The sequence below is a fragment of the Saimiri boliviensis genome, chromosome 11 (genome assembly GCF_048565385.1).
Source record: "Saimiri boliviensis isolate mSaiBol1 chromosome 11, mSaiBol1.pri, whole genome shotgun sequence".
In the NCBI taxonomy this organism is placed as follows: domain Eukaryota; kingdom Metazoa; phylum Chordata; class Mammalia; order Primates; family Cebidae; genus Saimiri; species Saimiri boliviensis.
Window position 1 is genome coordinate 103,077,887 of NC_133459.1, and position 122,963 is coordinate 103,200,849.

A 122,963-nucleotide genomic window follows, 5' to 3' on the forward strand; every position below is an offset into this window, starting at 1 on the left:
GAGAGTGCTGAATTTTATTAAACTATATAATGTGTGTCATTTGACCTATTTATATAATGAATTATAGTAACAGATTTTCTCATGCTAAACATTCCTGAAATAAGGCTAACTTATTATAAACTATTTTATACAGAACAATAAAGAGAACAATATAACCAAAAGCCATACCTACCACTGGGTTTGTCATATTTAACATTTTACATATTTGATTCAGATTTTTAAAAACAAAATATTACAGGCAGCAAACACTTTCAGCGTATGATTCTCTAAACCCGTTTCCTCCCTTCCTGCCAAAAGTAATTACTATTCTGAACTTACCATTCTCATGTAGATTTTTATATTTGCAAACATTTTACTATATATATACTCTTAAGATATAGGATATCGTTTTTTAGTGGTGACATCCTGCATATTTTTTAATGACTATTTTCTAATCCTTAAATTTGGAGATTTATTTACATCAGTGCATATAGCTCTAGTTCAATCATTTAAACCACTGTATAGTTCCATTTAATAAATATAACTCAATTTACTTAGGAATTCTGATGGTGGTTATTTAGGTTAAAATTTCTTTTGCTGCTAATATATCATTAATATAATAATATAATATAATGTAATATAATACTGCCATGGATATTCTTGTGTACATCTCTTTGTGTATTACTTATGGTGGAATTGTTTGGTTATAGGGTTTACAGACATTTAACTTTAACTGGATATTTTAAATTGCTCTCCAAAGTAGTTGTACTAATTTAGAGTCCTATCAGAAATGTATTTCCATTCCAACACTTGATACTGTAGTATTCTAATATTTTAATATTTTCTAAACCTATGAGTCAGAAATATTCTCATTATTTTTAATTTAACTAAATATAATTAATTATATTCCTTATAACTAGTAAAATGAATTATCTTTTCTTATATTTGCCAGCCATTTAGATATTCCTTTTCTGTGAATTACTTGTTCATACCTTTTGTCAGTTTTTCAGCAGGATTGGTTGTCTCTTCGTTAATGGCTTGTAGGTGTTCTTTCTAAACTTTGGATATTAATCCTATATTAGTATTATGCAATATGAATATCTTTTCCCAGCTTGTTGCTTATTTAAAAAAATAAGTTGTTTAGTTATTATTATAAAATATTTATTATTATAAAAACAACTTATTTAGGTTTTTTTTTGTTGTTGTGCAGACATTTTAAATTTTATTGTAGTTATATTTGTCTTTTTTTCTTTTATGGTTGTGCTTTTGACATCTTGAGAAATTCTTCCTTACCTTTGGGCATAAAGATATTAATTAATATCTTATTTAAATTTTTTGATATTTCATATTTAGTTCTTTAATTCACTTGTAATTGATGTTTGTGTATGGTGTGAAATAAGGATTTAATTTCATTTAATTTCTATTTTTTCAGTTGTCCTATCACCATTTATTTATTAGTCCCATTGTTTTCCTACAGATTTGAAATGCTTACCTCTAGTCAAATATTAAATTTCCATCTGTGTGGGTGTGTTTCTGGTTCCTTTTTCTGTTATATTGGTTGTTATCTTCTGTGTATCAATACCACATGCCTTAATTACTATCCCTGTGTAACACATCTTGATATCTGGACTTAAACATTCATCTCCAATAGTGTTGATGCTGTTTTTGACCCCTTGCTCTTCTATATGAATTTTAGAATCAGATTGTTTAGTTATATATGTGCACACACACACACACACACACACACACACACACACACATCCTTCTTTGAATTTTGATTGTAATTTATTGAATTTGTAGCTTAATTTTGGGGATAATTGACATATTTATGTTGTTTTATCCTCTATTTCTTGAACATTTTATGTGTCTTCATTTTTTAGATTTTTTTTTTTTCTAACAGAAAAGTGCAACAATAACATGGTTGAAAAATATCCATTGGATCTGGCATTTGGGAGATTTCTGGGAATTTCAGTAAAAGGAGTTTGAGTAGGGTGGTAAAGGGTTAAGTCAGGTTGCATAGGGCTATTGAGTGAGTGAGGGTGAAGACGTGGGGACTGTGAATGTGGTTTAAGAGAAATTTATATGAGAAGGAGAGGGAAGCAAGTCTTTTAAAATTATATTTTTATTATCTTTTGAGGATAGGAGAGATCTGAGAAGTAGCCACCAGAGAAAGAGATGTTGGATCTGTTGTAGAGACAGGAGATGACTGATTGGAAGAAAAGGGTTCCAACAGCTCAGGACAGAGAGTCCTCGAACAGGACTCAACATTTCATCCTTTGAGTGTAGAGCACAAGAGGTGAGGATGAAAAGTGGATTTATTTATTTACTAAGAAGTATTTATTGAGTGTCTGCAATATGCCTGCCATTCATCTACGTGCTAAGAATACATTAGTGAAGGATAGGCCAAAATCCTTGCTGTCATAGAGTTCACCATAAACAAGAGGAGAAAAACAATAAACTAGATAAAAATTAAGCTATGTTAGATGAAAAGTGCTAAGGGGAAATAAGGGGAAATAAAGCAGAGGAGGGAGACTCGTGTGTGTGTGTGTGTGTGTGTGTGTGTGCGTGTGTGTGTTGGTGTGTGTGTTGGGGAAATGAAATTTAACTATGGTGAGTGAGGAAGTCTTGAAAGTGACATTTGAGTAGCAATATGAAGGAAGTAAGTGAGGGAGCTATGATGATCTTTCGGGGAAGAGCTTTCCACGCAAAGGAAATAGCAAGAGCAAAGGGTGAAGTAGGCAGTGTCTCTGACAGGGTTAGGGCATCCAGAGGAGGCCAGTGTGTGCAGAATAGAGTGGATGAGGGAGAGTGTGGTAGGAGGTGAAATACAGAGGTAATAGGAGGCTAGATCACATAAGGCTTGCAGGAAATTCTAAGAACTTTGGCTTTTACTCAGTTAAGTCATTGGGTGGTTTTAAACGGAGGTGTGACATGATCTAACTTAAGTTTTAACCATCTAATTCTGGCTGGATTGATAATAGTTTGTAGGGACAAGGGTGAAGACAGAGAGACCGATTAAGACAGTTCTGCATTCATAACAGACAAAATTTCAGGATGGCTTGCACCAGGATGGAGGAGGGTAAGAAGTGATTGGATGCTGGATAGATTTTGAAATACTGACAAGATATACTTCTGGATAATGTGTGGGGTGTTAAAGAAAGTGAGTAGTTAAGGATACTGTCAAAGTTTTTGGTCTGAGCATCTAGGAGGCTGTAGCTGCCATGTATTGAAATCAGTAAGACTGAGAGGAGCAGGCTTAATGTGGAGTAGATCCCAGAGTCCAGTTTTGTTCTCAAGTTTCAGATGCTAATCAGACATCCAAGTAGAGATGTCAATTAAGTAACTCAGAATGAGTCTGGATTTCATATTTGGGAGTTACAGGCTTACAAATGATGTTTGAAGCCATGAGAATGGCCGAGATGACCAGGGAGGGAGTATAGCACAGTGGGTTCTGGTATTCTCTAATGTTATATGTGGCAGGGGAAATGAGGGGAAACCTGGAAAGGAGAATGAGAAGAACCAGAGAGAAAGGAGGAAAACCAGGAGAATACTTTGTTCTGGAAGCCAAAGAAAGAACACATTTCAGAGAGGAGACAGTTCTGTCTGTCAAATACTGATAGACTAAGATAATGACAGAGAATGGATCACTGGATTTAGCACCATGGAGGCCACTGGTGGAGACAGCCTGAGAGTGGGTTCAGAGAGAATGACAAGGAGAAGTTGGACACACAAGGGAGACAAGTCTTTAGGCAGTGTTGCTACAAAGGCAAAGAGAGATAAAGGTGATAGTGGGGAAAGTGGGGTCAACAAGTTTTTTTGTTTTTATTTTTTTAAAGATGAGACTGCTTGCACACTCATATATCAAAGAGAGATAGGGGGTGACATGGCCTGAAAGTGAGTGTCAGGAATTCACTTGATGGCTTGAAGGAGATGCTTGAAGTTTAGCAATAGTTGCTGAAGAAGATGAGAAAGGGAGTTGACTGAGACAAGAACTTCAAATTTTGGAAGCAAAATTAGCAAAGGAATGCATCTCACTATCTTTCTTTAAATTCTTTTTTCTGTTTGCACGAATAAACTTTTTTTTTTCACTCAAATTTCAGCAATAATCTTCCATACTTATCTTTCTTGCCCAAGAACTGAAAGGAAAAAATCTAAAATGATTAGTAGAAATGTAAGAATTAACAGACCCTTTTTAACTTGTTTTAAATATTTTTAAGGTTTAAAAAGTGTTTAAAGTTTGTAATACCTACTAGGAAAACATCATCTACATGAATACTCTAATGGCAAACCACTGCAAAATGCTTTAGTTGCCTTTGGGGTAGAGACGTAGGGATTATCTTCAAAGCACCACAGCTGTCTTGATAAGGTCAGAGGTACACTGGCTTGCATTATTGCAACATCCATTAGGTGATCTAGGTTGGTTTTCCGTTAGCAAGGGCTTTATTTATCAAAAGGGTATTATGCTTGACCTCCCAATTTGGCTGATAATTTACTGATGAGATTTACAACTTTTGAGTTGCTCTGGCATTCTGACATATTTGCTGGGTTATGGGCCACATCCTGGACGGCCACCATAACTTCTGAACCCTGCATGGCTGTGAGAACCTCTGGATCACTAAGAATTTTGAGTTCAGGCATTCCTGCCATTCCAGTCATGTCCCCTCCCATTCCAGACATTTCTCTGAGAAAATTACCAGGCATTCTCCCAGGAGAGCCACTTGGAAAAGAGCCACAATGAGTTCCAGATCATCTTCTGGCTTCTTTCTCCCTCTGGGTATTCTCATGCTCTTCTGGAGAGCCTCCTCAACCTTTTCTATTCTTTCTTTGCTCTCTTGCTTTTCATGCTTTTGTTCATACTTTCTCCAATGTTCTATAATTTTCTTGGCCCTAGGTTTGAACGTTCAGCGTTGTGTTAGCATCTTCATCATAATCCAATTTCCAGGCAAGGGTGAGAGCATGGGTTGCTTTTTCCCAAAGACCCAGAGTCTGTGTGTGTTTTCTCACCACTTGTAAGGCTGAGCTGAATCAGGATTTATCTCAAGAGCTCTGTCATAGTCTTGAATGGCAGCACTGGGCTTCTGCAATTTGATGAAGACACTGGCTCTCTTGGCACACAGAATGGCCAGGTGAGGATTCAGCTTGCTGGCATTTGTGAATAAGCCAATGGCTTTTTGCAGTTCATTGTCATTTACGGTTTCAGTGGCAACCACTTTTTTACCATTTGCTGATCTGTCATCTCCTCTGTTTTCTCTGCATTTTCATCTCCTGTTTCTTGAGGGGCATCAGTGTTTTGCTCAATCATACTTTCATTATCAATTTCTAGATCAGTTTCCTCATACGATGGTTCATCTGTCTTTATGTTTTCTTCTGCTTTCTTGCTATCAGTTTTTCCTTCCTTGATAGTTGCTTCTGCTTTAGCTTTCCGAATATCAGGTGGTACTTTACCCCCCATCCTCTCCACCCATTCCTTCAGGAAGTGCATTTCCTTAGTGTGCAGAACACTGGGATCCTGCTTACACATTTTCATGAAGGCCCTAGGCTTGCTCACTTGGCTGGGACCCATGGTCAAGCGGTGGTGGGCAAAGTTAGAGGGGCTGTGGCCCAATTCCAGGCACAGGAGCTGGCTCAGTATGACCATGCAGAAGGGCATTCTTCAAATTCTTAATTGCATTCAGGGATTTGAGAAATTCTTCAGTGAAAATTCTGAAAATTCTTTTTTTCCCTTTATCTACATTTTTTATTTTTCTTTAAGCTCTGGGATACATGCGCAGAACACGCAGGTTTGTTACATAGGCATACATGTGCCATGGTGGTTTGCTGCACCTATCAACCCGTCATCTAGGTTTTAAGCCCTGTAGGCATTAGGCATTTGTCTTAATACTTTCCCTCCCCTTGCCCTGCATCCCCAGAAAGACTCGGTGTGTGATGTTCCCCTCCCTGTGTCCATGTGTTCTCATTGTTCAACTCCCGCCTATCAGTGAGAACATGCGGTGTTTGGTTTTCTGTTCCTGTGTTAGCTTGCTGAGAATGATGGTTTCCAGCTTCATCCATGTTCCTGCAAAGAACGTGAACTCATTCTTTTTTTATGGCTGCATAGTAGAGAATTCCTAAAATTCTTAAAATTGACTTGAACCAGGGACAGTGGCACTTGCCTGTAGTCCCAGCTACTCAGAAGGTTGAGGCAGAAGGATAGCTTGAACTTGGAAGTTCAAGACTAGCCTGGACAGCATAGTAAGACCCTGTCTCAAAAGAAGTTGGCTTTAAAACTATTGTTTCATATTCATGGGAATTATATTTCCCAAGATCCTGGTGTGATCTTGGCTCACTGCAACCTCCCAGGTTCAAGTAATTCTTCTGCCTTAGCCTCCTGAGTATCTGGGGTTATAGGCATGTGACACCATGACTGGATAATTTTTTTTTTTTTTTTTGTATTTTTAGTAGAGACAGGGTTTCACCATGTCTTGCTGGTCTTGAACTCCTGACCTCAAGTGATCCACCTGCCTCAGCCTCCCAAAATGCTGAGATTACAGGCATGAGCCACTTAACATTTAAGATCATGAACTCTAGAATAATAATTCTGGGAGTGTGCTTCCTAGTGCCCCTACTTAGTAGCACTGTGACCTTGGAAACATTTAACCTTTCTAAGCCTCATGTTTTTCAACCAGAGAGGTGATATTACCTGCTCCATAGGGCTAATGAGAGGATTCATGAGACAATCGTACTAAAATACTAAATACAGTGCCTTATGAATAGGAAATCATTAATGAATGCTGGTAGGTGGTCAGGAACAAGGACCCTGGAGCTAGCCTGCTTGAGTTCAGATCCTAGTTCCACCCTTACATGCTGTGACCTCTGTTTACCTCAGTTTCCTAGTGTTTGTAAAATGAGTACCTACAGACAGTACCTGCATCTTAGGCTGTTTTAAGGATTAAGCTAGTTAATATATGTAAAGCACTTAACGACAGCAACTGACACATGTTAAACACCAAATGCATTAGCTGTTATTGGTGGGAAATAAAGGACCTGGAACTGAAACTTGTATTTCTATCATTTCTTTATGAAATCTATGTTTTTTTCTTTCATTTTTCTTTAGCATTGGGACTTTCTTTTAATAGTCTATGTGTTTAAGAAAAAGTTGCAATAAATACCAACCTGCTGCCATCCCGTTTTCCATAACTTCCCAAATCCCAAGATACCCAAATCAAATGTATAAAAGTTAAGCCTAACCAAAATGTTTTCATCAGTACATGACTGTATTTCTGAAGATGTTTCAAAAGAACAGTTTTATTTAAATTTTTTCAGAGCACTTCCTTTGCAAAAGCATTTAAATCACTTTTGAGGTTTATTAAAATTGTCAAGCAGGTTTAATTCTGGCCTACTTAAATAACGGAATAATAGGAATAAATTTTTTCTATATCTTTTACAGTTCCCTAGTTTGCCTTATTTTGTTCATCTGTTTTTGTGCTGATAGCCAAATAGATTCCCAAGTTTCACATGAGCCTGTGGCAGAAACACATGTGAATTTGAGGAGTGTCCGGGAAGCTGATGAACACATCTGTGTATTGACCTTTTACTTTGTAAACAAGCGGAAAGGATTTCTTTCTTTTGGCCAGAGTACATCTTTATGTTTTCAAGATTTTAGTTCACTGCACATTGTGTATTTCTTTTTAGTAAGCATTTCTTTATTGAAAAAGTAATATAGATTCATGTGGAAAACTTAGAAAATAGGCAAAGAGAAAGGAATAAAAGTTGTCTATTGATGAACCACCCAGAGATAATCACTATCATAAATATTTTAGTATAGAAATTTGGGCCTTTATAGATCCACACACATACTTGTACACCCAAACTACCCCACACAATTATCACATATCCTTTTTAAGCCAAAATGAGATTATACTATACTTAATGGTTTTTTTTTTACTTCATGTATCTTTTCATATCATTAAATATTCATTTACAAAATTATTTTAATATATGCATATTATTCTATTGTATGAATTTCTATGATTTAATGAACCAGGTCCCTTTAAAAAGTCTTTCTCCTTTCCTTTCCTTTTTTATTAATAGCTGTATAAATAAACTACAATAAACATCCTTATAACCAAGTCTGGTGTACATCCATTATTATTTATTTACAATTAACACTTAGAAATGGAATTATTGAGTCACGGGGCATGCAGATATTTAAGGGTTTTGATATATATTACCAACTTGTTCTTCAGTGCCTTACATTGATTTTTTAAAGATTAATAATCACTAATAAGCAGCAAATTATCAAAAGAAACTGGTAGTAGAAAATACTGTCTGACCATGTGGCACAGAAATATTTATATGCTAGATCCAGCAACCCCACTTCTGGGTATACATTCGAAGGAACTGAAATTAGTATGTTGAAGAGAATTCTGTACTCTCATTGTCTTTGCAGCATTATTTACAGTAGCCAAGTTATTGAAACAACCTAAGTGTCTGTAAACAGATGAATGGATAAAGAAAATGTGGCATATCCAATGGAAATTATTCAGCCTTTTTTTTTTTTTTAAAAAGAAATCCTGTCATTTGTGATATCATGGATGAACCTGGAGGACTTTTTTTTTTTTTAAAGTGAAATGAGCCAGACATAGAAAGACAAATACCGCATCATCTCACATATATGTGGGATATAAAAATGGTGAACTCATAGTGGGTGGAGGGACGGAGACAGGGGGAACTGTTGGTCATAGGATACAAAGTTTCAATTAGATGGGATGGATATGTCCAGATCTGTTGGTAACTATAGATAATAATAATGTATTATACTTGAAAATTGCTAAGAGAATGGATCATAAATGTTTTCTGACAACAACAACAACAAAAAATGTGAGTTGATTTGGTTGTGAGTGAATTGGCTTGGTTTAACAATTTCACAATATATATACATATCAGAACATTATATAGTATACAGTATATACAATTTTTGTCAACTCTATTTTAACATATATAAATAATGAAAATTAAAAATAAATTTTAACTAAAAAAATTATTTATACCCTGACCAGAAATGGGGTCCTGAATTCACATTATGATAATAGCTGTGATAGTAGTAGGTGACATTTATTTGAGCACTTTCCCAGTGCACCAGGAACTTTTCTAAGCCTTTACACTTAATCTTCAAGATATTCCTGTGAGGAAGGTGCCATTATTACATCATTACCATTATTAGTACCCTTGCCATTACTATTACTGCTATTACTCTCATTTTATACCTGGGGAAACTGAAGCACAAACAGATGCTAAAAGTTACTCAGCTAGTAAGTGGTAGAGCTAGGAGGCATTCTGGCTCCAACAGCCACTGTCAGTCACTAAACTCTACTGCCTCTCAGCCTTTATGTGGTACGCTTTCTCGTTTTTATGTTTTATAAAATGGTAGATAAATGTATATATAGTATAACTTTTTCTGAATGTCGTCTCCAAAACTTTGTTTCAATATATGACATCACTAAACAGGTTACAAGACCTGGCCCTTTAGATTTGCCCTGAGGCAGTCTTATATGAAAGATAAGTAAAATGCAGCCAGGCATTTTTATGGGCTCATGTCCATAATCCCAGCACTTTGGAAGATTGAAGCAGGAGGGTGGCTTGAGCCCAGAAATTCAAGAACAGCCTGGGCAACATCGTGAGACCCTGTCTCTACAGAAAATTAAAAACTTAGCGGGGCATGGTGACATGCATCTGTATTCCCAGCTTCTCAGGGAGGCTAAGGTGGGAGAATTGCTTGAGCTTGGGAGATTGAAGCTGCAATGAGCCATGATCGCACCCCTGCACTCCAGCCTGGGTGATGGAGCAAGACTATCTCAAAAATAAAAGAAAAGAAAATAAAAATGGTATTCGTATCACTTTTTTTCAAGGTGTGGCTTTGCAGAACTAAGTTCATAAAATTTAGTCACATTATTGGATAGTCATATCTTATTAAAAATAGTATTAGTGCCATTTTACACCAGTAAGTTAACATTCCCCATTATATCACTGAGCCTTACGTAGCAGGCATTTTTATAAGTATTGAAAGAAAGCAAGTATTTGGAGAAAAGATCTGCTGTAGTTTTGCTAAAGATGATACATATACAGAGATCCCCAAATTAAATATTTGGGGAAGCATATCCTGTATCGACTGCACAGCTAATAAAAAAATTATGTTCAGTTTGGGGTGTATGCCTTTGAGGGTTATCAAATGGAGGTCCAAGGAGGATATTGGGATTCTTAAGAATCTTGAATTATGCTAATAACAGGAGACTGGGTTTAGTCTCGAGAGAAGATAATGATCTTCAAATACTAAAAAATTGATTTGTACATATGTACATTTTATGTTCCTAATTTTATTTGATTCTTACAAAACCCCTTTAACAGAAGTAGGAAACCATTGTCATCTCTTTTGGGTTTAGGACGAATGTCAGGTGCTATTATAAGGTATTATTTAAAAGTAACAAGTGGCTTAACCAAGATAGAAGTTGATTTCTCTCTCACATGAAGTCCAAGCTAATGTGGTAGCTGTGCTCTGTCTGGTTGTCAGGGGCCTGGACTCTTTCTGTCTTGTTGCTTTCAGGGTATTGTTCTCATCCACAGGGACTGACTTGGCTCACCCTGAATCTAAATTCCAGCCATTGGGAAGGTGGAAAGGAAAAGGGGAGGTCCCTTCTGCTCAGAGTCCATTGACCAGAACGTCTGCACCATGCCACATCCAGCCCCAAGGTTGAGAAATGTAGTCTTTGCTGAGTACCTGTATGCATAGCTAAACACTCAATTAGAATAAAGGGAGGAGAGGACAGGTATCGGGATAATTAGCCTCTGTCATACCTCTCTTTTAGACATGACAGAGTTGATCCTTAGAAAATAATTTGTTCAAAGTGACATGTCAACTAGTGAAAGATATTTGAAAAACTGTCCCATAAAGAGGGAATAGATTTAGGCAGCTGAGGACAGAATCGGGATCACTGGGGAGATGTTAAAGAAGGCATGTTTTTGATCACTATAATATTAGAACAAATAAGTTCTAACATTTAAGGGAGTGCAATAGTAAGTAGGCTACCTCAGTACTACTCACAGTTGAATGACCTTATCCATTTGTCAGGAATGCTATTAGGAGGATGGGTCATCTAGATGATGATGCTGTTTATTCTTCTTAGAGACAGTCTTACTCTGTTGCCCAGGCTAGACAGGCTTAAGCACAGTGACACAATCATCGCTCACGGCAGCCTTGAATTCCTGGGCTGAAGCAATCCTTCCTCCTCAGCCTCCCAAGTAGCTGGGGCTACAGGTGTAAGCCACAGGAACGTGCTAAGTTTTCTATTTTTGTGGAGATGTGGTCTTACTGTGTTGCCCAGGCTGGTCTCAAATTCCTGGCCTCAAGCAATCCTCCTGCCTCAGCTGCCTAAAGTGCTGGGATTACAGGTGGGAGCCACTGTACCCAGCCTCACCTAGATGATTCTTAAGGCCCTTTCTAACTCCAAATTCTGTGATTAAGCTTTCAATTTCGTCTTTTAATACTACTCTTTCTTAACCTTTCATTATAGCTGGGACTGGACAGCTTATATCAGCCAGATGTGTATGCATTTGTATCTCCTTGATATCCTCTCCGTCACCCTTCTTTTAGTTAATCCAAATTTCAGCCATTCTTTGAGATCTTAATCTGATATCTTCTCAGTTTTATACCCAAACATGTCCAACCTACAATCCACCCACTGCTTCTAACATTACTATACACACTGTGTCCTTAGTTAACGTTGGTTATTTGTTGAATGAATGAAAACTTTTCTCACCATCCCACTGTGGTTTCACTTCTCATTCAATTCTTACAGTTCTTTTTGCTACCAGTCGTTTCACACCAAATTTACTCTTTTAATTACCTTCATGAAAAATTACTATGCAGTGTACAATTTGCAATAATAAAAATAAATTCAAAAAATACTGCATATTTTATATAGCTGATACACTTTTCTCTACAGTTAGTTGTATTTTCTAGTTATGTTTCTCTCACAGAATATTTGTTATAAAAGGAATCTACACATCCTGTTTGTGCTCTCTCTGTCATCAGGAGGACTGAGGAGTGACCACAGAACTCAGAACTAAATTCCCTTTGAAACAGTTTCTGGAAAACTCCATAAGTGTTTTGTAGTCTCATAGTTTCTTTTGCCAGCTTCCTTTTCCCTCCCTGCATGGCAGGCTCAAGGTTCCGCACTCTACCACCCTCCCTCAGACTTCTCTGCTAAGGCTGAGCCCCCAGGGCCATGGGGAAGGAACCCTTCTAGACCTCACCCCCCCCTTCAAGCTCTATCAGTTTTTCCTTTATATGTATTGAGGCCCAAAGCTCATATGCTCATGGTGTGTTGAACCTTTTATCATTGTGAAGTGACCAAGCGACCAAACTAGCCTTCCATCCTTGGAATAAATCCCCCTTGGTGCCTGTAAACCCTACACTTTGGGAAGTCCAGCGTGGGCAGATATTTGAACTCAGGAGTTCAAGACCAGTCTGGGCAACATGGTGAAACCCTGTCTCCACAAAAATAATACAAAAAAATTTAGCCCAACATGGTGGTGCATACCTGTGGTCCAAGCCACTGGGGAGGCTGACAAGAGAGAGGATTGCCTGAGCTCAGGAGGCAGAGGTTGTAGTGAGCCAAGGCCATGCCACGGCACTCCAGGCTGGGCGAGAGTGAGACTCCACCTCCAAAAAACATTTTTTAAAAAAGTCAAATACAAAGAAAAAGTATTTAAACATTCAACGGAATATATTTTGCCTTACTTGGATTTTCAGGTTCCATTGGAATGAGGTGGAAGCTGAATTGTTATTTCCGGTTATCAGAGAAAAAGAAGGATGAAAAAAACCTTTCAAACTACATTTTCAACCTTCCAAAATGAACGCAAACAATTCTCAATCATAAAAATATGGCACTTAGTTACCAGAAAATTGCTGTCATTACTAAATTATGTAAATACTTCTCATTTCAAAATAGTTGTGTTAAATTCAAACTGCCTTAAAAACCACATACCTCAGCATTTTGAAATTATTAAAAAGACTATATTAAAACTGTCTCTAGGTTTTCAGAATTTATTTAAATTATATCCTAAAGACTGATAAATTTAAAATTCAAAAAACACATTTTGTACATCCAAGAATCAATAATCATGGAACTTGAATTGATATTCTACACTTATTTTTTGTATGTAAAGCCCCCACCTCCCTCCTTTCCCCCTCCCTCCCTTCTTTCCTTCCTTCCTTTCTTCTCAGATTAAAGTCATTAGGCAGGTTTGTATGAGGAAAACTGCCCAACCAGAGTCAGAACTCAGGAAGGAAGGTGGAAGAGAAGAGCAATAGCCTTGTGAGGCTGAGAGATTGATTATACACATGGAGATTGAGCAAATAAATATGTTGATGATAATGATAGCTAAGTCAGAGAAGTGGGTTGAAATATGAAGTTAAGCTAGAATGAACCCTATAGTGTTGGATTATAATTAGTATTACTGGTGTGATTTCATGGTGTTAACTATTTTTAGATACAGAAATATAAAGGGATTTGTGTATGTGTGTGTGTAATGTGTGTGTATGTATGTACACACTTACATACATGTATTTTTTACCTCTGTCCACTGATAGGGCCTAGTAGCAATGAGCACATCCAGGACTCAGATCTTTCTTTCTAAATATCATTCTCTGAAAGAAACGAGGGCATCTTGGAGAAATAACTGATTGCAGGGTAGAGACAACAAAGGTTCAAAAGAAGCAAAATACATCTTGTTTCACGAGATATTAAGTTCTCAAAGAATGTAGACGTGCAAAAGGACACAGAATCAGCTTGAGGTGTTCTCCCTGGGCAAACCTAAGACAATTTGGGTATCAAAATAAATAGTGTTAGCAGATTATATCACATTATATAAAATAGGAATCCACCAATCCACATGGATGTCATACAAACGGGATAAGAGAAATTCCTTCTCTAAAGTTGAATGCCCACTAATAAATGTTGGTGGGATGATGGAATTAGGATATCACCATCTGGTGATCATCATGGTAAAAGAAATTCAGGCAAGAAATATCAGTGCTAACACTCAGTGGGTAAGATTCGAATAAGAAATGTGATAATTACCTTGTTTCAAACTGTGTCTCAATGAAATATTATACATTACAAATGGAACAAAGAATTTATAGTGAAGAAGCTCAGCAAATAATAGCTTACCCTAATGTTCAAAATTAATGTCACCAGTAACAAGAAATAGGGGTCATATGGTGCAGCAAAGAGAGAACATCACTTCTGTGACAGTCCCCCAAAAATGCATAACCTGAATCTTATCACAAGGAAACATCAGACAAACCAAAATTTGAATATTCTGCAGAATAACCAGCCTGTAACCTTCAAATATGCAAAGTCCACAAAGATTAGGGAATGACTATATTTTTTGAATTGAAGGAAACTAAAGAAATCTGACAAGTAAGTGTAATATGTGATCCCAAAGGATGTTGTTGGAGTATTTGGCGAAACTTGGATGGAATGTCTGGGTGAACATAGATAGACATTCTTTAAAGTGTGCTTCCAACTTTTTTGTAAGTTAATCGTTTTTAATGTACAAAGCTCTAACGCCCTTTAAAAAGCCCTCCGTAACTTCCTCAGATTGTACCGCTCCTCAGGTATTTCTGTGTTATATGTTCCCTTGCAAACTGTCCCTGTGTGATCAAAACAAAACCAGTCTTATAATACTGTATCAGATCAGCAGTACTGTATAGTAAAAGTGGTCAAGTGATGCTAGACAGATGGAATATGCATCGTTGTTGCCTAGTCTGATGGCTAACAGTGAAGTTACACCAGATAATTTACCTCCCTGCAACCTCTCTACTTGTGACACTGTCTCCGATGCTGCCAGCATCATGGGGGAGGGGTTAGAAAGCTGTCATGAAGAGGGCTGCAAAGATGAGTGGAAGCAATGACGATTCCATACTCACAAAGGTCGCTAAGGAAAAAGGAAATAGCATACTAGGTGCATAGTGTGTGATCCATCCTTAAGCCAAGAGAATCACAGGGTAAGATTATGCTAGCATTGGTTGCCAAAATTCCCTGTATAATACCTGCCTTCTGCTTATTTTGGGACCAAATTTATAAAAGAAAGGGTGAATTAAAAATAAACCAAGTTTTTCCCTAATACTCACATGTCTTCCTGTTTGTGTAGGAGACATTTCAAATTAGCACTGACAGGCAAGATGCAATGTACGTAATGAGCACTGAGTATAATTGATGTTGTTTCTTATCGACTTTTAGAATACATTTTTACTGAAAATGTTCATAAAGACTCCAAACTTTCCCAGCTTTCAGTATAAGTTATCATGTGCCATGAGAAAAATTTGTTCTGTTTGTTAGGTGATAGATACATGGAGATAATACCTCATTCATATGAAGATGGTAATCTCAACTCCGCACAGAGGCTGTGCACTGAAACTATGATTTTTGGTCCTTACTTGGAGACATAAAGTAAAATGTTCATATTGCAGTGATGAGTAAATTAGTGGTTATAAATCAGTGTGGGAAAATGTAAACTGAAGCTTTATCTTAAAACGCAAAAGAAAATATAAATTCCCCTTTATGTAATATGGAAGGTATTACTTCCATACGTTAGGTGTTAATGTAATGACTATTTCTCACTTTATCTTGTATTCAAAACTGAGCAAGTGAGCTCCAAGCAGAGGCAAAAAGCCTAATCTATTAATTTTCCTGTTTTTCTTCTTGATTCTTTATATGCTGTAAAAACAGTACTATTGAGAGGATAATACAGATCCCATTAAAGGCTAAAGGATGCTCAGGCTTTTCTGTGGAGCAGCCACACATACAGGGCACTTCCATGTTGATAACCTCAAGTCATGGTAGACCAATGGTCCTTCTCATCTTTAGCCACTTATTAGAATAACTTGGGAGGGTTTTAAAATCACAGACACCCAAACCACACCCCAGGCCATGTAAGTGAGAATCTCAATGTGTGAGTTCAAGGCATTCATCTTAATTGAAATCTCACCAGGTGTTTATTACATGGCAGCAGGACTTAGAGATACTGAATGCACCAACCCAATTTCTCATCATTTTCTTTCCTTTCCCCATTTATCACATTAGTGGCTTTGTTCCCAGTGGTTCTATGGATTTTAGTCTTCTCTCTGATAATTTCAGTGAAATTCCTCTCTTGTCAACTGAGCTGGGCCAAAGGAAAGATTGCCCTGTAGATACACTTTTGTCTGTCACCTTGTGTATGCATAAATCTGGTGGAGTCACGATCCTCAAATTTAATTTATAAAATGCTCTCATAAACGCTGGCCTCAAGATTCACCTGAGTTGCATTTTAGACTTAACTGGACTTGTAGAAGTGGAAATGAGAATAAACAGGAGAGAGATTAGAATGATGTACCTCACGATGCATACGGTTTTGAAGTCCTGCTCTCTGCATGTACATTTGGAGTGTTGTTCCTTTAGAATGTCATAAATGTCCTCCAGTTAATGTTAACTCAAACGAGTCCATGAGGTGAGAACGCTAAGTCCCTGTCAACTCCATCTACATTGGACGAGTCTGCATATCTGGGGCTAAAGACAAACCTGACTCCAGGCCAGTAGGGAACTCCCATCTGTGACCCAGGTTCTGATTTAGTATTCTAAGTGGGGCTCTTTTGCTCAGTTTTAACACTTCTCATTTAAAGGAACAAGCGAAGATTAAGTTAACTTAGTTGCGATGCTTAAACGCCAACTCAAGAGGAAAACCTATGTGTAAATGATGTACTAAAGCAATGCTCCCTGCAGAAAGAGGCAATGGAGTTGGGGATGCTGGGAGGAAAGGTAAATTTCCCAAGAAAGTGTGAAATTCTGGGTAAAGAACCCTGTGTTCAGCAGCTTAAACTATGCGCTTAGATGAGGACAAGGAGCCCCAGCTTTCCTGTGGCCATGAGAGCGACTCTCAAGATGGCAGAAGAAGAAATAGAGCAGAGTTCAGAGAGCAAAGAGGAGATGGGGACAGAAAGGGCCTTGCAAGGTAGGAGTCCATGGGACACAGAGATAAGACCAGATAGAAGTTACAGCAGCTGCTGGAGAGAACAAATGGAAGAGAAGAAGCATTGGGAGAAACAGCTGTCACCATAGACAGAAATAAGAAGTGAGTGCAGCTAAGAGTCATAGATGTGATTACCTCTGCACCCTAAGCGTGAAGGTCAGGGAATCCACTAACTGTACAATGAAAGTTTTCCTTGAATAATCTTTGGTTTCAGGACACTTGAGGCATGAATGTGGCCAATGACTTGATGCTCTTCTGTGTTGTCTGCTGAGCCTTCAATTGAATCACCTTCCAGCTGCGGAGGGTTCTTCATCCCCACAGAGGGCTCTAAAACCAGCTCTGAAAATAAAATGATGGCCAATGGCATCCACTGGCATCCATGATCTCACTGTGACTTTCTCTTTCACCCAAAGGATGGCAAATCAGGAATGTGGCCTTGGACAAGAAGGTCCAAAGTGTGAGGGGAAGCCAATAGAGCGACTTTAATATTTTCTTTTTTGTTGATCTTTCTTACATTACTCAGTAAGGACAAGTTTGCCAGGAGGCAAAGGCACTCTGGATTCACAAAAATATTCAAGAAACACAAATAGCTTCCAGGTAGATAAGGCAAAAGCAAGGAAACCCCCCTGTATGTAGTCTGTGCTTTGGGGAGGGAAGAGATTAAAAAAATGAAAGTTAAATCACAGCTGAATTCAAACAGGAGATGGGGATGAAAGGGCCTGGCAGGGTGGCAGCCCATGGGACACAGAGGTGAGACCAGGCAGAGGTTACAGCAGCTGATGAGAAAAGAACCAGGGAAGACTAAACCTGGAGAATTTACAAAAGTTGCATCATTATATGATCTATTGATATATATACACCCTATGTAGCAACACACCAAATATACATAATATATATCGCAAATAACAACAATGCCTATATTTGTACATATTAATCTAGTAAAAAATTATACAGAGATTTGGGTGATATTGAATGTAACATTATAATCACTATTTTGGGTACACTGAAATTGGAAAAAACATTAGAAAATGAGAAGAATGAGAAAGAAAAGGTGTGGGAGAAACAAATGATCTTTAGACAGCAGTAGAAATCACCAGGTGAAGGAAAATATGAATGAGTCAAAAGTATTCACTCTGTCCTCTTACCTGGAGCTTGGTTCAGGCTCTGGACTCCAGGGAACATGAGTAAGAGAGAGTGTGTCTGAGCCACTGGGGTGAAGGTCTTGGCTGGGGTGTGAGAATCCATAGAGAAGCAAAGGAGATTCCAGTGGGAAGAAATCAGTTTAAATAAGTTATCACGGCATGTGTCAGGGACTGTGCATCCCCCAACAACTACTGAGCACCTTCCATGTGTCCTCTCCAGGGACCCAGATAGTGCTCATTACCTCATGTGACCCTCCCTCCTCCTGAAAACAAGGGTTCCCTCATTCCTCAGCTGAGGGCATTGCTTGACAGATGAGCACCAGGTAGCCCCAGGCGCTCCAAGAGGAGATATTGAGTGGAACAGAGAGTGAGAATGAACACGACCCAGGGTTTTAAGGAAATCTGAGCCGAAGTGGATCCCTGCGAGATGGAAACTGAGGACATGGCTGTGGACATGAGTGGGAGATGATGAACTAAATGGATTTCATAAAAGAGACTGATGCGAACATTTTCCTTGTGGAAGTTGCCCTTTTATTTCAAAAAGAGCAGAAAAAAGCAGCAGCAGCAGCTGGACATCTCAGGAGACTGGCTGTGGGTCCAGGATTTACACTGTTACTGAATGTACCTTATAGTTTGTTATTGAAAGTGCCCGGTAGGGGACAATTGGCTTCATGAGGGATGGGAAAGGAGAGGAAGAAAACTGGCAGAAGAGCCTTTGTGAGAAAGGAAAGGAAGCGGGGTCTCTAGAAAGCAGAGATCTTCACAATTGCTCTACCTCAGAGGAAACACCACTGTGAAGTCACTTTCTAAGTGTAAATTGTCAGAAAAATAAAAGGATTAGATAACACCTATTCATAGGTCTATTGGGCAATTCTTATTGAATCAGGCCCTTTGAAAACTATAATAATTAATATTCTCAACAATGATGACAGGTAGATATTACTTTTCAGGTATCTCTGATGAGGGAACAGATTTAAATATCAAAAAGACAAAAACCTTGGCCAAAGTGAAAAAGCAGAAAGTGGCAAACCCAGGAGCTCAGAGAAAATTACATCCTAAACCCCAGACTCTTGCTCACCTCATCGGGCTGGAGAATCGTGGATTTCAACTTGACCCTGAGGGAGCATGGAGAGGCCCCATTCTCTCCTTCACCCATAGCACTGCTACCACCAACAGCTGGATTATAAAGCTTCCAATTCCCCTTTCCTTCCTTACCTTGGAAGGCCCACTGGTTCTCAGAGTCAGCCTTGGCCTTGAAGCTGCAGGTGGTGGAGGAATGGCTCCTCCTGACTAAGCCATTCCCACAGTTGAACCCTTGATCCAGCTGTAATCGCAGACAGTAGGGCACTAGGGTTCTTGCTGCAGCTGTGCCTGTGAAGCCTGCATCTCTGACAGGTGGTGGCTCAAGTCTCCACTCCAATTCCTTTGGGCACAGGCCGCCTGTGTGGAAGCTAAAAGGAGAAGAGGCTTCAGTAGAAATAATCTCAGTTTTCCCTTTGTTAAGCACACCCAGAACGGGTACCCATCCCTGATGTCCCTGCCTCTCAGTAAAGCCACCCAGTGACCTGGGCCACACAGACAGACATCATGTCAATGCAGGTGGTGTCACTATTCCTGTCTGTGCCTGGGGACGCTGACAGGGCAGCTGCTCAGACTGGGGTGTCCCTGAAGTGAAAAACCCCTTCTCAGCCTACAGGACTTTGGATTGTCTAACAAGGTCATGGTGATCATTCTGTTATTATTCGTCACTTTCTTGTGGTCCAGAGGGAAAGTTCTAGACAGCTCTCAGAGCATAGGAGAGGAGGAGCTGTTCTCCACACACAGGGGCATAAGAGCAGGGCAAGAGTTTGAGCTGCGAGGCTTTGAGAAAGAACCAGGAAAAGGGGGGCTGGGATTATACAGACAAAATACAAAGAGTGACAAACTTCAGGGTTCTGGGATGTTTTGAATTTCCCATTGCCTATAATGGTTTAACCCCCTCTCCACATCCTCATTCTCTACAAGCTTTCTCTAAGTTTTCTTAAAAATGCCTCCACGTGTTAGTTCTCTTTCATCTTTCTGAGAGCACACTGTATCAGACTCTCATCACTGATGCCTGGCTTCAAACACCCTCCCTCTCTGCTTTCTCTGATTGTGCCATCTCCACTCTAGCAATTGTTTTAGCAGTTTTATCGCCCCAAAGTCCAGTTCTTACCATGTTTATACTCTGCATCTGAATACTTTCTCTCCACCTTCTACTACGTGACTGTCCCACTCACCCTGCCTCTGTGCTCCTTGTAACTTCTGCCCCATGATTCTATGCAGCATCACCTCCCACCAAGCGCTCATACGGATTCTCCCCTGGAGCCATGCTGGCCTCTCCATGGCCCTGCCCTGCCTCAGGTACCATCCAGCTTCTTGGTCTTTGTCCAGGAGTCCTTCTCTCGGCCTGGTGTGGCCTCCCTAATTGCTCAGGGCACACTTCACTAATCATTAACCATAAGCCACTTACGGCACTCTAATATTTTAAGATAGTTCATATTGGGCAAAAGAGAAAAACATCCTGAAATGACAAATCTGGCTGATGAAGACTGGGGAAACACAACTCTCCCTATCTGATTCTCTGCACTTGCTATTTAAAGTCAAGCTATGGGAATGTTTTTAATTATCACTTAATTTATGTCACTTTATCCCTCTTTTCTAAACTGCTGATTCTTATTAAACTTATACTTTGTTCTTTGCAATTGCAGGAGTGAAGGGACAACAGTTTTTCAGACTTATGAAGTACTGTAGTATTGTTCTTTGGGCAGGTAGGAGAAAGCCATCGATGAGAGCAAGTGATAATTTAGGTTGTATTTTCCCTGATTCTACCGAGTCTCTCTGTAGGGATAGGATGGGTGGGTCAGATCGCCTTTGCCACAGCTGCTGGGGTCAGGGCTATGCACTGTGCACACTATTCATACATTATTGTCAGACCCCTGGACACACTATTCACACATTATTGTCATGAAGCCACACACAGAATGCTTCCTTGTGTAATTCAAAGGGTGCATTCATTCATCTCAGCCCATCTGCGTGGATGAATGTGGCTGCTCCTGGCCCACATTCCTGGTGTCTTGGTAGGGCTGACCCATATCACAGGCATCTGACTTCTGAGGCACATGTCTGTGCATTCCCCTTCCTTCTCATGGGAGCCCGTCCTGGCTTGGGTGTTCCTGAGACGGAGCTCCACAGCTTTACAGGGGCTCAAGATTTCCAAAATGAGAGTCGAAACTCTGAAGACAGTGGCTGGCTAGGGACTAGCCAGGGGACCTTTCATCCCCTGAGTGCTTTTCCAGGGAGAGCCTGTGGGAGCTGTAGGTCCCCCTGGAGGGACTGGAGGAACTACCGATTCTGCTCACAGACAAAGAACACAGACGTCATCCTTCTTGAGAAATCTGTGACAGTGGCTACCAGAGTTCTTTATATCAGAACAGCAACTTCTCTGTTTCAACTTAAAATTATTCCAAAATAACTTCAACAATAAAAAAAGAGTGAGTGCCCATCTTGGTTCAGTCCCTGACAGGTCCTTCCACAGAGAAATGACAGTGACTGGGCCATGGAGTCAGGCAGACATGGGACTTATGTTCCAACCAGGACTAGTCAGGGCATCCTGGGCAAGTGAAGGAAACTTTCCAAGCCTCAGCGTCTTCAGCTCTCACCGGGGCCACTGCCCACTTGAGAGTGTCCTTTGAGCACTGAATGGGTTATAGCAGGACAGAGCTTCTTTGGCAAGAAGGAGGGCAGACAGCAGATGCAAGATCAATGTGTATTTTATTTCTGATTAATGAATTGCTGTGATTCTAGAAAAGAATTTCCTTCTTTGAAACTCATGAAGAAATGGAAAATGGGAAAGGCAATGGTCTAAACAGAAACTACACTTACTGAACAAAATAAGCTAAAGGCCAACATTTTTGTAGCTAGTTTTTCTTTTTTCTCTCTTTCTTTCTTTTTTTTTTTTTTGAGACAGGGTCTTGCTTTGTTGCTCAGGCTGGAGTGCAGTGGTGAAATCACAGCCCACTGCAGCCTCAACTTCCCAGGCTCAGGTGATTCTTCCACCTCAGCCTCCCACGTAGCTGGGACTACAGGTGTGTGTCATCATGCCCTGCTAATTTTTTGTAGAGACAGGGTTTTACCATGTTGCTCACTCTGGTGTCAAGCTCCTGAGCTCAAGCAATCCAACTGCCTCTCAAAGTGCTGGAATTATAGGCATGAGCCACCGTACCTGGCATTGTGGCTAATTAATTACCACATAATCAGATATACTGGGGGACATGACAGAGTTACCTCATCTTACTAGAAAATAAGTTGATTGATTAAACTCCCAACAATACACATGAAACTCCTAAAACAGAAGTTAAAAAAATAAAGCAAGAAGAAGTGAAAATTGGAATTTTTCTCTACGCATCCTGTGAAGCTGCTATCACAAGGGGCACTTGCTCAGAGAACGGATTTTCTGGACATCATGGGAACAGAAATCACTCTGTTTTGCTCGTCAGTTAGGCCAGCACTTATCAGAGACACTAGTTGTCAATGGTTTTCGTGAGAATATAGCAATGAGACTAACCTGTGATTGAAACTACCAACGCACACATGGAAAAAAAACCACTGGAACTTTGCAGAGGATGCAAGCCTGGCCATATGTAAAGGAAGGGATGCTGGACTGCATCAGCGGAGGGAAGACATCTCAGAGGAAGTAGATCTGCAGTCCCCAACCTTTTTGGCATCAGGGTCCAGTTTCATGGAAGACAATTTTTCAGGGACAAGGGTTGGGGGTAGCCAAGTACAGTCCCCTCAGAGAGATACAATCATCCTTCCCTGTCTTGAGCAGAAGACATAGCAGCAGGTGCTCAGTGAACTGGGCAGACCATGAGCTGGGCAGGAAAGAGATGGAGTGATCCCTGTGAGAAACTGCCAGGACACAGTGCATTCAGCACTTTTGCTTACATCTTGTTGAAATTACCATCAATGGCCAAGTGAATATAGGCTCTGAAGACTTCACTGAGAGAATTCCTATATCCTTAACATCTCTAGTTCTCAACATTATGAGCATGACATGCATTATTATTATTATTATTATTTTTAGCCAAGATTGTGCCTCTGCACTCCAATCTGGTTGATAGAACCAGGCCTTGTCTAAGAAAAAAAAAAAAAGGTAGATTATATTTTTTTACTTTCCTGCTATCAAATAGTTGCGAATATGGTAACGCCAAAGAGGCAGACATCAAATGTGTGCCTTAGCTTCACTTTAAGCAGAAAGGACAGAAAAGGGGGCTGCAGAAAATGTACATAACTGACCAGTTCAATAGAGTCAACTGAATACAGATTAGTACAACTGAACAGAATTAATAAGGAACAAATACAAATATAGGTGCACAATGAAAAGAGTCAACATTATGAATATGGCTATTTCATGGCTGGCTGAACAGATGGAACAGGTATATTCAGCACACTCTGATTTTTGCTGCATCTGAGTCCCCAGGTATCAGCACTGAATTAATTAACTGTCCATGATTCCTCAGAGTTACCTGGGGCATGGTGGGTCTTGGTCTTCTACTTCCTCTTGATCCTTTTTAATATCTGTAAATAAATTCAGACAGGCACAGACACATTAAGCAGGTTCCCCTACACACATAAACAATCCACTGTGCAATCCTAACCTAGGAACATCAGTTTTCTCGGTGGGAGAACAGGACACCGTGAGAGAAAGATTACAGGAGGCCTGAGGTCCTATCATCATAGAGATGCCTTGGTTTTCTTCCCTGAGCCTAAGAATAAAATCTCCCTCTTCTGGTAGATTATTATCCCAACATCATCTGTCCTGATTTTGTGCAAAGTTATGCAAAATTTTCACACCAATTCAAAGCAATTACCCCAACTTCTTTCTAGAAGACAATTGCAATATTCAGCCTTCTGTCATCAACTACCAACATTGTTCATGGTTGCAAGGATTTTAGACAATGAAAGAGAGAATCTATAGACCCTTGAATCAAAATGAATCTATGGTGCTACAAAGAGCCATTGGCTGTTTGTGGCATCTTGGAGTGACAAGGCCCAGTCTTGTTTCTGAAAACATAAGGAAAGCTAAGGGACCGCTCAGCTAAAAAGGCCAATATCTATGACACAGAATGAGGCTAGATTAATTGAAACCTGGGTAATATCTTTAACAGAAAGGTAGACAAAAATGCTACTGGCCTTGGGCAGACATAGAAATTCGAGGGACACGGTTGGGGAAAGAAACTTGTAAGGAACACCATAGCTGCTGTCAAGACAAATGTTATTCAGATTAAGAGGTCTGACAGACACCTGTTGGGAATGCAGTGCATAGGTTGGTGTGATTTTGTCTGTGTCGTGACAGTGGGCCCAAGGTGACACAGGTATGGTCTGAGATGAGGAAGAGAGCAAAGCTCACCGACCCACCCCATGTCTGTGCTTCCAACGTGATTTTCAATTCCGATGCAAATCGTCCTGTGTCTGTGAGTCATGCCCACACCAATGACATGTTTCAGTCCAGCCAGGGGTACGAGGGACAAGGCTTATGGAGTCTACCTGGGACACCAACAGGAGTTCTATTGTGTTCACAATGGAGTATTCACTGTCTACAAGAGCCAAGCTGAATTGCTTTCCTTCAAGAGAGTACAAAGAGCTCCAATAAGGTGGTAGGAGTGAGTCAGGTCAGGAAGGATGCAAGGAGTTAGGCAACATCCATCCAGTGACTCCTGGGGGACTTCATGCTTGTCTACCCTCAGTGGTCCCCTGCTGAGTCTCTTGGGTAGGAATAACTAAAGATTGATCCAAGGAGTTTCAGAGCCCTATCTGGATTTCATGTGAGGCATGAGGGAGTGATCGCAGAAACAAATGGGTCAAGCCATTAAAGAGTTAAATATTCTCTCTTGGTGGGTCACAGTGTGGTTGCCATGGGGTAGGTTATTTCTGATGTGGGTGAGAGACAGAAAGAGAGTCATGAGAGAGAAAAGCCTTGGGTCTTCAGTGAAGTGGCCAGATTACGATTTGCTGAGGAAGGAGGCTGAGTGTCTTTGTATGGTACAGTCATGACTTACTGAACATTATTTCCCATAACAGTGGCTTCATTCATTTCTTTTAAATTGCATTAAATTTTATATGAAGTAGCCAAATAAACATAGCTTTTGTGGCATTATAATATTCCCAAAATCTCATGTCATCAAGTCTTCTTTCCCTCAATATTGTGCATGTATAATAATATTTTTTTCTACCTAATTTCCTTGCTTTGAAATGCTCAGTATTGTGCTAATGCAAAGCCAGCAGAAAGCAGATATGCATCTTAAGCTGGTGGAAACCATAAAAAGAAGATAGCTGCTTTAAGGAAACTTCTGTGACTGACTAGTTGTTCACAACATCACCTGGTTTTATGTACTGAACTTGAGAAGGTAATAAGAAATGGCAAACAATACAAGTATCACAATGAAAATGTAAAATATGGTTAAAAAGGATCATTTCTGATTGGCCGAAAGGATGAATTAGGTATATTCAGGAATTTATGATTTTCTGTGGATATGAGTTCTACAGATATCACCCCTGAATTGATAGCCCCTGATTTTTCTCAGTTACCTGGGAACAATTGTTTCTTGTCCTTTCGCCTCAAGATCATTTTGCTTTTCTTCAGATAAAGAAACCAGTCACATGAACTTGATCCCATTCATACATGCACAACCATGTGTCCAAACCTACATAGGGACCTAAATATACTCGGTGTGATAACAGGTTACTGTGAGAGAAACTTTCCAGGAGGCCTCAGGGTGAGCCTTGTGAGAAGTCACTAGGTTTCCTTTCCTGAGCCTTGGAGCAAATCTCCCTGATATGCCAGGTCATCATCACAGTCCCCTCTGTCCTGAGTCTCAGCAAACTGTTAATGATATCCCTTTTAATAACAGATCCTGGGAATCTACTTAAATGCCTCCTAGCAGGTTACTGCACTACTCAGCATGCTTCCTTCTGATAAGCTGTTGTAGGTGTTTTTGTAGAATTTACATTGCTCTGTATCACTAGTTACTCAGGGTAACCAGCACAGTGCTTTACTCAATTTATTCAAATTGGAAATCCAAGTTATCTTGATAAGCAGAGATTTTGCAGTTTAGAGAATTGAATAGAGTAAGCAGAGGAATGAAGCAGAACGTTATTTTATTTTGTTTCTAAGAGTACAGAAATCATAATCACCAATCTCTTGGGAATCCCAAAACAGAATTTTAGTTCCAGATCCCCCAACATCCTCACTACGTGCATAGAAGTTGCTTTACTCCTTTCTACCTTAGTTATTTGATCTATTATTAGAGGATAAAACAAAAAAAATTCTAAAATCCTAGTAATATGGCTGATATATAATTTTATTTTTAATGTGAGTGAGACTCTTGAAGTCTGGAAAGCATTCAAACACCACATGGTCTGACTCATAAGTGGGTGTTGAACAATGAGAACACATGGGCAAAGGGAGAAGAATATCACACATTGGGGCGTGTTGGGAGGTGGGGGCTAGGGGAGCTAGGGGAGGGATAGCAGGGGGTGGGAGGATAGGGGAGGAATGGCATTAGGAGAAATACCTAATGTAGATGACCGGTTGATGGATGCAGCAAACCACCATGGCATGTGTGTACCTATGTTGGAAGAAGGTCTTGGTGTGTGTGTGATGGAGTATATGTTGTTTGCTGAGAGGCGACAGCAAGGAACACTGAGCCATTCCCAGGAAAAAAACTGCTAGAATAAGTAACCAATACATACTAGTCATGCACTAGTTAAACCGGTTTCCAACACACAAGATATTCGACCTTGTCCCCATTGCTGATTCGAAAAAGAGTGCTTTCTAGATTATTCCTATTTAAGTAGTGAGCAGGCACTAACTGCCTGTTTAGTCTATCTTTATTCTATGAAGAAACGCTGAGCCATAAAAATAATCACTTGTTCACAAAGAATAAATACGTGGGTCAGAGTTTGCTCTGGGCTGTCAGCTGGGAAATGCTGTCGGACCCCTGATGGTCCACTTTGATCCCACTTTTGCACTCTATCTTTGTTTCTGTTTCTTAATTTTCACCTGGGTTGGGGTCTCTACGACCCAGCTGGTCTCAGCATACCTATGTAACAAACCTGGACGTTCTGCACATGTACCCCAGAACTTAAGGTATGATAATAATAAAAAAGAACAACAACAACAACAAAGACAGATTATCATTGCTCACTATAGCAAGGACAAATTTAGAAGACTTATTAAACTTACCTCGGTGGGGAGGGGTCAAGATGGCTGACTAGATACAGCTCTGGTCTGTGGCTGCCAGCAAGAAGAATGAGGAAGGTGGGTGATGTCTGCATTTCCAGCTGAGGTACCCAATTCATCTCACTGGGACTGACTAGATGGTTGGCATGACCCACAGAGAGCAAGAAGAAGCAGGGTATTGCTTCACCCAGGAGCTGCAGAGGCCAGGGGACTTCCCTGCCCAGCCAAGGGAAGTGGGAAGGGACAGTGCTACCCACCAAGGATACTAAGCTTTTCCCACGGATTTTTACAATCCTCAGATCAGGAGATCCCCTCGTGAGCCTACACCAGCAGGGTCCTAGGTCTCAAACATAAATTGGGCAGACCAACGGCAGCCGCACCTGTCTGCAGCTGTTTGAGCAGGCGCTGAGCTGCAGTTTTTACTTATTCCAGCAGCACCTGGAACTCCAGGAAGGCCGGAAAACGTCCACTCCTGTGGAAAGGGAACTGTAGCCAGGGAGCCAAGCAGTCTCACTCAGAAGGTCCCACTCCCACGGAGCCCTGAAAGCTAAGACCTCCTGGCTTGAAATCCCCGCTGCCAGCACAGCAGTCTGGAGTCTGTCTGAGACAACTGAGTTCCCAGGGGGAGGGGTGACCGCCATTAGTGAGGCTTTAGTTGGAAGTTTTCCCTTGACAGTCTAAGGAGACTAGGAAGTTTGGACTGGGTGGAATTCCGCACAGCGCAGCAAAGTGGCTGTTGCAGATGATAGCGAGACTGCTTCTTCAGTGGTACCCAAAGCCACCCCTCCTCACTGGGCGGGGCATCCTTGCAGGAATTCCAGGGGCTCCAATCAGGGCCTTACAGACAGAACTCTCATCTCCCTAAGACAGGGCACCTGAGGGGAGAGACGGCCATGGTCTCAGGTTCAGCTAACTTAATCTTTCTTGCTTGTGGGCTCTGAAGAGACCAGCTCATCCCAATGAGGGCTATCAGGGCTTTCCCCCAAGTACAGAGCACCAGCTCTACTAAGGGACAGTCAGACTGCCTGCCTAAGTAGGTTCCAGATCCCGAGATTCCTGACTGGGTGAGACCTCCCATCATGGGTCTCATGCAGGAGAGTTCTGGCTGACATCAGGTGGGTGCCACTCTGGGAAGAATCTTCTGGAGAACGGAGCAGGTAGCAATCTTTGCTGTTCTGTAGCCTCCACTGTTGATACCCGGGTGAACAGGGTCTGGAGTCGATCCCCAGCAAACCGCAGCAGACCTGCAGAAGAGAGGCCTTACTGTTAGAAGAAAAACAACAAACAGAAAGCAACAACATCAACAAAAAAGACTCCACAAAAACCCCATCCAGAGGTCAACAGCCTCAGAGATCACAGGTAGACAAAACCGTGAGGATGAGGAAAAACCAATGCAAAAACACTGAAAATTTCTAAAGCTAGAAGGCCTCCTCTCTTCCAAATGATCATAGCACTTCTCCAGTAAGGGCAGAGAATAGGGCTGAAGCTGAGATCGGTGAACTGACAGGCAGGTTTCTGAAAGTGGGTAATAATGAATTTCACTGAGCTAAAGGATTATGTTCTAACCCAATGCAAGAAGCTAAGAACCATTAACGAAAGATTACGGGAAGTATTAACTAGAATAACCAGTTTAGAAAGGAACATTAATGACCTGATGAAGCTGAGAAACACGGCACGGGGGCTTCATGATACAAACACAAGTATCAGTAGCCAAAGCAACCAAGTGGAAGAGAGGATATCCAACCCTGAAGACTGTCTTGCTGAAATAAGGCAGGCAGACAAAACTAGAGAAAAAAAAGAATGAAAAAGAGTAAACAAAATCTATGAGAACCATGGGACTATGAAAGAAGACTGAACCTATGACTGATTAGAGTACCTGAAAGAGCTGGGGAGAATAGAACCAAGTTGGAAATCACACTTCAGGATATCAACCAGGAGAACTTCCCCAACCTGGCAAGACAGGCCAGTATTCAAACTCAGGAAATCCACAGAGCCCCAATGATATTCCACGAAAAAATCTACCCCAAGGCACATAATCATCAGTTTCTCCAAGGTCGAAATGAAGGAAAAAAATGTTAAGGTCAGCCAGAGAGAAAGGCCAGGTCACCTGTAAAAGGAAGCCCGTCAGATTAACAAGCAGATCTCTCAACAGAAACCCTATAAGCCAGATGAAATTGGGGGGCCAATATTAAACATTCTTAAATAAAAGAAATGCCAACCCAGAATTTCATATCTAGCCAAACTAAGCTTCATAAGCAAAGGAGAAATAAAATCTTTTTCAAGCAAGAAAACGCTGAGGGATTTCATCACCACTAGGCCTGCCTTGCAAGAGCTCATGAAGGAAGCGCTGAACATGGATAGGAAAATCTATTACCAGCTACTACAAAAACACACTGAAGAACACAGACTGTGACACTATGAAGCAAATACATTAACAAGTCTGCAACATTAACCAGCTAGTATCATGATCACAGTTTCAAATTCACACATAGCAATATTAAACTTAAATGTAAATTAGCTAAATGCATCAATTAAAAGGCACAGAATGACAAGCTGGACAAAGACAAGATGCATAGGCATGATGTATTTAACAGACACATTTCATGTGCAAGGATGCACATAAACTCAAATTAAGGGATGGAGGAAAATTTACCAAGGAAGTAGAAAGCAGAAAAAAGCAGGGGTTGCAATTCTTGTTTCTGACAAAATAAACTTTAAACCAATAAAGGTCAAAAAAGACAAAGAAGGGCATTAAATAATGATAAAGGGATCTATTCAACAGGAAGGGTTAACTATCATACATATATGTGCACCCAATACAGGAACATCCAGATTCATAAAACAAGTTCTTAAAGATCTATAAGGAGACTTAGATCCCCACAGAATAATAGTGGGAAACTTTAATGCCCCACTGTTGATATTAGATCATAAAGACAGAAAATTAACAAATATATTTAATACTTGAACTCAGCTTCAGATCAAGAGAACCTGATAAATATTTATAGAACCCTCTACCCCAAAACAACAGAATATACATTTTTTTGGTGTCACATGGCACTTAATCTAAAATTCATTACATAATTGGAAGTAAAACACTCCTCACCAAATGGAAAAGAACTGAAATAATAACAGTCTTTTAGACCACAGTGCAATCAAATTAGAACTCAAGATTAAGAAGCCCATTCAAAACCACACAACTACATGGAAATCGAGCACCTGCTTCTGAACACCCCCGGGTATATAATGAAATTAAGGCAGAAATCAGAAAGTTATTTGAAGTCAATGGGAAGAAAGAGACAATGTACCAGAATCTTGGGGGTGCAGCAAAAGCAGTGTTACGAGATACTTTTGTAGAACTAAATGCCCACATCAAAAAGCTCAAAAGAGCTCAAATTGACACCCTAACATCACAACTAAAAGAACCAGAAAACCATGAGCAAACAAACCCCAGAGTTAGCAGAAGACAAGAAATAACCAAGCTCAGAGTGAAACTGAAGGAGATAGAGACTTGAAAATCCCTTAAAAAAATCAAGAAATCCAGGAGTTGGTTTTTTGAGGAAAAAAAAATCAATAAAATGCATAGACCACTAGCAAGACTAATGAAGAAGAAAAGAGAGAAGACTCAAATAAACACAATGAGAAATAATAAAGGGGATTCTTGTGCCTCAGCCTCCCAAGTAGTTGGGACTACAGGCATGCAACACCATGCCTAGCTAATTTTTGTATTTTTAGTAGAGGCAGGGTTTCACATTGTTGACCAGGCTGGTCTCCAACTCCTGGCCTGAAGTGATCTGCCTGCCTCAGCTTCCCAAATTTCTGGGATTACAAGTGTGAGTCACCTCACCTGGCCTGTTTCATTAGTCTAATCCTATCTTTAGTATTTTCATCCTCCTTTCTATTTTCCTGTTTAGTTACCTGGGTTTGAAGTTTAGGTCATGGGTTGGCAAACTCCAGCCTGAGGACCGAGTCTGACATGCCACCTGTTTCTGTAAATAGAATTTAATTGTTACATGTTTGTTTATATATTGTCTATGGCTACTTCATGCTGCAAGGGCAGAATTGAGTAACTGCAAGAGACCACGCAGCCTGCAGAGCCTAAATATTTACTGTCTGGACAGTTACAGAAAAAACTTGCTAATCCCTCACTAAAATAATTGACTAATTTTATAGGTAGTGAGTATATAAACGTTCATTGTGCTATCCTTTCTAGAGTTTACAGTTTTCATAATAAGTTGGGAGAAAATCAATGAGCAAAGTAAGATGAACATTAGAAAAAGATAAAGTTTACAATTTCATTACAAAACTATAGAAATTGGAGGGGATGTTATTAGTTTCTGATTAAAAAAACAAAAAGATGCATAAGCAATAGAACAATTTTGAAGAAATTTCATGGCAAGTAAATATTTTCTAAATTTTCAAGGGATCTTCTTTACCTTTTAGAGGAGTGATTTAATTTCTTGTGGGGGTAGGAGGAGGGATAGAATGTTTAGACTAAAACAAATAGTGAAAGACTTTTCGGTTATCTATTGATTTTACTGTATTTAGCTACGCCACTTTTGGGATCATAACATACAGATTAGAGAGAAAAATGCTAGCATAATATAAAGATTAGAGAGAAAAATACTAGCTATTGTAATTTGAGAATTTAAAGTTGCCAGGCACTGTGCAATGTGCCAAACACATGGGTTTTGGGTGAAAAAAAAGAGATCCTGCTGTTACAGAATTGGTAGTCTAGTAGGGAAGACAGATATTAATCAAATATTTATAAAAATATATAGTTAACTGCAATTATAGCTACAGAGGAAAAATAGTGTTCTCTGAGGGCTGTAATAGGGGGAAATGAGGAAGTTTTGGAAAGTCTTTCTTGCAAAAGTGTTCCTTGAACTCAGAGCTGAAGGCTGAGGTGAAGTTAAATGGGCAAAGAACAGGGAATGACTTTCATGCAAAGGGAAAAGCATGTGTAATGAGCCGGAAGAAGCATGGGGCACTTTGAGAAACTGAAAAATAGCTTGCATGGCTGTAGTGCAGAAAGCAAGAGTTGTACAGGTGAGTTGGGAGGAGGAAACAGAGGTCAAACGATATTGTCTTTAAGCATAACGGGAAATTACTGAGGCAGGAAAGTATTCGATGTACATTGTTGGAAGTGTACTCTGGTTAAAGGATAGAGGAAAAAAATGTTAAGAGTGGCTCACGTCTGTAATTGCAGCACTTTGGGAGGCCGAGGTGGGAGGAACACGAGGTCAAGAGATCGAGACCATCCTGGCCAACATGGTGAAACCCCATCTCCACTAAAAACACAAAAAATTAGCCGGGCGTGGTGGCACGCACCTCTGGTCCCAGCTACTCGGGAGGCTGAAGTAGAAGAATCGCTTGAACCCAGGAGGCGGAGGTTGCAGTGAGCCGAGATTGTACCGCTGCACTCCAGCCTGGTGACAGAGCAAGACTCCGTCTCAAAAAAAAAAAAAAAAAAAAAAAAAAAAGAGTAGGGTAGTTACAACAGTCTAGGCAAGAGATGATGGTAGTTTGGAGACAGAAGGTGTGGCAGTGGACATGAAGACAAGTGGATGGATTTGAGAGAGACTTGAAGAGTGATCTTGATAGGTGATGGTTTAGATGGTAAGATGAGGGAGAGGGAAATGTCATGTATGCCTTCCAGGTTTCCAGTTTCTGAAGCTATATGAATGGTGCAGCTATTCCCTGAAAACTGACGCATGGAATGAGAAGCATATTTTTGTTTGTTTCTGAATTTGATATGTTCTTAAGACATGAGATGTTCAATAAAGGTACCTTTGTATGTCTCGAGAACTTTTAAAATTGTAACTCCACAATAATTATAAGTAAATTTCACCATTAGTGGTCAGACGTTTTTTCCTAAAAGGAAGGAAAAGTAAATAGTGATGAGCATCAAATAGTTCCACCAGAGGCCCTGACTATATGGTATATTTAACCAGAGAGTTTCCCTTGGGTATCCTTGTGAAATATTTAATTAAGTTTATTTTATTATCTGTTTCTGCATGTTTTAACTTAGTGTTGAAAGGAAAGCTAAAATATCAAATTAATTGGACTTTTCCCTTCCCTTGCATTCTCCAGCCATAGTAGGAGTCCCACAGCTAAATATGATCAGCTTATTTTCTCAAATTTATAAAAGGAGTGGAGTCACAGGAAGGATTTTTCCAAGGCATGACTCCACATTTCTTAAAGTTTCTTACTTCAGTATGTGTAAACTGTGTGGTTTATGAATCAGGAAAACCACTCTTGGGAATATTTTAGAAATTAAACCTTGAACTGTCATATCTGGACATTTTTTTATAAATATAAAAATGTCTTGGCTTTTTCCTTAGTTTTCAAAAGGTCTGTATGTAAAGATGCTATATCCATTTTCCCATAAGATAAACATACAATTAGACTTAAATATTAAATTTTAAGTAAACCAGAAATATAGTTTATTAATTTCTGGGTGAATTAAAATCTTTAATATTCATAAAATCTATTTGTAGTTCTCCAAATTTTCATGAACAGTCATAGAAATTTGCATTTAAGTGGATTAAGATATAGTTTATAATACAGAATGTAACCTAATTACATAATTAACCTAGTATAATTTCATATTAAAGAGCTGGACTATTTTGAAGCTTTTCTGAATTTTCTACTTTGTATTTTAAAAAGCTAAAATGTCAGCACTTTATGTGCATTTTAAATTTATTTTTCTTTTTGACCTCTCCTTGCCATATGTGCATATTTTAAATCTGTTTGAAAGCACTGATGGAAAACTCACACATTTAAAATTATGATTCATAGCCAAACAGTGCAGTTTGGACTCCTTTTCTTTCTCTAAAATAAACAGAGCAAAACAGAAAGTGCTAAACAGACTTTCATGGCATCAGAATACCTCAGTCTCCTACCAGTCTTGTGAATAGAATAATGGTGACCTCTCACCAACATTATAAACATTACAAGAAAGTCACCAATGTGACCAAAGTAATTCAGAAAAACGTGTGAGCTCTTACACTCAAATCTGTGTTAAAAAGGGCAAAAAAGACTGTGCTTTTCTTTTTTTAATCTATGTACTTTATACTTTACGTTCAGACTCTGACCTACTAAAAGGCTGACTGGAACTTCCCTTTACAATCTTAATCTTGTATGAAGGATGAAGAGTGTTTTTATCCATCCCTGCTTTTTTTTTGCCTCTATCTTTTCAATTTTTATTGAGAGAGAATAGGCTAAAGATATTTTAAGATGTGTATGTATAGCTACATTAGAAAGATTAGATAGGTTTAAAATTGAGATTTAATGGATATAACTATAAATTACATAATTTATAATATATCAAACAACCAGTAACTACATTAGATGAGTCCATTTTTTTTCCAGTTTTTCAGGACATAGACGTTTCTGCCACTGTATAGATTACAGAGTTTCAGTTACTTTAATATTTGGGGTTGTATCATACTTCTCAAAGTTATTAAAATGTAGGTAAAATCTACTCTCACAGGGTTGTTGAAATTCAAAAGAATATTTAATATAATCTTTTTCCCTCTTGTTAAATGCCATGATTGAATTTGCTGTGAAATCAGAGAAATTTAATTTTCTAAGCAATAGGGTACTTAATAAATGATTAATCATGGAATAAATTGTTAAATTTTCTACAAATTGAAATGAATATAAATGCACAATTGAGATAAACTTGAGTAGCCAACGTCAATTTTTAGTCAGATTCTCCCATTTTTTTTTTCTTTCTTTCTTTTTTTTTTTTTTCTTGAGATGGATTCTCATTCTGTAGCCCAGGCTGGCGTGCAGTGGCGTGATCTCGGCTCACTGCAACCTCCACCTACAGGGTCTGGGTTCAAGCAATTCTCCTACCTCAGCCTCCTATGTAGCTAGGATTACAGGCACGTGCCACCATGCCCAGCTAATTTTTGTATTTTTTAGTAGAGACAGGGTTTCACCACGTTGGCCAGTCTGGTCTTGAACACCTGATCCTCCTGCCTCCCCCTCCCAAAGTGCTGGGATTTAAGGTGTGAGCCGCTGTGCGCAGCCTCCCTTTTTTTTCTTAATAGGATTAATAGAAGCATTTTAGACTTATAATCAAGTTCCTAAAGGTCACATAAATGTGACTAATATAAAGCACATCTTGAGAAATTATGGGTTACCATGCTTCATAATTAAAAAGCAATTAGAAATTAACCTTGTATAAACAAGTTTATATAAATTCATACCAATGAATTTCTATTCTGAAATATAGAGGAAAAATAAATGGCAACTGGATCCCTCAATAGCTCTATAGATAATACAAATCAGAGATTGATTTAAAATAAATGCATAGTGGAAAAATACTCTGAATTCTTCAGCTCTACTTTATTTTGCTATTTATTTTTTCTCTGTTTTAGAGCAAAATTCATGAATGGAAAAGTGGCATATAAATTGGAACTGTTATGATGTGTGTTTCATATTTCTGGATTTGGAGAAATGTTCTAATTTTAATCTGTATATCTTTATTATTTATTTTTATTTTACTAACAGGGATAGAAGTATTTCTGCATACAACTCAATTAACTGGAAAAAGTTTATATAAGAACGTGAAGAGTCTAATCGCATTATGGCCAAAACAGGTTTGCCAACAAGGGCTGGGCTGGCAGGGAGGGAAAGAGAGACAGGGACAGGGCAGAAGCTCCTCAGGAGACCTCCCCTCCTCAGACCTCTTTTGCGGGGTCGCCAGGGTCCCGACCCCCAGGTGCAGGTCCTCCTGGGAGCAAGGGTGGCACCAGGGTACTGGCATCAGTACCTGCCGGCATCAGGAGAGCGGGTCTGCGGGACTCACTCCCTGCCTCATTTCCCGCCACAGTGACTTCCGGCGGGCACCGAGTCTGTGCCGGGAGAATCTCACACCCGCGAGCGCCCTCTGGACGCCGCCTGGGGAATGCGCTCCCTTTTTCCAAACGTCCCTCGGCTCCCGCGTCGAGCGCCCGTCCAGCAGTCCTGGGTACCCCACGCCACTACGTCTGGCACCTCAACCCACATCTGGCGCCTCAACTGTCGCGTGGCCCCTCGGCCAGGGATCCCACAAGGTGGCGCCCCGAGGTTCCGCCGAGGGTCCCCCCGCGGCGCCCGAGAGCCCGCAGGCGCCGGTGGCCTGGCCCGCGCGAGCTCCGAACCGCGGCGCCTTCGCCAGGCAGCATGGGAAGCGACGGCCGGCCGGGACCCCCTGCCGTGGGCAGCCGGGCGTGGAGGCGGCGACGGCGAGTGCCGCGGTGCGGGCGAGCGGGCCGAGCGGTCCCCGCGGCCTCCGGACCCGGCCATGCTGCGCTGGCTGCGGGACTTCCTGCTGGAGGCGGTGGCCTGCCAGGATGACGATGACTACTTACGCTACGGGATCCTCTTCGAAGACCTGGACCACAATGGGGACGGCGTGGTGGACATCATCGAGCTCCAGGAGGGACTGAGAAACTGGAGCTCCGCGTTTTACCCGAACTCCGATGAGGTGAGCGACCGGAAGTTGGCATCGGCAGTCTGGAGAGACGTTGGACTGAGGGCGAAGCCAACCCTGCCCTTCCCAGAGATGCTTTGGAGTAAGGGAGGGGTTCTCCTCTGTGAGCCTCGTCACGCAGAATAAAGTGACCCAGCGAAACATGTTCTTCACCTTCTTCTTAAAATGGCCACTTTCCAGCCAGGCGCGGTGGCTCGTGGCTGTAATCCCAGCACTTTGAGAGGCTGAGGCGGGTGGATCATCTGAGGTCAGGAGTTCGAGACCAGCCTGGCCAAGATGCTGAACCCCCGTCTCCACAAAATACAAAATACGAATACAAAATAAAATACAAAAATTAGCCAGGCCTGGTGGTGTGCGTCTGTAATCCCAGCTACTTGGGAGGCTGAGGCAGGAGAATAGCTTGAACTTGTAAGCCTGGGCGATAGAGCACAACTCCGTTTAAAAAAAAAAAAGCTACTTTTCTTCGTGACAAAGGCCTCCAGGACTTTTGGGGAGATGCTGTTTCTGGTGACTGGTTCAACATTTAGGCAACCAGCCCACAATGTCAGGGGCCATGTTAGAGCCTTTGTGCAGAAGTAAAGGACCATCACTTTTCTTAGGGGGTTCTCTGCCCAGGCCAGTGTGCTTCACCCCAAGGTCTATGGGAAGTCAGACTTTGATCCATGGGTTTACACTTCAGCTGATTGTTTTAGAACCTCACCTAAATTAGGAATGCCTTTCTCCTCTAGGCCAGTCTTGACTTGATTATTTTAAAACTATTTAGATGGAAGTTTCAGGATATCAAGAGAAAAAAATTATTTTATTTATTCTCCATCTATGCTTAGCAGAGGTCTTCAGATATTACTCCTATTGAATCTTGGGAGTAATATCAAAGATCGTAAAGCTCTTTATCTGTGAGATTTCTCTCTCTCTTTCCTTCCTTCCTTCCTTCCTTCCTTTTCTTTCTTTTCTTTCTTTCTTTCTTTTCTTGTTAGAAGTCCAAACCTTCTGGACTCCTCTTTATTCTTCGGGCCAGATACAGGAAGCCAGTTTTGGAGGTAAGGCAAGTATTTGCTTCAAAGGTAGGAGGGTCAAAACATCTCCCCTCCCCTTTGAAACAGTCACCTTATTTGAATCAGGTTACTTGGCCACAGGAGAACCCAGGTTATCCACATTCTGATAGTCCTTCTATTCTTGGTGAGAACCCCCACATAGGTATAGACATGATTGACAATGACCAAGGATCAAGTAGTCCCAGTAATGATGAAGCAGCAATGGCTGTCATCATGAGCCTCTTGGAAACAGATGCTGTACTGAGTGGCCCTGTTGACTTGAGCAACTTGCCATGGCCACTATAAACATTACATGTTGCTTTGGCAACAACTATAGTATCAAAGTGCATTACTGGTGGAATTTTACAGTCTGTGAAGCTTACCGGATAAGGAGAGAATAGCTTTTATGTACTGACTTCATAAAGGCCATCTCAGAGCCATTGATACAAGTCAATCTTACTATGTGTAACTTCAGACACAGTGGAACAAAGCCTGCTCCAGTGTTTCCTCATCACTGATTATTGGGCTATCTGTGGATAGCTTACATTAATTGTATATTTTGGATGCTGTTTGTGTTGAATTTTTTAATCATTGTGCACAGAAGCATCATTGGAAGCTTTTATATTCACATGGTCATTTCAGATGTATGGTGCTTTTACACTAGCAAGAAATCTCCCATGTGGATATTTCTTATACTAATTATATCATAAAGCCATTTATTCTTCCTTGTAAGAATACTGTATTAGACAGTTAAATATTTTAAATAAATGTTTCCCTTATTCTGTAAAAAAACTGTTATTAATTTTTATTTAAAAAAGCAAAAGGCTCCAATAGGACTTGAATATACCCTCACACTTTATAAAGCTAGGTCTCAAAGCATTATGCTGAGGGACATACTGGAATTCCACTTACTTTATCTCATTTAGTTAACAGATTTTTCAGGTCTCCAATGGCAAAGGCTATGTATGTAAGTGTCATTATCCCTTTGAGGTACTTGGCATTAATTGTTTACCTCAGGTAAATACTTACTAATGGCTTTATAATTATTTGAAATGGCATTGTGACTACATAATCTACTATTACACAAATTTTAAAATCACTTAATATACTTAGTCTTGCAGCTGTGACTGAAAAGCTAGAATAATGGATGCTTATGGAAATCACAATTATGATAAGTGAAATGTGTACATGTTAGCATGGTATAGTGGCTTTACTTATGGTATGTCTATGCAATTAGTTTCTTCTTTTTTGTAGGTAATTTTTAAGGCTGGAGATACCAATGACGATGCAGTATTGGACTTCAGAGAATTTATGCAGTATCTTCAAGACCATGAGAAGAAAATGAAGCTGGCATTTAATAGTCTGGACAAAAATGATGATGGTATGTGTTTTTTTAACTACAGTTAACTTAATATGAATATAATTGTTAGTCTAAAGGACACTTTTAATAGCCTTTAATTTACTCCTACTATCAAATATTGGATTATTTCTGCTAGTTGTCCAGCACTAATTTTTAAATTTCTAAGAATAATACATAAACTATATTTATTAGTACTATAATTCCTATGTGGTTACCATCTTTTTAATAAAATAATTTTTGAGAAGGCTATGACTTCTAAATTTAAAATTTCTTTGCTTAGTGCATAGTCCTTTCTTTTTTTTTTTCTCAATAAACAAGCTGAAACTATTATGATAATTAAACAGTGACATTTGTTACTTCTGTGATGATTATAAAAATGTATTGGTTGCAGGAAAGTTAGAAAACACAAAAAGGTCCTGAAAGAAAGTAAAAGTTACTTGTAACCCTGCTGTCTAAAGATCAGTTTTAACATTTTGATACATAATTATATTTCCTTCTAGACTTTTTTCTTTCCGCCTCCCTTTCTCTTTAAATGCAATGGCAGTCACACTGTGTGTATAGCTTGGTATCTTCCTTTTTTCCTTTAATGTTATATTGTAAGCATTTTCACTTTATTTAATATTCTTCCCTCTAGTCCTTTCAGACACTATTGTTCCTCTCGGGACTCTCCCAGTTCATCCCATGTTTATATGTGTTAAATAGTAGTAGTAGAAAAGATTCCATTTTTAATGCCCCTACTTAATTGCTTAGAAGGATTTCCAGGCCTTATGCCAATCAGTGGAGGCAAGTGGGTGCATGTGGGCCGGTGTACTATTAAATTCACTGGTTAGAAGCTTGCAAGACCCCATGTGAACTGACCTTTTAACTTCTCTCATTGTATCAGTCTGTTCTTATGCTGCTAATAGACATACTTGAGACTGGGTAATTTATACAGGAAAGAGGTTTAATGGAGTCACAGTTCCACATAGCTAAGGAGGCCTCAAAATCATTTCTGAAGATGAATGAGGGGCAAAGTCATATCTTACATGGTGTCAGGCAAGAGAGCTTGTGCAGGGGAACCCCCATTTATAAAATCATCAGATCTCATGAGACTTATTCACTATCATGAGAACAGTATGGGGGAAAGTGCCCTCATAATCCAATTATCTTCACCTGGCCCTGCCCATGACATGTGGGAATTATTACAATTCAAGGTGAGATTTGGTGTGGACAGAAGCCAAACCATGTTACTCACCAAGATAGCATCTGAGCCCCTGCTCCCTGCAGCCAAAATGTCCATGGAATGCTGTTGCAAATATGGGAATGAAGTGATTATTAAATGTAATTTCATCATTAAGGTTCTTTTTTGGATGGAGCGTTTTGGGGATTGAAGAAATGTAGAGAAAGGAACTAACATTTATTGGACTCTCCTACTTGCCATATTTGTTCCATCTATTTTACCTCCATGTTTTATTTTTATCTCACAAAATCATTACAGCAGCTACATTTTATAGTTGAGAACTCTAAAGGTTAGGAAGGTCAAATAATTTTGCTTATACTGGCTATCCCAATGAACTACACCTCCTAGGATTCATGCCCTTGTGTTGTCATGTTCCACACTGACCTGGGGTTGGCCATTTGATTTGCTTTAGCCATTGGGACATGGGCAAATCTTGATATAAGTACTTGCACGTTGGGGCTTGTCTTCTTGAGTGCTACGTCTTGAGCATTGTAAGCACCAGAAAAGAAGTCTAGCTGACATAGGATTCTTTTGGTGCATCTTCACCAGCTAGAAACCTTTGTGGCTGATGGCGCCTTTGCCCGAGTTTTGCTTGTGCTCACTGGGCTTGTTCCACCCACTCAGGCTGGCAGGCTGCATTTGGCTTATGCTACTGGCCTGGATCTCACCTGCTGGCTCTGCTCTCAGCCCATGACTGCTCCAGGCATGCTGCCTTGAATGGCTTCTGCCTTGGGCATTGTTGTCTGGATGAGGGGGATGCAGTAGCACTTGATAACTCGGAGATGACAGCAACCGCAGAGCCCCAAGAGGTATTACCACATTTCGGTCAGGGAGTCCTGAGCACTGAGCCCCCCATGAAATGTTACAGCTTGTTTGTGTTACAGATCATTTGTTCCTGCCATCCACACACTTCGGCGACTGGGAGCCTTTCATAGCTTGTTTGGTCCCACCATCCTGCTCCAGCTGTAGCTCCTGGGCTGGCCCAGCCCTGCTGCCACTGCATCCCATCATGTTGGGTGGCAGCCCAGTGCTGGAAGAGGACAGAAGGGTTACAGTGTTATAGTTCTATCTTGGGGAATTCCAGGGTCTGGGTCCCCAGAAGCATTTTTGCTCTTCATTCCTGTAGTCCAGCAAATGGGAGTGTTTCACTGCCCACAACTTGGCAAGCTGGCCAAGAAAGTGGTATAGCCCTTTATGTTCCCACTTTTCAGCAGGCTCTGGGTTCTTGTCCCATAACCAAGAAGAATGAGGTTATGTGGACTTTGGAGGGTGAGCAAGGCGGGTAGAATCTTATTGAGTGGCAGGAGGAAAGCTCTCAGCAGAGAGGGGACCCAAGAGCAGGTGGCCCTCTGTGTGAGAGCAGGCCTGAAAGTGGGTAGTACAATGTGTAGCTGAGTATGGGGTTTTCATAGGCTCAGAATAGGGGAATGTACGCTGATTGATCCATGGGCAGGCCTGGAAAAAGCATCATTTGATGGACTAAAAGGCATTGAGGAAGTTCTCGCTTCAGTCGTGGACTCTGGTAGCTCAGTTTTCAGACTTTAGGTCGTCTTGGGTTTGATGGTTGAGTTTCACCGGGGACTTGCCCCTTTCTGCCTGGGTATTTGTCTGCCTCCTGCTGCTATCAAAGCTACCCAGCTAAAGAGATCACATGGAGAGAGTTACCCAGTTAGTCCTTAACTGTTCTGTATTCTCATCTGAGATGACAGACATGTGATTGAAGTCATCTTGGCCAGCAGCAGTTGAACCAGCAGTTGATTAAATTTACATGAATGACCAAGATAAGAACAGAAGAACCAACCAACTGAACCACCCAGTTGAACCAAACTCAGATTGGATATTCATGATTAAATATGCTCTTTGTAAGCCACTAAATTTTGGGGTGCTTTGTAACTTAGCAATAGTCACTGGTACAGGAATGTAATAATTTGCATTTCTCCCTGGAATTACATTGTTGGAATGATTGCAGTCCCCCCTTCCATCTATCTAAAATTATTATTCAATTCAATTCCATCTTCTCTGTGAAAGCTTCCTGCATATGATTAAAGACAACTTTGAATGTCACTTTAAGCTTGTAGACCTTGACTATGTTACAGTTTTTTAATACATATTTGTCTGAATTCTAGGTTCTTTTAGGTGAGGCTTACTTCACATATTTTAGTCAATTAAGCAAACAGTATTTGAGCATTATATGTGAGCTAGTGCACTAGGAAGAACGTTAACAAAAGTCTTCAAAAACACAGTTTTGGGTGGAGTAAGAGAAGACTTTTACATAGCTATACACAAGATAGGCTATGATCATTGTTATAAAAGTAACTTGAGGAGAACTTAATTGTGCCCGGATACAATGAAGATTTGTACTGGGTTAATATATACACAGAAATGAAAAGAAAGGTTTCTTGATCAGAAACAATAGCTTAAACAAAGGCATAGTGGGGAAAGTACCAGACAAGGTCAGAGCTGGTTAAATGACATTTCCAGTTTTGCCCGGACTTACGGTTTTTTTGTGTGTGGAAGATTTCATTGATATATGACATATATTGCAAAATATATAAATAAATGATAAATGTAAACTCCATGAATTTTCACAAGGCAAATACATAGCATGAAAACAGCATCTAGACTAAGAAGTAGATTATTAGAAGCATCTCAGAAACATTCCTTTTGTACCTGCTCCATATCACTACCCTTCCTCTGCAGGTATTTACTCTACTTATTTCTAATATCATATGTAAGCTTGCAATAACTGTTAGTTAAATAAATATATGTATCTTGCTCTTACCGCACCTATTGTTAAAATGCTTTTTGTTTCTTTGGTGGTCTCTTGTCCATCCTTTCTAGTGCCTCATTTGTGACTCTTGTTATTTACTCCTTTATTTACCCTTCTATTGCAGTTTAGTCATGGCTCTTCTATTAACATGCATTTAGCAGTAATTATTTTTAAAGAAATTGGTGCATCTATATAAATTGGTAAGCTCCTTGGGTGTGTTTATTAATTTTTAGATTCTTGACATTTAGCATAGTGATTTACGTAGTAGGTTTTCAAATTTTAAAAATTATTAACTTGAAGAGTATAGTGTCTGAAGATTATAATGGTACATAAGGCAGAGGATACTGCCTCCCCTATTAAAGAAACTTTGATTTCTAGGTTAATAGAACAGTAAATTACATTCTGTGGTGCTTGGAAATACTGGGGGCCTTTAGTTATTGACAAGAGTCTGAAATTCTACAGATGAATAAAGGGCTTTGTCTGCTGGCCAAATAAGTAATATCTTATACATATATGAATATATAAAGGTATGCATAGGCAGCTATGGTTCATAAATAAAAATGGAAAATGTGACTAAATTTATAGCAGCTTTTTGACATGTATTTTTCAACTACAAGACACTAAAGTTAATTTATTTTTACATTAAAATATTGTCCTTATATTTAAAAATATTGGATATCCTCAACTATTCACTTTGCACAAGGGAGGAATCAAAGTTTCTTTGGACATGGACAGTGATAGGATTAGATTTGTGTTTTAGAGTTTGAGGAGAATATGGAATACTTAATTTACCCTTCACAATATTCAACATTGACTGCAAAATGCATAGTAGGCTTAAATATATTAGTTGATTTGAGTTATTTAACATAGTGTATGGTATGTTAAAAGAGTTTGGTGTTGTGTTTTAAGTAAATTGTTTCTTTTAAAGCTTACCTTAAAAAACATTGACTGGGCTTATTTTCATGGCTGTGGATCAAATCTTCAGAATTTACTTTTTCAATTCTTTCCAAGTAGGTATAATAGTCAAGAATCTGTTATAGACCTACAATCTCATTTGGAAATGCCTGGGGCTATATGTGTTTTGAAATTTAAAATTTGGATTTTGGAAAAGTAATGCAGTACATATATGATGTATTATGTAATACTCCAAGTGGAGTACGGAGCATCATCATGCAGTTATCAGCATGAATACTTCTGCAGTGAAACATGAATATTCACATAAATTAGATAAGTAATTGACTAAAATTAACCTAATATGAGTTCAAAGTAGATTTTGCCACCAAATGAACTATGGTACCAATTTTCTGAAAAGTTTTTTAGGCTTTGACTTGTGGATATGGGATTATAGGTCAAAAACATATGGGATTTTAAAGACTTTTATATTCGAAGTATATTTTTGCCTTATTGTCTTTTCAGATACTTTAACCCGATATTTTTTCATTCTTAAAGGAGTAATAGATGCCTCAGAAATAATTGCTGCTTTGAAATCTTTGGGTATGCATATTTCTGAAGTCCAGGCAAAAACAATTCTGAACAGGTCAGTTCTTGTCTTTAATTTTAATATTTTTTTCTTGTGTTTTATACTTGATGTTAGGAACTAATTGCTATAAATGTGGAATATCATCCCTATTCTATAACTTCGTGAATAAACCTGCTTACCGTATTTGCTTAATTCTACCTTACTTGGAATCTGTCCCTTTAAGAGCAACTTGCAAAGTCATTCCCTAGCTTGACCATTTAAGCAAATGAAATCACATATATTACCAGTGTAATGGTTTTTCAAACTGTTCTTAAGGGTGACCTTTGTGTATTTGTGGGAGAAGGGAGGGGGAGACAATCAAAATGAGTTTCTGGCTTCCAGCTATTCCTTGAACCAAACAGTTCTGCATTCATTTGTTTTATATCTTAAATTTTCAGGAAGATTTCTTGTGAAGAAGGGATTCCAGGGTTGAAACCATTATGCTTTTCAATAAAGGAAAGAGACAATTTATCCTAAGGAGAAATTTTAAAAGGCCAGGAGAGAGGGGGAAGTAGAGGAAGGTGGAGATGAAAAGAAAATCTTATGTTGTCTGGATCCTTTTACTTAACCTTAAACTGCCATTGTCTCTTGTCCCTGCAAATCACAAAACTTAATAGGAGTATGCTCATTCTCAGACTTCCCTGGGCTTGAGAGGAAGAACTGTGAAGTGAGCACTTAAGTTAACTCTAGGAGCCTCTGGAGGTGGTACATGGGTTTTCAAATCCTCTTTCAGCTATTTCATCTCTTAAGTTACAACAGTTTGGATTTGCCCATAATGCTGCCAAGTGTCTAGTGCTTGATATACCCTCTGCATAGAGTAGATTCGAACTGGGTTAGAATGACACAAAGACTCAAAACAAGGGATGGAGAAAGATTTTCCAACCAACCAGAGAGCTAAAATAAATAAATAAAAAGCAGAAGTTACAATTTTTGCCTCTGATAAAATAGTTGTTAAAGCAACAAAGATCAAAAGAAGCAAAGAAGGACATTATATAATGATAAAAGGATCAATGCAACAACAAGAAGAGCTAAAGATCCTAAATATGTACGCACCCAATACAGGAATACCCAGACATGTAAGACTAATAAAGAGACTTAGACTCCCACACAATAATAGTCGGAGACTTCAACATTAATATTAGATCAATGAGACAGAAAATTAACAACGATATCCAGGACTTGAACTCAGATCTGGAACAAGTAAACGTAATTAACATTTATAGAACTCTCCACTTTAAATATACAAAATATACACTCTTATCAGTACCACATCATATCAACTTAGAAGTTTAAACGAAATGTTGGTTGGCTCCTTGTTTGTTATTCTCTTCCCTCATTTTATTTTATGTCTCCATTATTAAGGACAATTATAGGCATACCCATATTTAGACTGCATTCTAGCCCGGGCAATAAAGCAATACCCCCATTCTCTCTCCCTCTTCCTCTTTCTCTTGCTTCCTCTTCTTTATTCTTTTTCTTATTCTTTTTTTCTTTAAAAAAAAAAAAAAAAGAATGACATGTTTGATGATATCTGTGACTTTAAGCAGCCTCAAGCTGTGATCTTTGAGTTTTTAACCAGGATGCAAGATGTGTTTATAGCTTGAGAAGAACTAGATAAATTGTGGTGTGGGGAAGTGGAGGGGACAGAAGGTGAAATTGCCATGTAACATACTACTTGAAAATAATACTTTGAATTCTGATGGCTTTATTTCTCTCTTTCCAATCCTTATACCTTTAATTAATTAGTTTTTCTATTCTTGCTATAATGATGTTGAATAAAAATATTTGGTAATGATGGGCATTCTGTTTCTTTGTGGATCTTAAAGGGAATACTTCAAATATTTTACCATTACAAGTGGTTTATCATCTTTGTCATGTTAAAAAAAGTTCCTATTTTGTCAAGGGACTTTTAAAAATTATAAATGGGTTTAGATTTGTGAGATAATATATATCTTTTAAAAATCTGTTAATATGGTGAATTAACTTACAGATTTGTTTTCTCTTTGTTAATTCATCCTTACATTCCTAGGATAAACACAACTTTAAAATATTGTGGTGGATTCAATTTGCTAAAATTTTGTTCATAGCTTTTACATTTTGTTCATGGCTGAGATTTCTTATTCTTTTCTTTTCTCCACAGTCCTAATCTGATTTTGTTTCTTAGGTTACAATGCCCTCATGGAATGCCTTGTGGAGTAGTCTCTCTTTTTTTTTCTCTGTAAGAGACTGAATGAAATTGGATTGATTGTAATACTGATTTACAGTATTTATAGGCTTCTCTTTTTCCTTTCTTTTTAATAAATTTTTTCTCATCTTTTTTCCTTATTCATTGTTTCAGTGGTTTGGATTTATATACTTTGTTTCTTGTTAGTAGTTAAGCTTGAAATTTTACCATACAAATTTAATTTAAAGGCTAAAGTTAAACAAAATCTGTACAGTGTCCTCAAACAACAGAGTTTAGAACACTTTTAGCCCCAGTTACCTCTCTCCTAATTTATATGCTGTTTTGTTCTGTTTTTAAAGTGAACAAATAGGTATTGCAATTGTTATTTTATGCAGAAAACTTGTTTGATGTATTTATATTTAGCATCTTATTTACTCACCATTCTGACTTGCATCCCACACTACTCATCCAGGATTTTTCTTCATAAACTACATCCTTTGGAACTTCTTTTAGTGTAACTATATTGGCACTTAACTCTTAGTTGTTGAGCATCTGAAAGCATGTGTATTTCACTTTTGTTCTGGAAAGAGAAATTTTGTAGATACACGGTTTTAGTTTGACAATTATTTTTTCTCAGAACTTTGAGACATTATTCTACTGCTTTTATTTCCACTGTTAGATGGAAGATTGGGCTAGTCTTTTTATTGATCCTTGGTAGGGAATCTGTCTCTTCTGTGTTCTTTAATGATCATCTTTTTGTCTTTGCGGTTCTGTGGCTTTTATCTAGTGAATAGGCCTGGCTTTCTTTCTTTTTTTAATTAGATTTCCTCAACATTAGTGTTGTACTTCTTGAAATTATGTGTTCATGTCTTACAACAGTTTTGGAAAATCCTCAATCTTTATATTTTAAAATATAACTTTCCCTTCATTTTCTTAGTCTTTTAAAAAATATTTTCTACTTTCTTCTTTTCTGTGTGTCATTCTTGGTAAACCCTTCAAATATATCTTCAATTCCTCTTTTCGTCTCTTTTCTTCACTTGACCATTCTATTGAGTTTATCAAAAATTTTATTTATAGAAGTTTATATTATTTGATTCTTTTTCAAATATGTTTGATAATTCCTTATAGTTTCTTATTTCTTTCTTGTTTTGTGATTCTATTTTTTTATGTCTTAACATTAAATGTATCCTATTAATCTGTATCTTCTATCTGACAGAATATTTTAAGTCTTTGACAGTGTAAATCTGGTTTTGGCTGTTGCTGTGGACAAACTCTAATTACATACTGTTACAAGAGGTATATTTTTAAGTAATGGAAGTGTTAGAAGAAAAAGGATGAAAAACCAAAACATTACAAAAATAAAGGGACATTTTATAATGATTAGGGACTTTATTTACCCAGAATATACAATTCTATATTTGTATAGATCTAATAATATAGCCCCAAATCTATAAATCAAGAATTAATGAAAGTACAAGGAAGAATAGATAAGTCAATGATTAGAGTAAGAGAGTTTAACTCAGATTTCTCAGTATTTAATATAACAAGCAGATGGTAAATATCATTATAGATAAGATATAGCAATACCATCACCAACCATTACCTAGCAAACATACATAGAATATTGTACTTGAAAACTGAAGAATATATGTTTCTTAAAGCACATATAGGACATTTATAAGAATTGCCCATACATTGGATCTTAAAGGAAATGTGAAAGTTTAAAAAGAACTGGAATTATACAGAATATGTTTTCTATTCATAAGCAATTAAACAAGAAATAAGGTTTCTTAAAATTTTTTAGAAAAGCTTTCTTTAAAAAAAAGAAATATCAGATAGGACAAGTTTGATAGAAACTTGGGAGCTTTGTCAATCTCTGGACTTTTTTTAAAATTGATATGACAAGTGGTATTTTATAAGCCATTAAAATCACAAAATTATATGTTGCTATACTGTTTTTGGAAAATTGGAAATACACTGCTGAATCATACTCTTAGATAAATTATGAATTACTGATAGCAATGATTTATTCAAAGTTTATTTATAGAACTCATATAGACACCAGTCATAGCTCTAGCTACAAAAGATGCAATTATGAACAAGTCAAAATCCCCACTTGAGGGTTTCAATCTATTAGAGTAGATAATTCTTCCAGATAGTTACAATGTAGTATCATAAGACAAAGCAGATTGAAGCAGTGCACATTGCCCACAGGTGAATTTTGTAGTGATTATTTTGTTTCTTTGAAAATTCTTTATATCACCTTTATTTTTGAAGGTTACTTTTATTGCCGTGGCATTCTAGGATGACAGTTTTTTTTTCTTTCAGCACTTTGAAGTTATCACTAAAGATGTCTGCTGTCAGCCAGGCATGGTGGCTCATGCCTGTAATCCCAGCACTTTGGGAGGCTAAGGCAGGTGGATCACTTGAGGTCAGGAGTTTGAAACCAGCCTGGCCAACATGGTGAAACCCCATCTCTACTAAAAATACAAAAATTAGCCGGGCGTGGTGGCAGGCACCTGTAATCCCAGCTACTCAGGAGGCTGAAGGAGAATCGCTTGAGCAATCTCCTTCTCAAAAAAAAAAAAAAAAAAAAAAAAAGTCTGCTATCAAGAACTGACTTTGATGTCAGTGGCTGCTTTTCTCAGTTTGCCCTGTATGTAATGTTTCTTGCCCCCGCTTTCATCTTTGCTTTCTTTTTTGAACTTCAGTATTGCTCAGCTACTGAATTTCTACAAACTCACAGTCCTCCAGTAGCTATTTTTGTCAGGCCGATGGAGTCAAGTGTAGCTTAGTATTCAGCCAAAGATTCAAAGGCTTACCTGTATAGTTTCTGGAACACCCTCCAAAATTTGCCCTGCAAATTCCTGCCCTCTCAGCAGCCCTGAGCTCCAGTCTTTGTTTATTCTATTTACCTGTTCTTTCTTTAGGCTTCTACTTGTCTATGCTAGAATTTGGAGTGTCCTGAGCCAGACATTAGAATGAATGGGGAGCTCAACTCCTCGGTTTTTCTTCTCCCAAGTATCATAGCCCTGTCCTGTGTGTAGATCAGTGCCTGAAAACAGTTGTTTCATATATTGTGTCCACTTTCAGCTTGGCTTACAATGGCAATCTAAGTTCTGTAACCACTATTTTGTCTTGGCTAGAACTGGAAATTGTACTAATCTTTTTGTTGGCAGAATAGTATTTGTTTCTTAGAATTTTTATTTACAGTAATGCTATTTAAAAAAACATTTCACTAATTCCACCTTTTAGACACAATGAAACAACCTCTGATGCTTCTTAAAAATTTTTGAGATGCGGCCGGGCACGGTGGCTCAAGCCTGTATTCCCAGCACTTTGGGAGGCCGAGGCGGGTGGATCACAAAGTCAAGAGAACAAGACCATCCTGGTCAACAAGGTGAAACCCCGTCTCTACTAAAAATACAAAAAGTTAGCTGGGCATGGGTACGTGCCTGTAATCCCAGCTACTCAGGAGGCTGAGACAGGAGAATTGCCTGAACCCAGGAGGCGGAGGTTGCGGTGAGCTGAGATCGCGCCATTGCACTCCAGCCTGGGTAACAAGAGTGAAACTCCGTCTCAAAAAAAAAAAAAAAAATTTTTTTTTGAGATGCTTAAAAATTAAGTGAATTCTAAATTTTCCACGGTAAAAAGTGAGTCTTCTTTTTAAATTCATAAATAAACAGTTGTTTTAAAGTTGATTAAAAAGCTACAAATAGGGAGAAGAGGATCAGAAGTAAAAATAATACTTGAAGAGCCAAAAGGTATAAAATTACCCTTCAATCAGTTTTATTCACTTTTCATCCATTTATTCATTCATCCAACAGATATTTATTGAATGCTGATTGTTATGGGAAAATATTAGAGAAATACATACAAGTAAATAATTAAAAAGCATTATGGAATAAATTCCACTAGAGGGCCAGTTACCCCATCGGCACTCTTTGAAGCTGTCGAGGTTTTCAAAAACAAGGAGAGAGAAACTATCATAGCCAAGAGGAGCTTAAGGAAATGTGATGACTAAATAGAATGTGCTATTTCAGCTGAGATCTTGAAACAAAAAGACAACATTAGTTAAAAACTAAGAAACTCTGAATAAAATATGGACTTTAGTGAATAATAATGTAGCAATATTGGTTCATTAATTATAACAAATGTGCCATAATAATGTGAAGTGTTACCAATAGGGGACAGTGAGTGTGGGGATATATCGGGGTCTTTGTGTTACTGTCTCAAATTTTCTGAAAACCTAAAACTGCTTTAAAAAATAAAGTCCATTTTAATAACAATATGAAAATACAGTAATTTCAATGAAGTCCAAGGAAGTGGCTCCCAAAATAAAGATTTAAGAATTATTTATTTTTATAGTGGTACTAACTTTGACATAAATGTTATAAGCACTGTTTTCTTTTTTAAAAATTTCAGCATGGATAGTGATGGGTCAATAACAGTAGACTGGGATGAATGGAAGTACTACTTTTTACTTCATCCTGCAGCAAATACCACTGAAGTTATTCGTTTCTGGAAGCGTTCTACTGTAAGATTACTTTGTGTTTTATTTTGTTTTTATTTCACTCTAAATATCATCGCTGTTATGATAATATAATCCCTGCAGTACTTGCCTCAGGGTCTAAAGTTACCATATTCCCCCCTTAATAATCTGCTAGTTTAGCTAGAGGTATTAATACTACGTGTATAAACACAGCTACCAGTTTCTTTGTTTGCCAAAATCTAGAACTTAAAATCATTATCTACCTGTTGAAAGTGCCTACTTTGTGTTAAGAATTAATTTCTATGATATAATATTGAGATTGCCCTAGAAAAGTGAAAAATAGTATATTTTTCTTTTTTTCACAGTTATACTGTATCTGATTGGGTCTTCTATCATAGAAAATGTAAAGTCAATTATTAGGTTTTTAAAATTTTAGAACAAGAAAGGGTCAAATATTTAATAATCTACCTGATCATTTTATATAAGCGCTTGACTTGGTGTTGTGAGTAACAAGGAGATCTTGTAATTGAAGACTTTGTTTCCTTTTGCAGATCTCAGGTGTGGAGGTTAACTGTTTATTCATTGCAGAATATTCTCATTTACCCTCTTGAGTTTTTGCTTCTGTCCATAGAGAACATAGGGGAAGTAAAGAGCACAGGCTCTGGAGTCAGATTGCCTAGCTTGAATTCCACATCTGCCACCCACTTGCTATATCAACCTCTCTGTGGCCCATTTACCTCAGTTATATAATAGGGATTAAAATGATAAACATTTTGAGAATTACTTTAGTACATTAGTTAGTATAATTAAAACAGGGCTGAGCATTTCAATAAATGTTAAGTTGTTATGATAGGCACTTATTCTATCTAATACATTTAATCTGTGTTCTTAGATATTTATATATTTACATATTTTTAGGGAGCATGTAGTATTGTTGTATATGTGTTTTGGATTTGTAGAGCTAGTACTGTGCTAGATGCCATGTCTGATTTCTTACTTTATGATTTGTCCTTGATGTTATATGCTCATTTAATTTATTGCTTCTAACGTACTCATAGTATGCACTTATCACTTCTTCCTTGTCTGTTCCCCAAGAAATGGACATCAGATTTTTCCTCCAACTTTGCCCATAAAAAATTCTTTCCTTTTATGTACCTGAGAGAATTTCATACAATTTTCTAAGTCATAGGAATATGCATTTGAACATTTTACTACTACTAAGATATCCAGTTTCAATTTTGTTTTAATTTCATGAAATACTGCCATATTTTTCCCATTTTTTTTTGATATTGGAAATATTTCCAATATTTTTTCCAAAATTGCCATATTTTTTTCCAGTATTGGCTAGCTGTACCAATTCAATCCTGCCAGCAATGTGTGAAGGTTCCCATTTCTTTGAATATTTTTTATTACTTAGTGTAATTCAGTTTTCTAGTATTTGCTGTTCTGTTGGTCATAAAATAGAATTTCATTGTTTTAACGTGCATTTCCTTGATTCCTAGTACATTTTGAATATCTCTTCTTAGGAATATTAAAAATTCACGTTATTTTCTTTTTCTTTTTTCTTTTTTCTTTTTTTTTTTTGAGATGGAGTTTCGCTCCTGTTACCTAGGCTGGAGCGCAATGGCGCGATCTCGGCTCACCGCAACCTCCGCCTCCTGGGTTCAGGCAATTCTCCTGCCTCTGCGTCCTGAGTAGCTGGGATTACAGGCACGTGCCACCATGCCCAGCTAATTTTTTGTATTTTTAGTAGAGACGGGGTTTCACCATGTTGACCAGGTTGGTCTCGATCTCTCAACCTTGTGATCCACCCGCCTTGGCCTCCCAAAGTGCTGGGAATACAGGCTTGAGCCACCGTGCCCGGCCAAAATTGACGTTATTTTCTATGAATTATCTGTTTATATCTTTTACTTTTGATGGATTTTCTATCATGTCCCTAATGTTTCATAGGAGTTACATATTTATCCTAGATATTAATCTTTGTTGTACTTAGACTTGCACATATGTTTCTAGTATGTCATTTCATTTGTCTGTGGTTTCTTTGTTTTTTCCATGATATTCTTGGTTGAACAGAAATCTTTGATTTTTGGTAAGTAAATCCTCAGAATATAGAATGGTTTACAATTTTGGCATCTCATTTAAGAAGTACTTTCCTACCTCTTGGTCACAAAGATGTTCTATAGCTTCCATTAGTTCTACAGTTTCTGCTTTTACATTTAGGCCTTCAGTGCATCTGTTAGTTCACATTTCTATATGGTTAAAAGCAGAGCTCTGATTTTATTGTTTTCATATGTAGAGGGAATTTTCCCAATATACTCTGCTAAACATTGAATTCTTTCCACATTCATTTGTTGCACATCAAGCTTCCACAAATACTTGGATATTTTCTTGAGCTTTCTTGTCTGTTCCATTTTTTGGTAAATGTCAATATTGAACTGTCTTTGTGACTATGGTTGTGTAGTATAATACTGAACTGGTAAAGTAAATACTTCCTTTGTCCCTTTTCTCTCATTGATCTTTCTTATCTTTTAAAAATGTTTTAAATATTTTATTTTCTTTTTTTCAACTTATTTATTATACTTTAAGTTCTGAGATACATGTGCAGAATGTGCAGGTTTGTTACATAGGTAAACATGTGCCATGGTGGTTTGCTGCACACATCAACCCATCATCTAGGTTTTAAGCCCTGCATGCATTAGGTATTTGTCCTAATGCTCTCCCTCTCCTTGCCCTCCACTCCCTGACAGGCCCAGTGTGTGACATTCCCTTCCCTTTGTATGTGTGTTCTTATTGTTCAGTTCCCACTTATGAGTGAGAACATGTGATGTTTGGTTTTCTGTTCCTGTGTTTGTTTGCTGAGGATGATGGTTTCCAGCTTCATCCATGTTCCTAAAAAGGACATGAATTCATTATTATTATTATTATTATTATTATTATTATTTTTTTTTTTGAGACGGAGTTTCGCTCTTGTTACCCAGGCTGGAGTGCAATGGCGCGATCTCGGCTCACCGCAACCTCCGCCTCCTGGGTTCAGGCAATTCTCCTGCCTCAGCCTCCTGAGTAGCTGGGATTACAGGCACACATCACCATGTCCAGCTGATTTTTTGTATTTTTAGTAGAGACGGGGTTTCACCATGTTGACCAGGATGGTCTCGAACTCTCGACCTCGTGATCCACCCGCCTCGGCCTCCCAAAGTGCTGGGATTACAGGCTTGAGCCACCGTGCCTGGCGAATTCATTATTTTTTATGACTGCATAGTATTCCATGCCATATAGGTGGCACATTTTCTTTATCCAGTCTATCACTGATGGGCATCTGAGTTGGTTCCAAGTCTTTGCTATCGTGAACAGTGCTGCAATAAATATACCTGTGTATAGGTATATATCCAGTAATGGGATTGCTTGGTTAAATGGTATTTATGGTTCTAGATCCTTGAGGAATTACCACACTTCTTCCACAATGATTGAACTAGTTTAAACTCCCACCAACAGTGTGAAAGCATTCCTATTTCTCTACATCCTCTCTAGCATCTGTTGTTTTCTGACTTTTTGATGATCGCCATTCTAACTGGTGTGAGATGTATCTCATTGTGGTTTTGATTTGCATTTCTCTAATGATCAGTGATGGTGAGCTTGTTTTCACATTTGTTGGCAGCATAAATGTCTTCTTTTCAGAAGTATCTGTTCATATCCTTTGCCCCCTTTTTGATGGTTTTTTTTTCTTGTAAATTTGCTTAAGTTCCTTGTATGTTCTGGATATTAGCCCTTTGTCAGATGGATAGATTGCAAAAATTTTCTCCCATTCTGTCAGTTCCCTGTTCACTCTGATGATAGTTTATTTTGTTGAACAGTAGCTCTTTAGTTTAATTAGATCCCATTTGTCTATTTCATGTTTTGTTGCAATTGCTTTTAGTGTTTTAGTCATGAAGTCTTAGCCCATGCCTATGTCCTGAATGGTATTGCGTTTTAGGTCTGATGTTTAAGTCTATAATCCATCTTGAGTTAATTTTTGTATAACGTATAAGGAAATGGTCCAGTTTCTCTTTTCTGCTTATGGCTAGCCAGTTTTCCCAGTACCACTTATTAAATAAATAGGGAATTATAAAGAAACAAGAGCAAACAAATTCAAAAGCTAGCAGGAGATAAATATCAAAGATCAGAACAGAACTAAAGGAGATAGACAGAAAAATCCCTAAGCAAAATAGATAGACCCCTAGCCAGACTAATAAAGAAGAAAATAGAGAAGAATCAAATAGATGCAATACAAAATGATAAAAAGGATATCAACACTTATTCCACAGAAATACAAACTACTATCAGAGAATACTGTAAACCTTTCCATGCAAATAAACTAGAAAATCTAGAGGAAATGGATAAATTTCTGGACACATACACCCTCCCAAGACTAAACCAGGAATAAGTCAAATCCCCAAATAGACCAATAACAAGTTCTGAAATTGAGGCAGTGATTAATAGCCTGCCAACTAAAAAAGCCCAGGACCAGATGGATTCACAGCCTAATTCTACCAGAGGTATAAAGAGGAGCTGGTATCATTTCTTCTGAAACTGTTCTAAATAAGAGCAAAAGAGGGACTCCTCCTTGACTCATTTTATGAGGCCAGCATCATTCTGATACCAAAACCTGGTAGAGACACAACAAAAAAAGAATATTTCAGGCCAATATCCCTGATAACGATCGATGCAAAAATCCTCAATAGTATACTGGCAAACTGAATCTATCAGTACATCAGAAAGCTTATCCATCATGATCAAGTTGGCTTCATCCCTGGGATGCAAGGCTGGTTCAATATACACAAATCAATAAACAGAATCTATCACATAAACAGAACCAATGACAAAAACCACGATTATCTCAATAGATGCAGAAAAAACCTTTGATAAAATTCAATATCCCTTCATGCCAAAAACTCTCAATAAACTTGGTATTTGTGGAACATATCTCAGTAATACCTATTTTTTGACAAACCTGTAGCCAATTTATACTCAATGGGCAAAAGCTGGAAGCATTCCCTTTGAAAACCGGCATAAGACAAGGATGCCCTCTCTTACTACTCCTATTCAACATAGTATTGGAAGTTCTGGCCAGGGCAATTAGGCAAGAGAAAGCAATAAAGTGTATTCCATTAGGAGGAGAGGAAGTCAAATTGTCTCTGTCTGCAGATGACATGATTGTATATTTAGAAAACCCCATGGTCTCAGTCACAAAACTCCTTAAACTGATAAACAACTTCAGCAACGTCTCAGAATACAAAATCCATGTGCAAAACTCGCAAGCATTCCTATACACCAATAATAGACAAACAGAGAGCCAAATTATGAGTGAACTCCCACTCACGATTGCCACAAAGAGAACAAAATACCTAGGAATACAACTTACAAGAAATGTGAAGGACTTCTTTAAGGAGAACCACAAACCACTGCTGAAGGAAATAAGAGAGGACACAAATAAATGGAAAAACATTCCAGGCTCATGGATAGGAAGAATCAATATCATGAAAATGGCCATACTGTCCAAAGTAATTTATAAATTCAATGCTATTCCCATCAAGCTACCATTGACTTTCTTCACAGAACTAGAAAAAACTATTTTAAATTTCACATGGAACCAAAAAAGAGCCTGTTTAGCCAAGACAATCCTATGCAAAAAGCTGGAGGCATCATGCTACCTGACTTCAAACTACCACAAAGTTACAATAACAAAAACAGCATGGTACTGGTACCAAAACAGATATATAGACCAATGGAACAGAACAGAGACCTCAGAAATAATGCTACACATCTACAACCATCTGATCTTTGACAAACCTGACAAAAAACAAGCAATGGGGAAAGGATCTTTCTATTCATAATTAGCCTAGTTTTTGTTTTCTTTTTTAAAAAAATGACCTTTATTTTAGATTTTCTTAATTTCAACTGTATATTTTTACATACTTGATTGCAATTACATTTGTGTTGGTTTGGGCTGCTGTAACAAATTACTATGTGCTAGGTGACTTAAACAACAAACATTTATTTCTCACAGTCCTGGAGGTTAGAAATTTGAGATAAAAGTGCTGACATAGGTTCTTGGTGAGTGAACTTTTTTTTCCTGGTATAAAGAGGGTGCTCTTATTTCTGTACTCTCACATGTTGGAAAGAGAGCTAGCTAGCTCTCTAGTCTCATCTTGTAAGGGCACTAATTCCAATCATGAGGGATCTACTCTCGTGACCTAATTATCTCACAAAGGCCCCAACTCCAAATATCATCACATTTGGATTAGGATTTCAATATGTGAATTTGGAGACATACATTTCATCCATTGCATTCTGCCCCTGGCTCTTCCAAATTCATGTTCTTCTCACATGCAAAATAAATTCATTACATTACAACAGTCCCCAAATACTTAACTTGTTCCAGCATTAATTCTAAAAGTCTAAAGTCCAAAGACTCATCTAAATATCATGTAAATCGAACGTCGGTAAGATTTGAAGTACAATTCATCCCGAGGCAAATTCCTCTCCAGCTATGAACCTGTGAAACTAATCAAGTTACGTGCTTCCAAAATACAGGCATAGAATAGACATTCCCATTCCAAAAGAAAGAAAGAGGAAAGAAGGAAAGGAAAGATGAGTCTCAAGCAAGTTAAAACATAGCAAGGCAAGCACTGTGAGATCTTAAGGCTGAAGAATAATCATTTTGATATTCTACCCTCTGGAACCATGGTGGCAGTGGTTGAGGAACCTCTTCCATGGCTCTGCCCAGTGGTGGTGGTGCTCCAGTGGATCCCAGTAGCCTAACCATGTTCTCATGGCTCTGCTGGGTGTTGGTCCCACCCTTTGAACCTGAGGTGGAGGCAGTCCCATTTTCTGCCTCAGTCCATGGTACTCTAGGCTGGTGGTGGGAGTAGCACTTCTGCAGATCTCTGAATCTCCTTTGGAGAGCTTCTTCCCTTGTTTTGAATACTACATGTTTGCTGCCTGGTGGTTGAGTCCTATAGTCCTGTAGGTTCTAAGAAGTCTGATGGTCTTCCTTAATTGTATCCCATTTTCTCTCTTTCCTTTAGTCTCAGCTGGCATTTCTGCTAGAATTGTCCCATCTCTGTTCCTGGTTTCTGTTGAGATGGCTGATTAAGTCCACCATTCACACTTACACGAATCTCCTTTTCAAATGGTTAGTTAACCACACCCTTAGTGTTCTCTTCTGAACATGCTTTTTTATTTTTTTGTAATATTGACAGTTGAGAAATTTTCAAATATTTATGTCTGGTTCCTTTTTGCTTAATGATTCCATCTTCAGCTCATTTCTCTCTTCTTACCTTTTAGGGGACACAAACATTGAGTCAATTGCAGCATTGAATTTATAGAATAATTTGGGTAAAACAAGTATCTTCACAATTTTAAGTTACTCTATCCACAAACATGATCTAATTCTCTATTCAGATCTCCTGTTATACTATTTAACAGAATATTACATTTTTTTCCCTAAAATGGTCTTCTGTACTCTTTGTTAGGTTAGATCTTAGATGCTGCATAGATTTTGCCACCATTGTGAATGTATCTGCTTTCCTATTAAATTTTCCGCTTGATTATTTCTGCTTTAAGAAACTTCGTTTTGTAAATTGATCTTCTATATGGTACTTCACTGAACTCTCTTATTTTTTATAATAATTTGCCACCTGATGGGGTTTTTTTTTTTGCCTTGTTTATGACTATATTCTCTTAATAATAATTTTATTTGTTTTAGTTCCCATAATAAAAAAATTCTCTTTAGCTTATATCTTTGGCTAGAACCTTCAGTACTATGTTAGATAGTAGCAAGGATGGCAATCATTGTTTCTTATTCATGAAGCATTTTCTTTAAACGCTTCTACAATTTCTTCTGTTAAATATGGTGATTGCTATGTTGATGTTCTTATAGTTATTAGCAAATTAAGGAAGTTTTCAGAATTTAAAAAATAGAATTTAAATATAATTTATATATCATAAAATTCACCCATTGTGAAGAGTGCAAATAAATTCAGTTATTTTAGTAAATTAAGAGAACAGTACAACAATCACCATAATCCATTTTTATAACCTTTCCATTATCCCAAAAAGTTCCTGGTACTTGTTTACAGTTAATCTCTACTCTTCCACCTATCCCTGGGCAACCACTCTTTACTTTCAGTCAGAGATACATTTTTAGTAATAAATTGGTGATAAGATTTATTAAATGCCTTTTTTGCATCCATAGAGATAATTTCCAAGAAGTAGTGCAGTATAGCATACTGGTTAAGAGACAGACTTTGAAACTAAGCTTCCTAGGCTCAAATTATAACTTTGACAATAATTGATCAGGTTTGTAACTTGAGCAAGTTATTAAATTCCTCTATCCTTCAATTTCTTTGGCAAAATGAGAATAATGATAAATGTCTATAAGTTAAGCTATATGAAATTTCTGATATTCAGCTATTTTTGACCTACAAGAATGGTAATTTGCAGAAAGTCCCCATCAGTGAGCAGGCTCTCACAGTTGTGTCCCTTCAACCTTGGACTTCTCAGCCTCCATAATTGCATGAGCCCAGTGAACGAATTCCTCTAATAAGCCATCTACCTATCTGTCTGTCTGTCTGTCTATCTATCTATCTATCTATCTATCTATCTATCTATCTATCTATCTCTCCATCCATCCATCCTATTGGTTCTGTGTTTCCGGAGAGCCTTGACTAATGCTAAGTGCTTCCATGTTTTTACCATTTCATGTTTTCTGAAGGATGTGTTGTATGTTTTTTTCAAACTACTGGTACCTGTATTCTATGAGTTTTTCTTTCCTAGACTCCAACTGATACCATATATGTTTTGATATATAGTGTTTTTATTGTCATTTGGGTCCAATTTATTTTATAATTTCTCCCTGAGATTTCCTCTTTAATCCTAGAATTAATTAGATATATCTTTATTTTATGTGTGTGCCTAATTTTCTGGCCAAGGGTTTTCTTTCAAAAACATCCTTTTGTTATATATGTTTATTGAAATATAGTCAGGAATTATAGAGGGCATGATATAGATTCCTTGTAATTTATTGTGGCTTCCTTTGTAGCCTATTAAATGGCCAATTAAAAAATATATTCTATGCATGTGTCCTAAAAAATAATGTATATTTTTTCTTGTTAGATGTAAATTTCTTTATAGATCAATTAAGCTAAATGTTATTATTTTATATGCTTTATAATCATTTTTATGGTGTTTGAGCTATGAAATTCTGAGAAGAATATTTCAAAATTAGCAAGTACAGTTGTTACAGTTGTTAATTTATTTCTCCCTGTAGTTCCATTGGTTGTTGCTGAAAATATTTTGAGGCTATACGGTTAATATGTGTATATGTTCATGACTTTTATGTTTTTTTGATTAGTTGTTCCTCTTAACAATCTCTCATGTTGTTTTTCTTCTCAAGTTCAATCTGTGTCTTCTCCTAAACAATATAGGTATACTTCAATAAACTCTTATTTCCATTTGTTTTTTTTTTTTGCCATAACCCATATTTTGTTGATATTGTATGGAATTTTAGTGGATTTTATTGGATATGGCTGTGTGTTTATGGTGCGTATCTTTGCTTTTAAAAAGAAATAATAAATTTTAAGTTATTTTATTTATTTATTCTTACTTCTCATTTATCTTCTAATGTTCTCCTGGGTTTACTTCTCTCTTTGCTGGAGTGCCTCTTCCAAGAGTGTTTTCAAAGAGGGTCTTTGTGTGCTAAGTCTGCTGAGATGTTCAATAGTTGAGAATATTGTTCTTGTATGTTTGCTTTTAAGTGATATTTTTGTTTAAAATTCTAGATTTAAATTTTCTTTTATTGATTGATTTGAAAATATTATTACATTTCCTTGTTACATCATATGACCTTAATTGAATTCTTGTTTGTACAGTTGTCCCTAGGCATCTACAGGCATTGATTCCAGGATCCCACTCTCCACCCAAACATCTACTGTAGATACCCAAATCCATGCATACTCTAGTCCCAAAGTTGTCTTGATAGGACCTGGTATTTAAAAAGTCAGCCTTTGGTATCAGCAAATTGCACATCTTATGAATACTATATTTTCAATCTGTTTGGTTGTAGACATAGAACCTACAGATGCAGAGGGCCAACTGTATTTGTGGCAAAAAAAAAATCTGTGTATAAGTGGACCCACACAATTCAAACCTATGTTGTTCAAGGGTCAGCTGTAGTTGATTTGTTCTTTATCTAAGAACACTTAAAAACCTTTTTCTTTCCTTGTCTTTGATATTTTTAAATTTCATTATAATGCATTTGGATGGCCAGGAGTGGTGGCTCATGTCTGTAATACCAGTACTTTGGGAGGCCGAGGTGGGCAGATCTCTTGGGCTCAGGGGTTTGAGACTAACCTGGGCAGCATGCCAAAACCCCACCTCTATAAAAAAAAAAAATTAGTCAGGCATGTTGGTCAGGAGGATCAGAAGGGTAAGGTGGGAGAATTGTCTGAACCTGTGAAGTCAATGCTGAAGTGAGCCGTGATAGTGCCACTGCACTCCAGCCTGGGTAACAGGAGTGAGATCTTGTCTCAAAAAAATCCCATATACTGTATAATGTGAAATTCTTGTAGTGTGTTTTTCATCTCTATGAAGTCGATTAGGGTTTTTTGTTTTTTGGTTTTTGTTTAATGCTGGCTATTGTACGTGTGAGCTTCTCTATTGTTTCTGTAGTTTCCCTGGATTAGGTTTTGCCATTATCCTGGATGTGAATAATTTTTTGTCTATAGTCCTAATTCTATTTTTGTCATTTCAGCAGTTCTTCCTGGTTAAGAATACCTGTTGGAGAACTAGAGCAGTGGTTTGGAGGACATAAGATACTCTGGCCATTTGAGTTGCTGGAGTTCTTGCATTGGTTTTTTTCCCATCTCTACATGTCTGTTTGTAGGTGTTCCTTTAACTGCTGGGCTCCCTCTGAAGTGGTCAGGTGGAGTCAGGGGGGTTGTGCTGGAATCCCAGGTTGAGTGCCCCTGTCCAGTGAGTAGAAGTGAGGCTTGGGACCTGCATGGAGACAAGTCTGGTCACTTTTCTTTCAGATGAGTGCTCTGTACTGGGGATCCAGACCACCCCATGATTCCTGTGGACTCTCCAGGGCCTCAAGACAGCAAAGGTGAGGGCTGTGAGACAGCAAAGATGGCATCCCACTCCTCACACTAGGGCTTTTCTCCCAGCAAGTTGCATGGCTGCAACTGACTTGAAGACCCAGCAGGGGGATGTTAGAGACCCAATATGGGAGGACTTTTCTGGTGAGGAGGTACAGGATTAGGGACCCACATAACAAAGTTTGGCCACTTTTTCCTAGGGCTGCTGCTGTCTGTTGGTCGTTCACTCCAGTCCATAGCCACCTCAGATTTTTCAGTAGCTAAAGGTATCAACAGTGAAGGCTGCAAAACAGCAAAGATGGCAACCCACCCCTCCCATTGGGAGTTCTGTCCCAGAGACTTTTGAAACTGCTGTCAGCTGGAAAACACCAGCAGTTAGCTAGATACCCTGGTTGGGAGGTCCTGTTTAGTAAGGCGGAACAAGATTGGGGAACCACATGAAAAAACAGTCTGGCTGCTTTTTTGTAGAGCAGTTGTGCTGGGTTGGGGCTCCACTCCAGCCTCTAGTCTCTTTGGACTCTGTAAATTTCAAGGCAGTAGTGGCTAAGGCTGAGAAACAACAAGGCTGTCAGTGTACCCATTCCTCTGGAGTTCCATCCCAGGGCAATTTGAAACTATTACTGGCTGGAAAACACCAGTGGAGGTTATTATAGACCTCCATCAGGAGGGTCTGCTCAGTGAAGATAAATGGTATCCAGGACCCTCATGAAAAGAGGTCTGCTGCTCCTCCACAGAGCTACTACACTGTGCTGGGGGACCACTCTAGTCACTAGTCACCTCAGATTCCCTAGAGCCTGAGGGCCACAACAGCTTAGGCAGTGAAACAGCAAAGATGGTAGTCTGTCACTTCCTCTGTGAGTGCTATCCCAGGGAGGCTGGGAACCACTGCCAGCTGGAAAGTACAGGTGAGGGTAGCTGGTGACTCCAGTCAGGAGGTCCCACCCAACTACGTAAAGTGGGGTTAGGGATCTGTGTAAAAAATAGCAGTCAGGCCACTTTTTCATAGGATAGCTGCATTGAAGGCAACAATGGCTAAGCCTGCAAAATAGCAAAGATGGTGGCCCACCCCTCCCTCTGGGAGCACCATGTCAGTGATGTGTAACACTGTTACTGGTGGCTGGCTGAAGTTCTCCAGTAGCAGTGTTACATGGGTTGAGTTGTTTTCTTGATGAATCTCAATGTGTGTACCTGGCGCTGTATTTACTCATCCTCTCTTTTTTTTTTTTTCCATGAAAGCAGTGCTTCTTTGTTGATTTTCAGTCTGGAAGATCTGTCCAGTGCTGAAGTGGGATGTTGAAGTCCAGCTATTATCGTATTGGGGACTCTCTCTCTCTCTTTTGCTTGAATAATATTTGCTTTATATATATAGGTGCTCCATGGTTGGGCGTATATATTTATATGTACAATTGTTGTATCCTTTTGCTGTACTGATGCCTTTATCATTATAGTGACATTGTTTGTGTGTTCTTACAGCTTTTGACTTGAAGTCTATTTTGTCCAGTATGAGTATAACTACTCCTGTTCTTTTAGGGTTTCCATTGGCAGGAGATGTCTTTTCCCATCTCTTTGTTTTCAGTCTATGTTTGTCTTTATAGGTCACGTGTGTTTCTTGTAGGCAACAGATCAATAGGTCTTGTTTTTTCATCTGTTCACCCATTCTATGTCTTTTGATTGGAGAGTTTAGTCCATTCATATTTAATGTTACTATTGATAAGTAGGGAGTTATTCCTGCAATTTTTTCATGTTTTCTTGTTGTTTTGTGATCTTCTCTTCCTTCTTTCTTTACTTTCTGTCTTTGTATAATGAAGGTTATTTTCTCTAGTGATAGGATTTAGTTTCTTGATTTTTATTTTTTCGGTATCCATTGTATGTTTTTTTGTTTGAGGTTACCATGAGTCTTGAAAATATTATTTTATAACCTATTATTTTAACCTGATAACAACTTAACACTTTTTACATAACCAAACATGCAAAAAGAAAACTAATAGAAATTTTATACTTTAACTTCATGCCTTCACTTTTTAACTTGTTGTTGTCTTCCTGTATTCTCTATGACTTATGAAGTTCTTGTAGTTATTGTTTTTGATGGGTTATTGATTTAGTTTTTCTAAAGATAAGAATAGTTTACACATCACAATTACATTGTTAAACTATTCTGTGTTTTTCTGTGTGCTTACTACTTCTAATTAGTTTTGCACCTTCAGATAATTTGATTGCTTATTAATATCCTTTTCTTTCTGACTGGATTACTCCCTTTATCATTTCTTAAAGGACAGGTATGGTATTGATGATCCTCCAGCTTTTGGTTTGTCTGGGAAACTATTTGTTCTTCATGTTTGAAGGATATTTTTGATGGATGTACTCTTCTAGAGTAAAAGTTATTTTCTTTCAGCACTTTAAATATATCATCCCATTATCTCCTGGCTTGTAAGATTTTCACTGAAAAGTCTGCTGCCAGACATATTGGAGCTTCATTGTACATTGTTTCTTTCTTTTCTCTTGCTGCTTTTAGGGTCCTTTCTTTATCCTTGATCTTTGGGAGTTTGATTATTAAATGCCTTGTGATAATCTTTGGGTTAAATCTAATTGGTGTTCTAGAACCTTCTTGTACATGGATATTGGTATCTTCCTCTAGGTTTGAGGAGTTCTCTGATATTGTTTCTTTGAATAAATTTCTATTCCTATTTCCTTATCTTCTATATTAAGTCTGACAACTCAGATTTGCTCTTTTGAGGATATTTTATAGATCCTATAGGCATACTCTATTGTTTTTTGTTCTTTTTTTCGTTTGTTTCTTCTGACTGTGTATTTTCAAATAGACTGTCTTCAAGCTCACTGATTCTTTCTTCTGCTTGACCAGTTCTCCTATTAAAAGACTCTTGCAGGAGTTTGAGACCAGCCTGGCCAACATGGTGAAACTCTGTCCCTACTAAAAATACAAAAATTAGCTGGGTGTGGCAGCACACACCTGTGGTCCCATCTACTCAGGAGGCTGAGGCAGAAGAATTGTGTGAACCCGGGAGACAGAGATTGCAGTCAACCGAGATCACACCACTGCACTACAGCCTGGGCTATAGAGCAAGACTTCATCTAAAAAAAAAAAGGAATCCAAGATGGCCAAATAGGAACATCTCTGGAGTGTAGTTCCCAGCAAGAACGCAGAGGGTGAGTGATTACTGCATTTCCAAACGAATTTTTATTGCCCACAGACCAGGAGATTCCTGGGCAGAAAAGTGCCACAAGTCTCCAGCACAGCTGTTTTAGCCAGCACAGTGGGTCTTTGCACAAAAACTCAAAACAAATCTGGGCGCCGTTTCAACTGGTGCCTGGAATGCCTGGGAGACAGTGTCGCTGTTGCCTCTTCAGCTGAAAAAGAGGAGGCTAAAACAGAGAGCAAGGTGATCTGGCTCAGCAAGTCCAACCCCCACAAAGACCAGCAATCTGAAACATTCTGGATTGAGAGTTTCACAGAAAGCACAGTTGGACCCAGGACGGTCCAGCTCTGTGGGTGGAAGGGTGTCTGCCATTACCCAGGTGGTCCATCACTCCCGAGGCAGTATGCCATTACTGAGGCAGTCCACCATTACTGAGGCAGTCCATCATTACTGAGGCAGTCCACCATTACAGAGACAGTCTGCAATTACTGAGGCAGACTGCCATTACTGAGGCAGTTCTAACTATACCTTTATAAACAAAACTGCAAGGAAGTTTGCAAAGCAGCAGGGCAGAGCCCATGGCAGCTCAGCAATACCTCTGCTGGCACATTGTGACTAGGCTTCCTCCTTGCTGGGCAGGACATCTCTGAAAAAAGGCAGCAGCACATCAGGAACTTATAACTAAAGCCCCACCTTCCCAGGAGAGAGCACCTGGAAAAAAAGGCGTTTATGAGTTCCATTGCAGCAGACTTAAACGTACCTACCCAGCAGCTCTGAATGGAACAATGGAGCTCCAAGCTCAGCACTTGACCTCCTGTAAGTGACAGACTGTCTCCTCAAGCAGCTCCCCAACTCCCATATATCAAAGAGACATCTCATAAAGGAGAGCTCAGGCTGACATCTGGTGGGTATCCTTCTGGGACAAAGATAACAGAATAAACTGGCAACAACCCTTACTGTTTTGCAGCCACTGCAGGTGATCCCCAGGCAAGCAGACTCTGCAATGGACCTCCAGCAGTCCTAAAGCAGAGGGGCCTGACTGTTGGAAAGAAAACTAAAAAACAGAAATAACTTCTTCATCAACAAACAGGATGTCTACTCAGAGACCCCATCCAAAAGTCACCAACTACAAAGACCACAGGTAGCTAAATCCACAAAGATGGAAAGAAACCAGCAAAAAAAAAAAAAAAAAAAAAAAAAAAAGATGAAAACACCGAAAACCAGAACGCATCTCCTCCTCCAAGGGATCACAACTCCTCACCAGCAAGAGAACAAGGCTGCATGGAGAATGAGTCTGACGAATTGACAGAAACAGGCTTCAGAAAGTGGGTAATAACAAACTTCTCAGAGCTAAAAGAACATGTTCTAACCCAATGCAAAGAAACTAAGAACCTTGAAAAAAGGTTTGATGAAACGCTAATGAGTATAAACATCTTAGAAAAGAATATAAATGAATTGATGGAGCTGAAAAACACAACACGAGAACTTCATGAAGCATACACAAGTTTCAATAGCCAAATCAACAAAGCAGAAAAGAGGGATTGAAGATCAACTCAATGAAATAAAATGAGAAGGCAAGATTAGAGAAAAAAACAGTAAAAAGAAATGAACAAAGTCTCCAAAAATATGGGATTATGTGAAAAGACCTAATCTACATTTGATAGGTATACCTGAATATGACAGAGAAAATGAATCTAAGCTGGAAAACACTCTTCAGGATATTATCCAGGAGAACTTCCACAACCTACCAAGGCAGGCCAATACTCAAGTCCAGGAAATACAGAGAACACCACAAAGATATTCCTCAAGAAGAGCAATCCCAAAGCACATAATTGTCAGATTCACCAGGGTTAAAATGAAGGAAAAAATCCTAAGGGCAGCCAGAGAGAAAGGGGTTATCCATAAAGGGAAGCCCATCAGACTCACAGCAGATCTCTTGGCAGAAACCCTGCAAGCCAGAAGAGAGTGTGGGCCAATATTCAACATCCCTAAAGAAAAGAACTTTCAACCTAGAATTTGATATCCAGCCAAACTAAGCTTCATAAGCAAAGGAGAAATAAAATCCTTTATGAACAAGCAATTGACAAGGGATTTCATCACCAGGAGGCATGCCTTACGAGAGCTCCTGAAAGAAGCACTAAACAGAGAAAGGAACAACCAGTACCAGTCAATCCAAAAATAAACCAAATGGTAAAGAGCATCAACACAGTGAAGAAACTGTGTCAACTAATGGGCAAACAACCAGCTAGCATCAAAATGTCAGGATCAAATACACACATAACAATATTAACCTTAAATGTAAATGGGCTAAATGCCCCAATCAAAAGACACAGACTGGCAAATTGGATGAAAAGTCAAAACCCATTGGTGTACTGTTTCCAGGAAACCCATTTCACATGCAAGGATACACATAGGCTCAAAATAAAGGGATGGAGGAAGATTTACCAAGCAAATGGAGAGCACAAAAAGCAGGAGTTGCAATCCTAGTCTCTGATAAAATAGACTTTAAAGCAACAAAGATCGAAGAGACAAAGAAGGGCAGTACATAATGGTAAAAGAATCAATGCAACAAGAAGAGCTAACAATCCTAAATATATACACATCCAATACAGGAGCACCCAGATACATAAAGCAAGTTCATAACACCTTACAAAGAGACTTAGACTCCCACACAATAATAGTGGGAGACTTTAACACTCCATTGTCAATATTAGACAGATCAATGAGACAGAAAATTACCAAGTATATTCAGAACTTGAACTTCAGATCTGGACCAAGCAAACCTAATAGACATTTACAGAACTCTCCACCCCAAATCCACAGAGTATACATTCTTCTCAGCACCACATCACACCTATTCTAAAATTGACCACATAATTGTAAGTAAATCACTCCTCAGCAAATGCAAAAGAATGGAAATCATAACAAACAGTCTCTCAGACCACAGTGCAATCAAATTAGAACTCAGGATTAAGAAACTAACTCAGAACCACACAACTTCATGGAAACTGAACAACTGGCTCTTGAATGTTCATGGGATAAACAATGAAATGAAGGCAGAAATAAAGATGCTCTTTGAAAACAACAAGAGTGAAGACATAATGCACCAAAATCTCTGGGACACATTTAAAGCAGTGTCTAGAGAAAAATTTATAGCAATAAATTCTCCCATGAGAAGAAAGGAAAGATCTAAAATTGACACCCTATCATCAAAATTGAAAGAGCTAGAGGAGCAAGATTTTAAAAAAAAAAAACAACCTCAAAAACTAGCAGAAGACAAGAAATAAATAAGATCAGAGCCAAACTGAAGGAGATAGAGACACAAAAAAACCCTTCAAAAAATTAATGAATCCGGGAGCTGGTTTTTTGAAAAGATCAACAAAATAGACAGATCAATAGCCAGATTAATAAAAAAGAAAAGAAAGAAGAATGAAATAGAGGCAATTAGAAATGATAAAGGGGATATCACCATAGATTCCACAGAAATGCAAACTACCATCAGAGATTATTACAAACAACTCTATGCACATAAACCAGTAAACCTGGAAGAAATGGATAAATTTCTGGACACTTACTCCCTCCCAAGCCTAAACCAGGAAGAAGTCGAAACCCTGAAGAGACCAATAACAAGGGCTGAAGTTAAGGCAGCAATTAATAGCCTACCAACCAAAAAAAAAAAAGCCAAGGTCCAGGTGGATTCACAGCCAAATTCTACCAGACATATGAAGAGGAGCTGGTACCACTCCTTCTGAAACTATTCCAAAGCCAGAAAGAGGGAATCCTCCCCAAATCATTTTATGAGACCAACATCATCTTGATACCAGAACCTGGCAGAGACTCAACAAGTAAAGAAAACTTCAGGCCAATATCCATGATAAACATAGATACAAAAATCTTCAATAAAGTACTGGCAGACTGATTGCAACAGCACATCAAAAAGCTTATCCATCACCATCAAGTAAGCTTCATCCCAGGGATGCAAGGCTGGTTCAACATACGCAAATCTATAAATGTAATTCACCACATAAACAGAACCAAAGACAAAAACCACATGATTATCTCAATAGATGCAGAGAAGGCCTTTGACAAAATTCAACAACCAGTTATGCTAAAAAATGAATAAACTAGGTATCAACAGAACGTATCTCAAAATAATAAAGCCATTTACGACAAACCAACAGCCAATATCATACTGAATGGGCAAAACTGGAAGCATTCCCTTTGAAATCTGGCACTAGACAAGGATGCCCTCTCTCACCACTTCTATTCAATATAGCAATGGAAGTTCTAGCCAGAACAATCAGGCAAGAAAAAGAAATAAAGGGTATCCAAATTGGAAAGGAGGAAATCAAATTGTCTCTATTTGCAGATGACATGATTGTATATCTGGAAGACCCCATCATCTGAGCCAAAAATCTTCTTAAACTGATAAGCAACTTCGGCAAAGTCTCAGGATACAAAATCAACGTGCAAAAATCACAAGCATTCCTATACACCAATCACAGAATCACAGAGAACCATATCAAGAACAAACTGCCATTCATAATTGCTACAAAGAGAATAAAATACCTAGGAATACAACTAACAAAGGATGTAAAGGACCTCTTCAAGGAGAACCACAAACCACTGCTTAAGGAAATAAGAGAGGACACAAACAGATGGAGAAACATTTCATGCTCATGGTTAGGAAGAATCAGTATTGTGAAAATGGCCATACTGCCCAAAGTAATTTACAGATTCAATTCTATCCTCATCAAGCTACCTATGACCCTCTTCACAGAACTGGAAAAAAACACATTAAATTTCATATGGAACCAAAAGTGAGCCCACATAGCCAAGTCAATTCTAAGCAAAAAGAACAAAGCTGGAGGCATCACGCTACCTGACTTCAACTATACTACAAGGCTACAGTAATTAAAACAGCATGGTACTGGTACCAAAACAGAGATATGGACCAATGGAACAGAACAGAGGCCTTGGAGGCAATGCCCACATCTACAACCATCTGATCTTTGACAAACCTGACAAAAACAAGCAATGGGGAGAGGATTCCCTGTTTAATAAATGGTGTTGGGAAAACTGGCTAGCCATGTTTAGAAAGCATAAACTGGACCCCTTCCTGACACCTTACACTAAAATTAACTCCAGATGGATTAAAGACTTAAACATAAGACCTAACACCATAAAATCCCTAGAAGAAAACCTAGGCAAAACCATTCAGGACATAGGCATAGGCAAGGACTTCATGACTAAAACACTGAAAGCATTGGCTACAAAAGCCAGGATAGAGAAATGGGATCTAATTAAACTCCAGAGCTTCTGCACAGCAAAGGAAACAATCATTAGAGTGAACCAGCAACCAACAGAATGGGAAAAAAATTTTGTAATCTACCCATCTGACAAAGGGCTAATATCCAGAATCTACAAAGAACTAAAGCAGATTTACAAGAAAAAAACAAACAAATGCATTCAAAAGTGGGCAAAGGATATGAACAGACACTTCACAAAAGAAGACATATATGAGACCAACAAACACATGAAAAAATGCTCATCGTCACTGGTCTTTAGAGAAATGCAAATCAAAGCCACATTGAGATACCATCTCATGGCAGTTAGAATGCCAATCATTAAAAAATTTGGAGACAACAGTTGCTGGAGAGGATGTGGAGAAATAGGAATGCCATATGACCCAGCAATCCCATTACTGGGTATATATCCAGAGGATTATAAATCTTTCTGTTATAAAGACACATGCATATATATGTTCATTATAGCCTGTTTACAATAGCAAAGACCTGGAACCAACCCAAAAGTCCATCGATGGTAGACTGTACAAAAATTGTGGCATGTATACACCATGGAATACTATGCAGCCATTAAAAAACAATGAGTTCATGTCCTTTGTAGGGACATGGATGAACCTGGAAACCATTATCCTTAGCAAATTGACACAAGAACAGAAAATCAAACACTGCACGTTCTCAGTCATAGGCGGGTGTTAAACAATGAGAGCACACAGACATAGGGAGAGACGCATCACAGACTGGGGTCTGTTGGGGGATACTAGGGAAGGGACAGCAAGGGGTAGGGTGTTGAGGAGGGATGTTATGGAGAGAAATGCCAGATATAGGTGACAGGGATGGAGGCAGCAAACCACATTGCCATGTATGTACCTGTGCAACAATCCTGCATGTTCTTCACATGTACCCCAGAACCTAAGCTGCAATAAAATATATATATATATATTTAAAAAACAAAGAAAAAAAAAGAAAGAAAACCAAGAATGTAGGGGAAAGAAAGACTCTGATGCATTCTTCAATATGCCAGTACAGTTTTTATCTCCAGAATTTCTGCTTGATTCATTTTAATTATTTTAATCTCTGTTAAAGTCATCTCATAGAATTCTGAATTCCTTCCCTGTGTTATCTTGAATTTCTTTGAGTTTCCTCAAAACAGCTGTTTTGAATTCTCTGTCTAAAAGGTCACATATCTATTTCTCCAGGATTGGTCTCTGGTGCCTTACTTAGTTCATTTGGTGAGGTTATATTTTCCTGAAATTGGTGTTGATCCTAGTAGACATTCTTTGGTGTCTCAGCATTGAAAAATTAGGTATTCATTATAGTCTTCACTGTCTAGGCTGCTTTGTACCTGTTCTTCTTGGGAAGGCTTTCTAGTTATTTGAATGGACTTGAGTGTTGTGATCTAAGCTGTATCTATTTTAGAGGACAACCCAAACACAGTGACCCTGTGGTTCTTGCACACTCATAGAGGTACTCCCTTAATGGTCTTGAACAAGATCCAGAAGAATTCTTTGGATTACCAGGCAAAGACTTTTCTCTTCCTTTACTTTTTCCCCAAAAAACAAAGTCTCTTTTCTGTTTTGAGCCACCTAAAGCACTGAAACCACAAGATAAAGTCTTTCCCACTCTCCTCTCCCCTTTCCAAAGGTTACTACCACTACAGGCCATGGGGACTACTGGGATACGTCTAGCCTACTGCCAATGTTCTCTTAAGGCCCAAGGTCTCTTAAGTCCACTTGTGGTGAATGCTGCCTGATCTTTCAGGTCAGTAGGCTCCCCTCTAGTCCACAGCAGGTCTAGAAATGCCATCCAAGGGTCAAGTCTTGGAATCAGGGACTTCAAGAGCCCATTTGGTGCTTCACCCCTGGCCCCACACTGTGACCATGCTGGTACTTAAGTTTCCTTTACTTTTCCCTCTGCTTTTCTCAAGCCGAAGGAGTTTTGCCTTGTACCCACCACTGCTGGTAATATACTAAGTCTCACCTGGAATCTCAGAGGCTCACCTAAGGCCCTTGACATAGTTCTTGGGTATCATTACTGGTTATTCAGGGCCCAGGGGTTTTCCAGTTAGCATGTGATGAATGCTGCCAGGATTGCGTCCTACCCTTCAAGGCAGCAGGTTCCCTTCTGGCCCAGGGAGTATCTAGAAATGTCATACAGGAGGTAGGGCCTGGAACAGGGGCCTCCCAACTCTGACCAGTGCCCTAACCTCCTGTGGCTGAGCTAGTATTCAAGATGCAGGATAAAGTTCTACCCACTCTTCCTTCGCCTCTCCTCAGGTGGAAGGAAGGGGTCTCTTCTGGTACCATAAGATGTGCAGCCTGGGGTTAGGGGATGGATGATGTCAGCTCTCCCTTAGCCACCCTGTCTGGTATCTGAGCAGGTCTTGAGTCCCCCTAGTCCTCTGTCTCTGGACCCAGTTCAGCACTAGGACTCACCTAGTAATTGAAGTCCTTATGGCCTACACGGTGTTTCCAGTTTACTTAGAGACCCAGTGCAGTTTGGCCTATGGTGGTGAGGTTTGTGGGAACTGAAGTTTGTACCACTGGTATTGACAGTTCTCCTCTGGCTAGGGCTGGTTTAAATGCTCCCTCCAGCCAGACACAGTTGCTCACACCTGTAATCCCAGAACTTTGGGAGGCCAAGATGAGAGGATTGTTCGAATCCAGGAGTTTGAGACGAGCCTGGCAACATTCCATCTCTACTAAAATACAAAAATTAGCCAGGCTGGTGGTGCATGTCTGTGGTCCTAAGCTACTTGGAGGCGGAGGTGGGAGGATCACCCGAGCCCAGGAAGGTTGAGTCTGCAGTGAGCTGTGATCACACCACTGCACTTCAGCCTGGGCCACAGCGTGAGACCCTGTCTCAAAAATACATGTGCATGCACGCGCGTGCGCATGCACACACACACACACAAATTTTATTCCCTCCATGGGTGGGTGTCTGCTGAGTTCAGTCCACTTTTCCTTTCTGCTTTAACAGGACAGCACTGAGTTTAATGCCTCACAGTTGCTGTACTTCCCACCCCCAATACCCAGAGACACCTTGCCACCTCTGTTGGGGGGCTGCAGGAGGGATAGTGCTAGCAATCGCTGTTTAAGGCTGTTTTTTCTATCTCTTCTGTGCCTCTTTCAGTGATGTGAAGCTATAACCAGGTACTATGAGGGCTCATCTGATTTTTGGTTCTTATGAAGGTGTTTTATCTGGGTAGATAGTTGTTAGATTGGTGTCATTGCGGGAGATGATGGGTAGAGTCTTCTATTCTGCCTTCTTGCTCTGCCTCGAGCCTCTATACTGTCTTAAGACACCTTTATTGGCTACCCTTGTTATTGTACTTATTTTCTCTTTATTATAATTTCTTTTTTTTTCCCTTGCCTGTCTCTTTATTACTGTGCAAATTCCTAGAAGGCAGAAACTAACTTCTGCAGTAAACCACATTGCCTCAACATTTAGAGGAAATTGATCATCTTGGCAAAAGCAAGTATGATCATCGAAAATAAAGTAAAATGCAAAAGTGGTTGGAGACTGACATTTGAAGAAAGAGTCAATGCAAATAAAAAGGAAATTTAATCAAAGCTTCTAATATTCTACGCTTGAATTTTGACTTAGGATTAAGAGATTGAAGGAGTTTGAGAGAATTTGAAACAAAGCAAGGAATATTTATTATTTATTCCATGACTAGTGTGTGGCAGACACTGTGGTGAGTGGCTGGGATGCAATCTCTGTACTTAGGATTTACATTTTCTATGGAACAGATTACCTAAATAGTTTAAGAATTTTAAATTAGTAATTGTTCTAATTTAATTGATTTTACATTAAATCTATATGTAAATGCATAATTAAAAATCATTTGATGTAGTAGAGTTGCTAAGGAAATTGTTGATCTTCAGTAGCAGGAAGTGACCTGAAAAAAATCTTTGGATTTTTGGTCCTTGCTAAAAGGTATCCTTGGTCCTTGTAGAAAGCTATTCTTATAATTTATCAAGTGTTTACACTTTTCTTTATTGTCTAATTGTTCTTTCTATTTATCAGTTAATTGACATAGGAGAGAGTATAGCTATTCCAGATGAATTTACTGAACAAGAAAAGCAGTCTGGAGAATGGTGGAAGCGTTTGGTGTCAGCAGGAATAGCTAGCGCAGTTGCACGGACATGCACGGCACCTTTAGACCGCTTGAAAGTCATGATGCAGGTTTTTGCTTGCCTTACCTACCCTTTAAGAGTTAAAGTCACTTGAAAAATCTTTGGCAACTTTCAAAAAAGTTTTTAAGAACTGTTTTGACACATCTTATGCTACTTCTCATTAAAATTTTACATTTTTCGGAAAATGTAAATGCTAATTTCGACATTAAAAATTCAGAAGATGCTGTATATTCAAAATAATTTTTATTTTAAATAATAATAGAACCACTCTATTAGAATGTTTTCAAAAACAAAACTAAATTCATGAAAGAAATGAGAAGACACCATTAGACTTTTTATTGATTGTCTCTAACCCTCACACCAACATAATAGCATGGTTCTATTCTACCATTTAATTACTAAGAATATATCCAAGAGGCAGAAAATAAGTTGCTTAGAGTTTAATATTATATTTTGTTTAATTACATTTATTTCAATGAATAAGGAATTATCAATAGAAGTTATAAAATAGTGCATGGCTTAATGTGTTAATTATCACGAGTAGAATCCACAATTAAAATTCTGTATTTGCTGAATACTTTCTCTACAAGGATATAAAAACTAATAGTCTGCAACCTAATTCAAATTACATATGTGGGTGTTTTACTATTTTTTGCTTTTTAGTAATGCTGGTGACATTTTAGTAATGGATTATGAACAGTTATTATTATGCAATGTGAATTGTATAATAACTTTAATATCACATCTTTAAGAACTAGTTTATATTATTGCCTCATTCTGAAAAATGGTTTATCTAAATTAAGAATTAAACTTACATAAATGTATCATTTTTTGAAAATATAGGCTGTTAGAAGCGTACCTTTTGGGGGAGGAAGGTTTCATTCATTCATTCCACATATATTTATTTAGGGCCAATTACGTACTGGTTGCTTTAATGGACACTAGGGATTATAGGAAAATGTTAGACATAGTTTTTGTCCTTAGATAATTTACAAACTATCTGGGAAAATAGGTAACAGTAAAATGTGATATAAGTGCTGCCTACCCAGACATGATACACATAGTACTGTGGGAGCACCAAGCGGGAGTAAATACTGTTTCCTCCATGCCTAATATTTTTTACATAAATACATGGTAAGATTCTGGTTAATGCATCCCATGGAGATAGACCTTTAATTAAATGGGTTAAGTGTAGGGAACATACTTTGAATGGCATTAGATGGTAAGACACATAACCCACCACCCTTCCACATGTTTGTTTTTGTTTCCATGTATAATCTATATTCTTTTCAGATAGGTGACTCAATTCAGTTAGTCCTTAGATAAGAGCAGTAGTTGTACATTCTATTTTGTGGTGGAAATATAAAACTCAGCTTCCTCAGTAACTGGGCCAGTCAGAAAATTAAATAATGAAATTTAAAGGAGAAAGATACAGACATGATACAGTGCTACACAGAGAGACAGACATATAGGGAGATGAGAAAGATGGGAAGGGGACCAAGAGGAAAATAAAGACAATGTGTTGGCTGTGTGCCCATCAGATGCTAGGTGCTAGAAACACAAAAATGAAAAAGCGTATTTCTTATACTTCAGGACCTTATAGAGATACAAACAACATATTTATGTGATGATGATGATGGTGATGATAATGTTGAAAACAGTAACTGTTGCTGAATTGCACATAATCACCATGTGCAAGATAGCAAATTATATTTGTCACTATTGTAAGGACACAGAGTAGGGGAAATAAGTTCTCTGAGGTGATGGAAATGAGTCAGTGGATTAAGGAGGGAGCAAATGGAGAATCTGAATAAAGTAAAAAAAAGAGAAAGGGGTAAGGGAGGTAAATAGAGAAGAGTAGGAAGAGGATGGGAGACAGAAACATAAAGAAGAAAAGAGAAATAGAGAAGAACTGGGGAATAAAGAGGAGAGAAGATGACAGATACAAGCCAGTTAGAAGTGGGGTGAGGAGAGTACTATAATGAGAAGCAAAGGAAGGGAAAGCCGGAAGGAGTCGCTGTCCATTTATGCTGTCCTGGGTTGGGTCTCATGGCTTTCATTTATACTTATATTTGACAGTGAAATTAGTCCATTAGAACTTGTCTACTCTGTTGATAGAGGTATTATTGTGCGAGCTTCACACAACTGGAAAATAATTCTATGAAACAGGAAGACATATGTGTGTGGTCAGAGGTAGTTTAATATGGTTCATGAGCAGAGACTTTACAGTTAGAGAGCCCTGGTTGGAATTTCTGATACTTACTTTAATCACTTTTTCTGATCTGTAGACATGTTTTAATCCTACTTTTTAAAAGCAAGTATTCATAATTTTAGGATGAACACCATTTATTAGTCTTTATCATATTTAAGATTATTTGTTTAAAGAATTTCTAGGGTAAGTAATGATATGAACATTTTTAAGGCTATAAACATATCACTAAATTATTTTCTAAATTTTTCTACCCACAGAAGAGAATGTTCATTTTGCCTTGTTCTTCCATTATTTTTCTCTTATTTTATAGACAGGAGGGCATTTTATTTTATTTTATTTATTTTAAGACAGAGTCCTGCTCTGTAGCCTAGGCTGGAGTGCAGTGGCATGATACTGGATCACTGCAACCCCTGCTTCCAGGGTTCAAGCAATTCTCCTGGCTCAGCCTCCCAAAGTAGCTAGGACTACAGGTGTGTGCCACCATGCCTGACTAATTTTTTTGTATTTTTAGTGCAGATGGGTTCATGTTAGCCAGGATGGTCTCGACCTCCTGATGCCGTGACCCACCTGCCCTGGCCTCCCAAAGTGCTAGGATTACAAGCATGAGCCATCACACCCAGCCAGTGGGGCATTTTATTAATGTTTTAGCTTTACTTTCTTAAAAATAGTATTTTTTCTTATTATAATATAACACACTAGAAAAATGGAAAAACCCAGAAAAGTATAAAGAAAGACATTAAAATCACCTGTACTCCTCATGTATGAGGTTGTCAGGAATGCTATCTATAACAAAGTTCTGTAAACTGACTGGCTTAAATAACAGAAACTTATTGTCTTGGTTCTGGAGGCTAGAAGTCGAAAATTAAGGTGTTGGCAGGGTTGGTTCCTTTTGAGGGGCATGAGGGATAATCTGTTCCAGGTCTCTTTCCTTGGCTTGCAGAGGGCAGGCTTCTCTATCTCTTCACCTTGTCTCCTCTCTGTGTGTGTCCTGTCTCTGTGTCTGATTTCCTTTCATAAGGATTCCAGTCAGAGCAGGGCACTTTCAGATGACGTCACTTTAACAACTCAAAAAGACGCTATCTCTAGGTCACATTCTGAGGGAATGAGGGTTAGGATTTCAACATATGAAATTTGGGAGACACATGTTAACCCATAACACCTTGCCACCCAGGAATATCCACTGTTGAAAGTTTGATGTATTTTCACCTATCCTTTATTCATTGCATATTTCAATGAACTCTTTAATAATATTCTAATATATTTGTATCATCAACACATCTTATGCTAAAATACCCTGGTAATTAAGTTATTTCTGCTTTCTTTGAATTGCCATTTTTTCTTTTATGTGTCAGATTATTTAAAGTATGTATTTCAGGACAAGAAAACATTAATATTATCAGTTTTAGATGTCTCTGAGGGTAATTAAAATGATGTTGAAAATCATAAATTTATGCATATATGTATGTTTATTTTTATTATTAATAGCAATACCAATGCCATAAAGCCAGTAAAATGAATTGAAAAGCAAATAAATGTGTTATTTATTTATAGGTTCACAGTTTAAAGTCAAGGAAAATGAGATTGATTACTGGTTTTGAGCAGTTAGTAAAAGAAGGAGGAATTTTTTCCCTTTGGCGAGGAAATGGTGTAAATGTTTTAAAAATTGCACCAGAAACAGCACTCAAGGTTGGGGCCTATGAACAGGTAAAACATTTTTTCTGTGGTATTTTAAACAAAAATCAGACTTTAAATTTAATTCCAAAAATTCAGACTTTCATGGAAGAGAAAATCGGAATGTGCACAAGCAGTAGTTTTCAATGTAAATACTAATGACTGTTTATTCTGAGTTGATTTTTTGTGTTTTTATATTGCTATTCTTTATAAGAGAAGTTCCATGAATTACTGTATATTATGATAACTGAAGTCTATTAGTAGATCTTTTAATGTCAGTGTGACAGTGTAGGAAGGCTTCAAAAAACATTTCATCATTGATTTTTTTTGACAATTTGAAAATTTTACAGAAATTTCTGTTTCTTGGTTAATTAATCCTGGACCAACATCTTACTTTAGTTAAGTGATTAACTGATAAAAACTGCATTGAATTTTAAAATTGATTGATCTCATTTAGATTATTCACTTTGAGATGAGACATATCTGTTTTCAAATATTATAAGATATTAGTCTCACATGAGTCCAAAAGTGCTCTGTGTACTTCTCAAGTTTTCTATCTTCACTGTAAAATCTTGTAGTAATTCTCCTTTCTTTAAACATTTATATAGCATATAGGATTAAAGTGCTTATTTTGTAGACTCTTGTTTATAAAGTCACTAGAAGCTCAATATTTTAAGAAAATATTAAAGAATGATCATATCCTTTTCTAACCCAAACAGTTGAAAATCAAGTCGATAGATGAGTGGACTCTGGACTTAGTTGTAATGCATGCACATCTTAAAAATATATATCTCTGACTTAAATGGGGATTAGCTTACTCATTCAGCAAGTATTTCTTTCTTTCTTTTTTTTTTTTTTTGAGACGGAGTTTCGCTTTTGTTACCCAGGCTGGAGTGCAATGGCGCGATCTCAGCTCACTGCAACCTCCACCTCCTGGGTTCAGGCCATTTTCCTGCCTCAGCCTCCTGAGTAGCTGGGATTACAGGCACGCGACGCCATGCCCAGCTAATTTTTTTGTATTTTTAGTAGAGACAGGGTTTCACCATGTTGACCAGGATGGTCTCGATCTCTTGACCTCGTGATCCACCCGCCTCAGCCTCCCAAAGTGCTGGGATTACAGGCTTGAGCCACCGCGCCCGGCGGTATTTCTTTTATTAACAAATTTTTCTTGAATACCTAGTGTGTTCAGATTATCTTCTAGATGATGGAGATGTCTTAGCAAATAAAACAGGAAACCAATCAACCAACCGACCGCCCAAAAACCCTACTTCCTTTGTCAGATTTATGTTAGAATACAGGTAGGAGGAGACAATAGCTAAACAAGTGAAATATGTGGTATGTCAGGTGGTGACAATGGCTATGGGGAAAACAGGATAGAAATTGGATATAGAAATTGATAATTCTTTCAAGGAGTTTTACTGTGAAGAGGAGAAGGGAAATGCAGTGGTAACTGGAGGAAGTATGGGATTATGAGAATGTTCCATTCTAGAAATGGAAGAAGCAACATTTGTGTGCTTAGGGGAATAATCCACTGGAGTGAGTACAAATGATAATACAGGAAAGGAGGGGAGTGTTGGTAGGGGATTGTCCTTGAATCTTTGAGTGGGTGAGAGGAGATGGGAGCTAATGCTCATGGAAGGGTTTGGCCTTGGTGAGGCGTTTCGTCCATGGTTACAGGAGAAGGGCTACTGTGTGGACACAGTTGTAGCAGGTTTGGGGAAGCATTTTTCCTAGTGCTTCGATTTCTTCTGTGAAATGGGAAGCAAGGACATATTGGATGTTTGAGGAAACAGAAGGTGTGAAATAGTCTTCTAGGAGAGTGGGAGAGCAAATGGATTAAGAAAAAAAGTAAGATTTCTGGCAGCAAAGGTCCGGTTGAAGTCAGTAGTCATGAATCTAAAGGGATATCAGGCAGCATGTAGATCTATAAAATCCTGTTTTCAATAGGTTTTGAACTCTGGCAGTTTCATAAATTTAAATATTTATTGTGTGCCTACCATGTGCTAGCCAGGTCTTATGTCTGGGAAGACATGAAAGAACAAGACAGATACTGTCTCTAGCCTTCTAGACCTTACATTCTATCAAAATTAGATGTTGAAATTTAAGAAGTGTTTATCTAAATGCAAATATCAATTTAGTGGCTCACATCTATAATCACAGCACTTTGGGAGGTGAGAGGATCATGTGGGCCCAGGAATTTGAGACCAGCCTACGCAACATAGTGAGATCCTTTCCCTACAAAATATAAAAATAAAAAAATTTAGCCAGCTGTGGAAGCACACTCTTATATTCCCAGCTACTTGGGAGGCTGAGGCCAAAGGATTGCTTGGGCCCAGGAGTTTGAGGCTACAGTGGGCTGTGATTGTGTGGCTGCTCTCTACCCTGAGTGACAGAGTGAGACCCTGTTTCTTAAAAAAAAAAAACAAAAAATACGATGATAGACTGGACAAGGAAAATGTGGCACATATACATTATGGAATACTATGCAGCCGTAAAAAAAACGATGAGTTCATGTCCTTTGTAGGGACATGGATGAACCTGGAAACCATCATTCTTAGCAAATTGACACAAAAACAAAATCAAACACTGCATGTTCTCACTCATAGGTGGGTGTTGAACAATGAGAACACATGGACACAGGGAGGGGAGCATCACACACTGGGGTCTGTTGGGGGGGCTAGGGGAGGAACAGCAGGGGGTGGGGAGGTTGGGGAGAGATAACATGGGGAGAAATGCCAGATATAGGTGATGGCGGGGGGGAGGCTGCAAACTACTTTGCCATGTATGTACCTAAGCAGCAATCCTGCATGATCTACACATGTACCCCAGAACCTAAAGTACAATTAAAAAAAGAAATAAAATACCATGAATAAATGTAAGTAGCAGATAAGCAAACAAAATACATAATTTTATTTTGGCTTAAAAAAAACTGTGTTGCAAAGTATAAAAGAAGCATAGCAGTTTGTGTATTCATGTTTGTTACTAGGAATATATGAGCTGTTATTTGTAAGGTAAGGCACAGATGGAAGAAAATGGTCTGGACCCTAAATCATCAGTATGCCATCCTCACTATTTATGGTGACACATATGTGGCATAAAGGACACTCCAGTTAAATGCACTGTTTATTACTAACAGGACTTTGGCTTCAAATTTCTTTCTTGTCTTCAACCCTGATGAGCTGGAGTGGATCACAAATCAGCAACAAAAGACATCCTTTTCTCTATTTAGTGTCAGACTTGACTAGAAGCAGACTTAAGTGGCTCATTTCATACTTCTGCTCCCTTAGGACCCATCCTGGTTACTGCTAGCCTTTTCAAGGGCACACCACCTTATGGGGGAAAAAAAAAATGAAAGGAATGCCACATATGATGAAAAAAACAGAAGTTGCTCCTGCCCAATTTTATTTATTAATATAATCTCATTTGTTTCCTCACTGTCTAGAAACCCTACCTTCTCTGGTTAACCATTTTCCACTTCCCTAGATTTTTCTTGAGGACTCAGTTTCTTTCCTTGACCCATATCAGAGCACCTTATCATGGGAGGAGTGTTGTGTGGGGTGAGGTAAAATAAGTTCTAATATTTTAAGTTGTAATAGAGATTGTATTTTACTTCTTGGACCTCGTATAAAGTTCTTCTCCCAGCATTAGATCTTTCCATAATTTATCCCTACTTAACATGTCCAGTACTGCTGCTCAACAAATACTTCTTTTCAATTAAAAGAACCTTTTTATTATACCTTAACAAGTTGTGCTTTTCCTGTCTCTTTGATTTTGCTCACACTTTCTTTCTCATTGAGTTACCCTTTTTCTCCTTCTAACATATCTAAATTATTTCAAGAACTGAAGTATTTCCCTTCCTGAGAAGCAGCCTGCTTCAGTGTCTGCTCTTTCTGCCCTAGTATACTTATTGGCTTTGCCACTTATGTAAACAGAGATATGGACAAGTGGAATAGAACAGAGGCCTTGGAGGCAATGCCCACATCTACAACCATCTGATCTTTGACAAATCTGACAAAAACAAGCAATGGGGAAAGGATTCCCTGTTTAATAAATGATGTTGGGAAAACTGGCTAGCCATGTTTAGAAAGCATAAACTGGACCCCTTCCTGACACCTTACACTAAAATTAACTCCAGATGGATTAAAGACTTAAACATAAGACCTAACACCATAAAAACCCTAGAAGAAAACCTAGGCAAAAACCATTCAGGACATAGGCATAGGCAAGGACTTCATGACTAAAACACCAAAAGCATTAGCAACAAAAGCCAAAATAGACAAATGGGATCTAATTAAACTCCAGAGCTTCTGTATAGCAAAAGAAACAGTCATTAGAGTGAACCAGCAACCAACAGAATGGGAAAAAGTTTTGCAATTTACCCATCTGACAAAGGGCCAATATCCAGAATCTACAAAGAACTAAGATTTACAAGAAAAAAACAAACCCATTCAAAAGTGGGCAAAGGATATGAACAGACACTTTTCAAAAGAAGACATATATGAGACCAACAAACATATGAAAAATGTTCATTAACATTGTCGTTAGAGAAATGCAAACCAAAAGCACATTGAGATACCATCTCACACCAGTTAGAATGGCGATCATTAAAAAATCAGAAGACAATAGATGCTGGAGAGGATGTGGAGAAATAGGAACACTTTTACACTGTTGGTGGGAATGTAAATAAGTTCAACCATTGTGGAAGACAGTGTGGTAATTCCTCAGGGATCTAGAAATAGAAATTCCATTTGATGCAGCAATCCCATTACTGGCTATATACCCAAAGGATTATAAATCCTTGTATTATAAAGACACATGCACACGTATGTTCATTGTGGCACTGTTAACAATAGCAAAGACCTGGAACCAATCCAAATGTCCATCAATAATAGATTAGACAAGGAAAATGTGGCACAAATACATCATGGAATACTATGCAGCCATAAAAAACTATGAGTTGGTGTCCTTTGTAGAAACATGGATGAATCTGGGAAGATGGCCGCCTAAGAACAGCTCAGGACTTCAGCTCCCAGTGAAAGTGCAGAGGGTGAGTGGACGCCGCATTTCCAGACAAACTCTTATTGCCCACAGACCAGGAGATACCCAGGCAGAGGGGTCACCAGCGTCACAGTCCCAGCCGGTGCGGCTGTTTTGGCACCCGTGGGGCTGATTCCGCCCACGTGGCTGCTGTGACCACTCCCTGTTGCTGCGGTTCTCCGTACAAAAGCCACTGGTCTGGGAGCCCTCTTAGCTGGCGAGCAGAGCCCTAAGACAGCAGAGTTGCCCATTCATCTGAAATAGCGAGTTAGGCCAGGCGATTCCTAGGCAAAAAATCCGCCAGGAGCCGGCGCCACAGTTCGAGCCAACTCCGTGAGCCGCAGTACGGGAGATCCCGGCGCCTTTTCAACAAGCGACCGGAACGCGGGGTCGTTCAACTTAAAAGAAAAGACTCTGAGTCAGGGAGCCAGGTGATCAGGCTCGGTTGGTCCCAGCCCTCCACCCCAAACAACAACAAAAACAAAAACAGTAATTGGAAAGCCTCTGGGTTGAGCCCTTCAAACTAAGCACAGCTGAACCAGGACGGTCCCGCTCCGTGGGGGAGGGGCTTCCGCCATTACTGAGACTCTCCACCGCTACAGAGGCAGGCTGCCGTTGCTGAGGCAACATGCCGTTGCCGAGGCAACCTGCCACAACAGAGAGAGTCCACCATAACAGAGGCGGGGCCACCATTGTCCAGACAGTTCTAACTACGCCCATATAAAAAGGACTACAGGGAAGAGCTCAGGGCAGCTGGGCGGAGCCCACAGCAGCTCAGCAAAGCCCCTGCGGGCAGGCAGTAGCTAGGCGTGCTGCTAGCTGGGCGGGTCAGACCTGAAAGAAAAATCAAAAAAGGCAGTAGTGCAACGGAAACTCATAAAGCTCCAACTCCCTGGGACAGAGACAGACAACAGGTGGAAAAACCCACAAAAATGGGAAGAAATCAGAGCAAAAAGGATGAAAACTCCCGAAACCAGAACACCTCTCCTCCTAAAAGGGATCACAACTCCTCACCAGCAAGGGAACCAGACTGGATGGAGAAGGAGGGTGATGAAATGACAGAATCAGACTTCAGAAGGTGGGTAGTAAGAAACTACAGTGAGCTAAAAGAACTTGTTCTAACCGAACGCAAAGAAAAGAGGAACCTTGAAAAAAGATTGGACGAACTGCTGACGAGAATGGACAGCATAGAGAGGTGTATAAGTGAATTGATGGAGCTGAAAAACGCAACACGAGAACTTCGTGAAGCATGCACAAGCTTCAACAGCCGAATTGACCAAGCAGAAGAAAGGATATCAGAGGACGAAGGTCAACTCAATGAAATAAAAAGAGAAGGCAAGAACAGAGAAAAAAGCGCAAAAAGGAATGAACAAAATCTTCAAGAAATGTGGGACTATGTGAAAAGACCTAATCTACGTCTGATAGGTGTACCTGAATGTGATGAAGAGAATGAATCCAAACTGGTAAATACTCTTCAGGATATTATCCAGGAAAACTTCCCCAACCTAGCAAGGCAGACCAATATTCAAATCCAGGAAATACAGAGAACACCACAAAGATATTCCTCAAGAAGAGCAACCCCAAGGCACATAATCGTCAGATTCACCAGGGTTGAAATGAAAGAGAAAATGCTAAGGGCAGCCAGAGAGAAAGGTCGGGTTACCCACAAAGGGAAGCCCATTAGACTCACAGCAGATCTCTCAGCAGAAACCCTACAAGCCAGAAGAGATTGGGGGCCAATATTCAACATCCTTAAAGAAAAAACTTTCAACCCAGAATCTCCTATCCAGCCAAACTGAGCTTCATAAGTGAAGGAAAAATAAAATCCTTTGTGAACAAGCAAGCACTCAGAGATTTCATCACCACCAAACCTGCTCTTCAAGAACTCTTGAAAGAGGCTCTACACATATAAAGGAACAACCAGTACCAGCCACTCCAAAAACACACCAAATGGTAAAAGAGCATCAACACAATCAAGAATCTGCATCAACTAACCAACAAAACAGCCAGGTAGCATCAAAATGACAGTATCAAATTCACACATAACAATACTATCCCTAAATGTCAATGGACTAAATGCCCCAATCAAAAGACACAGACTGGCAAATTGGATAAAAAGCCAAAACCCATCAGTGTGCTGTATCCAGGAAACCCATCTTACATGCAAGGATACACAAAGGCTCAAAATAAAGGGGTGGAGGAAGATCTACCAAGCAAATGGAGAGCAAAAAAAGGCAGGAGTTGCAATTCTCATCTCTGATAAAATAGACTTTAAAGGAACAAAGATCAAAAGAGACAAAGAAGGACATTACATAATGGTATAAGGATCACTGCAACAAGAAGAGCTAACGATCCTAAATATATACACACCCAATACAGGAGCACCCAGATACATAAGGCAAGTTCTTAATGACTTACAAAGAGACTTAGACTCCCGCACAATAATAGTGGGAGACTTTAACACCCCATTGTCAATATTAGACAGATCATCCAGACAGAAAATCAACAAGGATATCCAGGACCTGAATACAGACCTGGAACAAGCAAACCTAATAGACATTTACAGAACTCTCCACCCCAAATCCACAGAATATACATTCTTCTCAGCACCACATCACACCTACTCTAAAATTGACCACATAATTGGCAATAAATCACTCCTCAGCAAATGCAAAAGAACAGAAATCATAACAAACAGTCTCTCAGACCACAGTGCAATCGAGTTAGAACTCAGAATGCAGAAACTAACTCAGAACCGCACAGCTTCATGGAAACTGAACAACTTGCTCTTGAATGTTGACTGGATAAACAATGAAATGAAGGCAGAAATAAAGATGTTCTTCGAAACCAATGAGAATGAAGACACAACATACCAGAATCTCTGGGACACATTTAAAGCAGTCTCTAGAGGAAAATATATAGCAATGAGTGCCCACATGAGAAGAAAGGAGAGATCGAAAATTGACACCCTATCATCAAAATTGAAAGAGCTAGAGGAGCAAGATCAAAAAAACTCAAAACCTAGCAGAAGACAGGAAATAACTAAGATCAGAGCAGAACTGAAGGAAATAGAGACACAAAAAACTCTTCAAAAAATCAATAAATCCAGGAGCTGGTTTTTTGAAAAGATCAACAAAATAGACAGACCACTAGCCAGATTAATAAAAAAGAAAAGAGAGAATAACCAAATTGATGCAATAAAAAACGATAAAGGGGATATCACCACAGATTCCACAGAAATCCAAACCATCATCAGAGATTATTACAAACAACTCTATGCACATAAACTAGTAAACCTGGAAGAAGTGGATAAATTCCTGGACACCTGCATCCTCCCAAGCCTAAACCTTGAAGAAGCCGAAACCCTGAATAGACCAATAACATGGTCTGAAGTCGAGGCAGCAATAAAGAGCCTACCACCCAAAAAAAGCCCAGGTCCAGATGGGTTCACAGCTGAATTCTACCAGACATACAAAGAGGAGCTGATACCATTCCTTCTGAAACTATTCCAGACAATCCAAAAAGAGGGAATCCTTCCCAAATCATTTTACGAGACAAACATCATCCTGATACCAAAACCTGGCAGAGACTCAACAAGAAAAGAAAATTTCAGGCCAATATCCATGATGAACATAGATGCAAAAATCTTCAATAAAATACTGGCAAACCGATTGCAACAGCATATCAAAAAGCTCATCCACCATGATCAAGTAGGATTCATCCCGGGGATGCAAGGCTGGTTCAACATACGCAAGTCCATAAATGTAATTCACCACATAAACAGAACCAAAGACAAAAACCACATGATTATCTCAATTGATGCAGAGAAGGCTTTTGACAAAATTCAACAACCCTTTATGCTAAAAACCCTCAATAAACTAGGTATTGACGGAACGTATCTCAAAACAATAAAAGCTATTTACGACAAACCAACAGCCAATATCATACTGAATGGGCAAAAACTGGAAGCATTCCCTTTGAAATCTGGCACTAGACAAGGATGCCCTCTCTCACCACTCCTATTCAATATAGTACTGGAAGTTCTAGCCAGAGCAATCAGGCAAGAAAAAGAAATAAAGGGTATCCAAATTGGAAAGGAGGAAATCAAATTGTCTCTATTTGCAGATAACATGATTGTATATCTGGAAGACCCCATCATCTCAGCCCAAAATCTCCTGAAACTGATAAACAACTTCAGCAAAGTCTCAGGATACAAAATCAACGTGCAAAAATCACAAGCATTCCTATACACCAGTAATAGACTTCAAGAGAGCCAAATCAAGAACGAACTGCCATTCACAATTGCTACAAAGAGAATAAAGTACCTAGGAATACAACTAACAAGGAACGTAAAGGACCTCTTCAAGGAGAACTACAAGCCATTGCTCAACGAAATAAGAGAGGATACAAACAGATGGAGAAACATTCCATGTTCATGGTTAGGAAGAATCAACATCGTGAAAATGGCCATACTGCCCAAAGTAATTTACAGATTCAACGCTATTCCCATCAAGCTACCAATGACCTTCTTTACAGAACTGGAAAAAAACAGCTTAAACTTCATATGGAACCAAAAGAGAGCCCGCATAGCCAAGTCAATTCTAAGCAAAAAGAACAAAGCAGGAGGCATCACACTACCGGACTTCAAACTATACTACAAGGCTACAGTAATCAAAACAGCATGGTACTGGTACCAAAACAGAGATATAGACCAATGGAACAGAACAGAGGCCTCAGAGGAAATACAACATACCCACAACCATCTGATCTTCGACAAACCTGACAAAAACAAGCAATGGGGAAAGGACTCCCTGTTTAATAAATGGTGTTGGGAAAACTGGCTAGCCATGTGCAGAAAGCAGAAACAGGACCCCTTCCTGACACCTTACACCAAAATTAACTCCAGATGGATTAAAGACTTAAACATCAGACCTAATACCATAAAAACCTTAGAAGAAAATCTAGGCAAAACCATTCAGGACATAGGTGTAGGCAAGGACTTCATGACCAAAACGCCAAAAGCAATGGCAACAAAAGCCAAAATAGACAAATGGGACCTAATCAAACTCCACAGCTTCTGCACGGCAAAAGAAATAGTCAGTAGAGTGAATTGGCAACCAACAGAATGGGAAAAAATTTTTGCAGCCTACCCATCTGACAAGGGGCTGATATCCAGAATTTACAAAGAACTAAAGCAGATCTACAAGAAAAAAACAAACAAGCCCATTCAAAAATGGGCGAAGGATATGAACAGATACTTTACAAAAGAAGACATACAGGAGGCCAACAAACATATGAAAAAATGCTCATCATCACTGGTCATTAGAGAAATGCAAATCAAAACCACATTGAGATACCATCTCACACCAGTTAGAATGGCGATCATTAAAAAATCGGGAAACAACAGATGCTGGAGAGGATGTGGAGAAATAGGAACACTCTTACACTGTTGGTGGGAATGTAAATTAATTCAACCATTGTGGAAGACAGTGTGGCGATTCCTCAAGGACCTAAAAATAGAAATCCCATTTGACCCAGCAATCCCATTACTGGGTATATATCCAAAGGATTATAAATCATTCTACTACAAGGACACATGCACACGAATGTTCATTGCAGCACTGTTTACAATAGCAAAGACCTGGAACCAACCCAAATGCCCAACGATGATAGACTGGATAGGGAAAATGTGGTACATATACACCATGGAATATTACGCAGCCATCAAAAACGATGAGTTCACGTCCTTTGTAGGGACATGGATGAACCTGGAAACCATCATTCTCAGCAAACTGACACAAGAGCAGAAAATCAAACACTGTATATTCTCACTCATAGGTGGGTGTTGAACAATGAGAACACATCTACACAGGGAGGGGAGCACTACACACTGGGGTCCGTTGGGGGGAAATGGGGGAGGGGCGGGGGGGAGGGGAGGTGGGAAGAGATAGCATGGGGAGAAATGACAGATACAGGTGAGGGGACGGAAGGCAGCAAACCACACTGCCATGTGTGTACCTGTGCAACAATCTTGCATGTTCATCACATGTACCCCAAAACCTAAAATGCAATAAAAACAAAAGAAATAATAAAGCCCCCCCCCCAAAAAAAAAGAAACATGGATGAATCTGGAAACCATCATTACCAGCAAACTGACACAAGAACAGAAAATCAAACACCACATGTTCTCACTCATAGGTGGGTGTTGAACAATGAGAACACATGGACACAGGGAGGGGAGCATCACACACTGGGGTCTGTTGGGGGTGGCTAGAGGAGGGACAGTGGGGGGTGGGGAGGTTGAGGAGGGATAACATGGGGAGAATGCCAGATATAGTTGACAGGGGGATGGAGGCAGCAAACCACCTTGCCATGTATGTACCTATGCAATAATCCAGCACATGTACCCCAGGACCTGAAGTACAATTTAAAAACTACCGAATTCTTTGGCATCAAGTGATGCTGTTATTTCTTTTATTTATTTATTATCATTACTATGTCATATTTCTTTTTTATCTGTTCTTTTCTCCTACAGCTTTATTGAGGCATATCACTGAGAATTAAAAACAGTGTATTTAAGGTATACAACTTGATGATTTGATATACCTATATGTTGTGAGGTAATTATCAAAATCAACCTAATTAACATACCTATCACTTCACATGGTTACCAGCTTCTTTTTATAAAGATGTAATGAGAACTTTTAAGAACTATTCTCTCAGCAAATTTCAATTGTATAATACATTATTGTTAACCGTATTCACAGTGTTGCACATTAAATCTCCAGATTCACTTTGGATAACGGAAACTTTGTACCCTTTGACCAACATCTCCCTATTTCTCCCTTCTCCCAGGCCCTTGCAATCACCATTCCACTCTCTGCTTCTATGAGTTAGACTATTTTAGATTCCACATATAAGTGAGATTGAACAGTATTTGTCTTTCTGCATCTGGTTTATTTCACTTAGTATAACGTTCTCCAAGTTCATCACTGTTGTGAGTGGCAGGATTTACCTCTTTTTAAAGACTAAATAATATTCCATCATATGGAATGTATGTATTCCATTGTAATGTTCCATTATATATCACATTTTCTTTAAGCATTTTTTCATCAATGGACATTTAGGTTGCCTCCATATCTTGGCTATTGTGAATAATGCTGAAATGAACATGGGAGTGCAATTATCTCTTTGAAACACTGATTTCATTTCCTTTGGATATATACCCAGAAGTGTGATGCTGGATCATCAGGTAATTCTGTTTTTAATTTTTTGAGGAACCTACCTATTATTCTCTACATGGATGTATCCATTTACATCCCATCATGAGTGTATAAGAGTTCTTTTATTTACATTTTTTTTGTCAACACTTGCTATCTTTTGTCTTTCTGACAGTAGCCGTTCTAAAAGGTGTGAGGTGATATCTCTTTGTGGTTTTGGATTGCATTTCCCTGATTATTAGTGATGTTGAGCAGCTTTTCATATATCTGTTGGCCATTTTTATGTCTTCTTTGAAGAAATGTTTATTCAAGTTCTTTGTTCATTTTACAATCAGGTTATTTGTTTCTTTTGCTGTTGAGTTGTGTGAGTTCCTTATCTATATTGCATACCAAATCCTTATCAGATATATGATTTGAAAATATTTTCTTTCATTCTGTAGTTTGCCTTTTCACTCTGCCATGTACTTCCTTTTCCTTTCACTTATTTCCTAAATAGCGGAAGCTATTTAGTTTGAGGTAATCACTCTTGTTTATGTTTGCTTTTGCTACCTGTGCTTTTCATATCTGAAAAATCATCACCCAGATCAATGTCAAGAAGCTTCTCTCCTATGTTTTCTCCTAGTAGTTTGTATTGTTTTAGGTTTGATGTTTAAGTTTTTATTCTATTTTTAGTTTTTTTTTTTTTTTTTTTTTTTTGTATATGGAGTGAGATAAGGGTCTCCTTCTTCTACATGTAAATATCCAATTTTGCCAGTACTATTTATTGAAGAGACTATCCTTTCTCCATTGAGTGTTCTTGGCATGTTGTCAAAGATCAATTGACTGTAGATAAGTGGGTTTATTTCTAGGCTTTCTCTTCTGTTCTACTGGTTTAGTTGTCTGTGTTTACTACCATCCTGTTTTGCTTATTATAGCTTTATAATTAATATGTTTTGAAATTGGAAAGTGGTTATGCTCCCAGCTTTGTTTCTCTTTCTCAAGATTGATTTGTTTATTCAGGGTCTTTTGTGGTTTTATATGAATTTTAGAATTTTTTTTATTACTATGGAAGGAATAACATTGGAATTTTTATTGGGATTACAATGAATTAGTAGATAGCTTTGGGTAGTAGGGACATTTGAACAATGTTAATTCCTTCAATCCATGGACATGAATGTCTTTCTATTTATCTGTATCTTCTTTAATTTCCTTCAACAATGTTTTATAATTTTTACAAGACTTTAACCTCTTTGGTTAAGTTTATTCCTATATATTTTAATCTTTTGTGCTATTGAGAATGGCATAAAAGATTAAAGATTATTATTTTCTTAATTTCCTTTCTAGATAATTAATTGTTTGTGTGTGGAAACGCTAGTGAATTTTTGTATGTTGATTTTTCTGTCCTGAAAATTTACTGAACTGTTTATTATAACATTTTTGGAGAGATGAGTCTTTAGAATTTTATACATATATGACCATGTCATCAAAAACAGAGATCATTTTACTTCTTTAGTTATGTCTTTTCTTACTTTTGTCTAATTGCTTCAATTATATTTCAATACTATGTTGAAGTGGTAAGAGTGGACATCTTTGCCTTATACTGGATGTTAGAGGGAAAGCTTTATATTTTTTTCCCCACTGATTAGGATGTTAGCTGTTGACTTTTAATATATGGACTTTATTATGTTGAGGTAAGTTCCCTCTATGCCTGCTTTTTTGAGTATTTTAATTATAAATGGCTGTTGAATTTTGTCAAATGCTCTTTCTGCACCTATTAAGATAATTACATGTCTTTTTTCTTTCATTTTCTTGTTGTGTTTATCACATTAATTGATTTGAGTATCTGAACCATCTTTGCAACTCAGGGATAAATCTCACTTGGTCATAGTGTGTGATCCTTTTAATGTGCTATTGAATTCAGTTTGCTAGTATTTTATGAAGGATTTTTTTGTATCTGTGTTCATTAGGGATATTGGCCTGTAGTTTTCTTTCTTTTTTTTTTTTTTGTTATCTTTGGATTGATATGAGCATGATGCTGTCCTCATAAAATAAATATGGGAGTGTTCCCTCTTCTTCCACTTTTTGGAAGTGTTTGAGACAGATTGGCATTAATTCCTCGACTGTTTGGTAGAAGTCGTCCATGAAGTCATCTGGTCCTTGGCTTTTCTTTATTGGAAAGTTTTTGATTATTCAGTCAATCCCCTTTGTGTTATTGGTATGTTCAGGCTTTCTATTTCTTCTTCATTCAGTTTTTTTGTAGATTGCATTTTCCTAGGAATACATCAGTTTATCTCTAGTTATTCAATCTGTTGGCATATAATTCTTATAACCCTTATTAGTCTCTTATAATTATTTTTGTAACATAATACTCCTTTTTATTTCTAATTTTATTTTATTTTTTGAGATGGAGTCTTGCTCTGTCACCCAGATGGGAGTGCAATGGTGTGATCTCCACTCACTGCAATCTCTTCCTCCCAGGGTCAAGCAATTCTCCAGCCTCAGCCTCCTGAGCAACTGGGATTACAGGTGCCTGCCCCCACATCTAGCTAAGTTTTTTGTAGTAAAGACAGGATTTCACCATGTTGGCCAGGCTGGTCTCAAACTGGTGACCTTGGGTGTTCTGCCCACCTTGGTCTCCCAAAGTGCTAGACTTACAGGTGTGAGCCACCACGCCTGGCCTATTTCTAATTTTGGTTATTTAAACCTTCTCTTTTTTTTCCCTTAGTCTAGCTATGGTTTTGTCAGTTTTGTTTATCTTCAAGAAAATAAAAAAAATTCATCTTTGTTAATTTCTTTTATTGCCTTTCTATTCTCTATTTTATTTAGTTCTACTGTCTAATCCCTGTGAGTTTCTTCTTTATGTCAATTTGGGGATTAGTTTGTTTTTCTTCAAGCATAAAATTATGTTGATTGCTTGAAATCTTCCTTTTTCTTCTTTTTTTTTAAATCCAGGCATGTATTGCTATAAAATTCCCTCTTAGTACTACTTGTGCTGCATCCTATAAGGTTTGATATCTCATTTCTTTTCAATTTGTTTCAAGATATGCTTAAAATTATCTTTTGGTTTCATTTTAGAAATTGGGGTTTGGTCGGGCATGGCGGCTCATGCCTGTAATCCCAGCCCTTTGGGAGGCCAAGGTGGGCCGATCACCTGAGATCAGGAGTTTGAGACCAGCCTGCCCAACATGGCAGAACCCTGCGTCTACTAAAAATACAAAAATTAGCCAGGCATGGTGGCAGGCACCTGTAATCCCAGCTACTGGGGAAGCTGAGGCAAGAGAATCGCTTGAACTTGGAAGGCAGAGGTTGCAGTGAACTGAGATTGTGCCACTGCACCCTAGCCTGGACGACAAGATTGAAACTCTGTCTCAAAAATAAAAAAAGAAATTAGGATTTAAATTGGTTTTGAAAAAACTTATTAGTTGTTAAAGTGTATGTCGATTAATATGCATACATTTTTGTGAATTTTTTCATTTTCTTGTTGTTTATTGTTTTCTAGTTTTATTCCTTTGTGGTCATAAAAGATACTTGGACTGACTTCAGTCTTCTTAAATTTGTTAAGACTTGTTTTGTAACCTACCATGTGGTCTGTACTGGAGAATCTTTTATGTATGTTGAGAAGAATGGGTATTCTGCTGGTGCTGTTGGGTGGTAAGTTCTATATATAGTTGTTAGGTTCATTTTGTTTACCTGTTGTTCAAGTCACCTGTTTCTTTATTGATACTCTGTCTGGGAATTCTATCCGTGATTGAAAGTGGGGTATTAAAGTTCCCTCCTATTACTGTGTTGCTATCTTTCCCTTCAGTTTTGTCAATATTTACTTTATATATTTAGGAACTCTGATGTTGAGTTCATATATATTTATATTTGTTATATCTTTCTGTTCAATCACCTCTTTTATCATTATATAATATCCTTCTTTATCTTTGGAGATGTCTCTTTTGTCTAAGTATAGCCATGCAATGCTTTCTTTTGGTTACTTTTTGCATGAACTGTCTTTTTCTATACCTTCACTTTCATCCCATATGTGTCTTTAAATATAAAGTGAGGTCAGACATGGTGGCTCACACCTGTAATCTCATTGCTTTTGGAGACCAAGGCAGGAGGATCACTTGAAGCCAGGAGTTCTGGACCAGACTGAACAATATAGTGAGACCCCCAACTCTATAAAAAGAAAAAAAATAAGGCTGGGCGCGGTGGCTCAAGCCTGTAATCCCAGCACTTTGGGAGGCCGAGGCAGGTGGATCACGAGGTCAAGAGATCGAGACCATCCTGGTCAACATGGTGAAACCCTGTCTCTACTAAAAATACAAAAAATCAGCTGGGCATGGTGGCGCGTGTCTGTAATCCCAGCTACTCAGGAGGCTGAGGCAGGAGAATTGCCTGAACCCAGGAGGCGGAGGTTGCGGTGAGCCGAGATCGCGCCATTGCACTCCAGCCTGGGTAACAAGAGCGAAACTCCGTCTCAAAAAAAAAGAAAAAAATAGCTCTTCCTATATTCTTAGCTACTCAGGAGGCTGAGGCAAGAGGATCACTTGAGACCAGGAGGCTGCAGTGATCTATGATTACACCACTGCACTCTAGCCTGGATGACAGAGCAAGACGGCCTTATCTCAAAAAAATGAAACAACAACAACAACAACAACAACAACAACAACAAAAACAACCCCAGCATATATATATATATGTAAGATTTTCTAAGGGAAATCTTAGAGTTTAATGAACCTGGATATCCATTTCCCTTTCCAGATTTGGCAAGTTTTCAGCTGTTATTTTTTAAAAATAAAAAATATATATACATATATATAATGGGTCTCTTGTATCCATTCAGCCACTCTGTGTTTCTTGATTGGTGAGTTTAATAAATTTACCTTTAAAGTAATTATTAATAGGTGAAAACTTACTATTGCCATCTTATTAATTGTTTAATGTCTGTTTTGCAGCTGTTTTCTTCTCTTCCTATCTTTCTTGGTTATGATTTTTTTCCCAATTATATGCTTTGATTTTTTTCACTTAATCTTTGGTGTATCTATTAGAGATTTTTTGTGGTTACTTTGAGACTTGCATAAAATATTTGTAATTTTAATCATCTATTTTAAATTGATACAACTTCACTTCAGTCACACACAAAAACTCTACCCTTTAATTCCGTTTCTCCCTTTGTGTTCTTATCATCAGAGTTTGCTACTTTTTATATTGTGTCTTTATTAACAATTTCTTTAATTTTTAAAAAGTTTTGGCCGGGCATGGTGGCTCACACCTGTAATCCCAGCATTTTGGGAGTCTGAGATGGGCAGATCATGAGGTCAGGAGTTCAAGACCAGCCTGACCAACATGGTGAAACCCCATCTCTACTACAAATACAAAAATTAGCTGGGTGTGGTGGCATGTGCTGTAATCCCAGCTACTCAGGAGGCTGAGGCAGGAGAATCACTTGAACCTGGGAGGCAGAGGTTGCAGTGAGTCAAAACTGTGCCACTGTACTCCAGCCTAGGTGACAGGGAAAGACTCCATCTCAAAAAAAAAAAAGTTTTTATTTTTTATTTTTATTTTTGAACTTTTATGTTCAGGAGCATATGTGCAAGCTTGTTACATAGGTAAATGTGTGTCATGGGGGCTTGTTGTGCAGATTATTTCATCACCTACATATTAAGCCTAGTGTCCATTAGTTATTTTTTCTGATCCTCTCCCTTTTTCCACCTTCCACCCTCTGATAGGCACCAGTGTGTATGGACCTCTCTATGTTTCCATGTATTCTCATCATTTTGCTCCCACTTATAAGTGAGAACGTGCAGTATTTGATTTTCTATTCCTGCATTAATTTCCTAAGGATAATATCCTCCATTTCCATCCATGTTCCTGCAGAGGACATTATCTCATTCTTTTTCATGGCTACATAATATTCCATGATGTATATCTATCCAGTCTATCATTGATCGGGATTTAGGTTGATTCCATGTCTTTGCTATGGTGACTTAGTGCTGCAGTGAACATATGTGCGCAAATGTCTTCATAGCAGAATGATTTATATTCCTTTAGGTATATACCCAGTAATGGGATTGCTGGGTCAAATGTCATTTCTATGTTTAGGTCTTTGAGGAATGACCACACTGTCTTCCACAATGCTTGGACTCCCACCAACAGCATATAAATGTTCCTTTTTTCTCCACAATCTCGCCAGTATCTGTTATTTTTTGACTTTTTAAAACTAGTCATTCTGACTGGTGTGTGATGGTATCTTGTGTTTTGATCATTTCTCTAATGATTAATGATGAGTTTTTTTTTATATGCTCATTGACCACACGTATATCTTCTTTTGAGATGTATCTGTTCATGTCCTTTGCCCAATTTTTTATGGGGTTGTTGTTTTTTTCTTGTAAATTTGTTTAAGTTCCTTGTAGATGCTAGATATTAGACCTTTGTAAAACGCATAGTTTGCAAAATTGTTCTCCCATTCTGTAGGTTGTTTATTTACTCTGTTGATAGTTTCTTTTCCTAACAAATTTTTATCTTTTAACTTTTATATTACATGTAAAGTAATTTGTGCATCCCCATTACAATGTTACGTCAATATGTATTTGTCTATATATTTACCTTTTCCAGTGAGATTTATTATTATACATGTTTTTGCATTGCTGTTTAGCATATTTTCTCTTCAATTTGGAGAATTCCCTTAAGCATTTCTTGTACAACAGATATACTGTTGGCAAATTCCCTCAGTTTTTGTTTGCTTGGGAAATATTTTATCTCCCATTTTAAAGTATAATTTTTCCAGGTATAGTATTATTGGTTGAAAAAGTTTTGCTTCTTTAGTACTTTGACTATGTCATTTCACACTCTGCTGTTACATACATCTTTCAGCTGAGAAATTCACTAATAGTTTTATGGGGTCACTTTATATATGATGGGTCACTTTTCTTTTGCTGCTTTCAGAATTCTCTTTGTTTTTCACCTTGGCAATTTAATTTGATCTTAAAGTGTCTTACTGTAGTCCTCTCTGGGTTGACCCTGTTTGGGAAATCTTAGAGTTTCATGAACCTGGATGTCCATTTCCCTTTCCAGATTTGGTAAGTTTTCAGCTGTTATTTTTTTTAAAATAAGCTCTCTACTTCTATTTTATTTTTCTTCTCTTTCTGGAACTTCTATAATGCGTATATTGATTTGCTTGATAGTGTCCCATAAATTCTATAGACTTTCTTTTTTTCATTCTTTTTTCTTTTTTCTCTTCTAGATAATTTCAAATGACCTGTCTTCAAGATGACAGATGTTTCTCTAGCTTGTTTAACTTCTTTAAAACAATTACTTTGGGTTATTTGACAGGCAATTTGTAGATCTCCATTTCTTTGGGTCCAGTTACTAGAAAATTTTTGTATTCTTTTGGTGATAAAAAGTTTTCATGATTTTTTTCTATGTTCTTTGTGCCTTTTTGTTTGCATTTGCACATTTGAAGAGTCACCTCTTCTAGGATTTACAGACTGGCTTTGGTGGGGGGGAAACTATTACTGGCAGGTAGGTGTGAGGGTGTGGATGGCTGGAGTGTGGCTGCTCTGTTTAAAGGGGAAGTATAGTAGCATAGACTGAAGGCATCTTATCAGCAAAGACTGCAGTGATCCCTGGCAACCAAGGTTACAGGTGCCTTCAGTGACAGTGAAAGCTAATTAGGTCCTCTGTGGTGAAGGCTGCTAGCATTCTCTTCTCTCCTTTTTCCTCATGGGGAGACTTTGTGGTTAAGAAGATCCCTCTTTGTACTAGGGTACTATCTAGTTTTCACATTGCTACCAGAGTAGTCTCTTAAAAAACTAAATCTGGTATGTCATCTCTCTACCTTAAAACCCTCCAGTGGTCACTCACTTCTCTTAATTGCAACATCCAAAATCCTTAAATTGACTAGCAAGGTGCAAAATGACTTGGCCTCTGCCCTCTTCTTTATTTTCATTCTTCTTTGCAGCCAAACTGGCTTTTTTTTTCACTTATGCTAGTTCATACACCAGGCGCCTTTTTATTTCAAGTCCTTCTCATATGCTGTTTCCTCTACCTTACAACCAATACTGTTGTAACTCTTCTCAAAGCTATACTTGAAATTTGCTGTCACCTTTGGGTACTTTGGCTACTTTTTTGTTTGATGGGTAACACAAGCTTTTATCCCAGAGGAATCTGAACTTCTGCTTTGTTCTTCTCTGTCCTTGTTTGCTATCATTACCCCATTCACTATTACTACCATGCAGTAAAACACCATATATCTAAGTACTCACCTGTGTATCCTTGGGGTTTACCATATCAGTGAAAGATGACCTGACTTTTGCGTGCCAGTATCTAAAATTTATTTGCCTATGGTCTTTCTTTGGCCTCTGAAGCCTGTTCTGTTTCTGGAAATGGCATGCTGGAAATGATAGAGAATTAAGGCCCCTGGAATCAGCCTTCACTAATACCCATCACTTGTTCAGTTGGGTAGGATAATTCTGAAGTCTATGTTCTACATTATTTCCCAGAAGTTCTTAACAAGATTAAGCCCTAGTTGCATACTATGGCAACATGCTTAGCAACACATATTTTATCAGCTTTCACTATTCCCTTTTGCACATCCTCAGTCCCCTGCTAGTGTTTTCTGGCATCACCTCCAATGCCTTGTCTCAGGGTTGTGAAGCAGGTTCACTATGCATTGGTCACTCTACCACTTGCATGGTTCTGATGAGACAGAACACTCACACAATAAGTTAAGTGAAGGAATTTTATTACTCACAGATAGACAGCAAGGGCCAACAGTAGCCTAGAATTCATGGTAAGCCAGTCCCCCAAAGCTGAGGAAGGCCATCCAGGGTGCATGGAGTCTTACCTACATGTCTCCCATGTCACACTGCAGCTGAGGGACTCCAAAAGGCACTCAGCTCTAGGTTTTATACTCGGACAACTTGGCATGCTGGGCTAGTGCTGTAGTACATCCTGTTTTAGGAGGCTGGGTGACTGAGCCCAGGCTAGTCTGACCAGTTTCCCCTATCTCAGGGTGTTGCATTTCCAGCACATTCTACAGTTATTCTTGAGAATTACAAGCAAGAAAGGGAAGAGCTTTGTTGTCAAGGTCATCCAAGGACTTGTCCTGCAAGAATTTGTTTCTAGGGGAACCCGTATCAGACACAGGTAATGGCTCAGTTGCAGGTACGGGATACAGTGCTGTGCTTTATTTTGCTTTGCAGATATTGCATTTTCTTTCTGTTTTTTCTTTTTGATTTCTGTTCTGTTTTTTCATACTGAAGGTTTGTGGCAACCCTGCATTAAGCAAATCTATCAGCACCATTTTCCAACAATATGTGCTCACTTTGTGTCTGTGTCACATTTTGACAATTTTTGCAACATTCCAAACATTTTCATTAGTATTGTATCTATTATAGTGATCTGTGATCACTTAATAGATCACAGATCTATTTGATTTGAGATTATTACAGCAACATCTGATTTTTCCAGATAGCCAAGCTTTTTAGTATAATCTTATTTCCTTCTGTTGGGATACAGAAGCAGGTGACTTTCACATCTGAAATACCATGTTTCTTGACTCTTAATCCAGGCAAAGAAAGCTCCCTTAGCAGAGCTCCATTCCTACCACTTCTGCTTGTAAATTGGCTTGGAGAAGCCCTTGAGGCATTAATTAGAGCAATGCTTTAGCACTGTTTCACAGATCTTCCTAAAAGCAGCAAGAACAAACAACACTAATCAACATTCTGAGATTTTACAATGAGTTTTCCTACAACTTCAGGCTCAAAAAGCACACTGTCTACCTTCAAAGTTATCCCAGGAGGCAGTTCAGTCAAGCATTTCTGTAAAACATCAAAAAGATTATCGCCTTCTTAGCCTGTAATGTCTGTGTCCTCTCCTAACAATAAAACAAGTGCCACGTATTTTAGTTTTAGTTATAGTAGCACCCTACATCCAGGAACAAATTTCTATACTTGTTAGGGTTTATTCTAAGATATTGTAACAAAGACATTCCAAAATACAGTAACTTAAATAAGATAGAGGCAGGTGGTCCAGGGTTAACATTACAGCTCTTGCCATCTTCCATACATGGCTTCAAAGGTTGTACCTGCCTTTGCCATTTCTCAGGTAGAGGAAAGACAAACATCTTTAAGGTGATGTCTCAGAATTTGTATACGCAACTTCCCTTCACAGCACATTGGCCAAAATTAGTCACTTAGCCACACAACCTATCTAACAAGGAGAAAAAGAAAATGTTCTGTAACCGAGTCAGCTCTGTTACTAAGAGGAAGAATATAATGAAAACGAGATATAGTATTTATTATAAAGAATGTGCTTACTAGAGCTAGCTTAGATCTTAAATGATTTTCCAGTTTTAATCTCCATGAAACTTGACTTGACTTCCTGGGAAGCCTTACCTATAGGGTTAGAGTTACATTTTCCTTTTTTCCATGTGTTCTTGTGATATACTAGCTATTACTTAGGCTAAGAAGTAAAGTGTTTCTTCTAAAAATAAAAAGCCCCTCACGTTAAGTTACATTTCTGATTATCCAGTAACCAAACAATATTAAGTGCCTTCCATATGTAAAATGTAGTGCTGAAAAGATAGAAAAGATACAATCTTTCTCTCCTTTGTGTCATTTTCATAACTCTTATGAAATGGCATATTCATAAATATATTTAAAGTGATTTAATATTGTCAGCTTATTCTGCAAAAAAAGAAAAAAGGAAATGAGAGTCTAAATGAAAGGACTTTACTTATTATCAATTATCAATTATCAATTTACTTATTACAATTAATTGCATAAAAATTAAAGTCAGGAATTCTACTAGGTTGTGCTAATATTGGGTATCTAGTATACTTTTAAATAAAATTTTATACTCCTAATTAATGTTATGAATATAGAAACAGTATATAGCTTGTTTCATTAATATTATACATTTCAATTTTTATACAGTATAAGAAATTGCTTAGTTTTGATGGTGCTCATATAGGAATTTTTGAAAGATTTATATCTGGATCATTGGCTGGTGTAACTGCCCAGACCTGTATTTACCCCATGGAGGTATGTATTATAAAATTTTAACTAAAGTCATACTTTTAATGAAAATTATAACTTTTTATAAATGAATCTCAGTTAAGTACAATAAGCAGCTTTAGAGCTCTAGGATTAAAATCGTATCAAGAGTCAGTTGGTGGCTGGGCATGGTGGCTCATGCCATAACCCCAGCACTTTGGGAGGCCAAGGTGGGCGGATCACTTAAGGTCAGGAGTTCGAGACCAGGGCAATATGGTGAAACCCCATCTCTACTAAAAATACAAAAATTAGCTGGATATGGTGGTGCACACCTATAATCCTAGTACTTGGGAGGCTGAGGCAGCAGATTCAGTTGAACCCAGGAGGCAGAGATTGTTACAGTGAGCTGAGATCATACCACTGCACTCCAGCCTGGCTGACAGAGTGAGACTCCATCTCCAAAAAAAAAAAAAAAAAAAAAAGTCAGTTGTCATTGTTGCTTAAAACAAAGGTATTATTATATATGAACCAAGAAGATAAACAATTTTGTTGATTGATTGATTGATAGAATCACTTATTTATTCATTGGGCAAATTTGTATTGTATACCTACTAAGTTTAAGGTATTATTCTAGGTGCTATGCAGGAGCCAGAGAAGAGTCATACAGGGATTTTGGGCTATGTAGCTTGTAGTCTAGAAGGGGAAATTAAACATACACATCAATAATAATAATCTAAAATAAAAATTATAAATTATGAAAAGAGATCAATATAAAGTGCTACGGAAATTGAGAAGGGGAGAAATCATTTCAAGCTAGGGATTTCATGAAAGACATGAATAGAGGCTGGGTGCAGTGGCTTATGCCTGTAATCCTAGCACTTTGTGAGGCTGAGGCAGGTGGACTGTGTGAGCCCAGGAGTTTGAGACCAGCCTGGGGAACATGACGAAACCTCACCTCTACAAAAAATACAAACATTAGCCAGGTGTGATAGAGTGTGCCTGTAGCACCAGCTACTCAGGAGGCTGAGGTGAGAGGATCACTCCTCTGTCAATGGGTGAAGGTTTCAGTGAAACGTGATTGCACCATTGTACTCCAGCCTGTATAACACAGCAAAAAAGACAAGAAAGATGGGAAGACCAGATGCAAGACATTACCAGCATTCAGGGAACTGATAATAAGAGTTTGAAGTATGACAGTGACTGGGGGAAATTAACTCATGACAGAGCTGTCTTGAGAACTGTCAACCTGAAAAGTGGAAAGCAGGAGAAAGGAAGAAGGCAAAGTTCTATTTGGGTCCTGTGCCTGAGTGTTTAGGAAAGTTGCCTCTGAGTTACGTCTCTGAAACAGAGAATGGAGGAAGTGAGCCAGACTCAGAGAGGTGATGAGCTCAGATTTACGCATATTTAAATTGAGCTGTTGATGGGACAACCAAGTTATGATTTTCAGTAGGCCATTGCAAATGTGATGCTGAGACTTAAGATTTCAAGTGTTGGTGTGTCACCTGAGAGAGGTGTTATTTGAAGCCAAGGGATTGTCTATTAAAAAAGTAATGTTTAAAAAAATGTTAAGAGGACTTTGAGAAGACCTTAATGTAGGGAGTGAGAGGAGAAAAACATGCCAGTGAAGCAGACAGAAAAGATTTACTTGGGTAAGAGGAGAGTGCACTGCCTTGTAGAGGATAGAGTTTTAAAAATGAGACTATCTAAATTGTCTAGGTCTGCAGAGAAGTCCATAAAACAAAAAGCTTTCTACTGACCACTCAGAGGCAGCCCCATCAAGATACACAGTTTTCTCAATCAAGACAAAGTTTATACTTAAAAAAATTCAATTTTTATTTTAGATACAAGAGGTACATGTCTTGGCTGTTTTAGAGAGCCATTTCTCCAAACATGTATAAAGGACTTTTAAATGAGTGGAAATTAAGATGATAAGGAGTGAGACTCTATCAGGAGAATTAAATTGTGCAAAGGATATTAATCATATTCATCCTACTGGGGCCTACTATTGCCCTTATAGCTTCTGGGATATCAATACTTTATGAGCACAGAATGAGTCCAAGTCATGTAAAATGAAGTTTATGGGTCTCACTGTTAAAATAGTTACCAGAGTATGTACTTTAAGCATATATAGAATGTTTTATTCATACTGACTCTTTATTTTTAACGTAATCATATATGTTTTACCTTGAATTCTGGCTTCTTTATTCTGAAGCAATAATGAATTTCAGAACATGTTGCCTTTCAGCACATTAAAGGAATTTGCATGGATATATCACTCAAAGGCACCGGGATTGATTTTATTTTCCTGTTTGTATAATTTTAAAGCATCTCTGTACTGTATTAGTTGTTCATTAGTAAGAGGCAGTTAGGCAGTTATTGAGAAGTTATAATCGTGTTTATGATAGCTTTCTTTTATTATTTCTATGATTTATAAACATCATGAGATAATGCAACTCCATGGATTGCTAGATAAGATGGGTGAATCTGATCAATATATCCTTATTATATTCTTTCACATTTAGGTATTAAAGACCAGACTGGCTGTAGGTAAGACTGGAGAGTATTCAGGCATTATTGACTGTGGCAAGAAGCTTCTAAAACAAGAAGGTGTCAGATCCTTTTTCAAAGGTTTTGCTCCTAACTTGCTAGGCATTGTACCTTATGCAGGTATAGATTTTGCTGTTTATGAGGTGAGTTTATTCTCATAATATGACATTATATGTTAGATTTGAAAATATGGCATAACAGTTTTTATTGTAGAAATATGGTTATAAATGACTTTTCATTAAAGTAACTCTGACCAAGAGTGAATTAAATGGTTTTATTTGACTTTTCAACTTATATGTTACATATCTGGTATTGTGGTAATAAGTTTTTGTTTGTTTTTTTTTAATGAATCAATTTTTGTTAATAATAATTTTAAGTTCTGATAAAATTGTGGTTCTCAATCCTGGATGCATATCAGAATCACCTACATGTGGATCTTTAAAAAAATAGGATTATTGGGCCACATCCTGAGATATTCTCATCTAATTATCCCCAGGAGGCCAGGCGCAGTGGCTCACACCTATGATTCTAGCACTTTGGGATGCTGAGGGGGTTGGATTCCTTGAGCCCAGGAGTTTGAGACCAGCCTTGGCAGGATAGTGAAACTCCATCTTGACCAAAAATACAAAAATTGGCCAGTCTTATAGCTTGGTCTCAAAATAAGTAAATAAATAGATTTAAAAGGATATTAAAAATATCCTGAGGAGAGGCCTAGGATTCAGGTTTTTTAACTGCCCAGAAGAATCTGTTGTATAAGTAAGATTATGAAAGTTGAGATATTATCACACAGTTTTAAAAATGAGAATGGAGGACAGGAGTACTTGTGGCTTGAGGAAGAAAGGCAGGATGGAGGTAGGACAAAAAAGCTGGTAGTGTAATGCACAGGCAAGAGGCCAGCTTACTCCCCTTTCAGCTGATCATTTCATTTCCATGGTCATACATCTGTTTCAGGAAGAACATCTTAGCAATATATATACCATTTCGTCGTAAGAACCAGGTGAGAGTGTATGATTGAATAAATTCATTCTCAATGCAGGAAGAACAGTTCTCTAGATACAAGCCCAGTGGTATTTTTGGCAAGTAGTGTCACCATCATGTGAAAGACAGATAACTTACTTTGGCACTTTTAAAAGTACACTTATATTTTTGTAGATGTTTAGAGTATTGAATATTATAGCATGTGTTTATTTTCCTTTTTCTTTTCTTGCATCTATGATCTTATTACTATAAAATTTGTTGCTGGTGTTTATGTTGGACTGTCTTCATTCTTTGATTTCTACAGGTCAGTATCTTCTTTATACATTTGCCAGATGCCATTACATATTTCTCTTTGTATTGTTACATGACTGTAATAAGTGCATTCTGAGTAAAGACATTTCAAAATTTATTTTTTCAAAAACGTCAAAGTATACATTTTGTAATAATCATTGCAGTGAATAATGGTAAAGTTATAGTCCTTTAATAAATGAACAGTTCTGAAAGCACTTAGTGATATTTTAAACTCACTATTTCTTAATTTCTTCCAGTCACTTTTATTCAAGGAAGAGAAAGTAGGGAAAGAGGACGCTTAAAAAAGTTGAGAAAATGTGATTTTGTTAACCTAGAGTAGATTGTGCAGTCTTCCTCTCTACAATATTCTGGTAATCCCTGTGAGAATCTCCAGATTTTTATTTGAGTATAATTACAAACCAAAGAACAAGCAAAGGAAAACAAACAAACAAACAAAAAAACACTCCCCTCCCCCCCAAAAAAACATAGGGGAACTCAAAAACTGAGGTTGTATGTTGGTTTGAAAACATCAGTGCACCCTGTTCCTGATATGACTACAGGGATAACCCCCTCCTTACTAAAACTTTATTCCATTTAGAGTTGTATAGTAGTTGCACAGTAATATATTTACTACTGTCTTCTCTACCAGGTTTTGAAGAATTATTGGTTAGAAAATTATGCAGGAAACTCTGTGAATCCTGGGATAATGATTTTGCTGGGATGTAGTACGTTGTCTAATACTTGTGGTCAGTTAGCCAGTTTCCCTCTGAACCTTATTAGAACTCGCATGCAGGCTTCAGGTGAGTTGTTTTTTTTTAAAAAATAAATGAATAATATCTAAGTTTAAAATTATGTTTTAAATGAGTATAAATTAATGATTTCAAAAACAGAAAAACTCTAGAGTTGATAAGCAAGAATCTTGAATTTATTACTTTACTGACTACAGCTTTTTGTGAAGTTTAGATTTTATTTCATCTCAAAATCTTGTTTGGAACTCTCCACATTTTCTTCAGTTATTGATGATCCCTTTAAGGAGTTCACAATTAGAAAGTACCATGCAGAATAATGGAAAAGATTACACTTTTTCAAATTAACGGTTATTCCATATGAATGTATAATTTTCCCGTAGTTCTGTTATTATGGTCATATTCTGCAACTGGAACTTAATACATTTGTGGAATGGAACTCAATTTTTTTTTCCAGTTGACTTAAGGAAGAGATGCTAAGAAAAGGGAGGATATCTGTTTTGTTTGTCAGTGAAATGTTAGGAATTTAGTTTTTTTATTTTGTTTTGTTTTTGTTGTTGTTGTTTTATTTTTTATTTATTTTTCTCTGGGAATTTAGTTTTTAAGAAAAATGTCTTTATCACTTTTCTAGAAGAAAAAAAAAACCCATACAATCCTATTGTTACCTTCTTGACTAAGCTGTTTAAGAATCATGTGTTAACATTCTCTTTCTTGTCTTTTTAGTCAGATTTTTGGTTTAATTTATATTCTCCAGGTGGAGAATCCATCCCATCACCCAACCTTTCCTCTCTTTATTTGTGTCAAATCCAATTCCAAATACTCCTTTGAGGTCCCCCGTGAAAGACTTTCAAGTGTTGTTCAGTAGAAGTTTCTGTGATGATGGAAATATTTTGTATCTGTGCTATCCAGCATGATAGCCACTATTCCCAAGTGAATATTGGGCATTTGGGATTGTTGCCAGTGCAACTAAGGCAATGAATTCTTAGTTTTATTTAATTTTATTTAAGTTAAGTTAAAAAAAATAGCCACATGTGTCCAGTGGCAACCATATTGAACAGCACAAGACCTTTTGCAGGTAGGGAAAGAGGTATATTCTGAAGTAATTTCAGTCCCTGTAAATTCTCATTTTTCTTTGGACTATCTTAATTTATAAATATTAAATATTGAATTATACTTTTTTCCAATTTATAGCTCTAGTGGAAAAAGGAAAAATAACTTCTATGATTCAGCTCATTCAAGAAATATATACCAAGGAAGGAAAATTGGGATTTTACAGGGGTTTCACCCCAAATATCATAAAGGTGCTTCCTGCAGTAGGCATTGGCTGTGTGGCTTACGAAAACGTGAAACCACTTTTTGGATTAACCTAGAAGTGAAATATCAAATTGTTGTCATTGCCATAGTCAATTAATTGTAAGTAATACCTGGATTATAAAGAGATGTTATCTTTTCCTAAGAGGAAAGAAATATCAAATAATTGTTAAAATATTTTTTCTTTATCTATTACAAAATATATAAATTAAATAATTTTTATAAAGTTCTTTAATAATTTAAAATCTTTAATATTCAGAGAATACTATTTATATTTTCTACTACTGTTCCTTGAATCCTAACTGAAAATTTGTTCTTGATTTGATTTGAATACCCCATAGAGTAATATACAACATTTGGTCAGTTATAGGAGTCTATCTTTGAAAACGTTTTTATATTTGAAAACTGTTTTTTAAAAGGCGAGCTTGAAAATATTTTATACACTAAAAGAAAAATCAGTGCATTTAAGATTGATGTTATAGTAAATAATTTGGAGTCTGTTTGTTTTATTTAAGCAAAATGGAAAATTGGTTTCTAATTCCTTCTATCACATTTTAGATGGAATAATGATAACATCTTTCTTACGTCTCTGGGCCTTCTTATTTGTAAATGTAAATACTGTTGGTTCATTTTGATTCTTGATATTTCAACTTATATAAGGAACTTGGCATTGATAACAAATCCCAACACTGGACAAATTTTTATGTATCTTCTGGTTGAAAACATTTGAGAGGAAGAATTTTAAATATTAAATCCATTATCTCATAGTTGTTGAAGCAATTCTTATTCCAACTTAAGAGTTGATTTAGTCAACTCTTTGATACCCTAAATATCTTCTCTTCACTTTTATATAAAACATTATATTCCTTCCTGGGATTAAATAAACATGTGGAGAGACAGTGGTAATGGGCTGATGGGACACTAACCGGCCGCAAATGAAGGACACCTAGCTCAACTGACTAAAGTCCAGCCTTTGACTTTTAGCGTTGATGGTCCAAAACTTTTAGCTTATGAATGTCCTTAAAATGATTGGCTTCTTGGTGCTAGATTAACAAAAATTGCTTACAGGATTGAGATATAGATCTCAAAGCAAAGCCATTAATTTATAGTGGTGCTTAATACTTTCCATTAACCAGAATACTTTCATCCCTTCTCCAAGGCACATTGCTTCCTAGTGTCAAGCCACCTTGGACACCTAATTTGTAATAAGAAGACTAATGTGGAATTAGAACAAAGAGAAGAAGATACTATTGAGGAATATTTTACTCAGGCCCATCCCAATTAAGGTGGGAAGAGTTGAGAACCTTGCATACAAGGGGAGAGGAGCTGAGACCTAAAGTAGGAGAGTGAAAAGAATTTTGAAACTTGAGCTAAATTAAGCCAGATACCAACAGAAGAGAGAAAGGCAAATCTCATGTTAACCCTGGGAATGAGTGTGTAAGAAATTTGAGTAATGGTGGTAGTTGTAACAGATAAACCTTTTTTTTTTTTGAGACAGAGTCTTGCTCTGTTGCCCAGGCTGGCATGATCTCAGTTCACTGCAACCTCTGCCTCCTGTGATCAAGCAATTCTCCTGCCTCAGCCTTCTGAGTAGCTGGGACTACAGGCATGTGCCACCAAGCCCAGCTAATTTTTGTGTTTTTAGAAGAGATAGGGTTTCACCATGTTGCCAAGATGGTCTAGATTTCTTGACCTCGTGATCCGCCCATGTTGGCCTTCCAAAGTGCTGGGGTTACAGGTGTGAGCCACCGCGCCCAGCCAGATAGACTTTTTAAAAGCATTCCAAGTTGATGAAACAACTTGAACAGTAACATGAAAATAGAGTTCATGGAGCATTGGGAAGATTGCAACTAACCTGTTCATTTGAAAATATATAGTATATAGGAAGATATAGTGAGATATGAGGCTACTGCTGTAGGTTGGCAACAGGGGCCTTGGATTATATGTGCTGATAACATTCTCTAGTGTAAGAAGATAACTTTGAAAATAGAATGAAACCATTGAAAGAAGAGATAGAGCTAGGTGTGGTGACTCAAATCCTGTAGACCAAATCCTTTGAGAGGTCTAGGTGGGAGGATCACATGAGGCTAGGAGTTCATGACCAGCCTGGTCAACAAAGTGAGACCCTGCCTCTACAAAAAAAAAATATTAAAAATTAGCATCGTGGAACGTGTGTGGAGTCCCAGCTACCCAGGAGGCTGAGGAAGGAGAATCACTTGAGCTCAATAGTTGGAGGCTGCAGTGAGCTATGATTGTGTCACTGCATTCCAACCTGGGCAGTGGAGCAAGAATCTGTCTACTAAAAAAAAAAAAAAAATAGGAGACAGTAGAGCCAAAGATCAATTCAGACATTATTACCAGAGATATAGTTAGAAAATGCTGGCTTCTAAGTAAAGACCTCTCTTTAGAGTAGGTAGAACTCTAGGCTTTTTGATTATTGCATCCAAGGTCAAAGTCTGTCTTTTATAGAACCAGAAAATTAAAATTTTATTAAGTGCCTGATATGTGTCTGTTACCCTTTTAAAGCACTTATAAAGGTTCTCTTGCTTAATTCTATCAACCCTACTACAAGCTTGAGATTATTATCCTGATTTTCAAATGAAGAAACTAAGTTTAGAGAGGTAAGTGCCCTGAGCAAATCTCCTAATACTTCCCCTTTTATGAAGGATGGTGCTCATTTCTCACCATCAGGGTCTTCATTTTGCATGAGAGCCTGCTGTCAGCCATAATCTTGACTGCGACTTGGATATTCTGTATGTTAAAAAAAAAAAAAAAAACTTTTAAAATGATGATTTCGCCCATGTCCTTAGTCTGTAGCCTCTCATTTCTTTCAGTCCAAGCCTGACTGATACTCTTCTTCCTCTTAAATACTGAGAACACTTGAGAGACCTTTATGTAAAAGTGGTTATGACAATATAATGTGAACACTGAGACTTTGAATTTAGAATGAATCATGAAGAAATGCAGCAATTCCTTATAAGCATCAGAGAAGAAAATAACTGGACAATATTATAAGGTCTGTGGGAAGTTGAATTTAACACAGAGGCACATTTCCGCATGGTTTTTCAGATAGCAAAGCTTAAAGATTAGTCTCCCCATGAGTCACCTTGCAGGTCTGTGTTACAAATCAGTAAAATTCTGTCTCATGGCCCCTGGGTTACTCGGTTTCACTCAGGCCCATCCCAATTAAGGTGGGAAGAGTTGGGAACCTTGTATACAGGGGAAGAGGACCTGAGACCTAAAGTAGGAGAATGGAAAGAATTATAGAACTTGAGCCAAATTAACCCAGAGACCACCAGAAGAGTGTAGTAGAATGTTATAGGATATGATTAGGATTACTGGCTAGGAATTAAATATAAGGAAGACCATAGCAGATGTGATGTGGGAGATGGTTGGGATTGAGTGCCTATTGAAATTTTTGACTCCAAGAAATGTCTGGATCTCATCCAGAGAGATAAAGAACTCTCTGGACAAGTACAGAAGCCTTTCAGTAATTTATTTGCAGTCCACAGAAGCAAAACGGTAAGCTCTCAGATCTCTAGAGTACTGTAGTAGTGTCTACTTCTCTAGTTTCATGCAAAAGCTGTGTTTCTGAAGGCACTGCTGAATGTTTTGATACTCTCATTCTGCTCAGACTGCATATTTTAAAAATTAGTTTATTAACCCATTTACTTTAGAGAAAGTAGCTGAGAAAGTCATAGCATATTGATCATATTATGCTAATGGAGAGTTATAAACCTTTGCAAAACTCAAAAAACAACCATGAGTTCTTGTCCCAGTCTTTTTTATGCTGTTATAGCAGAATACCATAGACTATGTACTTTATAAGAACAGAAATTTACTTAACGATTCTGGAGGTTAGGAATCTGAGGCTGAGGGACTGTCTCTGGTGAGGGTTGTCTTGCTATGTTATAACATGACAAAGGTATCACACTGGTGAGAAAGAGAGGGACAGAAGCAAGCCAAACACTCACTTTTATAAGGACCCCTCTCCTATGATAATGGCATTAATCCATTTATGAGGTCAGACCGCTGATGACGTGATCACCTCTTAAATGTCCCACCTCTCTCAACACTGTTTGTAATGTGCATTAAGTTTCCAACACATGAAGTTTGGGGAAGACATTGAAACCATAGCAGTTTTCATTTCAGAAAAGATTATTCCTTCCTTCCTTCCTTTTCTTTTCTTTTCTTTTATTTATTTATTTATTTATTTATTTATTTATTTATTTATTGAGATGGAGTTTTGCTCTTGTTGCCCAGGCTAGAGTGCAATGGCATAATCTTGGCTCACTGCAAACTCCACCTCCTGGGTTCAAGTGATTCTCCCACCTCAACCTCCCGAATAGCTGGGATTACAGGCATGTGTCACCATGCCCAGCTAATTTTGTATTTTAAGTAGAGATGGGATTTCTCCATGTTGGTCAGGCTTGTCTCGAACTCCTGACCTCAAGTGATCTGCTTGCCTTGGCCTCCCAAAGTGCTGAGATTACAGGCATGAGCCACCGTGCCCAGCTTCTCTTCCCCTTATTTCTAAGCCAGGGTCTAATTTTCCCAATGATACAGTTTCAAAAATGAGTAAGTCTGTTGTAGGTATGTGGAAAAATTCTTTAATAAATTCTATTCCCCTTTCTTCTCCATCCCTGGGACACATAGAACCTGTTATGGACTGAAAGCTTGTGTCTGCCTCTATTAGTTCATTTTCCTGCTGCTATAAAGAACTGCCCAAGACTAGGTAATTTATAACAGAAAGAGGTTTAATTGACTCAGAGTTAAGAATGGCCAAGGAGACCTCTGGAAATTTACCATCATGGCAGAATGTGAAGGGGAAGCAATGCACATTCTTCCCAAGGTGGCAGGAAGGAGAAGTGATAAGCTCCTTATAAACCATCAGCTCTCATGAGAACTCACTATCACAAGAACAGCATAAGGGAAACAGCCCCCATGATTCAATTACCTCCACTTGATCTCTCCCTTGACACCTCGGGATTATAGGGATTATGGGGATTACAATTCAAGATGAGATTTGGGTGGGGACACTAAAGCCTAACCATATCACTCCCTACATACTTACATTGAAATCTTAATTCCAAAGGTGATGGTATTAGGAAGTAGAAGATTTTGGGAGTTAATAGATTATTAAAACAGAACGCTCATAAATGGGATTGGGGTTATCATAAAACAGGCCGCAGAGTGCTGCCTTCTGTCTTGTATCATAAGAGGATGCAGAGAGAGGGAACATTTGTGATTTAGGAAAACAGCCCTCCCTGGACACCAGATTGGCCTGTGCCTCTTTCCAGACTCTAGAACTGAGAACAACTCACTTCTATTGTTTACAAACTGCTGAATTCATGGTGTTTTGTGGTTTTGGCCTGGATCAGCTACGACTGGGGGGCATAGGACCCCATGTAATGGGCACAAACAGAAATGTTTTCATTTATTCTAAAATTAGAAGAAAAATCATGTTGTTTCGAGTTAAAGAACATCTTTTAACATATAGTAATAATACATTCTCTTTATAACAACACAATGGGATATATATCTTACCATTTGATAGATGAAGGGGCCCAAGAAGGCAAAAGCATTAATATCTAGGGTTTTGGAACATCATAATATGAATTAAATACTATAAAAGTCTTATTTGTAGTGAAAGTAATGATCTGCACGAAAATCCAAACACACGAGAATGAGTAAACCTTTGTAGTCTTTGTCCTTAATGGCCTCTAACTAGAAGCTTCCTTTTTCTGGGGAAGGTGTCCTACCTGGAGGGTCTGGAGTAGGTTTCTTTAAGCTCTTGCAGTTCAACCTCAGTTTATCTCTTCTTCTTTCCATGTTGGAGTTTCTCAGAGCTCAGATGAAGAAAGTTTTCCTGAAGATTACAGATACTGCCTCCTGTTTTAGAAGCAATGAGGGAGTTGTGTTACGCATTTTATCAATGACCCAAATTTCTTCCAATCCATACAGATGAGCTGACGTGAAATAATGATTTAAAGAGGACAGATGATTAAAGAGGTCCCAGTGGGACATCACAGCAGTAGGGCAGCTCCTCAATTAAATAAGACAGCCTCACCATCAGGCAACTATTTCCTCAGCTCTGTGGGTCCTGGAGATTGTTGTGGGTGGGAGCAATCCTGCCTGCAGAAGAAGAGAAACAGAAATCAGGAGGAAGTACAGGATCCCAAAAGTAAGCTAGAAGAAAAACAGTGAGCAAATCTATTGAAAACAGTGTTCTAAAATTATGCTGAAAGTGAGGAAGCTGTGTTTGCTATCTTACCTTCGAGATGGTGCCTCAAGATGATTGTCATCTGTCACACATCTTCATAAGATCCCCCATAACCTCAGAATTTTTGACCACAAAGAATAATCCTCAATATTGTAGAGCTCAAAGCTGCATTATCTCCCCTGGTTTTGTCTGTTTTGTTTTGTTTTGAATAAATAGTTAAATCACCCATTCTCTAGGAAAAAAATAAGATGACATATTGAGAACTATGAAAGTTGGTCCACTCCAATGGTCTGAAGAGAAACAGGAGTCTACTTATGCACTTAGAAAAGCTGTACATATGTGTCTGCCTCTAGGATCATGTAATAAAACAGAGACCTTTAGGGTATTAAATTGACTGAGGTTAGTGACAATAATCACAGGGTAGCAGTGAGATATGGCGTTGGACTTTAGGAGTTCTGAATGGGCAATATATGGTTTCAAAGATACTTTATAAGAATTTGGGGTCATAAAGGCCATTCAGTATTTAATACATGATTGGCCAATTACTCTGTACACTCATTATTCTGGTTTGACTTTCACCGATAGTAATAATTTACTTAAAGGAATGATAGGAAATTGCATAAAAACATATCCATCGCATATCCACCCAAGTCAGAGATTGTATAAAACATTGAATTGGCAAATCAGACCCAAAAAATCGTAAATCTACACTTACAGTGAGATCATCATGATAATGTGGTATGCCCGCATAATATTATGTTTGTCTGTCTCTGACACTCAGAGTATCAAATTATTCTGTTATTCTACCTGAGGAAAAAACCAGGAAATCCAACAAATCTTAAAAGTGTTGGGCTCACTGGGTTGAACTTGGAAAATGGCAGCCAACCCTTAGGATTCTCTCAGTGTTCATAATAGCTCTTGGCATGGTGGGAATCTAGGTAGTTTCTCTATCTTTTCCTTATAGGGAGTATGTCTAGATTCCTGATCTGAACATTGTATGCTAGTCATGGCAAAACAAAAACACATACAAACACAATACCACTATTTTCATATTTGCAAAAATACAAACCTGTGAAATATTTTCAATTTGTTTCTAACTCCCAAGATACATGTTTACTGAATTCTTGATATGTGCATGGACTCCTCTCCATGTACACCAGGAGGAGACAATTGTAGTAGCCCAAACTGGATTACCTGTGATCCTTATTATCCTCTCTGTGTAATTCTCCCCTACCTCTGGTGTGTTTTTGTTCCTAAGAATTCTTCTGAGTAGGACTACCCTTGGGTTATTGGAGCCATTTTGTACCCATAAATACCATAAAATAGGGATGTATATGGGAGTATGTAATCTACATATCCCATTTATTTCTCCTTCTCCGAGGCACTCAGCCAGTCACTAACAGGTTCAGGAAGATGAAATATTGGTTTACTGGTCTGGGGAAGAACTCTTTAAAATAATTTGCTTCCCAAGTTTCCCTGCTGCTATTAGGACAAAACTCCCCCATGAGTCTTTGCCTGAAATTATACATATAAAGCAATAAACTCAAAATGGATCAAAGACCAAAATGTTAGATCTAAAATATAAAATCAATATTGTTAAAATGGCCATATTGCATGAAGCAATTTACAGATTCAATGCTATTGCTAACAAACTACCAACATCATTTTTCACAGAATTAGACAAAAGTGTTGTAAAGTTTATATAGTACCAAAAAGGAGCCTAAAGTCAAAACAGTCATAAGCAAAAAGACCAAAACCAGAGGCATCACACTATCCAACCTGAAACTACTACAAGGCTGCCGCAACCAAAACAGCATGGTGCTGGTACAAAAACAGGCACATAGACTAATGAAGCAGCTTAGAGAACACAGAAATAAAGTCCCACACTTACAACAACCTGATCTTTGACAAAGCTGACAGTAACATGCAATGGGAAAAGGACTCCCTGTTCAATAAAGGGCACTGAGATAACTAGCTAGCCATATGCAGATTAAAACTGAATACCTTCCTTTCACCATATACAAATATCAATGTGAAATGAATTATAGATTTAAATGTAAGACCTAAACCTATAAAAACTCTAGAGGAAAACCTAGGAAGTACCATTCTGGATATAGGCCTTGGCAAAGATTTCATGGCTAAGCTTCCAAAAGCAACAACGATGAAAAAAACAGACAAGTGCAATAAATTGCTTCTGCATAATAAAAGAATCTATCAACAGATTACATAGACAACTTACAGAAAGGAGAAAATAATAGCAAACTATGCATCTGATAAGGATCTAATATTCACAATCTATAAGGAACTTAAATCAACAAGCAAAAAACCAACAACCCCATTAAAAACTGGGCAAACAAGGTGAATAAATACTTCTCAAAAGAAGACATATATGTGGCTCACAAGCATATGGAAATGCTTAACATCACTAATCATCAAAGAAATGCAAATCAAATTCACAGCGAGCTACCATCTCACACCAGTCAGAATGGCAATTATTAAGAGTCAGAAAATAGAGGTTGGTGAGTTTGCAGAAAAAATGTAATATTCATACACTGCTAGTGGGAATATGACTTAGTTCAGCCACTGTGGAAAGTGCTTTGGAGATTTCTCCAGGAACTTAAAATAGACCTGCCACTCAAACCAGCAATCTCATCACTGGGTATATACCTAAAGAAATACAAATTATTCTGCCAAAAAGTCACATATGTTTATCACAGCATTATTCACAATAGCAAAGAAATAAAATCAGTTTAGATGCCCATCAATGGTGGGCTGGGTAGGCGGATGTTGAACAGTGAGAACACATGGACACAGTGAGGGGAGCACTACACACTGGGGTCCATTGGGGGGAAATGGGGGAGGGACGGGAGGGTGGGGAGGTGGGGAGAGATAGCATGAGGAGAAATGTCAGATATGGGTGAAGAGGAGGAAGGCAGCAAATCACACTGCCATGTGTGTACCTATGCAACAATCTTGCATGTTTTTCACATGTACCCCAAAACATAAAATGCAATTAAAAAAAAGGAAAAAAGAAAATGTGGTACATATACACCATGGACTATCATGCAACCACAACAAACTATGTCTTTTTTTTTTTTTAAGGCATAAACATATTCTTTGCAGCAACGTAGATGAAAGTCCTAAGCAAATTAATGCAAGAACAGAAAAACAAATACCACATGTTCTCACTTATAAGTGGGAGCTAAACATTGAGTACACATGGAAACAAAGGAAAAATAGACAGGAGGACATACTTGAGGGTGGAGAGGGGGAGGCAGGTGGGGGTGGAAAAAATATCTATCAAATACTATCCTCGCTAATTGAGTGACAAAGCATTTGTATACCAAACCCCAGTGACATGCAATTTACTCATGCAACAAACCTGCACATGTAGTGCCAGATCCGAAAATAAAAGTTGAAAAAGAAATATAAAATAAAATTTTAAACAGCACGAAATATTTTTTCTATAAATTGAAAACTCTACAAAACTAATGTTGGTACTATCTTCCATTGTGCATCAGATGAAACATACATACACATGTGTATATCTATGTGTATATGTATGTATATATGCATGTACATATGCTGTATATATTATTTTGCATAATGTTGATTTGGAAAAGTAAAGGTTACTCAAGAGAAGATAGGTTGTCTATTAAAAATAATTCCACATAAGAAAAAGACTAAGCCATAACATGTAGTGATGAATGATCAAAAGAATGTTAAAATTTTACTTTATGTTTTAAAAATGAAAAAAAAAAAATTAATCAGTTTCCCCTAATCACTCTTGTATTTTAGACTAATTAGCAGTGGAAGATCCTCAGGGCTTTTGAGAAGTTATACATAACAAATATAAAAAACAAAACACGAAAATGAAGAAGAGAATGAAATAGTGCAGTGACTACATGAAATAAAACCATTAGTCTAATGCTGTGTTTTTCTAAAGGGATCTATCTGGGTAGTTGCCACATAAAAAAGTGCTGAATATGATTAGTCAGTAGAAAATGCAAGTAAAAACAACATAAAATATCACTTTACACTCACTAGTGTAGCTTTGATTTAAAGAAAGAGAACAAGTTTGCTGAGAACGTGGAGAACCGGAACATACATTGCTGGTAACAATGTAAAATAGTATAACTACTTTGGAATCCACTTTGGCAGCTTTTTAAGAAGTTAAGCATAAGTTTACCATACAACCCAGCTCTTTCACACTTAGAAATCTGAGAGAAACGAGAGCATATGTCCACCAAAAACTTATTCTGAAATTTTCATTGCAGAGTTATTCATGATAGCAAAACCTGAAAACATCTCAAATGTCGATCACTTTTATCTGAATAAATAAAATGTGTTATTATCTCCACAACAGGATTCTAGTCAGCAATTAACAAGAAGAGAAATCTGATACATGCTACATCATGGACAACCTAAATGAAGGATGCCGGTCAGAAAAGACTGCCTATGGTCTGATGGCATTTGTGTAATATGTCCAGAAAAGATAACATTTGTAGGTAGAAACCAGATTGTTTTGTTGGGGCTGGAGGAGAGAGTAGGATTCACTACAACAGCACTGGAAAAAAATAAATTGGAAAGGAAAATGTAATGTTCTAAGAGTGGATTATAGTACTGGAGATATAAATTGAGTCGCATATTTACAATGGACCCATTTCATTGTATGCAAATTTGATATAAAAGTAAGGACAAGAAGTGCTAAATCAAAGGGTTAGATGTCCTGTGATCCTGTGACTATCACTGCATGTTGAGGTGTAACAACCTGAGTTAACAGCAGATGGTTACTTAGAGTAGATGGAGACTCTAATGTCACATGCTTGAGAAAGGGGTTCCTGGGTCTTCAGTCTCTGGCCCTGTAAGCTCCCGCAGAATCCAGATAATAGATGTAATAAGTGAAGGCAGCCTCTGCCTCTTAGGTAGTACAAAGAGGCCAGTTGTACCATATAAAGATCTAGGGGGAATCAGTTTGTTGGAAGAAGCTCTTTGACCATTTTGAGTGACAAAAGGAAAAAAATGGGGAAGAAGTGAGGGGGTTGCTGGAAACATAAAAGCTTCTTAAAAATCTTTGGTGGGATTTGAGGAGATTTGATTCTTGGGTAGCCTGACCCAGCAACCTTTTGGTTAACAGAAGGCACCAGAGAGAAAAACTGCTATGAACTACGTGCTAATTGTATAAAATGAGAACATACTCCCTACCCACACTATTTCATTGATTTCCGTCTTTATCGTTGTAATTTATTTTCTTCTTACTTTGAGATTATTTTATTCTTCCAGGTTCTTGTGGTAGAAGCAGAAATCAATCACTGATTTGAACTCTATTTTTTTTAAGGATAGGCTTTTTTTTTTTTTTGAGACAAAGTTTCATTCTTGTTGCCCAGGCTGGAGTGCAACAGTGCGATCTTGGCTCCCGGCAACCTCTGCCCGCTGGGTTCAAGTGATTCTCCTGCCTCACGCTTCCAAATAGCTGGGATTACAGGTAGGTGCTACTAAACCCAGCTAATTTTGTATTATTAGTAGAGATTGGGTTTCTCCATATTGGTGAGGCCAATCTCAAACTTCTGACCTCAGGTGATCTGCCTGTCTCAACCTTCCAAAGTGCTGGTATTATAGGCATGATAAATATAGACTTTTAATGCTACAGATCTCTCTTATCCATTTTCATATATTTTCACCTTCCTTCAAAGTAATTTCTAGTTTCCCCTTTTTAAAATTCTTTTATTTCCATAGTTTTTGGGGAACAGAAGGTGTTTGGTTACAGAAATAAGTTATTTAGTGGTGATTTCCAAGATGGAGGTGCACCCATCGCCCAAGCATTGAACATTGTACCCAATGTGCAGTCTTTTATTCCTTGTCCTCCCCCTGCCTTTTCCTGGAGTCCCCAAAGTTCATTATATTATTTGTATGCCTTTGCATCCTCATAGCTTAGCTCCCACTTATGAGTGAGAACTTATGTTTGGTTTTCCATTCCTGAGTTACTTCACTTAGAATTATAGTCTCCAACTCTCCATCCAGATTGCTGTGGATGCCATTATGTTGTTCCTTTTTATGGCTGAGTAGTACCTCATGGTATACATTCAAAAAATAAAAACTACTTTAAATTTCATGTGGAATGAAAAAAGAGCCTGCATAGCCAAGACAATTCTAAGCAAAAAGAACAAAGCAGGAGGCATCATGCTACCTGACTTTAAACTGTACTACAAGGCTATAGTAACCCAAACAGCATGATACTGGTACCAAAACATACATAGACCATTGGTACAGAACAGAGGCTCAGAAATAACACCATACATGTACAACCATCTGATCTTTGACAAACCTGACAAAAACAAGCAATGGAGAAAGGATTCCCTATTTAATAAATGGGGTTGGGAAAACTGGCTAGCCATATGCAGAAAACTGAAACTGGACCCCTTCCCTTATACCTTATACAAAAATTAAGATGGATTAAAGACTAAACATACGACCTGGAAACATAAAAACTCTAGAAGAAAACCTAGGCAGTACCATTCAGGATGTAGGCATGGGTAAAGACTTATGGCTGAAACACCAAAAGCAATTGCAACAAAAGACAAAATTGTCCAATGGGATCTAATTAAACTAAAGAGCTTATGCTCAGCAAAATAAACTATCAGCAGAGTAACAAGCAACTGACAGAATGGGAGAACATTTTTGCAATCTATCCATCTGACAAAGGGTAATATCCAGGATCTAAAAGAAACTTAAACAAATTTACAAGAAAAACAACCTTGTCAAAAAGTGGGCAAAGGATATGAACAGACTTCTGAAAAGAAGACAATTATGCCACCAACAAACATAGGGGAAAATGCTGATCATCACTGGTCATTAGAGAAATGCAAATCAAAACTACAATGAGATACCATCTCACGCCAGTTACAACGTTGATTATTAAAAAGTCATGAAACAACAGATGCTGACAAGGGTATGAAGAAATAGGAATGCTTTTACACTGCTAGTGTGAGTGTAAATTAGTTCAACCATTGTGGAAGACAGTGTGACGATTCCTCAAGGATCTAGAACTAGAAATACCATTTGGCCTGGCAGTCCCATTACTGGGCATATACCCAAAGGATTATAATCATTATACTATAAAGACACATGCACACATATGTTTATTGCAGCACTATTTACAATAGCAAAGACTTGGAACCAGCCCAAATCCCCATCAATGATAGACTGGATAAAGAAAATGTGCTACATATATACCAAGGAATATTATGCAGCCATAAAAAATGAGTTTATGTTATTCACAGGGACATGGATGAAACTGGAAACCATCTGCCTCAGCAAACTAGCACAGGAACAGAAAACCAAACACAGCACATTCTCACCCATAAGTGAGAGCTGAACAGTGAGAACACATGGACACAGGGAGGGGAACATCATATACCAGAGCGTGTCTAGGGATTGGGGGAAAGGGGTGGGAGAGCATTAGGACAAATACCTAGTGCATGCAGGGCTTAAAATCTGGATGACTGGTTGATAGGTGCAGCAAACCACCAGGGTACATGTATGCCTATGTAACAAACCTGCACATTCAGCATATGTATCCCAGAACTTAAAGTAAAATTTTTTTTAAAAAGTAGGCTAAGGCCATGAATAGGCAATTCTCAAAAGAAAACAAACAAATGGTCAAGAAACACATGAAAAAAATGCTGTCTTCATAACTAATTATCAGGGAAATGCAAACCAAAACCACAATGTGATACAACCTTACTCATGTGAGAATGGCCATAATTTAAAAATCAAAAAATTATAATGTTGGCTTGAATTTGGTGAAAAGGGAACACTTATACATTGTTGGTGGTAATATAAACTAGTACAACCACTGTGGAAAACAGTATGGAGATTCCTTAAAGAACTAAAAGTAAATCTTCCATTTGATCCAGCAATTCCACTATTGGGTGTTTAGCCAGAGGCAAAGAAGTCATTGTATGAAAAGGACACTTGCACACTCATGTTTATAGCAGCATAATTTACAATTGCAAAAATATGGAACCAGCTCGAGTGCCCATCAATCAACAAGTGGATAAAGAAAATGTGATGCACATACACACACAAACATACACACACACCATGGAATACTACTCAGCCATAAAAACAATAAAATAACAGCATTTGCAGCAACCTGGATGGGGTTGAAGACATTTACTCTAAATGAAGTATCTCAGGAATGGAAAACCAAACGTTGTATGTTCTCACTTTTAAGTGAGAGCTAAGCTATGAGGACAGAAAGGCAAAATAATGATAATGGACTTTCTTTCTCTCTCTCTTTCTTTCTTTTTCCTTTCTTTCTTTTTCTTTTTTCTTTCTTTTTCTTTCTTTCTTTCAAGTTTCTCTGTTTCCCAGGTTGAGTCACTGCAACCTCCACTTCCTAGGTTCAAATAATTCTTGTACCTCAGCCTTGCAAGTTTCTGGGACAACAGGTGCACACCAGCACATATGGGTGTTTTTGTATTTTTAGTAGAGATGAGGTTTCACCATGTTGCCCAGGCTGGTCTTCAATTCCTGGCCTCAAGCAAGCCACCTGCCTTGG

The 122,963-nt window shown here is 38.2% G+C and overlaps 1 protein-coding gene and 1 pseudogene across 1 annotated transcript; one reads left to right on the plus strand and one right to left on the minus strand.

The window, feature by feature from the left end:
* Positions 1–4,400: 4,400 nt before the first annotated feature.
* On the minus strand, positions 4,401–36,860 carry LOC141580328 (putative protein FAM10A5; annotated as a pseudogene).
* Positions 36,327–108,269, plus strand: LOC101038363 (mitochondrial adenyl nucleotide antiporter SLC25A24-like). The gene is made up of 9 exons (XM_074381316.1): positions 36,327–36,907; positions 39,199–39,325; positions 44,743–44,830; positions 51,402–51,513; positions 78,964–79,116; positions 102,245–102,352; positions 104,827–104,994; positions 106,770–106,920; positions 108,058–108,269. Exons 1-9 carry the CDS (start codon positions 36,347–36,349, stop codon positions 108,234–108,236), a joined length of 1,647 nt encoding a protein of 548 aa, XP_074237417.1. The 5' UTR covers positions 36,327–36,346; the 3' UTR covers positions 108,237–108,269.
* Positions 108,270–122,963: the final 14,694 nt, after the last annotated feature.

Coding starts and splice junctions, on each gene's coding strand:
- LOC101038363 (XM_074381316.1), top strand. CDS start 36,347: ATGCGCTCCCTTTTTCCAAACGTCCCTCGGCTCCCGCGTCGAGCGCCC. Junction 44,831..51,401: donor GCAAAAACAATTCTGAACAG/GTCAGTTCTTGT, acceptor TAAAAATTTCAG/CATGGATAGTGATGGGTCAA. Junction 102,353..104,826: donor CCTGTATTTACCCCATGGAG/GTATGTATTATA, acceptor TTTCACATTTAG/GTATTAAAGACCAGACTGGC.